General features: G+C 42.4%; 4 protein-coding genes across 4 annotated transcripts in view; 3 read left to right on the forward strand and 1 right to left on the reverse strand.

The window, feature by feature from the left end:
- The first annotated feature begins 35,716 nt into the window (after nucleotides 1-35,716).
- On the forward strand, nucleotides 35,717-41,224 carry C1GALT1C1 (C1GALT1 specific chaperone 1). Its single transcript, XM_070759893.1, has 2 exons — nucleotides 35,717-35,818; nucleotides 39,911-41,224. Exon 2 carries the CDS (start codon nucleotides 39,916-39,918, stop codon nucleotides 40,864-40,866), a length of 951 nt encoding a protein of 316 aa, XP_070615994.1. The 5' UTR covers nucleotides 35,717-35,818; nucleotides 39,911-39,915; the 3' UTR covers nucleotides 40,867-41,224.
- A 222-nt stretch (nucleotides 41,225-41,446) lies between these two features.
- On the reverse strand, nucleotides 41,447-53,986 carry MCTS1 (MCTS1 re-initiation and release factor). The gene is made up of 6 exons (XM_070759894.1): nucleotides 53,706-53,986; nucleotides 51,556-51,708; nucleotides 51,076-51,173; nucleotides 48,137-48,270; nucleotides 43,820-43,887; nucleotides 41,447-41,661 (listed from the first exon to the last, which is right to left on the reverse strand). Exons 1-6 carry the CDS (start codon nucleotides 53,714-53,716, stop codon nucleotides 41,580-41,582), a joined length of 546 nt encoding a protein of 181 aa, XP_070615995.1. The 5' UTR covers nucleotides 53,717-53,986; the 3' UTR covers nucleotides 41,447-41,579.
- Nucleotides 53,987-56,213: 2,227 nt separating this feature from the next.
- CUL4B (cullin 4B) lies at nucleotides 56,214-90,529 on the forward strand. Its single transcript, XM_070759895.1, has 21 exons — nucleotides 56,214-56,555; nucleotides 57,489-58,061; nucleotides 60,522-60,637; nucleotides 64,582-64,684; nucleotides 65,254-65,324; nucleotides 67,702-67,775; nucleotides 69,717-69,879; nucleotides 69,968-70,057; nucleotides 71,063-71,145; nucleotides 72,128-72,195; nucleotides 72,540-72,658; nucleotides 73,655-73,847; nucleotides 74,830-74,934; nucleotides 75,738-75,848; nucleotides 79,601-79,686; nucleotides 82,402-82,509; nucleotides 82,854-82,967; nucleotides 83,808-83,913; nucleotides 84,028-84,200; nucleotides 85,328-85,480; nucleotides 87,279-90,529. The coding sequence occupies exons 1-21, from the start codon at nucleotides 56,495-56,497 to the stop codon at nucleotides 87,372-87,374; spliced, it is 2,766 nt and encodes a 921-aa protein (XP_070615996.1). The 5' UTR covers nucleotides 56,214-56,494; the 3' UTR covers nucleotides 87,375-90,529.
- A 4,294-nt stretch (nucleotides 90,530-94,823) lies between these two features.
- LAMP2 (lysosomal associated membrane protein 2) overlaps nucleotides 94,824-105,865 on the forward strand; it is a 34,913-nt gene continuing 23,871 nt past the window's right edge. Inside the window, 4 exon segments of the mRNA XM_070759896.1 lie at nucleotides 94,824-94,877; nucleotides 94,879-95,017; nucleotides 101,250-101,365; nucleotides 103,660-103,870. Coding sequence (XP_070615997.1) covers nucleotides 94,839-94,877; nucleotides 94,879-95,017; nucleotides 101,250-101,365; nucleotides 103,660-103,870 — 505 coding nt within the window. The 5' untranslated portion in view covers nucleotides 94,824-94,838.

Here is a 105,865-nt window from a genome sequence, read left to right on the forward strand (position 1 = left end):
TATTGTTGCAGTTGAAGCTGACGTATTCATTGACAGATAGGACGTTGTAGTCAATGACTACTTCAGCTTCAACCGCAACAACACAAGAGCACGCAACAGATTCAAACTTAATACGAACCGCGCCAAACTTGACTGTAAAAAATATGATTTCAACAATCGAGTTATTGAAGCGTGGAACTCATTACAGGACTCAATTGTGTCAACCCCTAACCCCCAACATTTCTCCCTTAGACTCTCCACGATTGACCTCTCCAGGTTCCTAAGAGGCCAGTAAGGGGCGTACATAAGTGCACTAGTGTGCCTTTCGTCCCCTGTCCAATTGTCTTTCCTTTCTCTCACTTATCATATATATTTTCTTTCTTTCATATATCCTCTCCTCTAAGTTCACTTTACCCTTATATATATTACCACATGTCTATTTTTCTTCCTATGTATTTGTGTATTGGACAAATGAATAAATAAATAAATAAATTTTATGTACTACCTTTAGATCAAACCTAAACCTAAATCTAGACCTCAACACTCAGGGGAAACAGGGATGTGATTCTCCATGGTTTGCAGAAGTGTGAGTGATTTTTTTTTAAAATGAATGTTGGACCATTAAATCTATAGCTCTAAGAATCCATTGCTGGATTCCATCCAAGGAATCCATTACTGCTGCCTCTCACTATGGAAAAAAAAGATTACCACGTGAGTTTATGGCCTTAGAAAACAAAACGAATGTAAACAAGAAAGGGAAAAAATCAGAGCAGAAAATCTTCGTTGTCTGGCTACACCCCTCAACAGATGTTGCCTAAGAATTTTAATGCACAGGAGGGCCTTGTGACCTTATGGAAGTGTCTCACCCTTTAATTACAACTGCTGGCACGGCAATGTGTGATGTAAAAGATTTCGATGCCAGGTCTGATTTTCACACTAGAATTTGGAGTAACAGAGTTGGAAGGGACCTTGGAGATCTTCTAGTCCAACCCCCTGCTGAGGAAGGAAACCCTATACAACTTCAGGCAAACGGTTATCTAATCTCTTCATAAAAATTTCTAGGGTTGGAGCCTTCACAACTTCTGGACGCAAGTTGTTCCACTGATTAATCGTCCTCACTGTCGGGAAATTTCTCCTTAGTTCTAAGTTGCTTCTCTCCTTGTTTACCGTATTTTTCAAAGTATAAGACACACCTTAACTTTTGGGGAGGAAAATAGGGAAAAGAATCTATTTACCAGATATTAATCTGGCTAGCATCCTTAATCTGGTCAGTTACTTTTTTCTTTTTTATAAAATAATTTTTATTATTATACAAAGATTAAAAAAGAGCAGATACAGTGTTCCCTCAATTTTCGCGGGTTCGAACTTCGCGAATAGCCTATACCACGGGTTTTCAAAAAATATTAATTAAAAAATACTTCGTGTTTTTTTTCCTATACCTCGGTTTTTCCCACCCAATGACGTCATATGTCATCACCAAACTAATAATTTTTGCAAATAAATAACAAAAAAAATAATTATTGTTAATAAATAATTATGTTTATAAATATCAGGATCACTAAGTGTCTTATTCAATGGAGAGTACCAGTAATAATGGTGAGTAAATGGTTGTTAAAGGAATGGGAAATGGTAATTTAGGGGTTTAAAGTGTTAAGGGAAGGCTTGTGATACTGTTCATAGCCAAAAATGGTGTATTTACTTCCGCATCTCTACTTCGCAGAAATTCGACTTTTGTGGGCGGTTTCGGAACGCATCCCCCACGGAAATCGAGGGAACACTGTATATAGTATTTTACAATTAATCTAGAGTCAGATTGGATAGATCTTGATTTTGTATCTCGGAATGATTTTCAGAACATCTTATTTATTTACTACCATTATTGTTATTGTTTTGTTTCGGTTTTAGTTTTTTGTTTGTTTGTTTTTCCTTGTTTCTAACCAGTCATAAAATTTATTCCAGATTTCATAATATTTTGATTCTTCTTTATTTTTGAGTTTTTGGGTTAATTTGTCCATTTCTGCACAGTCATATATTTTTTTTATCATTTCTCTTTCTGATGGTGTCTCTTCTTTTTTCCAGTTTTGTGCTATTGTAATTCTTATTGCAGTAATCATATGCTGTATCAGATAATAATAGTCTTTTTTAAGTTTTTGATTTATTATGCCTAGAAGAAAGGTCTCTGGTTTTAATTTCAATGTGATTGTGGTAATATCGAAAATCCATCCTTGGAGTTTTTTCCATGTCTTTTTTATATGGGGACATGTCCACCATAAATGAAAAAAGGTCCCATTTTATTATTACACCTCCAACAATTTGGTTTTAAATTTGTATATATTTTGGCTAGTCTGGCTGGTGCTAAATGTCATCTGTAGAACATTTTCTGGATATTTTCTTTATTCAGCACATTATAGTGAGTGGTTAGGGCTTTAAAAAAAACTTATTTGGCGAGAGTAACATTGAAAGAGCTCGCAAGCCAGTAAGAGCTGGGAACATTGTTAGAACCTGGTTAGGGCTAGAAAGAAAAATTCCTGGAGTCCCTGTTTCAGGCGGCCAGGAAGGACATCTCAGTGACATCAAAGCTCCGCCCCTGGAATCTCCTCGTGGGATTCCCCACCTCCTTTTCCACCTCCCGACCAGCCAAGAGCTCCCCGGCTATTCTGGGAAGCGCTGTCCCCCAACTGTCATCTTCAGAAACAGCCGGGGCGCTTCTCGGCAGTCTCCTGAACGCTGAACCCAGAAGTTCGGCAAACATTTGGGTTCGGGAGAGCATCGGGAAGCGCCCCGACTGTTTTGGAAAGTGACAGCTGGGCGGTGGCACTTCCTGGCGCTCTCCCGAACCTGAACCCAAACTTTTGCTGAACTTTTGCAAAAATTCGGGTTCGGGTTCGGTATGCCGAACCACGCAAAGTTCAGTACGAACCCAAACTTTGCAGGTGCCAAAAAGTCAAGTGTTTCCATTTTTCGTCCACCCCCTGTATTTTTACATATTTAGAACAGATTTATTTGTTTCTTTGTTTGTTTGTTTATTCATTCATTCATTCATTCATTCATTCATTTATTAGATTTGTATGCCGCCCCTCTCCGTAGACTCAGGGCAGCTAACAACAATAATAAAACAGCATATGACAAATCTAATATTTAAAATAAATTTAAGGTGCGGGAGGTGGGGGAAAACTTAGCAGAAACAGGCTGGCATCTTTAAACACCAGGCTTTAATTCAACGTGGAATTGCGTTACAATGGGTTTTGATTAGATGAGATTTGCAAGTCGGCCCGTTAAGATGCCGCTGTCTGCCGCAGAGATCAGAACGAAAAGCCTTTAAACTCCCGATCTTGTCATGAAAACCCATTTGGGCTTCAAATGAATTCCTTTTAATATCGGCCACTTTCCGCCGAGGCAACAACGAAGGGTTACTTGTGAATATAGTCTTAATGGCTGGGAGGGGGGGGGTATTTATTTATTTATTGGATTTGTATGCCGCCCCTCTCCGGAGACTCGGAGTGGCTAACAGCAACAATAAGACAGTGTACAATAGTAATCTAATACTAAAAATGATTAAAAACCCATTAATATAAAAACCAACCATACATACATACATACCATGCATAGAATTGTAAAGGCCTAGGGGGAAAGAGGATCTCAATCCCCCCATGCCTGATAGCAGAGGTGGGTTTTAAGTAGCTTACGAAAGGCAAGGAGGGTGGGGGCAATTCTAATCTCTGGGGGGAATTGGTTCCAGAGGGCCGGGGCCGCCACAGAGAAGGCTCTTCCCCTGGGTCCCGCCAAGTGACATTGTTTAGTTGACCGGACCCAGAGAAGATCCACTCTGTGGGACCTAACCGGTTGCTGGGATTCGTGCAGCAGAAGGCGGTCCCTGAGATAATCTGGTCCGGTGCCATGAAGGGCTTTATAGGTCATAACCAACACTTTGAATTGTGACCGGAAACTGATCGGCAACCAATGCAGACTGCAGAGTGTTAGTGTAACATGGGCATATTTGGGAAAGCCCATGGTTGCTCTCGCAGCTGCATTCTGCACGATCTGAAGTTTCCGAACATTTTTCAAAGGTAGCCCCATGTAGAGAGCGTTACAGTAGTCGAGCCTCAAGGTGATGAGGGCATGAGTGACTGTGAGCAGTGACTCCCGGTCCAAATAGGGCCACAACTTGTGCACCAGGCGAACCTGGGCAAACGCCCCCCTCGCCACAACTGAAAGATATTTCTCTAATGTGAGCTGTGGATCGACGAGGATGCCCAAGTTTTGTTTTTGTAATGCTGAAATGGGCAGGCGTTTCTCCAGCAAACCAAAAATGGGTGTTTGTTCCTCCCAAAAACCTGAATTTTAGGTAAGAAAACAAGGCCAGGCACTTTAAAGACCCTGGTGGTTGTTGTTGTTTTTAATTTAAATGAGATGGAGTTAGGATTCAGTCAGGATTGGTGGTTTGGGAAATGTACACCCAGCCCACGTTCAGCAACGAAGGATTTTTAAAAAGCTGAGAATATTTGAAACCCACTGGTTCTATTTTAAGTTGGTGTCGGAAAAATATCAGATTTGAGAGTGGAGGTTGAAGGTTTGTTCATTTTATATAATGTAGCCATGGATATGAAATGATTAATGCATTCCCAGGAGAAAATAAACCCCAAAATAAAACTACAGTTTCTCTTTTCCATATTGCAGGGGATTTTTTCCATATATATTTAAAAGAAAGCAATAAGCATAGGACAGAATGCTAGCCTATCTTCAGGCCTAGGACAGAGCGCATTGTGGGAAATTAAAATTGAGAAGGACTTCCGCCAGAGCCTTACTTGTTGTGGCCCAACAGTGGGCAAAGATTCAGACAGTAAGGAAGTTGGGGAGGAACATAGGCCAGTCCTGGAGTCTGGGAAAGTCTTGGACGAGGGCTCTGCATTTATCTCCGTGACCGCCTTCTGCCGCACGAATCCCAGCGACCAGTTAGGTCCCACAGAGTTGGCCTTCTCCGGGTCCCATCAACTAAACAATGTCATTTGGCAGGACCCAGGGGAAGAGCCTTCTCTGTGGCGGCTCCGACTCTTTGGAACCAACTCCCCCCAGATATCAGCGTTTTCCCCACCCTCTTTGCCTTTCATAAGCTCCTTAAAACCCACCTCTGTCGTCAGGCATGGGGGAATTGAGACTTTCCCTCCCACTAGGCTTATAAAATTTATGCATGGTATGTTAGTATGTATGATTGGTTTTTAAATTGGGGTTTTAAATTAACTTAAACTTAAATATTAGATTTGTTTACATTGTATTATTATTGCTGTGAGCCGCCCCGAGTCTGCGGAGAGGGGTGGCATACAAATCTGATTAATAAAATAAATAAATAAATTTGAGGCAGAGAGGGGGCCAGGGCTGTCTGACAGTTATCAGCTGCCTTCGGAATCAGACAGCAGTGAGGCAGACAAACAGCTGGAGCCTGTTCCTGGTGCATGCTTGCGCAGAGTTCCCAGACGAAGGGAACAGCTTCATCAACAACAACCAGGGTTGACTTGGGAGGAAGGTGGACAGGTGGACGATGAATTGCCCCTCCTATGGGGAATAAAAGAGGAGCAAAAGGGGAGGTGAGTTTGCAGGAGATAATTAGTTCACTTAACTGTTTTGTGACTCTCAGATTCCTTGCCAAGTTTTGGCAAGGTGAGACCCCATTTGGAATACTGTGTTCAGTTCTGGAGACCTCACCTACAAAAAGATATTGATAAAATTAAACGGTTCCAAAGACGGGCTACAAAAATGGCGGAAGGTCTTAAGCATAAAACCTATCAGGAAAGACTTCATGAACTCCACCTGTCTAGTATGGAGGGCAGAAGAGAAAGGGGGGACATGATCGAAACATTTAAATATGTTAAAGGGTTAAATAAGGTCCAGGAGGGAAGTGTCTTTAATAGGAAAGTGAACACAAGAACAAGGGGGCACAATCTGAGGTCAGTTGGGGGAAAGATCAGAAGCAACGTGAGAAAATATTATTTTACTGAAAGAGTAGTAGATGCTTGGAACAAACTTCCAGCAGACCTGGTTGGTAAATCCACAGTAACTGAATTGAAACATGCCTGGGATAAACATAGATCCGTTGTAAGATAAAATACAGGAAATAGTATAAGGGCAGACTAGATGGACCATGAGGTCTTTTTCTGCCGTCAGTCTTCTATGTTTCTACGTTTCTATAAATGTACACACACACTTGCAGAGCTCTTCTAAAATTATACACATTCAACCTCATTTATTGCAATAGGAAAAACATACTCAAAGCCCAGAAAGGGAAAAAAAACCCACAAAATTTTCTACCGGTTCTGCGTGCCTGACCATACCCATAGGAACCCATCACTGATGCATCTTCTCAGGGGCTGCGTAGGAAAATTTGTGTGGACAGTACTACAAGCCAGGCTATTGATGTTAAGGTAGTATATTTTTTTCCCCTTTCTTTTATTTGGATGCTGTCCAAAGGGAGCTTTGAGATACATAAATCATGTCATGCTTTGCCACCTGTGATCTTGTTGGAAAGTTAGGGAACTGTCAGAGATGGACAACAGAGACCAGATAGGATCAGCAAGAGGAACAGCAGAAAATGTCATCCTATCTCTCACATCCAGGATGGGCGGTGAGCATTTTTAACGGTCTTTTTTTTTAAAAAAAATAAAATTAAACTGCTATCGGACCTGGAGATGCCAGGGAAGTGTAGAAACCCATTAAACAGCTGCATTGCGTTGTAAATTCAGAATGTACAATCTCGTGGGGTTTTTTTTAATTATGATTAACTGTATACAGTGGTACCTCTACTTACGAACTTAATTCGTTCCATGACCAGGTTCTAGATTAGATTAGATTAGATTAGATTAGATTAGATTAGATTAGATTAGATTAGATTAGATTAGATTAGATTAGATTAGATTTATTGGATTTATATGCCGCCCCTCTCCGCAGACTCGGAGCGGCTCACAACAATGGCAAAACAGCACATAGTGAACAAATCCAATACCCACCAATCCAATTACAATTTTAGGCTAAAAAAATTCATAAAAACAACCCCAATATATATAAAAAACAGGCACACAATCAATCAAACACCAGAACAACATGGGGCAAGGGGGAGATGTTTCAGTTCCCCCATGCCTGACGGCAGAGGTGGGTTTTAAGGAGTTTACGAAAGGCAAGGAGGGTGGGGGCAATCCTAATCTCAGGGGGGAGCTGGTTCCAGAGGGTTGGAGTCACCACAGAGAAGGCTCTTCCCCTGGGTCCTGCCAGACAACATTGTTTAGTCGACGCGACCCGAAGAAGGCCAACTCTGTGGGACCTAACCGGTCGCTGGGATTCGTGCGGCAGAAGGCGGTCCCGAAGGTATTCTGGTCCGGTGCCATGAAGGGCTTTATAGGTCATAACCAAGTAGAAAAGTTTGTAAGAGAAAGGATTTCTTCCCATAGGAATCAATGTGAAAGCAAATAATGCGTGCGATTGGGGAAACCACAGGGAGGGTGGAGGCCCTGTTTCCTCCCAGGAGAAACCCACCCCTGGTCCAAACCTATACTTTGAGCATAGCCAAGGAATCTAATCCCATTTTACAAGCCAGGACTAAATTGAGCTGTTCCCAGCAGTATGTCAACTCCCAATCAATGTTTAATCTCACTGATACAGATCCTGATTCTTTCTCTTAATAAGTCAACTTTCAGCAAACTTGGTAGCAGGCCTATTATCAGATGGAGAGAACTGGGACACAGCCGATCAAAGATCAGCAGTATTTTTTTCTATCACCAAAGCGTGTCAGTTCGAATTATCTTTTGGGCGCTGTCCTGAGGAGAAGGAGGGGGGTGTTAGTGTGAAAAACAGACTTGTGGGCTGGGTTCAAGTCCCCCCACTCAAGAGATCAGATCAGTTCAGATTAGATTAGATTAGATTATAGCATTTAGACATATACCTCTTTATAGTGCTTCACAACCCTCTCTATGTGGGTTACAGAATCATCATATTGTCCCCAATAATCTGGGTCCTCATTTTACCCACCTCGGAAGGACGGAAGGCTGAGTCAACTGGAGGAAAGAAGGAAGGAAGGAAGGAAGGAAGGAGGGAGGGAGGGAAAGAAGGAAGGGAGGGAGGAAAGAAGGAAGGAAGGAAAGAAAGAAGGAGGGAGGGAGGGAAGGCAAGAAAGAAAGAAAAAAGGAAGGAGGGAGGGAGGGAGGGAGGGAAGGAAGGAAGGAAGGAAAGAAGAAAGGAAGGAGGGAGGGAGGGAAGGAAGGACAATAGCATTTAGACTTCTATACCACTTCACAGTGCTTTACAGTCCTCTGTAAGCGGTTTACAGAATCAGCCCCTTGCCCCCCAACAATTTGGGTCCTCATTTTACCCACCTCGGAAGGAAGGAATTCTGAGTCAACCTTGAGCCAGTGGTGAGATTTGAACTGCTGAACTATAGCTAGCAGTTAGCTGAAGTAGCCTACAGTGCTGCACTCTAACCACTGCACCATAAGAATCAGTGTAGCCTTACACACACTGTGAATTTTTCTAGCTCAGGAAATACAGAAGCCAAAGGGGAAATCTGAAAATATTTACTTACACTCTATCCCCAACTTATGACACACATTATGATGGTTCGCCCCTATGCTTTGTCGGAGAAGAAAAATTCCCCAAATTCCAACCAGTTTCGTTGGGAAGAACAATCAACACTCGAGCTCCATCATGTGTGGTCTCCCAGCTTATAAAAACGTCCCCAGAAACTTTGGATATGACGTTTATCATTTAATTCTTGCTCTTTAATTAAGGGTCTTGGGACTCCTCAAAGGGGAATGCATTATTTTATTCTAGCGTGAGCTTTTGTGAATTCTGTTGATTTCATCAGATGGACGGGGCGAAGTCCTGCGAAAGGATAATTAAAATGTCGAATGGGTTGAGGGAGAAAATTATGAAGTGCACAAGAAATAATCCAATTAACTATATACATGTTATTGGCTACGACTCCCATTTCAGCAAAATTAAACTCGGTTTTAGGTTTTTGCTGAGATCTGGTCTTTTTCTTGGAGTCCGATCCCCAGTTTTCCATTCCAACATTATCCAGTTCTGGGCAGTGAAATTCACTAGACTAAGACAATAATACTTGGCTGAAAATAGCAAGATTCTGCCTATGAAAATTCTCAATCATCCAGGTCACAGTTGTCCCCCCAAAAGTGTTTTTCCAAAAGGCAACTGCACTTTCTTGGTCGTGTCCTCGAACATTGAACAGAGGAAGCTTGTTGGGTGAGAAGCGAAATATTTTCAAGGGGAAAAAAACCCAAGAAAGTTCAGTTGACTTTTGAAAACGCATCTTTGGGATAGCAAAAAACGCAACGTCATTCAAAGGCGTCCTGGGCATTTGCATAGCAGTTGTTTTGCCATGGTAGAAGTTGCCATTTACCAAATTCCAGATGTGCTAACTCCTCCAAAAAGTGGTGGAATCTATTTTCTACGCATTATGATTATTAAACCCCATCCATCCACAATCTCAGTTTATCAAAGAATATGAGCTAGCTAGATAACACAAAGCCACAACTTTCAGATTCTTCCTCTGGGAAAGGGAAGGAAAGGAGGGAGGGAAAGATGAAGATGAAAATGAAGGAGGAGGAGGAGGAGGAGGAGGAGGAAGAAGAAGAAGAAGAAGAAGAAGAAGAAGAAGAAGAAGAAGAAGAAGAAGAAGAAGAGAATATAAAAAGAGAGCAAGGAAGGAAAAATAAGGAAAATGGGGAAGAAGAGAATGAAGAGGGAAGGAAAAAGAAGAAAAGGGGAATGGAAGAAGGAAGAAGGAAGGAAGCAAGCAAGGAAGGGAAGAAAAATATGGAAGTAGAGGAAAAAGAAAAGAGAATGAAGAGGGAAGGAAAAAGAAGAAAAAGGGAGGGGAGGGGAAGGGGAAAGGAAAGGAAAGGAAAAGAAAGAAAAGGAAAAGAAAGAAAAGGAAAGAGGAGAGGAAAGGAATGGAAAGAACAAAGGAAAGAAAAGAGGAAAGGAAAAAGGGAAAGGGAAAAAGGAAAGGAAGGAAATGAAAGGAAAGAAAGGGAAGGGAAGAGAAGAGAAGGGAAGGGAAGGCCCTCTAAAGAGTTAAAGGTAAACTAAATCATGTTCAAGTCTCCCATCTTTTAAATGACATCTGAATTTTGAAAATCAGAAGTTCAAGTTGAAATGTCTGCCTGGGTTAGTCATGAAATAGCTACCCGTTTCCAGAAATCTGATTCTTATCACCATGGAGACCCAGCGAAAGTTTAATAATTCCCACATTCTGGCCAAGAATTCAAGATGCAAAAGGATAAAAATGTTGATAAGTAGCAAAAGGCCCAGAAAAGAGATGGCCCAGAAAAGTTATGTGTTTGTAGAGATGCGACACATATTGACGATGCTTGTACTGGAATTCAACAAGAGGAGGACGTAACAGCATAGTTGTTGTGGTTGTGTCTGACTCTTGGCAACTAGACAAGCTATTGCCAGGCCGAAACCATCATTTTGAGCTAGAGACCGTTGTGGTTAGCTCTGGCCCAGCTCCTGCCCCAAGGAATGTGGAGGTGGATGTGGGGGAGACATCCACATGCCGCAGGCCTGTTTTGCTCCCAGTAGAATCTGTCTCCTCTGACCAAGGAAGCGTGAGAGACAGGGAAGAGGGGGAGTTTGGCAGACAACCCAGGAGGAGATCAATCATCTGTAACATCCCTGGATTCTGAACAAGAATTTATGACACATCCACGCATGCGTAGAGTGATGCATAGGAGACAACAACTGAAGGATTATTACAAGAGAAAATGAGGCCACCTGTGGTTGGGTGGGGCTGCTGTAATTAGTGCTACGGATAAAAATGCAGCCTGGTGTTTTAGCCTCATGGCAGTTTATCTGATTCATTGTTTCGTCAAGATCGTGGTTTTTGTGTTGTTCAGGATTGTGTGTGTGGACTCTCTGGACTTTAGAATTGGACTCAATTTCCCAGTTATTGGGTGAGCAATTGGATTGCATTTAACCTGGGCCTTGTGTGTACCAGAAAAATCCATTTGACATTTTAAAAGGGAGCTGTTTCTGTTTTTCTGTTTATAAGAACTTTTGGGTTTTCCTTTTATCGTGTGGTGTGTGTCTTCCTGGACTAATTACCCCGTAATTACAGGCGCTTGAGACACGCCGGCAGAACAGGATTGTTAGTCCTACTGAGGTCAAGAGGAAAATCTGAAAATTTTTACTTACGCTCCATCCCCAAGCGATAGCCATTGTATTTCCCCATGCGTTTTAGCATTAGCAGTGATTCAATGTCGAAATGTTCTCCTAGACGTCTGTGGATCACCCACCTTAGCTGATCATTTATTCCTGCAGGGCTGCAACTCTCTCGGCTTTCAGCAGCCAGAAATGAAAATAAAGGAGAGTTCAGGAGAGGGTAAATTGTAGATTTACGCATGTGACATCTACGTGAGGGGTTGTTTTTTTTAAGAATAAAAAAAAGCCTTGGCCTCACCGTTTGCTGTGGCTTTTATAATTTATCAACCGCGGGGCATTTTCCATTCGGCAAATAGCATTCATCACTTGGATATGGACTCTGCGCTCCGTAATTGTTGCATGGCTGGAGTTTAAAAGGGAATAATAATAATGGCTCTTTGAAGGGGAACAATTAGTTTCAGCCAACAAGAACCAGCAAGAGTGGAGCAAAAGGTTGAAGCTTCTGGATATATGTTTTCTCGTGAAGTCACAAAGTGCTGTTTCCTTTGATAACAGCCTAGGAGAGTGATGGCCTAGGAGAGTGATGGCGAACCTTTAATAATAATAATAATAATAATAATAATAATAATAATAATAATAATAACAACAACAACAACAATAATAATAAACACAACATGTACAATCCAATAATAAAAAACAACTAAAAACCCCTATTATAAAACCAGACATACACACAAACATACCATGCATAACTTGTAATGGCCTAGGGGGAAGAGCTATCTCAACTCTGCCATGCCTGGCGGTATAAATGAGTCTTGAGTAGTTTACAAAAGACAGGGAGGATGGGGCAGTTCTAATCTCCAGGGGGAGTTGATTCCAGAGGGCCGGGGCTGCCACAGAGAAGGCTCTTCCCACCAGTAGCCCACCGCTGTCTAAGGGTAAATTTTTGGGGGTTAGGTGATGATACTACAGAGTCTGGTAGTGAGTTCCATGCATCAACTACTCGGTTACTAAAGTTGTATTTCTTGCAGTAGAGTTTGGAGCGGTTTACTTTAAGTGTGTATCTGTTGTGAGCTCGTGTGTTGTTGTGGTTGAAGCTGAAGTAGTTGTTGACAGGAAGGACATTGCACCAGTTGATTTTATGGGCTGTGCTTAGGTCATGTTTAAGGCGACGTAGTTCTAGCCTTTCTAAACCTAGGGTTGTAAGTGTACTTATGTAGGGCAGTGTTTCCCAACCTTGGCAACTTATTTATTTATTTTATTTATTTATTGGATTTGTATGCCACCTCTCTCCGTGGACTCAGGACGGCTAACAACAGTGACAAAAAACAGAATGTAAAAATCTAATACTAAAACAGCTAAAAACCCTTGTTATAAAACCAATCATACATACAAACATACTATGCATAAATTGTAGAAGCCTAGGGGGAAAGAATATCTCAGTTCCCCCATGCCTGACAGCAGAGGTGGCTTTTAAGAAGTTTACGAAAGGCAAGGAGGGTGGGGGCTATTCCAATCTCTGGGGGGAGTTGGTTCCAGAGGGCCAGGGCCGCCACAGAGAAGGCTCTTCCCCTGGGCCCCGCCAACTGACATTGTTTAGTTGACGGGACCCGGAGAAGGCCCACTCTGTGGGACCTAACTGGTCGCTGGGATTCGTGCGGCAGAAGGCAGTCCCTGAGATAATCTGGCCCGGTGCCATGAAGGGCTTTATAGGTCATAACCAACACTTTGAATTGTGACCAGAAACTGATCGGCAACCAATGCCGACTGGGGAGTGTTGGTGTGACCTGGGCATATTTAGGGATGGCCATGATTGCTCTCGCAGCTGCATTCTGCACGATCTGAAGTTTCCGAACACTTTTCAGAGGTAGCCCCATGTAGAGAGCGTTACAGTAGTCGAGCCTCGAGGTGATGAGGGCATGAGTGACTGTGAGCAATGACTCCCGGTCCAAATAGGGCCGCAGCTGGTGCACCAGGCGAACCTGGGCAAACGCCCCCCTCGCCACAGCCGAAAGATGTTTCTCTAATGTGAGCGAATGCTGGCTGGGGAATTCTGGGAGTTGAAGTCCAAATATCTTCAAGTTGCCAAGGTTGGGAAACACTGACGTAGGGTATTCTGTTGAATTCTGTTCATGAGGCATTTAAGTCTCGCTAGGCTATCATTAGGCCCCCATTCTCCTCACTAGCGAAATGCGCTTTGGTTTTATTTAAAATCTTGTGGCTTCTACATGTCTTCCCCTTACAAGTTAACCTACGGCAATCAACATCTTCATTTACAGTCTTGCGGCGAATAAACAAGGCCTGCAAGACACCGAGGAAACATCTTTACGGCGAGAAATCTTTTTTGTGATCGATCAGGTATTTGCCACCAAATGTCTTGAGCTTCCTGATCCCGTCTGTCAACCACAGACAGTCTTCGAATGGTGTGTGAACGAAAGACACCAAATTTCATCTCAGGCTGCCAAGACAGCAAATTGTATCTCAGGGAATATTTAGAAAACAAAAGAGATAGGAGACCAGGATGTTGGCAAGTTCTTCACAGATGTCAATCAGCGGTGCTGCCTTTTATAACTTCCAGTGCGTGATTTGGGTTGATGATGAGCTATCTTCAAAGAAGCTTTGACCCAAACCAATCCAATATTCACCTCTCAAGCTTTGACAGCTTAAAACGTAAACCTACATCGTCCCTGGATCAAAGCCCAACATTGTTAAGCTATGCATATACGAGAAGGATTCCTAGAGGTGCTGAGCCCCAAATATGAATAAAATAGAATAGAATCCATTATCTGTCTGTCATCTACACCTCTATAACTGTCTGGTTTGGTGCTGCAACCCAACAGGACCAACACAGGCTTCAGAGGAGAATCAGAACTGCAGAAAAAACAATTGCTGCCAACCTGCCTTCCATTGAGGACCTGTATGCTGCACGAGTCAAATAGAGGGCGGGGAAAATATTTACTGACCCCTCACATCCTGGACACAAATTGTTTCAACTCCTACCCTCAAAACGTCGCTACAGAGCACTGCACACCAAGACAACTAGACACAAGAACAGTTTTTTTCCAAACGCCATCACTCTACTAAACAAATAATTCCCTCAACACTGTCAGACTTTCTACTAAATCTGCACTTCTATTTTACTAGTTTTTCTCATCATTCCTTTCACCCATTTCCTCCCATGTTGACTGTATGACTGTAACTTGTTGCTTATATCCTAAGATTTTTATTAATATTGCTTCTTCATTGCTTATTTGACCCCTATGACAATCATTAAGTGTTGTACCACATGATTCTTGACAAATGTATATTTTATTTTATGTATGATGAGAGCATATGCACTAAGACAAATTCCTTGTGTGTCCAATCACACTTGGCCAATAAAAATTATATTCTATTCTATTCTATTATTGGCCAAGTGTGATTGGACACTCAAGGAATTTGTCTTTGGTGTAGATGCTCTCAGTGTACATAAAAAGACAAGATACATTTGTCAAGAATCATAAAGTACAATAGTTAATGATAATCATAGGATACAAGTAAGCAATCAAATCATACTAAGAAACAATCAATATAAATTGTTAACGATACAAGCAACAAAGTTGCTTGACAGTCATGCAGTCAGAATAGAATAGAATAGAATAGAATTCTTTATTGGCCAAGTATGATTGGACACACAAGGAATTTGTCTTGGTGCAGATGCTCTCAACGTACCTAAAAGAAAAAGATACATTTGTCAAGAATCATGTGGTACAACACTTAATGATTGTCATAGACGTCAAATAAGCAATGAAGAAATAATCAATATAAGTGGGAGGAGATGGGTTATAGGAATGATAAGTTTAATAGTAATAGTAGTGCAGGCTTAGTGAATAGTTTGACAGTGGTGAGGAAATTATTTGTTTAGCAGAGTGATGGCGTTTGGGGAAAAAATTGTTCTAGTGTCTAGTTCTTCAGATGTGTAGTAGTTTATAGCCTCCGAGTTGAGGGGTTGAGGAGTCTGTAAATATTTTCACCGCCCTCTTTTTGACTCGTGCAGTATACAGGTCCTCAATGGAAGGCAGGTTGGCAGCAATAGTTTTTTCTGCAGATCTGATTCTCCTTTGAAGACTGTGTCACTGCCTTTTAACCCCTGAGCCACCCCACTGTTTAGCCCTCTCCTAAGAGCGTCAACTAAACCCACCCTGCAAAACTTTGAAACTGCACCCCAAGATTCAGCTCACATCCTTCGGCACGCGAATTTCCATCTTTAAAGAAAGGAAAACCTTTTCACATGTAGCAGAACTGCAGGCTAGCATTTTATTTTATTTATTTAGTGGAGACAGTCTGTTGCCAAGATCTTCAGCTGAGCTGAAGTATCAAGGAGGGGGAAATACAGTGGTACTTCTACTTACAAACTTAATTCGTTCCGTGACCAGGTTCTTTTTTAAGTAGAAAAGGGAATCAATGTAAAATCAAATAATGCATGCAATTGGGGAAACCACAGGGAGGGTGGAAGCCCTGTTTCCTTCCAGGAAATTCCTAGAGAGGCCCCACAGAGGCTTCTCGCTGCCTCTTCCGGCCCTGTTTCCTCCCAGGAGATTCCTAGAGAGGCTTCACAGAGGCTCCTCCCCAACTTTTCTGGCCCTGTTTCCTCCAATGAGATTCCTAGAGAGGCCCCACGGAGGCTTCACCCTGCCTCTTCCAGCCCTGTTTCCTCCTAGGAGATTCCTAGAGAGGCCCCACAGAGGCTTCTTCTCCGCCTCTTCCAGCCCTGTTTCCTCCCAGGAGATTCCTAGAGAGGCCCCACGGAGGCTTCTTCCCCGCCTCTTCTGGCCCTGTTTCGTCCCAGGAGATTCCTAGAGAGGCACCACGGAGGCTTCTTCCCCGCCTCTTCCGGCTCTGTTTCCTCTCAGGAGATTCCTAGAGAGGCCCCACGGAGGCTTCTTCCCCAGCTTTCCTGGCCCTGTTTCCTCCCAGGAGATTCCTAGAGAGGCCCCCGGAGGCTTCTTCCCCACCTTTTCCAATTACAGTTTCGGAGGCTCGGGTTTGTAAATGGAAAACAGTTCTTGAGAAGAGGCAAAAAACCTTGAACACCCAGTTCTTATCTAGAAAACTTCATAAGTAGAGGTATTTCTGGGTAGAGGTACCACTGTAAGAGATCAGGAAAGCCATGAAAAGCTTTGGAAGGACCACTGAGCAGTGGGGGGAGAGCCAGGGGTCTGCTGCTGCTTTCTTGCAGGTCGGTGCCCCTGTCAGTCAGCTGTGGAATTCCATTGTTTTTATTTTTAAGAAAGCGTTTGTCGCTGGTGCAGGAAAGAAAGCGAGCAAGGAAGAAATTAGGAGGAAAAGAACAACGAAGCCATGGCTGTAACGTTCTGCTGGCTAAACAGTGACATCTACAGCTGCGTTGCAAGGAAGAGATTTTTCTGCAGTGCAGATGCTCCGAAAGGAAGAAAACAGTGCATCTCACACGTAATCCCATCACTTCTCTGTGGAAGGCGCATGAAATCTCGTCTCACATCTACTTAGGATCTATGGCAGGAGTCAAGTTCTCTTGGAGTCAGGGCTGTCGGAAGCTCCATATGCACCCGCTTCTATTTCCAATGCTTTGCCTGCATTATCCACACGAAGAGGACAGACAAAATAGCCAAACTCTCCAAAGGAAAATATTTTTAAAGGCAAAACCGGGGTTATAATTAGCAGAAGGTCTCTGGAGCTGCTGCAGTGGACTGTGGCTTTTGTGCATGAGGGTGTGATCGGAATATTTTATATTTTTTCCATTTAGTTTTGTTTTTATTTTATTTTATTTCATTATATTTTCATTATGACATATAATATCACCAACATGATATGGTGTTGTTAATAATAATAATAATAATAACAACAACAACAACAACAGAGTTGGAAGGGACCTTGAAGGTCTTCTAGTCCAACCCCCTGCTTAGGCAGGAAACCCTACACTACTTCAGACAAGTAGTTATCCGACATCTTAAAAACGTCCAGTGTTGGAGCATTCACAACTTCTGGAGGCAAGCTGTTCCACTGATTAATTTATTTATTTTTATTTTTATTTATTTATTTTGTCCAATACACAATACATATTGAAGAGGATTGACATGAAGTATTATATATAAAGAAAAGATATAAAAGTAGAGGAGAAGATATATGAAAGGAAGAAAAGATATATGAGATATGAGATAAGGAGAGACAGGCTAGTGCACTGATGTACGCCCCTTACTGACCTCTTAGGAACCTGGAGAGGTCAATCGTGGATAGTCTACGGGAGAAATGTTGGGGGTTAGGCATTGACACTACTGAGTCTGGTAATGAGCTCCACGCTTTGACAACTCGATTGCTAAAGTCATATTTTTTACAGTCAAGCTTGGAGCGATTAATATTAAGTTTGAATTTGTTGCGTGCTCTTGTGTTGTTGTGGTTGAAGCTGAAGTAGTCATTGATAGGCAGGACGTTGCAGCATAAATTGTTCTAACTAAGGAAATTTCTCCTTAGTTCTAAAGTTACTTCTCTCCTTGTTTAGTTTCCACCCACTGCTTCTTGTTCTACTCTCAGGTGCTTCGGGGAACAGCATGACTCCTACTTCTTTGTGGCAACCCAGGAGATACTGGAACACTGCTATCATGTCTCCCCTGGTCTTTCTATTCATTAAACTAGCCATGCCCAGTTCCTGCAACCGTTCTTCATATGTTTTAGCCTCCAGTCCCTAATTATCTTTGTTGCTCTTCTCTGCACTCTTTCTAGAGTCTCAACATCCTTTTTGCATCGTAGATGCAGTATTCCAAGTGTGACCTTACCAAAGCATTATTAAAGTGGTATTAAAACTCAATATCTTGGTGGTGACCAAAACTGAATGCAGTATTCCAAGTGTGGCCTTATAAAGTGGCATTAACCCTTCACGCATATTCCTCCTCGCCACCTCAGAGTCCCTCTTTTTTTTTCAGCATTAAAGTTTTGGATTTTTAAAATTCCCCTCCCCTTCTTCCTTCATCAGCAACTGTCCTCCTCCTCCTCTTCTTCTTCCTCCTCCTCCTCCTCCCACCCAAATTCCAAACTTTTATTTCTTTCCTCATGGGTTTGCATGCATTATTTGCTTTTATATTGATTCCTACGGGAAAAATTGCTTCTTCTTACAAACTTTTCTACTTAAGAACCTGGTCACGGAATGAATTAAGTTCTTAAGTAGAGGGACCACTGTATATTGTAATATATATATATATAACACTAAAATTAAGCTTTTTATAACATTTTACTCCAGACCTCAATGTTTCTACCTTTCATAATTGCTACTCATCCTTTTGCCTGCCATTCTTCAAATGCCAAATTGATCCTCCCCTTCAACGATCTGCATCCCGGTTCTTCTGTGGAGCTAATTAAAAGTTTAAAAAGGGAAAGGAAACGCGAGAGAGAAAGTCCTCACTAATTATTCCAATTCCAGCAGAGGCTGGAACTTTTTCATCATATTGTTAATTAGGCCAATAATTGCGTTTAGGGAGGAAAAGTTTAAACTTAATAACTCAGAAGGCAAGGAAGCCTACGCTGCCTATAAGGCACGAGGGCCTATTCTGAATGCGGAATGCCCCATGTGGGACTCACAAATGTGGGGAGGTTGGTGAGGGCATGGGGACAGGAATCCAACATGAACAATGATCAGTGAAGTTGGTTTGAAATTTTTATTCATCTCTGCCAAGGAGGGAGGGAAGGGGGGAGGGAAGAAAGGGGGAAAGGGAGGGAGGGTAGGAGGGAGGGAGGAAGGAAGGAAGGAGAAAGGAGGGAGGGAAGGGAGGGAGGGAAGGAAGGAAGGGGGAAAGGGGAATTAAGGAAGGAAGGAAGGAAGGAGGGAGGGAGGGAAGGAAGGTGGAGAAGGAAGGGAGGGAAGGAAGGAAGGAAGGAAGGAAGGAAGGAAGGAAGGAAGGAAGGAAGGAAGGAAGGAAAAAGTGGCCTCAGACTAGCAATCTCTTAGACCTTGGCATGCTGAAGATGGATAGATTTCAACTCTGGGAGCAATTCTGCAAGCTGTCTGATTACCGATCCAGAAAGAGATTTGCTGATCCAGACAGAACAAGCGGCCATTCTGGTGGTTTTTAAGCCATTGGCAACCTCTGGATCATCATTACTCTAAAAGTGTATCGTTCGAAGATAAATACATTAACAGCAGTGATGGGTCACTGCCAGTTCAGACTGATTCGTCCAAACCTGTGGCAGAAATTTGCCCCTGCTCGCCGAACTGGTAGCAATGGCTGGCTGGACACGCCCCTGAATTGGTCCTCGGGTGACCCTGCCTTGAAAGCAGCTGGCAAAGGCTTCTGTGCATGCACAGAGAGTCAATTCCATGATGTTGTGTAATGCAAAATGTGCACTTCTGACCCTATGCAAACCACTAGGGAAGAAAGGTGGAACCCAGTCTGATTTTATAGGGTTATCATCAGTGATGGGCTGCCAAAACTTTTACTGCCACCCTGTGGACTTGGCTTATTTTGTGGGTATGGCTTGATGGTCATGTGACTGGGTAGGAGTGGCTTGACAATCATGTGACTGGGGTAGCTTAAAAGTCATGTGACTGGGTGGGAGTGGCTTACCAACCAAGATAAGTTTCCAAATAGGTGCTTGGACTCTTTTTCAGTCATTTAAATCACATTATTTGAATAGCCACGAAAAGGACAAATGGTACACAGCATGATGTGTTGAGGAGCACAGTAACATTTTAAGCTTTTGTAGTGAATCCACAAGGTTCAGTATGATAACGGATTAGGCAAGTAGCTCAATTTTCTTTAATTGCAATAAAAGTTCAGCTCTGGATAATGATTGAAATTATTAAAGCGTTTATGGGTAAAAACATAATATTTAATTATTTCCTGTTTAAAACTCATTAAGGATCATGCTAAGGTACTAGACAAGCAAGGACAATAAAGAAACTATTAAGTGTTCTGTCGGGCTCTCTGGTAGACTCCTCCCAAAAATTCACAGGTACAAATTTCAGACACACACACGTTTGAAAATTCAAAACAATGTTCTTTATTCACTTAAACTAAGCCCTCTTTTGGTATAGCCAAGAGCATTGGTCTCCAAACAAACTGGTAATTTGTACAAATCCCTTATCAGTTCTGGGATACTTAGCTTGCAGCTGTGAGGCAATTCACAGTCCTTCTTCTTCCACAAAGTGAAACACACTTTGCTCTGGCTTAGTTTCAAAGCGGGAAAAAATCAGCACACAAAAGGTCAAAGTCAGTAAAGCAGTCACGAAATGCAACGATCAGATAATCCTCCACAATGACCAAACCCACAGGCTGCTATTTATAGCAGCCTCACTAATTACCACAGCCCCACCCAACCACAGGTGGCCTCATTTTCTTTGATAATAATCTCTCAGTTGTTGTTGCCTATGCATCGCTCTCCGCATGCGTGGCTGTATCATTAACTCTTGTGCTGAATCCAAGGAGGAGCTAGATAATTGATCTCCTTCTGAGCTGTCTGCCACACTCTCCTCCTCCCTGTCACTCATGTTTTCTTGGTCAGAGGAGCCTTCATCAGCAGATTCCACCGGGGGGGGGGCAAAACAGGCCTGCAGCATGTGGATGTCTCCCCCACATCCACAGTCCTTGGGGCAGGAGCTGGGCCAGAGCTAACCACAACATTAAGTATTCAATAAATAGTGCATAAACTTACTACCCCCTATTACTGGTTATCATCCAGGGTTTTCCATCAAAAACCTAGTGACTCTTCCTTCAAATTTTCCCCCCTTTCGATCCTTTCTTTTCCATTTGCAAAATTGCCGTCTCATTCTTCCTTCTTCGGGATCCCACAAGGACCTTTTTCTGAATGCCCTGCAGAAGATTAACCTTTAAACAAGCCATTCAATTATTTTATAAGGAAGCTTTGAAGGAAATGCCTTCTCATCTCTGCCCGACATTCCACTTTCATTCTCATTTCTCAACGTTTTCATTGTGCACTTGCAATATACGTTCTGCCAGCTAAAAAGTCCGGTTCCCCACAACAATCCCAGGATTATGTTAATTTTAACAATGCAATCCTCTCTCTACACACTTAGAGGTAGCTGGACTGTGTTCAGAATAAAATTAACGTGGCTTCCGTTTGGATTGTTCTTTAAGACTTTACTCAATCTGCATAAATGCTTTTCTACCCACATCGCTGTGACATTCAAAGGTTTCACTTCGTCAATGGTATTTTTGATATCATCGTTATGAAAACCTTTATGTCTTTGCCTGGATAATTTTCAAAAAGTCTAATTGTTTTTTAACAGTTACCGCCGGCAAAACCTAACAGTGTGTAAAACCGCTATTCTAATTTGCGGGGTGGGGGGATGGATAATACATTTATTATAATGTGACAGTTCTGTCAATCTCCCACTGTTATTTTAATTGTATTTATTAATGATGGGACTTGCTAATGGGAATAGAAAATCAAATTTGGCAGGTGCCTTTTTAAGCAGCTTAGAAAAGGTAGGGAGCTGGGTTTTATATATATAAAACATTTTTATATATAAAACATTCGACATATATATATATGGGTATGGCTAGCTGATGAGGCCAAAATAAAGCCGAAATAGTGGTAGTTAAAAAAAAAATTGGATTTTACCACTGGGCCAGAACATTTTATGTCACACTCTCATTCTTTCACAGCTCTCCTTGAATATTTCTCAACCTTGACAGCTTCAGGTGTGTGAATGTCAACTCCCAGAATGCCACATCCAGCCATTTCTCCAGCTTGAGTAGGGGGGTGGACTAGAAGACCTCCAAGGTACCTTTACAGCTCCTCTCTATTCTGTTCTGTTCTATTCTATTCTATTCTATTCTATTCTACTCTACTCTATTCTACTCTATTCTATTCTACTCGATTCCTATTCTATTCTACTCTAATCTTTCTTCATTTCACTATTCTATTCTATTCTATTCTATTCTTTCTTCATTCCATTATTCTATTCTACTCTATTCTACTCTACTCGATTCCTATTCTATTCTACTCTAATCTTTCTTCATTTCACTATTCTATTCTATTCTATTTTTCCTTCATTCCATTATTCTATTCTATTCTACTCTACTCTATTCTACTCTATTCTATTCTACTCGATTCCTATTCTATTCTATTCTACTCTAATCTTTCTTCATTTCACTATTCTATTCTATTCTATTCTTTCTTCATTCCATTATTCTATTCTATTCTATTCTACTCTACTCAATTCTACTCTACTCGATTCCTATTCTATTCTACTCTAATCTTTCTTCATTTCACTATTCTATTCTATTCTTTCTTCATTCCATTATTCTATTCTATTCTACTCTACTCTATTCTACTGTAAACTACTCTACTCTACTTCATTCTTTCTTAATTCCTCTGTTCTGTTCTGTTCTATTCTGTTCTCTTTTCTATTCTTTCTTCATTCCATTATTCTACTCTACTCTATTCTATTCTATTCTATTCTATGCTATCTGGTTGTTAAGCAACTCACCTGAAGTTGACTTGCTTTGTCAGGAGATCGCAAAAGGGACGACGTGACTCTGGAAGTCTGCGACCATCAAAAATGTGAGCCCGTTGGCAAGCACCTGGAGATCAGAACTGCCCCTACTCTTCCTGCCTTCCGTAAACTCCTCAAAACCCACCTTTGCCATCAGGCATGGGGGAACTAAACATCTCCCCCTGGGCACATTTAATTTATACATGGTATGCCTGTGTGTGTGTGTGTCTGTTAGTATATGGGGTTTTTTAAATCTTTAAATATTTTAATTAATTGAATTATTTATGATTTGTTTTACACTTGTTGTGAGCCGCCCCGAGTCTTCGGAGAGGGGCGGCATACAAATCCAAATAAATAAATAAATAAATAAATAAATAAATAAATAAATAAATAAATAAATAAATAAATAAATAAATAAATAAATAAATAAATAAATAAATAAATAAATAAATAAATAAATAAATAAATAAATAAATAAATAGATAGATAGATAGATAGATAGATAAATAGATAAATAAATAAATAAATAAATAAACAAACAAACAAACAAACAAACAAACAAATAAACAAACAAACAAATAAACAAACAAACAAACAAATAAATAAATTTTGATCACGTGACCATGGGGGGATGCTGAGACGGTCGTCACTGTGAAAAATAGTCCTAAATCCGAATGGTCATTTAACAAACCGTTATATGTCGAGGATTACCTGTACAAACCTGCCCAGGTTTGCTGGTTGAATGTAAAAAAAAAAAAGGTAACTGTGTTTTGGTAGATTTTTTTTCCTGAATTGGACGGGAGATTAAAAGCATATTCGGAGATGGATGGGTTCATTTTCAATCTTTTTTTCTCTTCTTTCCCCCCCCCCCTCCCCCCCCACTATGCCACTTTTGACAGTGATGAATGAATGCCCGGGACGCCCGTGTGGCTGGCAAGGGTGGGTTTTGAATTCTTTTTTCAAATGTTGATAATCCCCTCCGAGCAAGACGCAATAGCTGCAGCTTCATTTAACCCAGAAAGTGATGGACAAGATGAATAAATCTTTTTTCACTGATTTTTTTTTTCCGGCGGGAGGGTGGGGAGGATAAGAGAGCAAGGAAGTGAAACCAAGAATCAAACAGGGAAAAGAGGAGCTAAAAGGGTTTTATTTATTTCTTGAATTGATTTTCTACCAAACTGGACTTTGTTTTGTTTTTTTGAAGATATTTTGCTTGTAATGTGTTCTGTCGGGCTCTCTGGCAGACTCCTCCCGAAAATTCACAGGTACAAATTTCAGACACACACACGTTTGAAAATTCAAAACAATGTTCTTTATAATGAAAATTCACTTAACCTAAGCCCTCTTTTGGTATAGCAAAGAGCACTGGTCTCCAAACAAACTGGTAATTTGTACAAGTCCCTTATCAGTTCTGAGATACTTAGCTTGCAGCTGTGAGGCAATTCACAGTCCTTCTTCTTTCACAAAGTGAAACACACTTTGCTCTGGTTTAGTTTCAAAGCAGGGGAAAATCAGCACACAAAAGGTCAAAGTCAGTAAAGCAGTCACGAAACACAACTATCAGATAATCCTCCACAATGGCCAAACCCACAGGCTGCTCTTTATAGCAGCCTCACTAATGACCACAGCCCCACCCAACCACAGGTGGCCTCATTTTCTTTGATAATAATCTCTCAGTTGTTGCTGCCTATGAATCGCTCTCCGCATGCGTGGCTGTATCATTAACTCTTGTTCTGAATCCAAGGAGGAGCTAGATAATTGATCTCCTTCTGAGCTGTCTGCCACACTCTCCTCCTCCCTGTCACTCATGTCCTCTTGGTCAGAGGAGCCTTCATCAGCAGATTCCACCGGGGGCAAAACAGGCCTTTAGCATGTGGATGTCTCCCCCACATCCATAATCCTTGGGGCAGGAGCTGGGCCAGAGCTAACCACAGCATAATGCAAGCTTTTTCTTCTGCTCTTTGGTTTCACATTGCATATCATCAGTAATGGGCTGCTGCCCCCAATGGGGGAGGACACAGTGGGGGTAGTAACTTTATGCACTATTTATTGAATACTTAATAGTTCTTTTTATTGTCCTTCCTTCTCTAGTATAGTATGATCCTTAATTACTTTTAAAATAAGAAGTAATTAAATAGTATGTTTTTACCCATAAACGCTTTAATCATGTTAATCATTATCTAGAACTGAACTTTTATAGCAAATAAAGAAAATTGAACTACTTGCCTAATCTGTTATCGTACTGAACCTTGTCACTGCAGTACCAAACCTAAAAATGTGACCATGCTCCTCAACAAATAATGTTGTCTGTCATTTGTCCTTTTTGTGGCTATTCAAATAATGGGACTTAACTGAAAAAGAGTCCAAGCACCTATTTGGAAACTTATCTTGGTCGGTAAGCCACTTCCATCCAGTCACATGACTTTTAAGCCGCGTCCCCGTCACATGATTGTCAAGCCACTCCCACCTGGTCACACGGCCGGCAAGCCATTCCTACCTGGTCACATGATCATCAAGCCAGACCCACAAAACAAGCCACGCCTGTAATGTGGCAGTAAAAATTTTGGCAGCCATCACTGCATATCACCTAGATCAGCGTTTCTTAGCCTTGACTACTTAAGCCTCCCAGAATTCCCCATCCAACATAGGAAACCAGGAGTACTTAAATAAAAATTCTCATCTCCATAAAAAGTCAAACTTTTCCAAAGCGTTCAAATTAATCAACCCTGATAAGACAGAGTGGCTGTGGGTTTTGCCTCCCAAGGACAATTCCATCTGTCCGTCCATTACCCTGGGGAGGGAATTATTAACCCCCTCAGACAGGGTCCGCAACTTGGGCGTCCTCCTCGATCCACACCTCACATTAGAGAAACACCTTTCAGCTGTGGCGAGGGGGGCGTTGCCCGGGTTCGCCTGGTGCAGCAGTTGCGGCCCTATCTGGACCGGGAGTCACTGCTCACAGTCACTCATGCCCTCATCACCTCGAGGCTCGACTACTGTAACGCTCTCTACATGGGGCTACCTTTGAAAAATGTTCGGAAACTTCAGATCGTGCAGAATGCAGCTGCGAGAGCAATCATGGGCTTCCCAAGGTATGCCCATGTTACACCAACACTCCGCAGTCTGCATTGGTTGCCGATCAGTTTCCGGTCACAATTCAAAGTGTTGGTTATGACCTATAAAGTCCTTCATGGCACCGGACCAGATTATCTCAGGGACCGCCTTCTGCTGCACGAATCCCAGCGACCAGTTAGGTCCCACAGAGTGGGCCTTCTCCGGGTCCCGTCAACTAAACAATGTCGTTTGGCGGGACCCAGGGGAAGAGCCTTCTCTGTGGCGGCCCCGACCCTCTGGAACCAACTCCCCCCAGAGATTAGAATAGCCCCCACCCTTCTTGCCTTTCGTAAGCTCCTTAAAACCCACCTCTGTCGTCAGGCATGGGGGAACTGAGATATTCTTTCCCCCTAGGCTTCTACAATTCATGTATGGTATGTTTGTATGTATGATTGGTTTTTAAAATAAGGGGTTTTAGCTGTTTTAGTATTGGATTGTCGCATGTTGTTTTTACCACTGTTGTTAGCCGCCCTGAGTCTACGGAGAGGGGCGGCATACAAATCCAATAAATAAATAAATACATAAAAATAAAATAATGCATGCATTTTTTTATTATTTTATTTTAATGAGTATGTATCTTCTAGTTATTTTCATTTGACCGTTGCGGCTAACTAGGCACAAGCTGGTGTTGAAATTGTGGTTTTGTGGCTTCTCCAAGGGTGACTTTAACAATGATGTGCTCCGGTTTTAAATCAACGATGATGGATTAATCAAGGCTGGTGCTAACAAACTACAGGTTGCCAAAGTCTTTAGCTCTGATCTTCACGCTGCAACGGTTCTCCGTTTTAAACCAATTCTCTCAAGGATGAAGCTCAAAAAAAAAAAAATACAACCCCAGCAATTCTTTGCCCCCATACAGTTTGCGCAAACCCTCGGAAGACTTTATTTATTTATTTTTATTGATTTTTTTAAAAAACGTAAAGCATAAAAAAACACATACAAAAAGCAGACACATCATAGAATACATAAAAGCAATTTACAGAAACGTGTGCATTTTGAAATAAAGTTGTTTTTTACATTGTCCCTCGGAAGATCTTTGAGCAGTAACAACAAAGGAAGTTGGGTGGTGAGAAAACACAGGCCTTCGTGTTCTTTCAAGCACCCAGAAGGATTGTAGGCACAGCAACCCATGTGTATTAATTAACGGATAGATTAAAAAATTAGCCGGCAATGTAGGCGTTGCTTCCTTTCTATATAATGGAAAGTTTGAACAACAATAACAGGGATTAAGGCAAACTAATGAAAAGGAAGAAAGAGAGGGAGGGAGGGAGGGAGTGAGGAAGGAAGGAAGGAAGGAAGGAAGGAAGGAAGGAAGGAAGGAAGGAAGGAAGGAAGGAAGGAAGGAAGAATTTGAACCGAAAGAGAAAGACTTGACCAATACTATTATGGAATAATGACTATATGTTGTTTACAATTTGTCCTTTTTGTGGCTATTCAAATAATGGGACTTAACTGAAAAAGAGTCCATACAGTTTGCGCAAACCCTCGGAGGACTTTATTTATTTATTTTTATTGATTTTTTTAAAAACGTAAAGCATAAAAAAACACATACAAAAAGCAGACACATCATAGAATACATACAAGCAATTTACGGAAACGTGTGCATTTTGAAATAAAGTTGTTTTTACATTGCCTTTTCTACATTCTTCCTTCCTTCCTTCCTTCCTTCCTTCCTTCCTTCCTTCCTTCCTGAAAAATAAGTGGTAAGGCTGAATCTGGAAGGAGGGAAAGAGGGAAGTGGAGAGAGAGAGGGAGAGAAGGAGGAAGGAAGTAGAGGGGGAGGAAAAGAGGGAGGGTGGAGGAAGGAAGGAGGAAGGAGGGAAGGAAGGAAGGAAGGAAGGAAGGAGAGGTAGCCCCAAGTAGAGAGCATTGCAGTAGTCAAACCCCAAGGTGATAAGGGCATGAGTGACTGTGAGTAGAGACTCCCTTTAACAACTTAAAGGTCATAAAATGGGGCAAAATTCACTCGAGAAATGTCTCACTTAATAACAGAAACATTGGGCTCAGTTGTGGTCGTAACTCAAGGACCCTTATTTCCCCGTCTGGTCTATCAGCGCCACATCTTTCTTGTCAATCAAAACTGCACTCCATAATCAAATCATCCTACATAGGTGACGGAACAATATTTCACTCTCGGTTCAGGGGACTCCCTGTCTTAAATTCATCTTGCTCAACCCCGGTTGCATTATTTTTCCATTCGCTGAACCATAATTTTTTTCCAGTCCAACTCCGAGAGGGAGGGTGCCTGCCGTCCATTCAAAATGCTCTTTGTCAGCGGCTTCCTTTGTTTTCTTTTGTTTGATCTGCTAAAGCCATTGACAACCACGAGAAGCGAGCCGGGAAAATCCGAAGGGTGAAGTCATTCGTACAATTATTTGAACTCATTTGTTTTTTTGGCCCCGACTGGAAATATTGATCTACTCATTCATCTCAAACGCTGGCCGTGTTTGGAATAGCAACTCATTGGATGTAGCCCGGAGGAGAAGGAAGAGGAAGAGGAGGAAGAGAGGGAGGAGGAGGAGGAGAGGAGGAAGAAGAGGAAGAGGAGAGGAAGGAGGAGGGAGAGAAGGAGAGGAGGAGGAGGAGGAGGAAGAAGAAGAGATGGAGAGGAGGCAGAGAAGGAAAGAAGGAGGAGGAAGAGGAAGAGGAGAGGAAGGAGGAGGGAGAGGAGGAGGAAGAGAAGGAGAGGAGGCAGAGAAGGAAAGGAGGAGGAGGAGGAGAGTGAGGAAGAGGAGGGGAAGAAGAGGAGGAAAGAGTAGGAGGGAAGGAGGAGAGGAAGAGGAGAGGAAGGAGAGAAGGAGAGGAGGAGGAAGAGAAGGAGAGGAAGAGGAGAGGAAGGAGGAGGGAAAGGAGAGGAGGAGGAAGAGAAGGAGAGGAGGCAGAGAAGGAAAGAAGGAGGAGGAAGAGGAGGAGAGGAGGAAGAGAAGGAGAGGAGGCAGAGAAGGAAAGGAGGAGGAAGAGAAGGAGAGGAGGGAGAGAAGGAGAGGAGGAGGAGGAAGAGGAGGAGGAGGAGGAAGAGATGGAGAGGAGGCAGAGAAGGAAAGGAGTAGGAGGAGGAGGAGAGGGAGGAAGACGAGGGGAAGAAGAGGAGGAAGAGAGGAGGAGGAGGAAAGGAGGAGAGGAAGAGGAGAGGAAGGAGAGGAGAGGAGGAAGAGGAGAGGAGGAGGAGAGGAAGAGGAGAGGAAGGAGGAGGGAAAGAAGGAGAGGAGGAGGAAGAGAAGGAGAGGAGGCAGAGAAGGAAGAGGAGGGGAAGGAGGGGTAGGAGAGGAGGAAGAGAGTGACACCACCAGTAGTGCCGAAGATGCAGACCTTTGCTGATATACACATACACATATCTACCATGTTCCCTGAAAATAAAACCCTGTCTTATATTTGTTTGAACCCTGAAATGAGCACTTGGCCTTATTGACATGCACTCAAAATCTCTATTGGGTTTATTATCAGGGGATGTTTTGTTTTGGGAAAAATAAAAGTACATATATACATAAATGTGTGTGAGAATACGTATGTATGTATGTATTTGTTTTCATAAATTTTGTATGTGTGTGTATATATATATATATGACGGTCTTGGTATATTTGGGTTTCTTCCCGTGTAGGATTTAGAAATTTCTGGCGACGTTTCAACGAGGTCCCACTCGTCATCTTCAGGCTGGTGTTTCTGTCCTTGTTCTAGGGTGAACACAGCGAGACCTGAGCTGCCTTCCTTCTATAAATACTGGTGGCTGGGTGTGGTTTGATGACTCAGCAATTGCCTGCTGTGTAGAAACTTCCTGGTGAGTCAGTGGGGTAACACCTTGGCGTCCTTTGCAACTTGCCGGTGATGTCAAGGCTCCGCCCCTGGAATCTCTTCATGGGAGGGATTCCCAAGCTCCTTCAAACGGAGGTCCTTTCACGTAAAAATAAACATGTTTATTTTGATCACCTTGGCGTCCTTAGCAACCTGCCAGTGACGTCAAAGCTCCGAATACCGAACGCGACCCCAAACTTTGCCCGAAGTTTCAAAAAATTTCGCGTTCGGCATACCGAACACCGCAAAATTCGGTACAGACCCGAATTGTGCGGGTTCGGTTCGCCCATCACTACTTACGAACCTCGTCACGGGTCGAATTAAGTTTGTAAGACGAGATACCACTGTATGTGTATATACAGTGAAACCATGTCTTACAAACTTAATTGGTTCCAGGACAAGGTTCTTAAGGTGAAAAGTTTGTAAGACGAAACAATGTTTCACATAGGAATCAATGGAAAAGCGATTAATGCGTGCAAGCCCAAAATTCACCCCTTTTGCCAGCCGAAGCGCCTGTTTTTGCACTGCTGTGATTTCCCTGAGGCTCCCCTCCATGGGAAATCCCACCTCAGGACTTCTGTGTTTTTGCGATGCTGCGATTTCACTGAGGCTCTCCCCACTGGAAAACCCCATCTCTGGACTTCCGTTGCCAGCGAAGTGTCCATTTTTGCGCTGCTGGGATTCCCCTGCCGCATCACAAAAACACAGAAGTCCGGAGGTGGGGTTTCCCATGGAGGGGAGCCTCGGTGGAATCCCAGCAGCGCAAAAACGGGTGCTTCGGTGGCAACGGAAGTCCGGAGGCGGGGCATCCCAGCGGTGGTGGTGGGTTTGTAAGGTGAAAATAGTTTGTAAGAAGATGCAAAAAAATCTTAAACCCCAGGTTTGTATCTCGAAAAGTTTGTATGACGAGGGCTTTGTAAGATGAGGTATCACTGTATTGTGTCTGTATGTGTATACACACACACATAGTATTTAAACTTATGTTTGGAAGAAAATAAAAACAGGTTAAACAACAGAGTCAGTTCTGAGTCAGCCAGGGTTTGGATTTGCAAAAATTCCTCCATGATCTTTGCTTTTTTTTTCCCCCACCCCAATCGAGAGAGGAGGGGTGGGGGGGGAGAGAAAATGTATTGGACTGACACCGACAATCTATTGCTGAATTTATCATTCTGTCAAGGGCGCGGAGGCTGCTTTGAGCACCGGGCAGGAAAAACAATTTTGCTGAAGCAGTAAGTTGCAATTCATCGGGAGCCCATTCCCAGCATCCTGTTCCCACACTCAACAGCTGCTGGAGTGGAACTTGAAATATGGGACGTGGTGAGGCAGAGCGGGGCAAATGGATAACGCACAGCCTTTCGGAGCTGACCCTGGTGCCAGCGGGATCGGATCACCGCCTGGTATTGGCCGCGCTTGGCAGCCATTGGTGGAATTTCGTGGGGAAATGGTGTGCAACTGGACGGGCCACCCGCTGCTTGAGTGCAAAACAGCCAGCAGTCCCTTCGCCTGCAAAGAAGCAGGAGCGTGAAAACAAGTGTGCACGGGAGTGTTGTTTCTCTTCTTTACAGCTGAGGAGGGAACCCGAGCAAAAAGCCTGAAGCAGGAATGAATTCAGACACCGAACATCCACGGTTCCTAAAGCTCTTTTTTGCAGAGGGGGGAAAAAATCCTGCAGGGCCTTTTCTTTTATTTTGTTTTATTTATTTGTTTTGTCAAGTATGTATTGATGGTATGCAAAGGTATAATAATAATAATAATAATAATAATAATAATAATAGTAATAATAATAATAATAATAATAACAACAACAACAACAACAACAATGTCATATGGACAGTTGGTGGAACAAAGCATTGCATGGACATTTTTTGGAGAAGATTGAAGGCAAAGTGGATAAAGAAAAGACCTGGTCATGGCTTACAAATGGAACACTCAAAAAGGAGACAGAAGGACTAATACTGGCGGCACAAGAACAGGCCATTAGAACAAATGCTATCAAAGCCAGAATTGAAAAATCAACAGATGATCCAAAGTGCAGACTCTGTAAAGAAACAGATGAAACAATCGATCACATACTCAGCTGCTCCAAAAAGATCGCACAGACTGACTACAAGCATAGATGCTGTGGCACAGATGATCCACTGGAACTTGTGCCGGAACTACCATTTATCAGTGGCAAATAATAATTTATTAGATTTGTATGCCGCCCCTCACCGAGGATTCGCAGCAGCACACAATAGCAACAGAATACAATAAGATACAAATCCAATATTAAGACTAATTAAAAAACCCATTATTACTAAAAAAAAAAAACCACATTCAATTCTACACAATCACACCATTCTCAAATGCTAGAGTCAGAAAGATGGGGGGAGGATTAGTACAAGTGCACTAGAGTGCCTTCCGTCCCCTGTCCTATTGCTCTCTTATATCTCCTATTCCTTTCTTCTATTCCTATATCTCTTCTTCTATTCTTTCATTGATATGTCCTATTAATATATCTTCTTTTCTATTCTTTCTTAGATATATTTCACTATGAGTATCTCCTCTATAACCTTCATCATGTATTTTACTATGTGTGTGTGTATATATATATATATATATATATATATATATATATATATATATATATCCTAGTCTCCCTTAATTTTCAAATTCAGCTTAAACATGTGACACATACAGATAGAATTGTCGGCTATCAATAAAATTAACTGCCTTGGAAATGGCCCTGGGTTGGGCCGAGAGGCAAAAAAGGAGCTGTGATGTTCCTTCAATATACCAGGGTGATTCGACACAAAATGTAACCCTTCCCTGGTACAGAGCTGAAGGGATTGGATACTGTAGCCTAGAGGATAATTCTCTGCCTTACAAGGCAAAGGTTGCAGGTTCAAGTCCCAGTGGGTATGGCTAGCTGATGAGGCCAAAATAAGGCCGAAATAGATCTATCCTAGTCTCCCTTAATTTTCAAATTCAGCTTAAACATGTGACATATATATATATATATATATGTAGATTGTTCTGAGTTCGGGTTTTGCCCTGTGTAATGTTTTGCATGTCTATGCGACGTTTCGGTGAAATCACATTCACCATCATCAGGCTGGAGTTCCAATCTTTGTGTTTTTGCAAATGAATATTAGCAACTGACATTTCTTCTTAGCATGTAGTGTGGGGGTGGAGATTTGCTTTGAATGTAGCAAATAGATTGGGTGACTATGCTTCCGTGATCTGATTGGTTGGTGTAATCATGGTTATAGAAGGAATGGCATTCCTTCTATAACCATGATTACACCAACCAATCAGATCACGGAAGCATAGTCACCCAATCTATTTGCTACATTCAAAGCAAATCTCCACCCCCACACTACATGCTAAGAAGAAATGTCAGTTGCTAATATTCATTTGCAAAAACACAAAGATTGGAACTCCAGCCTGATGATGGTGAATGTGATTTCACCGAAACGTCGCATAGACATGCAAAACATTACACAGGGCAAAACCCGAACTCAGAACAATCTACATACATATACCCGTGAAAATTTACGAAAACAAATATATATATATATATATATATATATATATATATATATATATATATATACCCACTAAAACCCTAATTGTGTATTGGACAAAATAAATAAATAAATAAAAATAAATAAATAAGAACAACAACAACAACAACCAGTCTTTGCAAAAACAGATTGGACACCCCAAAAAATAAATACATAAGCAAGCAGTAATCTTCCATTTTTTTCTTTCCGCCCACAAGATGGCACCCTATCATTTCTTCTTTCATCTATTCTTTTTCTCTTCTGTTACAACCTTCTCCAAATATCTCCAGATGTATCAGACTACAACTCCCATCATCCCCACACAGCCACACACAAAAATTGCCACCTGCAGATGTCCACCGAAGATTAGAAGATACCAAACTAGGCAAGGTTTTTCTTGGAAACTTTGGAAAGAAAGTGCTTTTACAACCATCCTGACTTTATTATGACCGCAAGGAGCAGGCTCCATTACACTCACATGATACATAAAACCTATTCTGGCCAAGATGTGTGTACAATGTTGTTTGGCTGGACCCAGGGGAAGAGCCTTCTCTGTGGCGGCCCCGACCCTTTGGAACCAACTCCCCCCAGATATCAGAGTTGCCCCCACCCTCCTTGCCTTTCGTAAGCTCCTTAAAACCCACCTCTGTCGTCAGGCATGGGGGAATTGAGACTTTCCCTCCCCCTAGGCTTATAAAATTTATGCATGGTATGTTAGTATGTATGATTGGTTTCTAAATTGGGGTTTTTTAATTTACTTAAATATTAGATTTGTTTACATTGTATTATTATTGCTGTGAGCCGCCCCGAGTCTGCGGAGAGGGGCGGCATACAAATCTGATTAATAAAATAAATAAATAAAATATTTTTCAATTGGCCAGCTGGGAAGGAAGGTGCGACAGAAAAGTCATGCTCTGAGCAATTGAAAAGTGTGATGGTGGGATTGAGAAAAAACTGGAATTTCAATTGCACCATCGCTTCTGCCATCCTCCTGCTTGGTGAGAACTTTAGACGTGCTCAGAGATGCCCAACCTCAGGCAAATTTAAATTTGGTTGAAAAGATTTCTGCAGAGGCTCAGAGATCACTAGAAAGAGGTTAAAGTTCTACTTAGGCAAAGGTTATTCCCATCCTATGTGAATGATTTGTTTAAAAAAAATGCCTTAATGAAGTTTTTTAAAGAATAGAATAGATTAGAATATAGAATATAGAATAGAATAAAGGGGCGAGTGCACTAGGGTGCCTTCTGTCCCCTGTCCTATTGCTCTCCTATATCTCCTATACCTTTCTTCTATTCCTATATCTCTTCTTCTGTTCTTTCATTGACATGTTCTATTACTATATCTTCTTTTCTATTATTTCTTAGATATATTTTACTATGAGTATCTCCTCTATAACCTTCATCATGTATTTTACTATGTGTATATAGATATATACCCACTAACACCCTCATTGTGTACTGGACAAAATAGATAGATAGATAGATAGATAGATAGATAGATAGATAGATAGATAGATAGATAGATAGATAGATAGATAGATAGATAGATAGATAGATAGATAGATAAAAATAGAATATATTGGAATGAAGAATGGAATGGAGTGACGTGGAATAATAGAATGGAATGGAATAAGGAATAGAATAGAATGGAATGGAATATAATATATTGAAATGAAAAATAGAATGGAATGGAATAGAAATAGAATAGAATATATTAGAATGAGAATAGAATGGAGTGGAATGGAATAAGGAATAAAATAGAATATACAGTATTGGAATGAAGAATAGAATAGAATAAAATAGAATGGAATGGAATAGAATATATTGGAATAAAAATAGAATAGAATGGAATAGAAATAGAAATGGACTGGAATAGAATAGGATAGGATGGGATAGGATAGATAGAATAGAATAGAACATATTGGAATGGGAATGAAATTGAATGGTATAATTATATTGTCACTTTGAATGTACACTGATTGGCATACATTAAAGTGAAATCTCGTTGGAGGGAGAAGGGAGAGAGATGGGTGGTATTATTCCTAAAGGGAAACACATTTAAATAATCGCGTATATACTTCCGATGATCAATGGACTGTCACCGATGCAAGTGGAGGGGAAATGTCCCCCCTTCTCAACGTTGCGTTTAAGGGATATCTGGATCGACAAAGGGCGAAGGCCCCGAATTCAAATCCCCGCTGGCCTGCCAAGTCGCCTGGGCCAGTATTCCAACCGTAAGCCACCTCATAGAACCTCTTGAGAGAGGGTGGGTATTGCTGCGGTCGAATGAGTGCCGGAAGTATTAGCTGTCACTCCCTTTGATTTTTCTCTTTGATTCCCTCCCTACCCCGCCCTCAGGGAGGAGGAGGAAGCGTGGCCAGAGGAGACGCGGCGTTTCTACCGCTTCTGCCCCGCCCACAAGCAGAAGGCGTGGCCAGCGTGATGCTTACACTTCTACGTATCTCTCCCGTGCCCCGCCCGCGAGGAAGAGGCGTGGCCAGAGTGACGCTCACGTTTCTGTCTCTCTCTCCTACCCCTCCCGCGAGCAGGAGGCGCGGCCAGAGAGAGTGACGCTTACGCTTCTGTCTTTCCCCTTGCCCCGCCCGCAAGCAGGAGGCGTGGCCACAGAGAGTGACGCTTACGCTTCTTTTCCCTGCCCCGCCTTTCGGGAGGAGGCGTTTCCAGAGGAGAGGGAGGTTCCGCCATAGAGAGCAAAGAGAGAGAGCGGAAGTAGATCCGGATTTCTCTTGCTGGCAGGGAGGTGAGTTGGTGGCATTGGGGTCCGACTCCGGATTTGGGGAGCGGGGCGGGAGGCGGGGGCTGCTGCATCTCTTTGCCTCGACCCTTCCCCAGCCCGGCTGGTCTGTGCAGCCCCGTCTCCCCTGAGCTTCCCCTCTTCTCCCACTTCTGGGGTTCAGATAGACTGCCCTGGCAGCTGGAGGCTCTACTTCGACCCACTCCCCCAATCTACAGAGTCAAAAGCTTTTAGAGACCTTATGGATTCCCTTCTGGGGTTCTCCATTAACCAGGAGGAAAAGCTAGGGGTGGATACCCTAAACCAGGCATACACAAAGTGGACTCTTCTGACTTGCGGACTTCAACTCCCAGAATTCCTGAGCCAATCATGCTAGCTGAGGAATTCTGGGAATTGAAGTCCACATGTCATAGAAGAGCCAACTTTGCCTAACCCTGCCCTAAACCAGTGGTTCTCAACCTGGGGGTCAGGACCCCTTTGGGTGGTCAAACGACCATTTCACAGGGGTCGCCTAAGAAGACCACAGGAAAAGACAAATTTCCCATGGTGTTAGGAACTAAAGCTTCTATTCTGGCGCCTTGGGACATATTTTTACAATCTGACCAATCAGGCATTTATAGTGGGTGTGTCTCTTTAATCTTCCTGCCAATCAGCTCAAAGCTCCTTTGGGAGAATTGGCGCTAGGCTTATGGTTGGGCGTCACCACAACATCAGGAACAGTATTAAGAGGTTGCGGCATTATAATATCCTGGGCTCAGCCTCCTGTTCTGTATCATCTTTTTTTGCAACTTGGGAAGTAATTTGTTTAATTGGGTCCCTTAAATAAATAACCAATAATTTGGTTGGAAAACTGTGATAGGTATTCCTCAACTTAACAACTGTTCCACTTAACGGACGTTCAAAATGACAGCTGGGAGCAAAAAGGTGATTTATGACTGTTTTTCCAGACTTACGACCATGATAGCGTCCCCATGCGATCAATGTTCAGACGCTGGGCAACTGGTTCATAGTTGTAATGGTCCCTGTGTCCCAGGGGATCACGGGATCCCCTTTTGTGACTTTTTGACCAGCAGAGTCCACGGGGAAGTCAAATTCACTTAACAACCGAGTTACTAACTGAACAACTGCAGGTCATAAAATGGGGCAAAGCTCATTTAAAATGTCTTTACTTAACATAAATTTGAGACTCGGTTGTCACAAGCCTAGGATTACCTGTATTCCTAAATTTAGGGAGATAATGGAAAATAATATATTCCAAAAGAAATTTCAAAATTTCCCAGTTTTTAAAATTTCCCCAGGCCTTTAAATCAGAAATTGTTTTTATATGGAGAAGGTCTTCTGGCCTCTTTTCCTGCTGTGAATGCAAAACAGGAACACAAAAGTTTTTAACAACTTTGAAGAGGTGTCAACTTCAATTCCCAAAATTCTCCATCCAGCATTGCCGGCTAGGGAATTTTGGGAATTAAAGATCACACTTCTTAAACTTGTCTACATTGACAAATAGTGGTCTTTTAGTTGACAGCACTTGAAAGTCCCTTCTGGCTGATCGGTGGCAGGTGTATTTTCTGAAACAAACCTAGTTTTCAGTACTTTGATCAAATAAACCACACTAAAACCATGATTTTTTAAATTTATTTTTGCAAAGGGGCTGCTTATTTAAAACTTACAGTAACTAACCACCATTTTCTCTTTTTAGGCTACATAAACAAACTTTGGCTTACTGGAAATAGAAATGATTTCATATTTCTTGTAGGTTTATTAGCGATAGGGCTGTGATGAAACCCAAATATTTTAACTACCGGTTCTGTGAGCGTGGCATGGTGGGCATGGTGTGGCTTGGTAGGTGTGGCAGGGGAAGGATACTGCAAAATCTCCATTCCCTCTCCACTCTGGGGCCAGCCAGAGGTAGCATTTGCCAGTTCTCTAAACCAGCGTTTCCCAACCTTGGCCACTTGAATATGTTTGGACTTCAACTCCCAGAATTCCCCAGCCAGCATTCACTGGCTGGGGAATTCTGGGAGTTGAAGTCCAAATATATTCAAGTGGCCAAGGTTGGGAAACACTGCTGTAAACTACTCAAAATTTCTGCTACCAATTCTCCAAAGTATTCAAAATTTCTGCTACAGGTTTTCTGAATTACTCAAAATTTCCACTACCAGTTCTCCAAACCTGCTGGATTTCACCGATATAAGGGATAAAAAAGCATATTCAAAGAGTTATAGTCTCCTAAGCTCCTTTTAAAATCATTTTTCTCCACCAGACTTCGACATATTTTCCCCCCCTGGACCTATACTCTATAGTTGTCTGGTTCACATAATGTGTTACAATTCATGTTTGCTTTGGGCCGAGATCATTCTGTAAATACAATCAATGTGTGTTTCCCACACCCAATGCATTTTTCAGTTTGATCAAGGAAATATTTACCTTCTCCAGTTTTGCCTCGGAGTAGTGCAAATCCTCCCCTTCTTCTCTCTGCCATAATACTGCAATCCATAGCTAATAAATCCACGGCGGCTGTTATTGGCAGAGTCCGCTTACCCATGTGGTTGGCTGAGCAATGATTTATTACATTAATTCAAAATTTTTAGGGTTGGGGTTTATAAAATTGTAGCTTTAGGGCACTGTGTGAACCCAGACCACTGCTTGTGGCGTCCAGAAATTAAGCAGGTAGTCCTTGTTTGTTTTAGTGACCGTTTGAAGAGGACATTGAAAAAGGTGTCTCATGATTACTCTTCAGTTACAACTGCAGCAGCATCTTCCATCCAAATTCAGACAGCAGAAAAAGACCTCATGGTCCATCTAGACTGCCCTTATACTATTTTCTGTATTTTATCTTAGGATGGATATATGTTTATCCCAGGCATGTTTAAATTCAGTTACTGTGGATTTATCTACCACGTCTGCTGGAAGTTTGTTCCAAGGATCTACTACTCTTTCAGTAAAATAATATTTTCTCATGTTGCTTTTGATCTTTCCTCCAACTAACTTCAGATTGTGTCCCCTTGTTCTTGTGTTCACTTTCCTATTAAAAACACTTCCCTCCTGGACCTTATTTAACCCTTTAATATATTTAAATGTTTCGATCATGTCCCCCCTTTTCCTTCTGTCCTCCAGACTATACAGATTGAGTTCATGAAGTCTTTCCTGATACGTTTTATGCTTAAGACCTTCCACCATTCTTGTAGCCCGTCTTTGGACCCGTTCAATTTTGTCAATATCTTTTTGTAGGTGAGGTCTCCAGAACTGAACACAGTATTCCAAATGTGGTCTCACCAGCATTCTATATAGCGGGATCATAATCTCCCTCTTCCTGCTTGTTATACCTCTAGCTATGCAGCCAAGCATTCTGCTCGCTTTCCCTTCCTGACCGCACTGTTCACCCATTTTGAGACTGTCAGAAATCACGACCCCTAAATCCTTCTCTTCTGAAGTTTTTGCTAACATAGAACTGCCAATACAATACTCATATTGAGGATTCCTTTTCCCCAAGTGCACTTGGAAACATTAAACTGCAGTTTCCATTGCTTTGACCACTTATATAGTATAGCTAAATCATTTGCCATATTACAGAGTACCTCCGGAACCGCCTGCTACCGCACGAATCCCAGCGGCCGATAAGGTCCCACAGAGTTGGCCTTCTCCAGGTCCCGTCGACTAAACAATGTCATCTGGCGGGCCCCAGGGGAAGAGCCTTCTCTGTGGTGGCCCCGGCCCTCTGGAATCAACTCCCCCCCGGTGATTAGAACTGCTCCCACCCTCGTCTTCCGTAAACTACTTAAGACCCACCTATACTGCCAGGCCTGGGGGATTTGAGACACCTTTCCCCCAGGCTTATTATAATTTATGTTTGGTATGTATGTGCTGTTTGGTTTTTAATTATGATAGGTTTTTTAGTTTTTTTTAATATCAGATTTGCCAGCATAATATTGTTTTTTATCGTTGTTGTGAGCCGCCCCGAGTCTTCGGAGAGGGGCGGCATACAAATCTAATAAATTATTATTATTATTAATTATTATTATTATTACAGATGTCTCCAGGAATATCAACCCTATGGCACAATTAACCCTGTATTTTTTTCCCCCCGTTCCATATATCTAGAAATCATGTTTCCCGAAAGCGGTTCCTTCTTAAAGGGCATGCTGCTTGGAGGGATCTGCTGTGTCTTGGTGACCTTTCTTGGACACATTAAAACGGGCCACACTACGAAATCTCACGAGCACAGACACCTCCAAGCGCCCAGGAAAGAGGACATTCTCAACCTCTCCGAAGAGAAGCGCCTGGAGCTGTCCCAAAGCCTCCGCGTCTACTGCATCATCCTGGTGAAACCGAAAGACCTGGGACACTGGGCGGCGGTGAGGGAAACCTGGAGCAAGCACTGCGACAAAGCCGAATTCTACAGCTCCGAGAACGTCAAGGTCTTCGACTCGATCGTGCTGAACACGGACGACATGTGGACGATGATGCGCCAGGCCTACAAACACGCCTACGAGAACTACCGGGACAGTTACAACTGGTACTTCCTCGCCTACCCCACCACCTTCGCCATCGTGGAGAACCTCAAGTACTTCTTGTTGAAGCAGGACCCCGCCCAGCCGTTCTACACGGGCCAGACCGAATCCTCGGGGGATCTACAGTACGTGAACGGCGCGGGCGGGATCGTCTTGAGCGTGGAATCTTTACGACGGCTCTACCGGATTCTCCAAGACCCGGAGAAGTGCCCTGAGCACGGAGGCGTGATTTGGAAACTTTCGGAAGACAAACAGTTGGCCCTGTGCTTGAAGTACGGCGGGGTGCACGCCGAAAACGCCGAAGACTTGGAGAAAAAGGACATTTTCAACACCAAGTCGGTCGGCGCCCTCATTAAGGAGGCCATGGCTAATCGCCCGCAGGAGGTGGTGGAAGGCTGCTGCTCGGATATGGCTATCACCTTCAGTGGCCTGTCGCCGAATCACATGCACGTTATGATGTACGGGGTCTATAGGCTCCGGGCATACGGCCACACTTTTAACGATGCCTTAACTTTCCTCCCTCCACCGGACTCCGACAATGATTGAAAAGCCAACCCGCCACATCATCTTGAAGGTGTAGCCACCCTCGGCAAGAAGCATGTATTGAGGGTGTCTTCAAATATGAATTTTATTAGCATTGGTGTTAGCACTCTCTCTCTCTCTCTCTCTTTCTCTCTCTTTTTGCACAATCTGGTTTTGTAATCTTTGCAAAAGGGGAGGGAGGAGGTCCCCGTTTTTTAAACCGGCAAACCCCTTTTTTTATACACCTGTGAATGTCACCTGGAGAGAGGGAGAGGGGGGAGGGAAACCCTTCCGAAGATTTCTTTGGTTGACAATTCCGTAGCGGGTATGTAAATATTTAAAATCGAGATGAATCTACTGTAAATTAAATCTATTTTTGCAATTGGGGGTCGCGCATCGTCTTTAGCACAACATTACCGCCACGAGTCTACGGAGAGGGACGGCATACAAATCCAATAAATTATTATTATTATTATTATTGCACACCGATGGCCATCGCACCAGAGAAGAGACATTTGAATCATAAATCTCAGGCTTCGCTAAAGCCACCTTTCGTGCTCTTAAAACCAGCCGACGTGTTTACTATTTACAAAGCTAACGGGACTTTACAGCATTCACTTGATTTATTTAAGCATTAGCCACAGAACAAAATAAATTTGTACATTCAGGTGCACACTTAAAAACAGAATTTCAGAGTAGTCCACGTTGGCAAGCAAGCCGCACACTTCCCGCTGGTTTCACTTGTATGTCTTCATATGCCAAAGGCCGTCATTTAAATAGTGAATATTTTCAATGCCGATCCCTTTGTTGACTTTCTCTCTGCAGAAGGGAGAGATGGAAAAGGAAAGGTAAGTGCTTCCCACTCCGGATAAAATGTAAATGGGCTACTCGCTACCATAGTTCCCTCTAAGCTGAGCAGTGAGCAATCGCTCACTTAAAAATCATCATCAACTCAGAGTTTTCCAAACCTGCCCAGAAGCCGAGAGGGAAAGAGTGAGAGGGAAGGAGAGAGAGAAGAAGAGAGGAAGAGAGAGAAACAGATAGAAAAAAGAGAGGAAGGAAGAGAGAAAGAAAAAGAATGGGAGTAAGGAAGAGAGAAAGAAAATCAAAATCAAGTTTGAAACTAGCTCAACTATTTAAGTGGCATTTTGATATTGATAGAGTTGCCCTATTATGAGCTCACTGTTATAGACACACAGTACAGTATTTTATTTTGAAATTCTCTGAGGCAAAACAGGGTGGGTTTTTTATTTATCTGTTTGTTTGTTTGTTTGTTTGTTATTTCTGTGCCACCCAGTCCCGAAGGGACTGCCGCTCAGACACTATACTTTTCCGCCCACCCCCCCAAAAAATTAGAGGGAACACTGCTTGCTACTCCCTAATTGGACAGGGTAGGGGTAGGCAAAGTTGGCTCTTCTATGGCTTGCAGACTTAAGAACGTAAGAACATGACCTATAAAGCCCTACATGGCATTGGACCAGAGTACCTCCGGAACCGCCTGCTACCGCACGAATCCCAGCAGCCGATAAGGTCCCACAGAGTTGGCCTTCTCCGGGTCCCGTCAACTAAACAATGTCGTTTGGCGGGCCCCAAGGGAAGAGCCTTCTCTGTGGCGGCCCCAGCCCTCTGGAATCAACTTCTCCCGGAGATTAGAACTGCCCTCACCCTTCCTGTCTTTTGTAAATTACTTAAGACTCACTTATACCGCCAGGCATGGGGGAGTTGAGGGACCTTTCCCCCAGGCTTCCTTATATTTTGTTTCATGTTTGGTATGAATGTGCTGTTTGGTTTTTAAATATATGATAGGGTTTTATATGCTTCTTTTAATATTAGATTTGTTTTGCTATAATATTGTTTTTATTGTTGTGAGCCGCCCCGAGTCTTTGGAGAGGGGCAGCATACAAATCTAATAAATAATAATAAGAAGAGCCATGCTGAATCAGGCCAAAGCCCATCAAGTCCAGCATTCTGTGTCACACAGTGGCCCACCAATTGTCCATGGGGATCTTGAGCAGAAAGAGAAGGCAAGACCCCCCCTTTCCCTTGACCCCCACAAGTGGTACTCAAGGGAATCCTGCCTGCCTCAACTAACATAGAGGCAGCACTTGGACATCCATTTCAATAACCACCTATATATGTTTGGCATCCATGAATCTCTAATCCTGCCTTGAAGCTATCCAGGCTGACAGCTGTCACGACCTCTTCTGGAAGTGAATTCCATAAACCAATGACCCTCTGGGTGAAGAAATATTTCCCTTGATTTGTCCTCACTTTCTTACCTATGAGCTTTAGGGAGTGACCCCTCGTCCTAGTATTGTGTGATAGAGAAAAGAATTTTTCTCTATCCACCTCTTCTATCCCATGCAATCATGCTAACTCAGGAATTCTGGGAGTTGAAGTCCACTTTCCATAGAAGAGCCGAGTTTGCCTACCCCTGGGACAGGGAGTCTCTACTCACAGGCACTCATGCTCTTATCCCACCACAGAGAAGGCTCTGCCCCGCGGATCCGCCAGCCGGCAATGTTTAGCTGACGGGACCCGAAGAAAACCAACCCTGTGGGGTCTAATTGGTTGCTGGGAGGTATATGGTAGAAGGTGAAGATATAAAATAGATTCTGTACAGCCATTTTTTACAGCAGTGTTTTCCAACCTTGGCAACTTGAAGATATTTGGACTTCAACTCCCAGAATCCCCCAGCCAGCATTCGCTGGCTGGGGAATTCTGGGAGTTGAAGTCCAAATATCTTCAAGTTGCCAAGGTTGGGAAACACTGCTTTACAGCAATAGGTATTTTTTTTTTGACTGCAGGCAAACCTTGACGGACAGACCGGATTACTTGTTACCTATTCGAAGTTTGGAAAACAGGCAGTCTGCAAAAAGGGGCAGGCTTGGTTTAAAAGTCTTGCAGCGCCAACTGCCAATTGGGTTTAGGAGAACCAAGTTCAAAGGAGGATACGATTTAAACAGTTAAGACTCACATATCATCTGCTGCCATCTTCATGACCCCAACGCACAGTGCATGTTGCTTTCCTTCCGCCATGATTGCCTGTTAAAAAGTCTGCTAAGGAAAATACCTTCTTTGTAGTCGTTTAAAATCATTGTGACATCGGTAAAACAAAACAGTCTTAAAAATTAAATTGCTAGCAGGCTAAGCAAACCACACTTGTATTGTATAAGACAGTGTTTCCCAACCTTGGCAACTTGAAGATGTTTGGACTTCAACTCCCAGAATTCCCTAGCCAGCGAACAATGCCTGGGGAATTCTGGGAGTTGAAGTCCAGATATCTTCAGGTTGCCAAGGTTGGGAAACACTGGTATAAGAGCCGTGGTGGAGCAGTGGCTAGAATATGTAGAGAATGAAGACTAACTCACACTGCCAACAGTTCCATTCCTTGGATCCTATTTTAAAAATAATTTTATCACAAACTTTACATCCATACATATACCATCAAAACATTACATGCTTCTACATTTGTTCAAAATGCCACCAACAAATATCCTAAATTTCCACCTGTTATACAGTGATCCCTCGATTAGCACGGTCTCGATTAGTGCGAAACGCTGCAACGCGGTTTTTCAAAAAATATTAATTAAAAAATACTCCACGGTTTTTTTGCTATACCACGGTTTTTCCCACCAGATGACGTCATACGTCATCACCAAGAGTCACTTCTCTGTCTCTTTCTCTTTCTTTCCTGTCACTATGCTTCAATCATTTTCTCATTTCTCTTTTTTCTCCCCTTTTTTCTATCATTTCTCTCTCTCTTTCTTCCTCTCTCACACTCTCTTCCTCCCTTCTCTCTCCCCCCCTCCACTTGCCCACGAGAAGAAAAAAAGCAACCTCTGCCGGGCAGCTCCCCTTGTGCCCCCGCTTTGTGCCTGCCTCTTTTGGGGATTTCTTTTTCTTTTCTTTTTTGCGCTGGCGGCGGGAGCTGTTGGGGAGGGCTCTGCCGGGAAGGCCTCTCAGCTGCAGAGCCGAATGGGGGCGGAGGCAACAGCGGAGCCCGGCGCTGGGGCCATGCGAGGCTGTTCATCCAGGGGGGCGTGGACTGGCAAGTCGCCCTCCTTTCTCTCTCTCAAGATCGCTTGCCGCTTGCCGCTTGCCTATTGCAGCGAAGGAGGCGAAGCAAGGCTCCAAGCTGCAAAGCGGCAAGCGGCAAGCGATCTTGGAGTTTCCCCTTTGCCTGGGCGGCAGGAAGACCAAGGGAAGTTTCCTTCAGCCGCCCAACACCTGATCCGCTCCGCAGCGCGGCAGCAGCGAGGAGCCGAAGAGGGGGTTTCCCCTTTGCCTTTACCCCATCTTCGGCTCCTCGCTGCTTCCGCGCTGCGGAGCAGATCAGCTGTTGGGCGGCTGAAGGAAACTTCCCTTGGTCTTCCCCGCCGCCCACACGCAAACTCCACCATCTGCGCATGTGCGGCCATGAAAAAAATGGCGCACATGCGCAGATGGTGGTTTTTACTTCCGCATCCGGTATAACGCGGAAATCGGTTAGCGCGGGAGGTCTTGGAACGTAACCCCCGCGCTAACCGAGGGATCACTGTACAGTCATACCTCGTCTTACGAACCTAATTGGTTCCAGGGGGGGGTTCGTAAGACGAAAGGTTCGTAAGACAAAACATTGTTTCCCATAGGAAACAATGTAAAGTCAATTAATCCGTGCAACAACAAAAAAACCCCCGCAAAAAAACGCTGCCGCCCAGCTGTCACCTTTTAAAACAGCCTGGGGGCTTCTCAGCGGCCTCCCGAACGCCAAACCCGAACTTCTGGGTTCGGCGTTCGGGAGGCCGCCGAGAAGCCCCCAGGCTGTTTTAAAAGGTGACAGCCGGGTGGCGGGGCTTCTCGGCGGCCTCCCAACGCCGAACACGGAAGTTCGGGTTTGGCATTCGGGTTCAGGAGGCTGCTGGGAAGCCCCCCCCCCCCCCCCCCGGCTGTTTTAAAAGGTGACAGCCAAGCTGCGGGGCTTCCCAACAGCCTCCCGAACCCTGAACTTTTGCCGAACTTCGGGGTTCGGGAGGCTGCTGGGAAGCCCCACCGCCCGACTGTCACCTTTTAAAACAGCCGGGGGGCTTCCCAGCAGCCTCCCGAACGCCGAACCCAGAAGTTCGGGTTTGGCGTTCGTAAGACGAAAAAAGTTCGTAAGAAGAGGCAAAAATTTTCTGAACCCCGGGTTCGTATCTCAGGTTGTTGGTAAGACGAAGGGTTCGTATCTTGAGGTACCACTGTACTTCATATCCCGTCTATTTTTCTTCTATATTTCATATTACTCCCTCCATCCCCCTCTCTTCCCTCTACCTTCTTTCTCCTTCTCCCTCTCCCTACTTCCCTCCTACCTCTTCACCCCTTCCTTTCTACTTCCTCTTCCTCCCTCCTCTCCTTCCCTGTGTACTTTTCATCCTAATCCATTTTGTGGTTAGCGGACAAGCAACCCCCAAACCTTGACTTCATTCCAACATCGGGGCTGTTCTTAAACTTACAGCTTCCCGTCATCCAGTTTTAAATACACTGCTCAAAAAATTAAAGGGAACATTCAAATAACACATCCTAGATCTGAATGAATGAAATAATCTCATTGAATACTTTGTTCTGTACAAAGTTGAATGTGCACAACTGCAGGTGAAATTGATGGTCAATCAGTGTTGCTTCTTAAGTGGACAGTTTGATTTCATAGAAGTTTGATTTACTTGGGAGTTATATTCTGTTGTTTAAGTGTCCCCTTTATTTTTTTTGAGCAGTGTACTATCCATTCCTTGGATCCTGACCAGCTCAATGTTAATGAGCCTTCCATCCTTCTGAGGTCATTAATGGAAGACCCAGATTGTTGGCAACAACAGGCTGACTGTAAACCCGCTTAGAGCAGGGGTGTCAAACTCAAGGCCCACAAGCCAGATCTGGCCCAGGATGTAACACAGTGTTTCCCAACCTTGGCAACTTGAAGATATCTGGACTTCAACTCCTAGAATTCCCCAGCCAGCATTTGCTGGCTGAGAAATTCTGGGAGTTGGAGTCCAAATACCATGGTTGGGAAACACTGATGTAACAGATAACAGATTAACAAGAGTTGAAATGGACCTTGAAGGTCATCTAGTCCTGCCCCCAAGCAGGAGACCGTTACATCTGCCTCTACCTAGGATCAAACTCACAACCTCCTGATTGTAAGGCAAAAGCTCCATATCTAGGCCACAGCAGCCTGGGGGTTCGTCCTGGCCTACCCAGTGCGAAGAGGAAAGATCAGGCCAACATAGCTTCGTTTCCGGTGTATCCCATGTGAACAGGAACCATGCCAGAGGTTTTCAGAGTGGCTTCAAGCCAACCTCTGGAACCAACTCCCCCCAGAGATTAGAATTGCTCCCACCCTCCTTGCCTTTCGTAAGCTTCTTAAAAGCCACCTCTGCCGCCAGGCATGGGGGAACTGAGATACTCTTTCCCCCTAGGCCTTTACAATTTTATGCATGGTATGTCTGTACGTATGTTGGTTTTACAATAGGGGTTTGTAACTGTTTATATTGGATTATCATATGCTGTATACTACTGTTGTTAGCCGCCCCGAGTCTACGGAGAGGGGCGGCATACAAATCCAATCCAATCCAATCAAATCAGGGACCGCCTTCTGCCACACGAATCCCAGTGGCCAGTTAGGTCCCACAGAGTGGGTCTTCTCCGGGTCCCGTCAACTAAACAATGCCACTTGGCGGGACCCAGGGGAAGCGCCTTCTCTGTGGCGGCCCCGACCCTCTGGAACCAACTCCCCCCAGATATCAGAGTTGCCCCCACCCTCCTTGCCTTTCGTAAACTACTTAAAACCCACCTCTGCCGCCAGGCATGGGGAAATTAAGACTTTCTCCCCCTAGGCCGTTACAACTGTATACTATATGGTATGCTTGTATGTATGTTTGGTTTTTATATACTAAGGGGTTTTAATTTGCTTTTAGTATTGGATTTTATTGTACATTGTTTATGATTGTTGTTAGCCGCCCCGAGTTTTCGGACAGGGGCGGCATATAAATCCAATAAAACTTGAAACTTGAAATCAAATCAACCACGCCCACCCTGGCCCGCCGAGGTCAATCACAGCTCTGATGTGGCCCTCAAGTGAAACTGAGTTTGACACCCCTGGCTTAGAGAGAGTCAGCAGAACCACGGTGCCACCATGGGGCTGAGTGTTAAATCTTGGTGGTCTGTGGTCATTCGTCCGTGGCCCCAAAAGGGGCGTCCGTGGTGAAGGTTGGGAACCATTGTTCTGTCACATGCTGAGAAAGCAGTCGCGACCCGCACACAGCGCCTACTCAAAGGATACCACAATCGTATCGGCAGCAGCAGGATAAAGTTTGGCTCCTGGGGATGTCAGGCCAGGACACATGATATTTGCTCCACTAAGTACAAATTTAATGGCTCCTTTGTCGACTTGCTGATGTGGTAGAATGAAGGGATCTATGGAGTGGGAAAAGGTTAGCAGGGGAGATAAAAACAGCCACTGGGTTTATCAAGACATCTAAAACGCTCTTCGCTTAGCTGAGACCAGAAGGCAAAGCCTTTCCAGAGATAGGAGTTAGGAAAGAACAATTATATCCCCCCACATACTTTTCTCTCCAATTTTTCTCACAGGCCTTCAAAGCATAAACTTACAAAACGTCCTTGTGAATGGTGCTCTGGTTAGGGCTGGCTGGCTGGCTGGATGGATTGGTATATACTACAAAGATGGATGGATAGAGATGCAAAGATAGAACAATGATAGAGAGATGGATGCATGGATGGATAGATCGCTATACCAAGATGATGGTATTGATGACAGACAGACAGAGATGGTAAGTAGATAGGTAGATGGATGATTGATAGATAGACAGACAGACAGACAGACATGATAGATAATAGATGGATGGTGTTGTGGTTGGCTCTGGCCCAGCTCCTGCCCCAGGGAATGGGGAGGTGGATGCAGGGGAAACTTCAACATGTCATAGGCCTGTGTTATTGCCAACAGAATCAGTTCAGAGTGTAGTTTCCTCGGACGAAGAAGAAGGTGGGAGTGACCCGGCAGAGGAGGGCATGGCACACAGCCAAGGCAGTCAATCTCCCTTATCTTCCGTTGATTCAGATGATGACGTTTTGGACGCACGCAAGCGCAGGATTATGCGTAGAAGAGACCAAGTAAGAACATATTACAGGAAATAAGGGAGGCCACCTGTGTTTGGGTGGGGCTCCAGTAATTAGGGCTGCTGCTATAAATAGCAGCATGTGGGTTTGGCCATTGTGGAAGAATATCTGTTGCAGTTTCGTCAGGAATCTTGTGTGCTGGACTTTGTTGCTTTGTCACGCCTTTGAAACCAAAGCAGAGCAACGTGTGTGTGTGTGTGTGTGTGTGTGTGCCTCACTTCATTGGAAGAAGAAGGGGTGTGAAGTTTCTCCACAGCTGCTAGCTAAGTACTTAATGACTGCTTAAGGGACATTGTACAGACTACCCGGTTGTTTTGGGAAGAGTGCTCTTTGCAATACAAAAAGAGTGCTTAGTTTATTTTGACTTTTGTGATAAAGAACATTGTTTTGAATTTTCAAATGTGTGCGTGTGTCTGAAATTTGTATCCTTGAATTTTCGGGAGGCTCCTATCAGAGAGCCCGGCAGAACAGAACATACAAATCTAATAAATAAATAAATAAACAGACAGACAGACAGACAGACAGGGAGGCAGACAGACAGATAGATAGAAAGACAGACAGATGGTAGATAAATAGCTAAATAAATACCTAGTTAGCTACATGATGATAGATGCAAATAGATAGACAGACAGGAGAGCGAGAGAGAGAGACTGTATTTGCCAAATGAAAGGAATTACTAGCTACTTGCGACAGAATCAAACAGCCCCCAAAAAAGCAAGCAAGAAGAATAAACCAGCAACACCCAAAGAATCTCTGGGTGAATTCTCTTCTAAATCAAATGCATTTGAGAGGGAAAACCCTGGGAAAAGGTTAACAAAATACAGAGGGGAAAAAAGCATGCCAATTCAGAATGGAATGAACAAAAAAAAAACAGAGAAAAGGTCATAAGGAAATCAGGCAATTCGGGTTGAAATATGAGAAATGTCAGGTTGCACAATGGAAAAAGAGGAAAACGGCAGAGAGAACACACACACAAAAAATACACAAGTAGTCCTTTACTTGTAGCAGTTTGCTTAGAGACCATCCAAAGTTAAAAACGGCACTGAAATGTGACTCATGCCCATTTTTCATACTTCTGACCACTGCAGCATCCTTCACGGTCACATCATTCACATATTTAGATGCTGGACAACCAACTCACATTTATGATGGTTAGGAAGAAGTGTTCCCCGCAGGGTGTGTGTGTGACACACAATCTCCTTTTGCCACTTTCTGACCAGCCAAGTCGAGGGGGAAAGCCAGATTCACTTAACAACCAATTTAATAAATCTGGCAAGAAAATGCCGTAAAACCAGGCAAAGCTCACTTCACAAATTTCCCACTTAGCCACCCTAAATTTTGGTCGTAAATTGAGGCCTGCACCGCAGAGAATGTTGGTTATGACCTATAAAGCCCTTCATGGAACCGGACCAGATTATCTCAGGGACCGCCTTCTGCTGCACGAATCCCAGCGACCAGTTAGGTCCCACAGAGTTGGCCTTCTCCAGGTCCCGTCAACTAAACAATGCCGTTTGGCGGGACCTAGGGGAAGAGCCTTCGATGTGGCGGCCCCGGCCCTCTGGAACCAACTCCCCCCAGAGATTAGAATTGCCGCCACCCTCCTTGCCTTTCGTAAGCTACTTAAAACCCACCTCTGCCGCCAGGCATGGGGGAATTGAGATGCTCTTTCCCCCTAGGTCTTTACAATTTTATGCATGGTATGTCTGTATGTATGATTGGGTTTTTTATATTAATGGGTTTTTAATCATTTTTAGTATTGGATTATTACTGTACTGTATTATTGCTGTTAGCCGCCCCAAGTCTCTGGAGAGGGGCGGCATTCAAATCAAATAAATAATAATAATAATAATAATAATAATAATAATAATAACAACAACAACAACAACAACAATAATAATAATAATGTGCAAACATATTATTGCACATTTTTTACTACACAGGCTATTCAGTTCTGTTTTCCTGTTTTCAACAGCTGTGAATTTCTCTTCATTATATCAATTTAAAAACAAGTATGCTAAGTCTGAAAAGTTGCTGCTCCTTGGATTTCTCCCCAATCCATAACTCTTTTTCCTCCAAAATACTTACATTTATGTAGTAACCTCAGTGTGGGATAAAAGGGCCCTTCCCTTTGTCTGAAGAACAGCAGTTCACCATTTACCGTGAGAATTTCTATATGTTCGTGACTGAAACGTACAAAATTAACACATGTGATTTTTTTTAAAGAAAGTATTTAAAGTATTTCTAATAATTTAGAAATAATCACGAAAGAGAAAACTTTACATTTTCCAAATAGGGCACTGGGTAAATCTGCAAGCAACTCAGGGTCACCTTATAGGGGAAATGAGCATGATAAAAATATAATAAACAAAATAACTCTCCAAGATTAACATTTCCATTAAACACGAATATCCCGATAGCCTCCAATTCAGAAACTATTTGTGTAAATATTCCAGCATTTGTTTTCATTTTGACCAGTACAATTTCAATCTTAACAACCTATTTTTCACATCTAAAAATTAACAATAAATAGCAACTTGTAGAAGCAAAAAGGAAGAATGAACTTACCATCGTACTATCTTAACGGGGTCTTTCTTTGGCATAATTTGGTTTAGCCATGGTTCAATACCGGGGAATTGATCTATCAGTTGGTTCTTAATGCCTTTAATCACTGATGTTTTCAACTGGATGCAGTTTGATACATTCTCCTTTTCATCAAATCTGACCAACGAATAAAATGATGTTAGAAACCACCTTTGGTCCTTACTTCTTCATCCACTGACAATGTGGTTATGCCTATATTCTTTGCCAACAAAACTATAGCAGCGCAAACGTTTCCTACAATAGCTATGGGCTTTGTAAGCTTACTTTCCAGACAACCCTCCTATATTGAAGAGCTGTCACAGCCCCTTATTGTTCTCCAAAGCACCTGCAAGTAGAACAAGAAGCAAGGGGTGCAATTTTGTCGAAGGTATGACCAAAGTGGAATTAAGGATTGTTTTCCCAACAGCAAGAACAATTAAATCAGTGGAACAGCTTGTCTCCTGAAGTTGTGGAGCCTCTGACACTGGAGGTTTTTAAGAAGAGATCGGACAACCATCTGTCTACAATGGCATAAGGATTCTCGCCTTATAATTCCCTCAACACTGTCAAACTATTTACTAAGTCTGCACTACTATTACTACTAGTTTTTTCTCATCATTCATATCTCCTCCCACTTATGAGTGTATGATTGTAACTTGTTGCTTGTATAATTAAGATTTTTATTAATATTGTTTCCTGATTGTTTATTTGACCCCTATGACCATCATTAAGTGTTGTACCTCGTGATTCTTGACAAGTGTCTCTTTTCTTTTATGTACACTGAGAGCATCTGCACCAAAGACAAATTCCTTGCGTGTCCAATCACACTTGGCCTATAAAGGATTCTGTTCTGTTCTGTTCTAAACCGGCAGGATCTCATCACTGGTCCCGTCATCCAAACTCAAGACGTTCGGGAGATAATTAGGAAGATACCCATTGTGCAGAAACGGACAGGCTTACATTGAAGATTAAATAGAAAGAAGCTACAGAATATTATCAAACATGGAACTTATTCTATCGGTGGGTTGGAAAAAAAGGGGTGGAGAATAAGAGCATAACCCATAGATTGCTAAAGCTGATAAAATAAAGGATTCTATTCTATTCTTTGGGCAAGGGGGTTGGACTAGACTAGAAGACCTCCAAGGTCCCTCCCAGCCTTGTGATCCTACTTCTCTTCTGATTGCTTATTGATATTGAATCTCAGTATGGATCTGAGATTTGGGATGACATAATACATAATAGATAATAAATAATAATAAAATAATTAATAAAAAATAATCATGCATAAGTGCACCAGCGTGCCTTCCGTCCCCTGTCCTAATGCTTCTCTCTTATTAGTATCATGTATATAAACATTGTGATATATTTGTAATACGACCAATACGTACTTGACAAAATAAAATAATAAATAATAAAATAATAATAGATGAAAAATAATCGTGCGTAGGTGCAGCAGCGTGCCTTCCGTCCCCTGCCCTAATGTTTCTCTTACTAGTATCATGTATATAAACATTGTGATATCTTTGTAATACGACCAATATGTGCTTGACAAAATAAAATAAATAATAAAATAATAATAGATGAAAAATAATCGTGCATAGGTGCAGCAAGCGTGCCTTCCGTCCCCTGCCCTAATGTTTCTCTTACTAGTATCATGTATATAAACATTGTGATATCTTTGTAATACGACCAATATGTGCTTGACAAAATAAAATAAATAATAAAATAATAATAGATGAAAAATAATCATGCATAAGTGTACCAGCGTGCCTTCCGCCCTGTCCTAATGTTTCTCTCTTACTAGTACGTATCATGTACATAGACATTGCTATATTTTTACAATACTACCAATACGTACTTAACAAAATCAATAGTAATAAATAATTAATAATAACCAAGCAGAGAGTTTCGGCTGGATTTGACATTTCTGACCCCACCCAACCCCCCACCCATCCCCGAAGAGACCTTTATGAGCAACAGGCATCTCCGCCTTTCACGAAGCCACTAAGGCCCATCACTCTCCTCCCAGCCAGGCGGGCCTGGATGATGGGAGTTGTAGTCCCCCCCCTTTCCCACCCGGGGGGGCTCCTTGTCGGCCCTCTCCCTCTCCTCCCTCCCCCCCCCCCCGCACTCACTTCTTGAACATCCTGGGGCGACGGGGCGCCGCTCCTCGCGAGGCCGGGCGGAGCGAGGGCTGGGGCGGGTGGGGGGAGAGGCAGGACTGGTGACCACCCCCGCGACGTCCCTCCTCGCACGCTCCCGCAAGGCCTCTCCGGCCCTTCCTTCTCGTCTGCCCTCCTGCTCCTCCTGGCCGGAAAGGGAATCAGAGGACGCGCTTTACGGCCGCTGCCGTCGCAAAAAAACCGCGGGCGTCGAGCGAAGGAAAGGCAGCGCCCCAAAGCCTCCCGAAAGACGCGAGATCCCGCGGGTAGGAGGGGAGCTCGGAACTACCGTTCCCGGCAGGCCGCGCGCGCTCTGCGGACGGGGACCGAGCAGGCGCCCTGAGCCAGAGCGGCCGTTGCTATGGAGACGCATCGGAGTCGGGCCTAGGCTGCCTTGGCTCTGGTTATTAAAGGGGCCGCTAGGGGAGGAAATTATATATACAGTACACAGACGGAATATTGTTTTATATGTACAGTATATCTCTCTATATATAATATACAGTATAATATATATAATATATACAATATATATACAGTGATACCTTGTCTTACAAACTTAATTGGTTCCGGGACGAGGTTCTTAAGGTGAAAAGTTTGTAAGACGAAACAATGTTTCTCATAGGAATCAATGGAAAAGTGATTAATGCGTGCAAGCCCAAAATTCACTCCTTTTGCCATCCGAAGTGCCCATTTTTGTGCTGCTGGGATTTCCCTGAGGCTCCCCTCCATGGGAAACCCCACCTTCTGGACTTCCGTTGCCAGCGAAGCGCCCATTTTTGCACTGCTGGGATCTCCCTGCTGGGATTCCCCCGCAGCATCACAAAAACACTGAAGTCCGGGTGCTTCGTTGGCAACGGAAGTCTGGAGGTGGGGTTTCCCATGGAGGGGAGCCTCAGGGGAATCCCAGCAGCGCAAAAACGGGTGCTTCGTTGGCAACGGAAGTCTGGAGGCGGGGCATCCCAGTGGCAGCGGTGGGTTTGTAAGGTGAAAATAGTTTGTAAGAAGAGGCAAAAAAATCTTAAACCCCGGGTTTGTATCTCAAAGTTTGTATGATGAGGCGTTTGTAAGATGAGGTATCACTGTATATTACATATACAGTAAAACAATATTCCTTCTGTGTCCAATCACACCTAGCCAAAAAAGAATTCAATTCTTTTCTATTGTTAGATTTATAATAATTATGATTATAATATAAATTGAATTTAATTCAATTCTTTATTAGTCAACTATGATTGGACACATAAGGAATTTGTGTGTGTGTGTAATGTATTTTTACTTATAATGAAAAGGAAGACTTCATCAAAATTGTTACACATATATACACTGCTCAAAAAAATAAAGGGAACACTCAAAGAACACATCCTAGATCTGAATGATCTGTGAATGTTTTGTACAAAGTTGAATGTGCACAACAGCATGTGAAATTGTCAATCAGTGTTGCTTCCTAAGTGGACAGTTTGATTTCACAGAAGTTTGATTTACTTGGAGTTATATTCTGTTGTTTAAGTGTTCTCTTTATTTTTTTTGAGCAGTTATAGTTTGTCAGCCATAAAAATTTAACTGCCTTAGATATGGCCCCTGAAGGGGCCAAGAGGCAAAAAGGAAGTATGCTCCCTCTCATATTTGGGTATACAAGGCTGATTCAACAGAAAAAATATATTATTTATATAGATATAGATGGGGCTTTAAATATCCCCAGCATATTTCATGATCTATGGACCCAAATACTGTCCTTTGACTGGGTCCTATTGTTCCTTTTAACAGGGGCGTCTGATGTAAAAATACATCCAATGGAATCTAAGCCCAATTGCAGGTTTTTAAACTGTGAAAATGTGGAAAGTGGTAAGAAAAATCTAGCCTGAAGTTAAGATTATCACTGTTGCAGGAGATCCTTGTTTTTATATCCCTCTTAAGAAAAAGGTATTGACAATGATGGGTGAGTCAATATTTATGAATAAAAAATACTCAAAGTTGAATCTGCAGTTTTTTATTTTTAAAGTAATGCTTTGGGTATACAGTATGGGTCTCAGAAACGTCAAAACCAACAGATAAAAATATACTAGCTACCAATATTATATTTAAGAAAATAAAAGGAGAAAGAAATAAGGAAAACTGAAATCAAAATATTTAATCTTTTAATATATAAAGAATGTCAAATACACTGACAAATTCATTCCAAGCTTTTGAACGAATAGTAGACATGACAGGCTCGAAAGACAAAATGTAGTTTTGATAGGGGAGGGGAGGGAGGGAGGGAGGAGAAGAAAGAAAAAAAGAAAGAAAGAGGGAGGAAGGGAGGAGAAAAGCGCAACCCAACGGGCCAAACCCACGAGGAGCGGAGACCAAAGCCTTCCCCCTCGCCGTTTCTTCTGTCCCTTCCCAACTGGGGAAGAAAAGGGCGGCGAACCCGCCTCTCTCTCCATCCTCAAAGGGAGGAAGGGGCAAGCCGCTCTCCCACTCCGCTTCCGCTCCTCGTCACGTGGGAGGCCCGCAGCTACGGAAGCCGACGACGCTCAACCCCGAAGGGCTTAGATTTCGCCCCCTCCCTCCTTCCCTCCCTCCCGGCATCTGGATTACGCCGACGAGAAAAGGAAGGCGAGGAAGCGCAGCTACGGGTGCCGGCGAGACCCTCGGGGGTCTCTCTGTTTTTCTTTACTCTCTCGTTCTCTTCCCCCTCCCCTTCTCGCCGAACGAGAACGCGCTGTCCCCCCGCCGTCCAAAGAGGCAACCCAGTCGTCCCCGCGAGCGCGGCTCGGCGCGCCATGGCCGGCCGCTCGAGGGACCCGCCGCTTCAGCAGCCGCCCGGCGACACAATCACTTCCGGTAGGGCAGAGGGCAGAGGGGAAGTGGGTGCCAGGGAGCGGGGTGAGGCGCGGGGGGGGGAGGGAAACCCCGGGCGGGACGGAGGGGTGGGAGGGTCGGGAAAAAAGGGGGAAGCCGCGGCAAACCGGGTCTCCCCGTCGGCTTCTCTCCCCTCTTCTACCCCCCTCCCGATTGCGTCGTGAGCGTTGGCGGTGGCAGCAGCTATTCGCCGCTTGGCGGCGGTGGCGTTTCCGGAAGGGCCGCCTCCCGGCATGCCGTGCGGCCGGAAGTGCCGCCATCTTTAGGCCCCTTGCTTTTTTTTTACCCTTTTTTTTCTTCCCCCCTTCCTTCCTTTCCCCTTCTCCCACAGTATTGACAATAACAAGCCGAGCTCTTCGCCCGGCGGCCCTCCTTCCCCCTCTGCGGGCCGCGAAGGAGGCGGGGAAGGGGGAAGCGGAGCTCCGGCCTCCCTGCTGTCCGACGCCGGGCGTGATAGAGATAAGAGAGAGACAGACAGGCAGAAGGGGGGCGGCCCCCGGGCGGGAGAGACCGAGAGGACCCTCTCCCCCCCTCATCCCCCTCTGCCCGTTTTAGGAAAAGGGCGCAGTTAGCGGACCGCCAGGTCCATCCACACAAGCTAGCTCCAAAGGGGAGATTGCCCCCCCCCCGTTCCCCGAAAGCGAAGGGGAAAGAGAGTGAGAGAGAGACGTTGCGGGGTCTTCCATCCCAGAAGAGAGGAGCAAAAAAAGGAGGGGCGAGGAAGAGGACGATAAGGCCTCGCCGGTCGTCGTCGTCCCCTTGGGCCTCATCCCCCCCCTCCCCCTCTACTCCAGCCAGCGGCGACTTTCCGTGACACCAAGCTCTGCTCCCGCCCCCTCTCTGCGTGCCTGTCACACCAGGAGGATTTGATGCCCTTCAGTCTGCTCACCTCTGTGGTGTTCATGTTTCCCACAGGTTTCTCTTCCCCCAACCCCCCAGCAGCGGCGGCAGCTCAGGAGGTCAAACCTGCCACGGATGGTAGCAGCAGCAGCAGCGGCGGCTCTTCCTCCTCCTCCTCCTCCACCAGCACCAAGAAGAGAAAGCTGAACAGCAACAGCGGCGAGAGAGAAGACGTGGACTCCCTCTCCTCCTGTGCGTCCCTCCTGTCTTGCAACAGCGGCTCCTCCTTGCCCGCTCTCATTATCACCGCTTCCACGGCGTCCTGTTCTTCCTCCTCCACCTCCTCTTCCTCAGGGCTTGCTTCTTCCAATCACCACCTGCAGAAGAAGCTGCGTTTCGAGGACTCCTTGGATTTTATCGGACTGGATGTGAAGATGGCCGAGGAGTCGTCCTCTTCGTCGGCGTCCTCATCGCCGGCTGCGTCTTCGCAGCAGCACCAGCAGCTCAAAAACAAAAGCCTCTTAATCTCCTCAGTAGCAGTGGGACACCACGCCAACGGCCTGACCAAAGCTGCCTCCTCCACTGTCTCCAGTTTTGCAAACAGTAAACCTGGGTCAGCCAAGAAGTTAGTGATCAAGAACTTTAAAGGTAACCAGCTGCTGTCGTACATAATCTCTTTAACATCTAATATCTGAAGGGGAAACTGCAGCATAAGGCACATTTTTCATCGTAGCCCCTGCCACAGGATTAATTCCTCTACTACGGCTTTATTATTCCCAAGGGTAGCTGGTTTTCTGCCTACAGGTAAAACCCAACTAGCTTTCTTATAAGAAAGGAAGACATATTCAGAGATTATACTTAATCATTGTTTGAGGAAAGGTGTTCTCTTATCTGTATTGTAGCTCTTTCGTTGAAGCCCCATGACTTTGGTTGATTCCATGCAAACCATTGAGGAAGGAACTAGTTTCCACTTGTACACTCTTGGATAGGAATTCTATCTTTTTTCCCACCTGCAGTTGGAAAGTATGGCAAAATATTGAGTTTTTTTAAGGGGATAAATGGATATATGTATTTTAAATATAAGATATTAATGGCAACTTGAAAAAAGTGCTTACTTTAGGTGAACTCTCCCCAAATGTTTCCATAGGCAAAAAATGGAAATTGTTCTGCATGTTTTGTCAAATTCAGATATATGAATCTGTGCAATAGAATTTTACTTTAATTAGAGCAGAATAATACAAAATGAGATGCTACTTAACTGTGTTTTCCCTTTCTACAATCTGTGTTTTCCCATGGGTCTGTTATAGTAGTTATAGTTTTATTACTGTGATTCGTCACAAAGTTAGGCAGATGTTCAGACTGGATTTGACCTTTTTATCTATCTGGAATAAGTAGATGTGGTTTAAAAATACTAAATATTGTGCTGAATAAAGCTGCCTTTTGCTATTGATTGGTGGTGATTTTGTCAACACCCAATGTTCAAGTGGAGCTCCAGTTGTTTTGGGATTACATCCAAGGTATCATTACTTTTGATACTACCTTTTTTCCCTTTTGTCAGTCTTCTGCTTCCATTTGCAGCTCTTTGTGTTTGTTGTCTTCTGTATTATGTGCTTTTGAGACACATTGTGATTCTTTGGTAACTGTCTGGACCAGTTTCACTTTCATCATTTTTCTTGGTAAGGTTTTTCAGAATTGATTTGCCATTGCTTCCTTCCTAGGGCTGAGAAGAGAGTGACTGGCCCAGGGTCATCCAGCTGGCTTTGTGCCTAAGGAGTCATCGAAACCAGTGTGGGAGGAAAGCAGGGGGTTGTTTAAATGGCCTTCTGCAACAACTTGGCCCAACTGATCTGAAAAATCTTCTAGAATTGAATGGGAGTGGAAAGGGTTTGATATTAATTTTTAAGTCAAGTTGAAACTAGATTATCCTGGCATAATTTTGAAATAATGGATAAAATAACACATGGATATTCTGGTCCTCTAAGGTTGAGACAATCAAACATCTTTAGATTCTTTAGTAATTACCTGTGGCTATGAAGTTGAAGAGAACAGAGTTTGGATACCTAACACTATACATAATCTAAGAGAAAATTATACATTTGTAAGAGATTTAAACATGTTTTTTAAAATCCAAAATACTACATTGTACATTATGTGTAGTAAACGGATATTTTTGAATGTGTCTTATACGTTGTATTACTCCTGCTTAAATAGTTTTTGGTTCTAAGTAAAATTAAAGTTGTATTTGTTTAGTAATTCTTTTTCAGGCAATAAATGCATCATATATCGTACTGGCTGTCTCTTGTTAAATAGCTTTTGTATATTAACGAATTACTCAGACAAGCCTTAGTTTTGAAATTTTAGCCAAAGAAATACAATTATTATTTTTTATCTGAAAAGTTCAACATTAAGCTATAGAGATGAATTTCTGCCTTTGTAGACAATTTATTCATTTCCTTGCTTTCACTTCATAAGGATAATTTTAGCATATAATTCATTTCATATAATACATCAATGTTATGTTGACTGCTTGTTTCTTTTTTGACTTATGTAATCTAAATTAAAATTATATGTCATGTACCGTCTGTCATTGAAATCCAAGGTAAACAGCTGTCCCTAGTTGATTTTCTCTATTTTAAGCTGGTACAAAATAACAGTCAAGAAAAACTTATGATTTTAAAGCTGAACAGATTATGGATCTGAGAGATTGTTACAGGACATAAGGAAGAAATACCCAAATAGATAGCATGCCTCTTCAGTTTCCATCAAAAAACCTTTGAATCGAAACCATTATTCTGTACTAATATATCGATGCATCCTAAGACCTTAGTGATTTGTTCATTAGTTTGAAACATTTGAGCTTTTACCCAGGGCCAAATCATCAAAATTATCACTCCTGTTTACAGAACAAAAATTGATATTCTTTTTTTTTTTCTTGTCTCTAGGTATAAAAATTCTTTCTTTCTGGTTTACGAGGTAGTTGTCCTCCCTCCAAAAAATAAAAAAAGTTTGAAGTTACTGTTGGGAAGCACAAGCACTATACCAAATCATTTTTTTCTGTGATTTTAAATGACAACAACATTTGCTGTAAAGACCTCTGTCTTCTTCCAGATAAACCTAAACTGCCTGAAAATTATACAGATGAAACCTGGCAAAAACTGAAAGAAGCTGTAGAAGCGATTCAGAACAGTACTTCAATTAAGTACAACTTAGAAGAGCTTTACCAGGTAAGTCCACAGAGAGGGGCGGCATACAAATCCAATTAATAAATAATAAATAAATAAACGTTTGTCAATCCACAAATAGACTTTGCAATAATTCCAAAGATTTTCTCCACTTCGTAGGCCAATGTTGGTGAACCTTTTTTTTCCTCGGGTGTTGAAAGAGAGGATGCGCTATCGTGCATGCATGAGTGCCCATACCCATAATTCAGTGCCTGTAGAGGGCAAAAACAGCTTTCCCTCCCCCCTGGAGGCCCTCTGGAGGCTGGAAGTGGCCTGTTTCCCAACTTCTGGTGGGCCCAATAGGCTCGTGTTTCGCCCTCCCCAGGCTTCAAAAGTTTCCCTGGAGCCAGGGGAGGGTAAAAACGCCCTCCCCCACCCCTCTGGAGGCTCTCTGGAAGCCCAAAATTGCCCTCCCAGAGCCTCTGTGCGAGCCAAAAATCAGCTGGCCAGCACACAGCTAGGGCGACTGCTCACACGCCAGCAAATAAGGCCCCACGAGCCACTTGTGTCACCCTATAGATTCACCATCACTTTTCTAGGGGGTGGTTGAGATCCCATTGTCACATTCTAGATCTGATGCCATTTCAGTTAGACAGATGAGAAAACTAACCAGAACATCTTCATGCTTTCCCACTGTAGAAATTGTACAATATCAATTTGTTTTTGGGGAAGAGTCCCCCTTGATTTTCTGCATGCCAGCCACATTTTGGGGATGGAGTCCTGGCCTTGAGCCACAATTGCCTTGATAGATACAGAACAGAATTCCCTATTTAAGGATGATTAAATAATTCTGGGTAATGCCAGTTTGCTTTAGTTATTTTCCAGTTTGCATTATTATTTTTTTGTTTTTACCATGATATTCTTTCGTTCTGTGAATTTTTATCTGTGAAGCACCCAGAATTGGGCGGTGTGAAATTTCAATAAATAAAATCCGCCAGTAAAAGTTCCATTATCAACTAGTTCCAACCAAATCAGATCCCTGCATTCCTTCATTGAAAAGGGCAAAGAAAGTGCACTACAGATTCTCCAAAGGGAAATTTTCCTGGAAAATTAAGCCTTTTTGACTACCTATTTTAAAAATCAGAGAACAACATTACAATAGTTCAAGCTCTGCCTTTAGTACACATCTGGTACTCTTATTAGTACAAGAATCAAAACAAATCCATTTAATTATAAAAGGTGCTGGTTTATTAAATTATATACAGTAAATATTTTAAATACAGTTGAAATATGAAGACATTGACATGTAGCTTTCTATCATAACATTTAAGTTTATGGTAATAAATATTTAACTGCATGAAAAATTATGGCAATCCTCTATTTTAAAAACTTAAATTGCTTAAGTATTAATTTTTATATATAAATATATATTTCATGGATATTTAATAGGTTCATTCTCCCTTCTTAATGGTTTAAGTATAAGTTTTCCATGAGTTGATTTTACTGATTGTTATTGGTTTAAAGTTCTCTACTAATATTATTGGGAGGGGGATGTAGATACCTTTAGTTTAGATCTACAAGTTACAGTGCAAATTAAATACACCATTTAACTGAAGACTTGGTTAATCAGTGGGACTTAGTAGGTGTATGGCAAGCCTTATTGGTATATCCCGAAGAATCTCCTTGCAGTCGGTTTAACATACTTTAGAAACCCACTAAGTCTTTGCTTAAGTCTTCATAATATGATTATGCATGCTTCTATAAATTGCCCTCAATCTTGTTCTGTTTATATCTTCCCTTTTGGTTTTATCTTCCAAGGGTATCAGGTGCAGGTTTTTGGTGTTAAAATGTTTATTTGACAGGATGTTAACAGTGCGTTCCCAACCCACCAGGATCATTGTGTAACACTGTGAGATTTTAGACCTTGAAAACTGCTGTTTACTTCAAATAGGTGCATTGTTTTCTTAGGCCAAAACACTCACTCTCTCTCTCTCTCTCTCTCTCTCTCTCTCTCTCTCTCTCTCTCTCTCTCTCTCTCCCTCCCTCCCTCCCTCCCTCTCTCTCTCTCTCTCTCTCTTTTTCTCTCTCTCTCTCACACACACTCTCTCACACTCTCTCTCTCTCTCTCTCTCTCTCTCTGTATTTATATATTATATATATATTCTCTGTGTGTGCGCGTATAAATGAAGCATGACTACTTTAAAAAAAGGATTGCATTGGAAGATTTTTTTAAGTTGAAAATGTTAGAATTTTTAAAAAGGTGATTGAAATAATTTAACATCAAATGGCATGAAACCTGTTGTGTGATCTAAACACCAGAAAGTATAACTTGTTAATATCCATCTTGTGAACCTCACAGCAATCCCCAGAGCGTGTTGAACAAAAAATTGGACTAGGTTGGGGGTTACGAATTAAAATATGGACTTTGTAGATAGGGGAGGCATCTTTTTCGTACTTTAGATTATTTAGAGAAATTTACAGTTTTTGAAAGTGCAGCTTTGACAAGCCATAGGAGCTGCTAGTCCTATTAAGAGAGACATTCAGTTTAATCTGGAAAAGCATCTCAAACTCTTAAAACAATCTTTCAGCATTTTCGCTAACTAACCTAATAAGTTTGAAGGAAGTATGGTAAATTATATTTGCCCTATCTCTGTTTTGTTCAGGTTTTCTCTCCCCCCCCCTCTCTCTCTGAGAGAGTGAGAGAGAGAACACCATTGCACACATACATACACACACACATACACAACCGTGTGTGTCTGTGTCTGTGTGTGTGTGTGTGTGTGTGTGTGTGTGTGTGAAATTATGTCAAGGCCTTAGCAGACCCCTCTGTTTTAGTATGTAGTCAGAGCTATATTTTGAAAGGCAAAGCAGCTGCATTTTCTGTCGAGATGATTTGTCTGGGTCTATTTTTAGTGCCTTGAGTTAAAAATAGTCATATGGTTGCTGGTAACTAACAACTAAAATAAAATCATTCACCCTAAGACTAGCAGAAATGGTAAATGGACCTATCTCTAGCTATGCTTTTTTTCAATACCATTATCTAAATCATGGCAAGGTTTAGGTCTCCCCTCCCTCTCTCTTAAAGACACACCTCTTGTGAGAACTCAATATATTTCTTGACACATTCCTTCCTCTGCTGGCAAAATAAATAAATAAATGTAAAATTAAGGTCTTTGCGGCCAATTCCACTATGGAGATTATCCATAAAGTGGTAGAACTTTGGTCTGAAATAGTACTGTTCTAAGTCTAGTGTGGTAATCCTTCTTGCCTTTCCATTTCTTTGTTCTTGAAGTTAGTGCTGTGTGTCTTAAGACAGCAGAGCAATCATTTCATGGACTGACTCTCCTAAATCTTGATATTTGAATTTAAAGCTTTTGTTTATTTATTCAGCATCTATAGCCGCCCATCTACGTCAATGACTCTGGGCAGCTTTCAATTTAAAAAACAAAAAAATACAACTATTATTACAAACTTGCTGATTCCATCAAACAGTTTGCAAGTGATTGGAGCAAACCCAATCCTTCCTCCCTCCCTTCCTGTTAGAATGCAGTATTGGAGGCTAATCCTGCTGATTGCCAGCAGTTCGATCCTGACCAGCTCAAAGTTGACTCAGCCTTCCATCCGCCTGAGGTTGATAAAATGAGGACTCAGATTGCTAGGGGTAATAGGTTGACTCTAAACTGTGAGAGGGCTGTAAAGCACTGTGAAGCGGTATATAAGTCTAAGTGCTATTGCTATGATAACAATAGAATATATTGGAAAATGCATTGGAGGCTCATTTCTCTTGATGTGTCTGTTGACCAATAATGCAGACTCCTTTGTAACATGCTGGGTTTTTTTAGGAAGCCTGCACTTGTTAGATATGTGTTTATTTTGGCTTTTATACCACTTTGTATTGATGTCATAGCAAACAGAATTTGCATTCTCCTTTGCTAATGTGTCAAGTAATTATGGAGGAGAGTGACACATGCAATTCTTTTATTTTCTTTCTTCTTTGCTTTTTTTAGGCTGTTGAAAATCTTTGCTCCTACAAAATTTCTGCAAATTTGTACAAGCAATTAAGGCAGATTTGTGAAGATCATATCAAAGCACAGATTCATCAGTTCAGAGAATATCCTTTATAATAAATATTTCATATAAATGGGAAAGCATGTCGGGGCCTTGTTAACCGTTTTAGCCGTTCTTATGGATTAAGAAATGCGGCCCTTGCAGATTGTTTTGGCAGCTACAAAATACCTTAAAAATATTTCAGCAGGAGAGAAATGTATGTTACCTGCCAATCAATCAGTTTAATCATTAAACTAATACAAGCACATTCTTCCTGGAACTTGCCATGTGTACATGGGTACTTGCATTTAAACATTTGGGAGCTGAATGTTTCACTACTAAGTAAACTTCCACTAAAGCGGCATTGATATGGAATGATACATGAAGACCAGAATGGATTCTTACCAGGTAGACAAATTAAAAATAACTTGAGGCAATTATAAATACCCTAGAATATTATGAACAATATCCCGGTAAACAAATGGCACTGATGCAAAAAAGGCATTTGATAACGTAGATTGGACTTTTATGAAAATACAATTAAATAAGATGAATGTAGGAACTAAATTTTTTTATATTATTGATGCAATTTATTCCAACTCTTTAAAGAAATATCCTTAACTGCTTCCTCAAGGATTCGTTGGACAGTGTTCTTTTTCTTAAGAAAATAGACAAATGTTGGCAAGACCACTGCAGGCAGATGGTAAGTCTCCTTTGTTTTCTACATGTTTCTAAAAGCCTGGAAGTAAAGATGGTTACCTTCTGTGCCAGGGATGGTGAACCTTTTAGTGCCCATACAGGAACATGTGTACATACGCCAAGGCACTGGAAACCTGAACACCAGCAGGCCGGTGTGCATGCATGCTTTGGCCAGCAGGTCTTTGGGGTTTTGGCACATGCACTTATGCATGCTGGGTTCACATTGGCCAGCAGGTCTTGGGGTTTCCGGTACTCCGGCGCATGCGAGCATGATCAGCATTCATGCTTGCATGTGCTGGAGCACCAGAAACCTGAAGACCAGCTGGACGGCATGCGTATGCCTGTTTTGGGGGGCATTTTTCAGTGTTTTGGGACCATTTTCAGGCTGTTTTCAAGCCCAGAAAATGGCCTGGTTTTTGGGTAATTTTCAGACTGTGTTTTTGGTGCCCTGGTGCCCGCGAAGACCAGCTGGTCTGGCATATGTGGGCCAGAAACAAAGAGAGAGGATGACAATGGCATGCGTATCCACAGAGGGTGCTCTGCATACTACCTCTGGCATGTGTGTGATAGGTTTGCCACCATGGCTATTCCATTCAAAAACTTTTTCCCTGGAGAAACTGAGTCTGTGTCAGACTGCACTGACGGAGTAGATCAGGTTGTCCAACCTTGTCAACATTTAAGAGTTGTGGAATGACTCGACTAGGGAATTCTGGGAATTGAAGTCCACAATACATAAAAGTTGCTAAGGTTGGATTCCCCTGGATTAGATGGTTTCTCAGGAGAAGAGAACTGGACATTCATGGACAGTTTAATGCTTTTGTATTCGGCCATTCTGTGTCAAGTGGACCAGGTGAAATTGAAGCCTTATTTGAAAAGAAACCATCACAAAAACAACATATATGATAGGAAAAAGTGCTCTTTCTAATGAAATAAAAACGAAGCTGATTGAAGGCAAGAAAACAGATAGGAGTGATAGGAAAAAACCTTGCTCTTTCTAATGATGATTAAAGGTGATGAAACAGCTCTATGTTTTCTCACCTTCAATCAGCTTCGTTTTTATTTCAGTGGAAAGAGCACGGTTTTTTCTATCATATATGTTGTTTTTGTGATGGTTTCTTTTCAAATTAAGGCTGCAAAAATCAGTCAAGTGGACTTTGTCAAGTTGATAAAGAATGTCCTTATTGTTAACTGTCAAAAAAGGATTCCAGTAGTTTGTATTTAGGAACAATTTAGTAGAGGTTATATTGAGGGGGATTTAAGAATTGGATGAAAGTTAGCTAATAACAGGAAGCTTTTAGAATTTATTTTTTTCTGGGGACAGGAAATGGGAGAATACCTTTTACTCCTGAAATAGTTATCTTGGGGGCATTTAAAAAAAATTGTGCCACTGACCATAAAGAATTACAGTGATACCTTGTCTTACAAACTTAATTGGTTCCGGGACGAGGTTCTTAAGGTGAAAAGTTTGTAAGACGAAACAATGTTTCCCATAGGAATCAATGGAAAGGTGATTAATACGTGCAAGCCCAAAATTCACCCCTTTTGCCAGCCGAAGCGCCCGTTTTTGCACTGCTGGGATTCCCCTGAGGCTCCCCTCCATGGGAAACCCCACCTCTGGACTTCTGTGTTTTTGCGATGCTGCAGGGGAATCCCAGCATCGCAAAAACGAGCGCTTTGCTGGCAACAGAAGTCCGGAGGTGGGGTTTCCCAGCGAAGGGAGCATCAGTGAAATCGCAGCATCGCAAAAACACCAAAGTCCTTGAAACCCCACCTCCGGACCTCTGTGTTTTTGCAATGCGGCGATTTCACTGAGGCTCCCCTCGCTGGGAAACCCCACCTCCGGACTTCCATTGCCACCGAAACGCCCGTTTTTGCGCTGCTGGGATTCCTCTGCAGCATCACAAAAACACGGAAGTCCGGAGGTGGGGTTTCCCATGGAGGGGAGCCTCAGGGGAATTCCAGCAACGCAAAAACGGGTGCTTCGCTGACAACGGAAGTCCGGAGGCAGGGCATCCCACTGGCGGTGGTGGGTTTGTAAGGTGAAAATAGTTTGTAAAAAGAGGCAAAAAAATCTTAAACCCCGGGTTTGTATCTCGAAAAGTTTGTATTACAAGGCGTTTGTAAGACAAGGTATCACTGTATAAGAAATGAGAGCAGTCTCTAAATCCTTTGTGAAGTGTTTGACTTTTCACAGCAGCAGTCAATAAGCACGGATATCTGGAAGTAAATTCCCTTAAATTAAGTGGCTGTCCCTTCCAAATCAATGTATCTAGATGAAGAGAGTTGAATGATACTATGTTCTATTCATCCAGTAAATATAGTCCTTAAAATCGGTCAACATGTGACACTGATTTTCTTCTTTCTCTCCTTCTTTGTTGCAGATAATGATTAGAAGTATCTTTTTGTTCCTGGATCGAACTTACGTTCTCCAAAATTCAATGCTGCCATCAATTTGGTGAGGGCGGAAAAATAGGGGTATTGATTTCCTGCTTCCGAACAATTGTCGAGCTATTGAGTCATCCTTTTTCTCCCCCTTCTCTCCTGATGGCCCATCCATCAAGACAGAAGGGCAAAACCAAGAAAATGTGTTCTTTTCCCCTCGTATATATTCCCCCTACCCAGATCTTTACGAAAATGTACCGGGTTAGAGTTGTATTCAAAAGCCAGTTCAAATAAATAGCAACTCTTCGAAAATATGTCGTAGTGAATGTGAGAGTGACAAAGAATGTTACTTGGATCTTAACCTGTAACGTCTGAATTGGCTAAGTTACAAACCTTTGCGGTTATAAGCTACAGTTTTATAAATCAGAACTTTCTGTCAACCCAGCTAATTCTTCATTCTTCACAATTAAGCCAAAAAAAGTGTTGCTAAGCAAAATGTTTGCTAAGTGAGTTTTGGCCCATTTTATGACCTTCCTTGCCGTAAGTGTTTATATATATATATATTTATTTATTTTATTGATTAGATTTGTATGCCGCCCTTCTCCGAGGACTCGTGGCGGCTCACAACATATAATATAACAATACAGTACAACGGCAAGTCTAATTAAATTTAAAATTACAATCTAAAAATCCAATATTTAAAAACAATGATACCAGTTCAATCATACAACATATATCTCACGAATCCCAGCAGCCGATAAGGTCCCACAGAGTTGGCCTTTTCCGGGTCCCTTCGACCAAACAATGTCGTTTGGTGGGCCCCAGGGGAAGAGCCTTCTCTGTGGCGGCCCTGGCCCTCTGGAATCAACTCCCCCCAGAGATTAGAACGGCCCCCACCCTCCTTGTCTTTCGCAAAGACCCACCTTTGTCGCCAGGCATGGGGGAGTTAGGATATTCCTTCCCCTAGGCCATTACAAGTTATGTATGGTATGTTTGTGTGTATGTTTGGTTTTTATAATAAGGGTTTGTAGTTGTTTTATTAAATTGGATTGTTACATGTTGTTTTTTATCGTTGTTAGCCGCCCCAAGTCTGCGGAGAGGGGCGGCATACAAATCCAATAAATAAATAAATCTCATTTCGTTGGCCAGAGGGCTGAGACCTAATTGCCCCAAGCCTGGCGACACAGGTGAGTCTTAAGTCTCTTGTGGAAGGCAAGGAGGGTTGGGGCAGTGCGAATCTCCAGGGGGAACTGATTCCAGAGGGCCGGGGCCTCCACAGAGAAGGCTCTTCCCCTAGGTCCCGCCAAGCGACATTTTCTGGTTGACGGGACCTGGAGAAGGCTGATTCTGTGGGACCTAATCGGTCGCTGAGACTCATACGGCAGAAAGCGGTCTCACAAGTAATCTGGCCCGAAGCCATGTAGGGCTTTATAGGTCATTTCCAACACTCTGAATTGTGTTTAAGTGAATCACTGCCGCTGTTAAGTTAGGATGGTGCTTGATAAGTGAACATGGCTTCCCCATTGATTTTGCTTGCCAGAAGGTTGCAAAAGGGGGGTCGTATGACCCCAGGACTCTAACCATCATAAATACAAATCTAAGTTGCCTGTTTCAGGGCCGTCGTAACTTCAAACCGTCACTAAACGAAAGGTTGCAATTTGAGGACTACCTGTAATTGATTGTCGAATTTCTCCGTCATCCGGGTCATTGGGTGTCTCAAAGGAGCTTTATTTTTTTCCGAGAGGCAACTGGACTTTCTGGTTTTCTCTTTGAAGAGGTTTCGCTTCTCATCCAAGAAGCTTCTGAAGAAGCTTTGAAGAACATTCTTGGGTGAGAAGCGAAACCTCTTCAACGAAAAACCAGAAAGCCCAGCTGCCTGTTGTAGGGGGGGGGTGGGGGGTGGAAGCACTTTTGGGATTAAGTCACGATTTAACGAAACCAGCAAATGCAACAGCCGACTCTTAACGTCCCTTCTGTTCATTTATTTATTTTTACTCTTCTTCCACCCTTTCAGGGATATGGGGCTCGAGTTGTTTAGGACTCACATAATTAGCGATCAGAAAGTCCAGAACAAAACCATTGATGGCATTCTTCTCCTGATCGAGAGGGAAAGAAACGGAGAGGCTATTGACAGGAGTCTGCTCCGTAGCCTTCTCAGCATGCTTTCAGATTTGCAAGTAAGAACCGTCCACTGGGGTAAAACTGCCTAAAAATGGAGCTGCTGGAATATTCAGAACGTAACGGATCTATTTCTCTTCCCATCAGATTTATCAAGATTCTTTCGAGCACAGATTCTTGGAAGAAACAAACCGCCTCTACGCCGCGGAAGGACAGCGGCTTATGCAAGAAAGAGAGGTATTTTCTTGATAACTCTAAAGCAACCATTCTCCAATTCCTTCTTTTTGTGAGCCGATAGATGTCCTTCCCTGTTAACCCACCCTTTCCAAAGAAACGTTATGTCAGCCATCCCAAACGTGGCAACTTTAAAGACTTGTGGACTTCAACTCCCAGAATTTCTCAGCCAGCCATGAATGAAAGAGTTGGAAGAGGCCAGAAAGGTCATCTATTATTTATTTATTATTTATTTATTATTTAGATTTGTATGCCGCCCCTCTCCGCAGACTCGGGGCAGCTCACAACAAAGTGAAACAATTTACAACAAATCTAAATTACAGTTTAAAAATATTTTAAAAACCCCATTTTCTAAACAAACATACAGACAGACATACCATTCATAAATTGTATATGCCCGGGGGAGATGACTCAGTTACCCCATGCCTGACGACAAAGGTGGGTCTTAAGGAGTTTACGAAAGGCAAGGAGCGTAGGGGCAGTTCTAATCTCTGGGGGGAGTTGGTTCCAGAGGGTCGGGGCCGCCACAGAGAAGGCTCTTCCCCTGGGGCCCGCCAACCGACATTGTTTAGTTGACGGGACCCGGAGAAGACCCACTCTGTGGGACCTAATCGGTCGCTGGGATTTGTGCGGCAGGAGGCAGTCTCGGAGATATTCTGGTCCAGTGCCATGAAGGGCTTTAAAGGTCATAACCAACACTTTGAATTGTGACCGGAAATTGATCGGCAACCAATTATTATTATTATTATTATTATTATTATTATTATTATTATTATTATTATTTATTGGATTTATATGCCCCCCTCTCCGAAAACTCGGGGCGGCTAACAGCAATCATAAACAGTATACAATAATAATCTAAATCAGGGGTCAGCTACACTGGCTGGAGAATTCTAGGAGTTGAAGTCCAGAAGTCTTTAAAAGTTGCCAAGTTGAAAGACCTTCCAAGTTGGAAGACCTTTAAAAGTTGCCAAGTTGATTTTCTCCGTAACTTAACCGATCTTACAGGTCCCGGAATATCTTCACCATGTCAATAAACGCTTGGAAGAAGAGGCAGACAGAATTATAACCTACCTGGATCAAAGCACTCAGTAAGTGTTCGGTCTCTCTTGACCTGCTGTCTAAAAACCTGGCAATTTTGAGTCATTGGGGGGGGGGTGTTTTGCTAGCGTGAAATCATTAGCTATTCCTTTTCTTGTTTTTCCTGCACTTAATTTCCAGCACGCAAAACTCTTATTTATTTTGGCTTTTCTTCCCAAACCCAATAGCACCCTGTATAGATAGTCCTCAAGAGTTTCATTTAATGACTATTCAAAGTTATAGCGACCCTGAGGAAAAGTTACTTATAACATAGAAGACTGACGGCAGAAAAAGACCCCATGGTCCATCTAGTCTGCCCTTATACTATTTCCTGTATTTTATCTTACAATGGATATCTGTTTATCCCAGGCATGTTTAAATTCAGTTACTGTGGATTTACCAACCACGTCTGCTGGAAGTTTGTTCCAAGGATCTACTACTCTTTCAGTGAAATAATATTTTCTCACGTTGCTTTTGATCTTTCCCCCAACTAACTTCAGATTGTGTCCCCTTGATCTTGTGTTCACTTTCCTATTATATATATAAGTTATAACTTAACTTAACAAAGTTAAGTTATAAGTAACAAAAGTTACTTATAACTTAACAACCGTTGCAGAGTCCTCCCCTGTGGTCACATGATCAAAATTCAGGCACTTGGCAACTTGTCTCGTACTTAACGACGATTGCAATGCACCAGGGTCACATGATCATGTTTTGTGACATTTGTTTGTTTGTTTGTTTGTTTGGCGGTGGTGCCGTGGATATTGCTTATCTGGACTTCTGTAATATTGTTGATTTTGATGCCTAAATTGTGATAATTCTTGATGGTCTGCTTAGATCAGAGGTCTTCAAACTTGGAAACTAAGACTTGTGGACTTCAATTGCCACAAGTCCTAAAGTAGCCAAGTTTGGGGAACCCTGGCTTAGATGAATAATTTGAGCAGTTAAAGAGTGAACAAAAAGGATTGTAATTCTAAACACTTTCTCCTCTAGGAAACCACTAATCGCTACTGTAGAAAAACAGTTGCTAGGTGAACATTTAACATCCATCCTACAGAAAGGTAAGCAAACTGCCTTTATATAATTTTTTTTGTTTACTGCTTCTTCGGGGCTTCACTTTGTCCAACAAAGTGCAAGAAGCATAGTTATTTCCCTCTCAGGGTATTATTTTCTCCATTCTATTCTATTTTATTAGAATTGCAATCACCTTTTTTTGAAAAAAAAAAACCATGTCTTGGGGGGGTTTAATGCAAAATTCAGTGTTTTAGTTGACAAATGCTTTGATTCAAAAATGTCTTTTGGGGGAAAAAATGTTTTTTGTTCTTACGTTTCAAACATAAGTTTGAAATATTTTGATTCAGCCAGTCTGCATTTAACTTAGAATTGTGGTGCCTTCATTTTGCAGGTTTAAATCATCTCCTGGATGAAAATCGAATTCAAGATTTGTCACTACTCTACCAGTTGTTTAGTCGGGTCAAAAATGGAGTGCAGGCTCTTTTGCAACAGTGGATTGAATACATAAAGGTAATTGTGCCTGGCTAATTTTCTTAAATTAAGTTGCAGGAATAAATTTTAAAATCTATTACAGCCAAGGAAAATACTTGCACGGTAATAAATGTAGAGGTTAAAGAAAATTGCTTGTATATTTTTTAGAAAAATCTTGTTGCATTTGGGAAGCATAGAAACATAGAAGACTGACGGCAGAAAAAGACCTCATGGTCCATCTAGTCTGCCCTTATACTATTTCCTGCATTTTATCTTACAATGGATATACTGTATGTTTATCCCAGGCATGTTTAAATTTAGTTACTGTGGATTTACCAACCACGTCTGCTGGAAGTTTGTTCCAAGGATCTACTACTCTTTCAGTAAAATAATATTTTCTCCCGTTGCTTTTGATCTTTCCCCCAACTAACTTCAGATTGTGTCCCCTTGTTCTTGTGTTCACTTTCCTATTAAAAACACTTCCCTCCTGAACCTTATTTAACCCTTTAACATATTTAAATGTTTAGATCATGTCCCCCTTTTCCTTCTGTCCTCCAGACTATACAGATTGAGTTCATGAAGTCTTTCCTGATACGTTTTATGCTTAAGACCTTCCACCATTCTTGTAGCCCGTCTTTGGACCCGTTCAATTTTGTCAATATCTTTTTGTAGGTGAGGTCTCCAGAACTGAACACAGTACTCCAAATGTGGTCTCACCAGCGCTCTATATAAGGGGATCACAATCTCCCTCTTCCTGCTTGTTATACCTCTAGCTATGCAGCCAAGCATCCTACTTGCTTTTCCTACTGCCCGACCACACTGCTCACCCATTTTGAGACTGTCAGAAATCACTACCCCTAAATCCTTCTCTTCTGAAGTACTTCTATCCAAGCACAAAAGGGGTTCTCTAAATAGCACGTGGATGCTAGCATATAAACAGGCGTTGTTACCGAATTGTCTAATTTTCTTTGTTGGGTTTTTATTAACTGGCCATCGATTATATCAGGAGCCAAATGTTTTTCGTGCTTCTTTTAGGCATTTGGTAGCACCATTGTCATCAACCCAGAAAAGGACAAAACCATGGTCCAGGAGCTGCTAGATTTCAAGGATAAAGTGGATCACATCATCGACATCTGTTTCTTGAAAAATGAGAAGTTCGTCAACGCCATGAAAGAAGCTTTTGAAACGTTTATCAACAAAAGACCCAACAAACCGGCTGAACTCATAGGTACAGCAGCATTCCTTCAAGCAGCTGCCAAACAGCGGCCTTGAACTGCGTCTATAACTCAAAAGTAGGGAGAATGGTTGGTATGCAGTGGCTCAGGGGCTAAGACACTGAACTTGTTGATCAGAAAAGACGGCAGTTCATCAGTTTGAATCCTTAGCACCACATAACGGAGTGTGCTCCCATTATAGTGTTCCCTCGATTTTCGCGGGTTCAAACTTCGCGAAAAGTCTATAGCATGGTTTTTAAAATATATTAATTAAAAAATACTTCGTGGTTTTCCCCCCTATATCACGATTTTTCCCGCCCGATGACGTCATATGTCATTGCCAAACGTTCGTCTGCCTTTAATAAATATTTTTTTAATAAACTTTAATAAATAAACATGATAAGTAATAATCTAAATGGTTGCTAAGGGAATGGGAAATTGTAATTTAGAGGTTTAAAGCGTTAAGGGAAGGCTTGTGATACTGTTCATAGCCAAAAATAGTGTATTTACTTCCGCATCTCTACTTCGCGGAAATTCGACTTTCGCGGGCAGTCTCAGAACGCATCCCCCGCGAAAATCGAGAGAGCACTGTACTTATCCCAGCTTCTACCAACCTAGTAGTTCGAAAGCATGTAAAAAAAATGCAAGTAGAAAAATAGGGACCTCCTTTGGTGGGGATGTAACAGCGCTCCATGCGCCTTCGGTGTTGAGCCATGCCAGCCACATAACCACGGAGATCCGTGGCCAGACAGACAGCACTGGCTCTTCGGCTTTGAAACGGAGATGAGCACTGCCCCCTAGAGCTGGAAACGACTAGCATGTGCGGGGGAACCTTTATTATCTGTCAGATGGACAGGAGACTGGGTAAATGATTGTCTGTTAGATGGACAGGAGACTGTTCCTTGGCCAAGGTTAGTTACCTACCTCTGACCTTGCATAAATATTTGGATCCATTATTCAATTCGGTGCTTGGTTTTCCCCCTTCTTCCTCCTCAGCTAAATATGTGGATTCAAAACTTCGTGCGGGCAATAAAGAAGCGACCGATGAAGAGCTTGAAAAAATGCTGGATAAAATAATGATCATATTTAGATTCATCTATGGTAAGAACTGGGCTTTGTTTTTTACATTAGCCAGCCATTGCTTGTGGCCAGATTTGATTTGATTTAATTTAATTACATTTTAAGCCCCCCAATTTCGTGTACAATAATAAAAATGAGTATAATTAACATTAGAAATATAAAACAGTTAAAACCCCAGAAGTCGTTCACCAGATTGTAGATATTGCATACAAAATTATGCACACTAGTGTCATACCTGTAAATGGGTGTTTTTTTTTGTTTTAATTGTACCGTAATGCCTGCGAACCACTGCTTTAATCTTAATGTAAACCACTTTCTACTTGATTTTAAAATTTTGATTTTTGTAAGACCGTTGTCACAGTCTGGAATTACTTAATTCAGTTGTCTCACCTACTAATTTGCACTATTTTATTTCCAACTTAACGTCATCCCATATTAAAGATTCTCCTAAGGGAACGTGCGTAAGTGCACTAATATGACTATTGTTCCTGGCACATTTTGATTTTTCTCATTTCATTCAAATTTGTAGTTCTCATTGGACAAATTTTAAAAATTGAAAAAAAATTAACTGTTGTGCCTACCCTTCCCCATTTATCAAAGCAAATTGGGTTGGCTTTCTATGGTGATGTCCAGGGGGGGAAATCCAAAACCAACAAGTTGTTGATTCCTAGAGGTCTATGAGATGATTGCTGTCCAGCATTGATGAGTTTTAAGATCTGTGGACTTCAATTCCCAGAGAATTCTGGGAGTTGAAGTCCAGAAAGATTTAGCCAAGATTGGACATCTCCGCTTTATGTGTCAAAACCAACTTTCCGTTTCTACAGGAAAAGATGTTTTTGAGGCCTTTTACAAAAAAGATCTCGCCAAGCGACTCTTGGTAGGCAAAAGTGCATCTGTAGATGCTGAAAAATCCATGCTGTCAAAACTCAAACATGGTAAGGAACTATTTTCTTTTATGTACCTTCCACAAATGTTGCTCTTATAACCTGACAATTTACCTGTTTTGATATGGAGTCTTTTCCAATATAAATTTAAACTTGTGCGGGGGGAAAACAACTGAGCAAATATTTCTGCTTGCAAAAATGGGTGCAGATATTCATGACTTTTGTTCCTTTTCTGAGGGATTCATGTCTAATCCCAGTCAAGGGATTGCTAGTTATGTTACAGTCTGCATCCTCAATATAAGATTGAATCTTCTGAAGCCTTTTTTATAGCCTTCCATCAGATTCTTATGCAATTAATATGCCTAACTTGTAAACCAAAGTACGGAATGAATGAAATGCTTACAAATATATTGTGTTTTGTTTATAAAACCACCATATTTTTTGAAGTACAAGATGCACCAGAATATAAAATGCACTTTATTTTGGGGGAGGAAAATAGGGGGGGAAATCTACCTACCAGGTATTGATCTGAGTCAGCTTCAGCACATTAATTTATCCCTTTGTTAGGGCTGAAAAAACATATTTGGACTGAATAGCAATGAAAACAAGCCTGCAAATACTTAGGGCTGGGGGGAAACTTCGTTAGGGCTAAAAAAAAAACCTAATGAAAAAATCCTGCAAGCAGGGTTCCCAGCCTCGTTAAGGCTGGGGAAAAAGCTCCAATAAGCAGCATACAAATTTAATAAATTATTATTATTATTATTATTATTATTATTATTATTATTATTATTATTACCAGGTATTGATCTGAGTGAGCTTCAGCACATTAATTTATCCCTTTGTTAGGGCTGAAAAAAAATATTTAGACGGAATAGCAATGAAAACAAGCCTGCAAATACTTAGGGCTGGGGGGAAAACCTCTTCAGAGGGAGTAGTAACATCTCGTTAGGGCTAAAAAAACCCTCTTTTTTAGAGGGAGTAGCAATGAAAAAATCCTGCAAGCAGGGTTTCCAGCCTCGTTAAGGCTGGGAAAAAAGCTTCGATAAGCAGCACACAAATTTAATTAATAATTATTATTATTATTATTATTATTATTATTATTATTATTATTATTATTATTACATTTGGAGTATAAGACACACTCCTTTTGCCCACAGTACCGCATAACACAATAAACATGTCAGTCTGTCTTGTAAAACAAGGATAGGAATTTGTTTCCCACTGGGGAGCTTGGGAGAATTGTTTATCATGGCAACCGAGCGGTTTACACAACAGGTTTTTATAAAGCTTTCTGCCTAGAATAGAGGAAATTTTGCCATGAATTTGCAACCATAATGTCAAAGGGTGCCCAGCCCATTTGACGCCACAGGTGGACAGGTTTCCGCCGAATCTTGTTTTAGGATGCTTACAAGATGCTATCCTTTACTTCTGCAGTTTGTTCTACTATATGTTATTATTCTGTACAAACAGTTGGGTTGTCAATATATACTGCTCAAAAAAATAAAGGGAACCCTCAAATAGCACATCCTAGATCTGAATGAATGAAATATTCTCATTGAATACCTTGTTCTGTACAAAGTTGAATGTGCACAAGAGCAGCTGAAATTGATTTTCCATCAGTGTTGCTTCCTAAGTGGACAGTTTGATTTCACAGAAGTTTGATTTACTTGGCGTTATATTGTGTTGTTTAAGTGTTCCCTTTACTTTTTTGAACAGTGTATAAACAAGCTACCAATGAATATTTGTATTGAAGTACTATAGCTTTAAGAGGTAGTGTTGCAAATTGCCATAAGGGGGAGCCAGAAAGCATGATTTTCTCTCTCTGTTCTTTCTGCTGATTCACTGTGACTGATGTAGTAAGCTCTGTGTTAGTTTGGTGTATTTTTAAGCTGTAATGTACGTCTGATATGAAAGACAAAGATAGGCTTGTAATTTTTATTATTGCATTGAGAGATATTGACTGATTTGAATATGTATGACCGGACTGTTTAACTTAACTGTGCTATTTCTAAAGCAAACACTATTTTATACACTTTAATGTATCTGTTTTACATGACCAAATAATTACTGATGTCTCCAGGATATCTGCTGGAATCCCACCTTTTCCTCTGTGCAAACTCAAGTGTTCTGCACACTCCTTGACACTATCGCTAGTCCTCGATGTTCAACCACAGTTGAGATCAAAATGCTTGCGGCTAAATGAGAAATCTGTTCAGGGAGTTTTGCTCTGTTTTACGACTTCTCTTGTCCCGTTTGCTAACTGAACCACTGCAATTGTTAATATGTTAGTCAGACGGATGTTAAATGAATATGGCTTCCTCATTGACTTGTCAGAAGGTCACGAAAGGGGATCACATGACCCCATCATAAACATGAACCGGTTGCCAAGCGTCCAAATGCAAATCATACAAGCACGGGAATGCAGGTACAGTCCTGAGTGTGTAAAAGAGCCAAAGGGCACTTCCCCCCCACCAATGCCATCATGATTTTGTATGGTCTTTAAACAAACTGTTACAAGTCGAGGACTACCTATATAAATTAGTGAAGATTGGACTTAATCCCTGGATAGTTCAATGGATTTGCAGCTGGCTGAAGCGTAGACATCAGAGAGTTATTGTTAATGGCGAGTATTCTGAGCAGAGACAGATTACAAGCGGTGTGCCACAAGGGTCTGTTCTGGGTCCTATTCTTTTTAATATGTTTGTGAGGGACATAGGGGAAGGTTTGGTAGGGAAGGTTTGCCTATTTGCCGATGACTCTAAAGTGTGCAATAGGGTTGATATTCCTGGAGGCGTCTGTAATATGGTAAATGATTTAGCTTTACTAGATAAATGGTCAAAGCAATGGAAACTGCAGTTTAATGTTTCCATATGTAAAATAATGCACTTGGGGAAAAGGAATCCTCAATCTGAGTATTGCATTGGCAGTTCTGTGTTAGCAAAAACTTCAGAAGAAAAGGATTTAAGGGTAGTGATTTCTGACAGTCTCAAAATGGGTGAACAGTGTAGTCAGGCGGTAGGGAAAGCAAGTAGGATGCTTGGCTGCATAGCTAGAGGTATAACAAGCAGGAAGAGGGAGATTATGATCCCGCAATATAGAGCGCTGGTGAGGCCACATTTGGAATACTGTGTTCAGTTCTGGAGACCTCACCTACAAAAAGATATTGACAAAATTGAACGGGTCCAAAGACGGGCTACAAGAATGGTGGAAGGTCTTAAGCATAAAACATATCAGGAAAGACTTAATGAACTCAATCTGTATAGTCCTGGAGGACAGAAGGAAAACATGATCGAAACATTTAAATATATTAAAGGGTTAAATAAGGTCCAGGAGGGAAGTGTTTTTAATAGGAAAGTGAACTCAAGAACAAGGGGACACAATCTGAGGATAGTTGGGGGAAAGATCAAAAGCAACATGAGAAAATATTATTTGACTAAAGAGTAGTAGATGCTTGGAACAAACTTCCAGCAGACGTGGTAGATAAATCCACAGTAACTGAATTTATACATGCCTGGGATAAACATATATCCATCCTAAGATAAAATACAGAAAATAGTATAAGGGCAGACTAGATGGACCACGAGGTCTTTTTCTGCCGTTCAGACATCTATGTTTCTATATAAATGCAACTTCCATCAGAACGACGCTAACAATGCTGCCATAATCTTTCACATTTCCAAAGCAGAATGCTTCTGAAAAATATCAGTTTGACGGAGGGTTTTTAAAACATGACATTTAAGCAGGTGACCAATGATGAAATGCTTTTTTTTAATAGTGATTTTAATCTAACTGCTCTCTTTCAGAATGTGGTGCTGCTTTCACCAGCAAACTTGAAGGAATGTTTAAAGACATGGAGCTCTCAAAAGACATTATGATACAGTTTAAGCAAGTAAGGAAGCAAAGTCTGCCCGTCGTAGTTACTTTCCCTTTGGCAAGCCTCTCCTCTCTAGACCTCTTCTTTCTATTCTCCTACCTTCATTTATTTTTATTTTAACTTTCTATTTTACTATGGAGTCACTCTGGGGAAGTCGTGCCTAAAAGAACTGGGTCAATTATCCATTACATAACACTCTGGTCCCCTCCACCTTAAATGCACCCTTAAAAGTGTTATGGGAATAAAATGGGAAAAACCTGGAAGAATTCCTTTCTAAGCCATCATCATCCTCTTTTAATGACCCCATAATCCAGGGGCGAAATCCAGCAGGTTCTGGAGAACTGGTATTTTATTTATTTATTTATTCGTAAAATTTATACGCCACCCAACTCTACATTGGACTCTGGGCGGCTAACAATAGAAACAGCAATTAAAATATTATCTCCGAGACCGCCTTCTGCCGCACGAATCCCAGCGACCGATTAGGTCCCACAGAGTGGGCCTCCTCCAGGTCCCGTCAACTAAACAATGTCGGTTGGCGGGCCCCAGGGGGAGAGCCTTCTCTGTGGCGGCACCGACTCTCTGGAACCAACTCCCCCCGGAGATCAGAACTGCCCCTACTCTTCCTGCCTTCCGCAAACTCCTCAAAACCCACCTTTGCCGTCAGGCATGGGGGAACTAAACATCTCCCCCTGGGCACATTTAATTTATACATGGTATGCCTGTGTGTGTGTCTGTTAGTATATGGGGTTTTTTAAATCTTTAAATATTTTAATTAATTGAATTATTTATGATTTGTTTTACACTTGTTGTGAGCCGCCCCGAGTCTTCGGAGAGGGGCGGCATACAAATCCAAATAATAAATAATAATAAATAAATAAAAACAATTTAAAAGTACATTAATAACCCTTAATAAGCCATACATATCTCTCAATCATTCATGGCTGAATTAAGATGATAACATAACACAGGGTGTCCAGCAAACCTGGAAATCAGGGAAATCGGTGGTTCAGGAAATATCAGGGAATTATTAGGGAATATGTGGAAAAAAAACCAGAATAAATCAGGGGGGGAAACAAACTATTAAAATGTTTAAAAGTCAGGGAAAAATCATGTTTTAAAAAACCGATCACGCTGCCTGGCAGAGTCAAGCAAAAATGAGCATAACTGTGGCAACAATTTGCTTCCTCAGTTACCAATTTTTCTCCACGGCTTAGCCATTTGGTGTGACGTCATCTACGACTATTGATTTATTGATTGGATTTGTATGCCGCCCCTCTCCGGAGACTCGGGGCGGCTAACAGCAATAATAAGACAGCATATAATAATAATCCAATACTAAAAACAATTAAAAACCCATTATAATAAAAACCAAACAGACATACAGACATACCATACCTAGGGGGAAAGGGTATCTCAATTCCCCCATGCCTGGCGGCAGAGGTGGGTTTTAAGTAGCTTACGAAAGGCATGGAAGGTGGGGGCAATTCTAATCTCTGGGGGGAGTTGGTTCCAGAGGGCCAGGCCGCCACAGAGAAGGCTCTTCCACTGGGTCCCACCAAGCGGCATTGTTTAGTTGACGGGACCCGGAGAAGACCCACTCTGTTGGACCTAACTGGTCGCTGGGATTCATGCAGCGGAAGGCGGTCCTGGAGATAATCTGGTCCGGTGCCATGAAGGGCTTTATAGATAATAACCAACACTTTGAATTGTGACCGGAAACTGATCGGCAACCAATGCAGACTGCAGAGTGTTAGTGTGACATGGGCATATTTGGGAAAGCCCATGATTGCTCTCGCAGCTGCATTCTGCACGATCTGAAGTTTCCGAACACTTTTCAAAGGTAGCCCCATGTAGAGAGCATTACAGTATTGAGCCTCGAGGTGATGAGGGCATGAGTGACTGTGAGCAGTGACTCCCGGTCCAAATAGGGCCACAACTGGTGCACAAGGCGAACCTGGGCAAACGCCCCTTTCGCCACAGCTGAAAGATGTTTCTCTAATGTCAGCTGTGGATCGAGGAGGACGCCCAAGTTGCGGACCCTCTCTGAGGGGGTCAGTGATTCTCCCCCTATGCCTTAACTATATCGTAAGTTACAAGAAAATGTCAGGGAAATAATATCCGGGAATTTCAAAATGCTTTCCCCCTGGACAGCCTGATAACAGCCCAGGACTGCTGGAAAAGCCAGGTCTTAACGGCTTTCCAGAAGGACAGTAAGGTGGGGGTAGTGCGGATCTCCGGAGGCAGTTGGTTTCACAGCATTGGAACCACCACAAAGAAGACCCTTTCCTGTGGCCCTACCAACCGACATTGTTTGGTAAACGGGACTTGGAGAAGGCCAACTCTGTAGGCCCTTATTGGACGCTGGGAGGTGTGTGGTAGAAGGCGGTCCCTTAGGTGGTCCCAGTAGTGGAACTTTTGAGTAGTTCGGAGGCCCCAAGATGCTTCTCCCCTCCTTTTCCGGCCCTGTTTCCTCCCAGGAGATTCCTACAGAGGCCCCGTGGAGGCTTCTCCCTGCCTTTTCCGGTTACAGTTTCAGAGGCTTGGGTTTGTAAGTGAGAAATGGTTCTTGAGAAGAGGCAAAAATATCTTGAACACCCGGTTCTTATCTAGAAAAGTTCATAAGGAGAGGCATTCTTAGGTAGAGGCACCACTGTAGTTTGGAGAAAATTTTGCAAATGTGCTTGTAGTTCTGAACGGTTATCCTTTGTGTCTTTGATTCTGTCATAGTATATGCAAAATCAGAATGTACCTGGTAACATTGAGCTCACCGTGAATATCTTGACCATGGGCTACTGGCCTACATATGTGCCTATGGAGGTCCATCTACCACCAGAGGTAAGAAAATTGTACAGTAGCTTTGAAACGGAAGAACTCTGTGGCTGCCCTTCAAGGATCAGATAAGGAGAGTAATGCCATAGTTAATAATTAAAATATATAAGTAAGGTTATAATTTTCGCTTTTCCATTCAGGTGAAACTAACAATCCCAAACTGAAGGTGACCACGTAAATTTCACCCGTTTTGTTATCATATAAAATGCCAACATGAAAGTCATTTTTTAGCTAAGTCGGCACTCGGATTTAAAAAGTACAATTATAGGTTCAACTTGAGTCAGGCAAAAATGAAAGGGGGAAAAATAGGTTTGTTTTATTTTTAAAATCTCTGTTTCCATTCTGTTCAGATGGTGAAGCTGCAAGAAATATTTAAGACTTTTTATCTGGGAAAACACAGCGGCAGGAAACTTCAGTGGCAATCAACATTGGGACACTGTGTATTGAAAGCTGAATTTAAAGAGGTATGGTTTGCTTTGGGGTATTTTTATTTTATTTTTTAACCATAGTTGGAAAGCATTTTGCAGATTTGAAAGACAAAAAAACCCTTTGAAACGACTCTCGTATCCCTAAACTGTGTTCAGCTGTCTTGAGCTTCAAATTATTTATACGTAGTCTTCCAATTATGACTATAATTGGGATTAGAATTTCGGTTGGTTAGCAAAACAGCTGCAAAAGTCGTAAGTGCGAGAAATGGACGTAAGTCACTTTTTCAGCCCCAATATAACCATCATGGCCAGCCGAGGAATTCTGGGAGTTGGAGTCCACACATCTTCAAGCTACCAAACTCCGACATAGATCATAAGAACTTTAGTACCGTAATAACAGTGATAATTACAGGTGGTTATTTCTGCAAGTGCTCTGAGACTGATAAGCATTTCATAGAAACATAGAAGACTGACGGCAGAAAAAGACCTCATGGTCCATCTAGTCTGCCCTTATACTATTTCCTGTATTTTATTTTACAATGGATATATGTTTATCCCAGGCATGTTTAAATTCAGTTACTGTGGATTTACCAACCACGTCTGCTGGAAGTTTGTTCCAAGGATCTACTATTTTTTCAGTGAAATAATATTTTCTCACATTGCTTTTGATCTTTCCCCCAACTAACTTCAGATTGTGTCCCCTTGTTCTTGTGTTCCCTTTCCTATTAAAAACACTTCCCTCCTGAACCTTATTTAACCCTTTAACATATTTAAATGTTTCAATCATGTCCCCACTTTTCCTTCTGTCCTCCAGACTATACAGATGAAGTTTTCACCTACTTGGGTTTGTTCAGTTCGTTTTTTTCTTTCTGGCAGGGCAAGAAAGAGCTCCAGGTGTCTTTGTTCCAGACTTTAGTGCTACTTATGTTTAATGAAGGTGAAGAATTCAGTTTAGAAGAAATAAAACAAGCGACCGGAATAGGTCAGTATTTGAGGGCTGCTTTTCATTTCTGAGCGTGCCCAGTTCGGATGCTGAAGTATGCATCTCTCTTTCTCTCTCTCTCTCTCCCTGTGTCTCTTTCTCTCTCCACTACAGAGGACGGAGAGCTAAGGAGAACTCTCCAGTCATTAGCCTGCGGCAAGGCCCGAGTGTTGGCCAAAAGTCCGAAAGGCAAAGACGTAGAAGATGGAGACAAATTCACTTGCAATGACGACTTCAGGCATAAACTCTTCCGGATAAAAATCAACCAGATCCAGATGAAAGAAACGGTAATTTGTTTTCCTTTCAGACTTTCTTCAGAAATGCCCTGGGCACCAGGGGTCCACATAAACTACTACTATTATTATTATTATTATTATTATTATTATTATTATTATTATTATTATTATTATTTGGATTTGTATGCCGCCTCTCTCCGCAGACTCGGGGCGGCTAACAACAGTGGTAAAACAACATGAACAATCCAATTAATAAAAACAACTAAAAACCCCTTATAAAAAACCAAACATACACACAAACATACCATGCATAACTTGTAGTAGCCTAGGGGGAAAGGATAACTTAACTCCCCCATGCCTGGCGACAAAGGTGGGTCTTAAGTAATTTGCGAAAGACAAGGAGGGTGGGGGCCGTTCTAATCTCTGGGGGGAGTTGGTTCCAGAGGGCCGGGGCTGCCACAGAGAAGGCTCTTCCCCTGGGGCCCGCCAAACGACATTGTTTGGTCGACGGGACCCAGAGAAGGCCAACTCTGTGGGACCTTATTGGCTGCTGGGATTCGTGCGGTAGAAGGCGGTTCCGGATGTATTCTGGCCCAATGCCATGTAGGGCTTTAAAGGTCATTACCAACACTTTAAATTGTGACCGGAAACCGATCGGCAGCCAGTGCAGGCCGCGGAGTGTTGCAGAAACGTGGGTGAATCTAGGAAGCCCCACGATGGCTCTCGCGGCCGCATTCTGCACGATCTGAAGTTTCCAAACACTTTTCAAAGGTAGCCCCATGTAGAGAGCGTTGCAGTAATCGAACCTCGAGGTGATGAGGACATGAGTGAGCAGTGACTCCCTGTCCAAATAGGGCCGCAACTGGTGCACCAGGCGAACCTGGGCAAACGCCCTCCTCGCCACAGCCGAAAGATGTTTCTCTAATGTCAGCTGTGGATCGAGGAGGACGCCCAAGTTGCGGACCCTCTCTGAGGGGGTCAATAGTTCCCCCCCTAGGGTAATGGACGGACAGATGGAGGGGGTCAATAGTTCCCCCCCCCCAGGGTAATGGATGGACTATGTTATATATATGTACATTACAAATACATACTTGACATAAATAAATAAAATAAAACCCGAGTTAATCTCCTGTTTGCCTTTCAGAGGACAAAACTTTTTGTTTGTTTCACTTCCACAGGTAGAAGAACAAGCGAGCACTACAGAGAGAGTCTTTCAGGATCGTCAGTACCAAATTGACGCAGCCATTGTGAGAATCATGAAAATGCGCAAGACACTTACCCACAATCTGCTTGTCTCCGAAGTATACAACCAGCTGAAATTCCCAGTAAAGGTATGTCCGGGCTTACTTCTGAAGTAGAGTTGTATGGTTAAGACAGGACTCTTCATAATTTTGGCTCACCTGCAAATAAATGTCGTCATGTCACATTTTGTTCCCCATTGTTTGTCTTTTAAACCGCCTTCATTGTTTTTATAAATAGCTCGAGGTGGTGAGGATACTAATATTTTTTCCTCTTTCTACTTTATCCACAACAATTCTGTGACTTTGAGGTGGTACTGGCACAAGGTCAAAGGTGTTGGTTATCACCTATAAAGCCCTACATGGCATAAAGCAGTGATGCACACACACTATCGCACCTGTGTGAGTGCGCACACCCATAATTCAATGACTGCGGAGGGCAAAAATTGCCTCCCCTGCTTCCCACACCCCGGAAGCCCTCTGGAGGCCACAATTTACTTTCCATTTACTTTAATACCCAGCCTAGCTAAATAATTTGTTTCATTTAAAGTGGCAGAGGCTTTTTCTTAGGAAAATATCTTTTTTTTAAATTCCAAATGAAATCAAAAGTAGTGTTTTTACCTAGGTAGACACAAATATTTGTCCACCTTTTGTAGACCTCAAAAGTACGAACACGTTTCTTTTTAAAAAAAATTAAAATATACATTTTTTTTCCTTTGATGTACATAAGTGCTTAGTCAACAGTGTATTGTCTGAGTCCAAATACAAAATCATAATGATGATGATGATAGTCAGTTATAATAATAGTGATAACGGCAATGTTTGCTTATATGTAATAATATTTCATCATTTATTTTTGCATAATAGTAATTTATCTTCTAACTTTTACCTCTTTTATCAAACCACTGATAAAATAAGTCCCGTGTTATAAAATATTCTGCTTCTTCCTTCTATTCTTAATGTCAATCTATCCATCGTAAATTTTTTCTATTTTATCTTTTTATCTGTAGGAGTATCTTCACTTTTCCAATATTGTGCAAATACAATTCTCACTGCTGTAGCATTAGAGTACAAGCACATTTCTGTTTGTAAATCGAGGCATACCAAAAGAATGAGATAAAGCCGGGCATACTGATGTGAAATGTGTCTTTTTTAATGTACAGTAATACCTCGTCTTACGAACGTAATTGGTTCCGGAAGTAGGTTCGTAAGGCAAAAAGTTCATAAGACGAAACATTGTTTCCCATAGGAAACAATGTAAAAGCGATTAATGCGTGCAAAGGGGGGGGGAATCGCAAAATGGTGCTCCGCTGGTTTCGGGTTCAGAAGGCCGCTGAGAAGCACCACCGCCCAGCTGTCACCTTCTGAAACAACCAGGGGGCTTCTCGGCGTTCTCCCGAACGCCGAACCCGGAAGTTCGGGTTCTGGAGGCCGCCAAGAAGCGCCCGGCTGTTTCAGAAGGTTACAGCCGGGCGGCAGCGCCCAGCAGAGCGCCGTTTTTGCGATCAGCGGCGGTGTTTTCGGCCGATCTGGAGGCCGAAAAGAAGGTGGGGAATCCCAATAGGGAATTCCATGGGCGGAGCTTTGATGTCATGAAGACGTCCTTCCTGGAGGCCACGTTCGGGTTCGGGAGAACACCAAGAAGCCCCTGGCTGTTTTAAAAGGTGACAGCCGGGCAGCGGCACCCAGCAGAGTGCCATTTTGCGATCTGCGGTGGGTTTTTAAGCCGAAAAAAGAGGCAAAAAATTTCCGAACCCCGGGTTCGTATCACAAGGGGTTCGTATCACGAGGTACCACTGTATTTCATTGGTTCTTTTAAATCTGGTTTTGTTTTTTGCTTTTTGCTTTTCTTATGCAAAGATTGTTTCTGACTTCTCGCATTGCTTTTCAGCCTGCAGACCTTAAGAAGAGAATAGAATCGTTAATTGACAGAGACTACATGGAAAGAGACAAGGAGAATCCCAATCAGTACAACTACATTGCATAAACACACAATGAGCCTTTTTTTTTTCCTTTTCTGCACACTGATGTTCTTGGTTACTGATGGATGAACAAGCCTGTTGATCCCATTAAATTAACCTTTTTTCTACTACCAATGACTGAATGAAAGCAACCTCTAATGGGATTTTGGGCAGGTGGGGAAGAAATATAGTCGAGTGGTCTTTTTTTCAGTGGCTTTACATGCCCGTTTAAAAGAGTAGTATTTACATTTTTACGAAGAATGCTGTTGAACTCTTTGCATGATATTTGGTAATGAGCTGCAGAAGATTGCAAAGGAAGTCTCCGGTCTCTGTAATTCCATCCCTTCCTTCCGGTCTAAAGGGACAAGCCTCTCTTTAGCACATCGTTTTCATCCCATTTTGGGAGAAAGAAAGAAAAAAACCTAAAACGTGTGGCGTTTTTATTAAGAAAACAAAAAACCCCAAGTTACAACCTTTTTTTATATATAAAAAAAGACGCTTAAGCTGCATGCAAATTTCTAACTACGAAATTATTGAGTTTGTTTATTGGGCAAACGAATCCGGTGTGGATTAGCAGCCTTCAGAATGAAAAAAAACAACTCTCGTGTTCCTAAACATAACAAAATTGTCCTGTAGGTGTTAGAAAGAAAAGCACGCCACTGGATTTTTTCCCAAGGTTGAGATAAAGGACCTGCCTAAACTCCTTGGATTTGTGGTGCAAATATTACTGTGAAAAGCTTAAGGGAATTAGACTGCTGCTCACTTCCTTCATCCTCAAGTGTAAGTACTTTTAAAAAGGAAAATTCATGAGATTATCAGAGTTAATTGTGATGGGGGGGGGGGCATTTTTAGAGACTCATTATCTCAGAAACTTAAAGTCAGGGTATATGATAGCAGGATGTTTATTCCTCCCCCTCCCTCCCCATGCAAAATTAAGAGGTTTTATACTTCTGCTAAATTGCACGTTTTATTATTAGACCAAGAATTGAACAGGTATTTATAAGACGGCACCATCTAGCCACAGCCAGGGACGAAAGTTGTAGCCTTAAACCAGTGTTTTTCAAACTTGGCAGTTTTTAAGATGTGTAGACTTTGATGGCAGGGGAATTCTGAAAGTTGAAGTCCGCACGTCTTTAAAAAGTTGCCAAAAAACCACTGGTTTTTTTTTTAAAGAATGGCCCTCCTCTCTCTTTAATGAGTCATGTTGAATTTTTTGGTGGGGGGGGGGCGATCATTTCTGGACAGGCTGGATGATGGTTCCCATCATAATGGTAGCCTTTCCCCACCTGGTTCTGTTAGCATGGGATTATAAATCCCAAACTGTCCCAGCAAACTAGCAGGGAAAGTCTAAGAGCTGCTTATTAACTCTTTCAGTGTCTGGTGATTTTTAGGTATGTACAATTCTTAAGAGAGCATCAGGGTGGTGTTAAAGGACCACCCGAACGCTGCTTTTGAATCGTGGTGGCTTTTCAGTAACCTACCTTCATCACTCTTAATTTAGGCTTGGTTTTTCCATCCGAAGGTCCTGCACTCTTACTCCAGAGTGTATGGATCCCATCCGAAATCCTGTTTTTAAACAGAGGCTTTAAAACCAGAATCCCTGTTCAGCGTTCATCTCCTCCCTGAACAGCTGGATCCAGCGCTAATCATAACTGTGACCCTTCGGTGCTGAACTGACAGGGTTTTCCCGTAACTTGTCCAACCCCAGAAAAATCTCTGGTTTGAAAATTGATTCAGACGTTAAAGCCACCTTCTTACTTGCTGGCACAGACCTCCAGTGGAAATGTTTAGCTATCCACGGCTTCCCTAACCTTGCCATCAGGAAAATGAATATTTCCTGCATAAGAGCGAGATGTAGTCTAGTTTTTGCAAGCCATCTTGCTGGTACATCTGTGTCTAGGAACTCAGGGAGGCTAGCATTCTTCACAGAAATTGGTTTTTTTAAAACCTTTTCTCCAATTCTGATGCTGGGGGTTTCCTACGTTAAAGAGGGGGGGAAAGGAGAAAATGTCCATAATACACCGAATCATTTTCCCTAAGTGACGCTGAATAATAGCTATCTTTCAGCCATATCGGCCAGCAACGTTCCTTTCTACTGGCATCATGTGCCTGCTTTATGGAGCCATAAAAATATTTATAATAGATATGTATATAAAAATTACTTTGACTTTTTTTTTCCCCCACCAGGGGCTAAAGCAGAGACCCACAGCTTGTTTGGACATAATTTTTTAAAATCTTTTCCCCCCCCTGTTGCATGCAGTTTATAGCAGCCTCCTTTGTATGAAATCGGAATTTTTTGATTTTGGTTTGAAGATTTTTTAAACCCCCAAAACTTTATAGCCAACAAAATGATTATTATTATTTTTTGCTGATTTACATTTAAGCGACAAGATGGTTTCGAAATTAATGGCAAAGGTGTTGTACAAAATTATTTGTTCTATAGTATACACAAAGGTGCCAAAGTACACAATAGTTAATTTAAAAGAAAATAGACAATTGTTAATGTTATTTTAGCTGTGGTTTTATTTACCTTTAATCATTCAGATGCTCATTTTATCTGTCTTACGCGTGCCCCATTCCTGTGTGTTTTAACGTGTGCTCCTGTCTCGGTTTCTCCAAAACGCAAAACATTTCGTCTTTCTAATTTTCTTCCAAGATGATTTTGTTTTGTTTTGTGCATTGGAAAAATACCACTTTTACTTTTAGTGACTATATTAACCATCTCCTCCACTGCCCTAAATGTCTGAAACTCTAAAGAGTCCAGCAGCATTCAAAAATGTAATATACTTTTTTGTATAAACACATTCTTTGGAAAGAATATCTTTGCAACGGGTGGCGGGAGGGAACAGACGGCAGCGGGAGGGGCAAAGAAAGTGATCCTGTTTCTTTTAAGAAGCCACTTCAGTAGGCTATTTAAGATTGTGCTTGTTTATTGCATAGAAGTGTTCTATTCACACAGGTCTACAAAGAGGACATGTCCCGCATTAATTCCTTCAATGCAAATAAAATACCAAACCCAAAACCGATTTTCAAACGCTTCATAAGTAAAAGTGGATGGGGTACAGAGAGTCTCTTTGGTAAATAATGTAAATACATGTCCTTTAAAAAAAAAAAAGAGTGAGTCTGTTATCTAGGTATTTTGTGTCATTTAATAAATAATAAACAGTTTTGTGTTGCTAAAGTCTTCCTCGGTCGGTCGTGTGTGGGATGGAATGAGTTAATGGCGATGCATCTCAGGCCTGTCGCTTCTCGGGTTGAAATTGTTGGGGGAGAGTTTTGCGCCTGCAGAGGGTATCCCACTAACTAGCCACAGTTCACAACTACAGTGGTACCTCTACTCACGAACTTAATTCGTTCCGTGACCAGGTTCTTAAGTAGAAAAGTTTGTAAGAAGAAGCAATTTTTCCCATAGGAATCAGTGTAAAAGCAAATGATGTGTGCGATTGGGGGAACCACAGGGAGGGTGGAGGCCCTGTTTCCTCCCAGGAGATTCCAAGAGAGGCCCCATGGAGGCTTCTCCCCACATTTCTGGCCCTGTTTCCTCCCAGGAGATTCCTAGAGAGGCCCCACGGAGGCTTCTCCCCACCTTTTCTGGCCCTGATTCCTCCCAGGAGATTCTTAGAGAGGCCCCACGGAAGCTTCTCCCTGCCTTTTCTGGTTACAATTTCAGAGACTCGGGTTTATAAGAGGAAAATGGTTCTTGAGAAGAGGCAAAAAAAAATTGAACACCCGGTTCTTATCTAGAAAACTTCGTACGTAGAGGTGTTTATAGGTAGAGGTACCACTGTATACCTAATTGAAGTCTTCAATGAAAAACACTGCAGCAGTCTTTCTTGTAAAAATATATTTTGCTTTTCTTCTCAGCAAAATGCTTCTCTAAATAAACTATCACAATATTATCATACACTACTATAACATCCACCACTGCAACCACCCACAAACCACTTAGCACTAAACCCACCAACTCACAAAACCACTATAACAAACCACCCAGCACCCATGCAAGGGTGCTACTCCTTATATATAAGTTACAGCCAATCAGGTTGCAGCACGATTAGCAAACCCATGATTACATACTGATTATGGCTTACATCAGCCTTTGCTATGGTTACAAACCATTTCTTGCATTGTAATATGACCTCAAGAAATAAATGTATTTCTGACAAATTGCGCTACTTCCTCCCCTTAAAAAAAACAACCTCACGATCACAATTGAGCTCAAAACGTAAGTTGGGGAGTGAGCCCTTTAAGTGAGTTTTGTCCCATTTTACGACTTTTGCCACCATTGAATCATTGCCCTTCTTATGTCAGTGACCCCTTTGTTAAGCGAATCGGGCTTCCCCAAACGATTTCACCTGTCGGAAGGTCAGAATTGAATTGTTAGAATCTAACCGAGTTGAAGGGAACCATGGAGGTCTTCTACTCCAGTGGTTCTCAACCTTTCTGATGCCACCACCCCTTAATATAGTTCCTCGTGTTGTGGTGACCCTCAACCATAAGCCTAGCTCCAATTCTCCCAATAGAGCTTTAAGCTGATTGGCCAGAAGATCAGAGGGACGCCCCCACTGTAAACGCCTGATTGGTCGGATTGTAAACATGTTCCAAGGGGCCAAAATAGAAGCCTTAGTTCGTAATACGATGAATACGAGACTGGGAGTTCTAGTCCCACTTTAGCCATGAAAGCCACCTGGGTGACTTCAAGATGATCACCAGGAGACTGGGAATTCTAGTCGTGCCCCTCCCCTTTAGATATGAAAGCAGGCTGGATTTTTTTTTTTTCAAATATTTTTTATTAATTTTTTTAAAATATGAGACAAAACAAGACAAACAAAATTTAACATGCAGAGGAGCTACCATTGCTCCGCTAAGCGTAGACGTCTTCCTAATACAAAAAAGAATAACTACGGTAATTATAATTAAATCAATACAGAAAAGTAAAAATTGTTAGTAACATATCTCTTAATATACTACTATGATGTAAAATCTATGCATTTCAGCATTTTCGTTGTACTGTATTGTAATTAAAATAATCAAAATCAGTTAATAAAACTAAAACTTATCCATTAAATATCGGTATACAATATATTCAACCTGGTAAATTTAACTTTTCTATAGTTTATTTTTGTATCATTAATAATCTTTTTTAACATTCCACCAGTTATATACTTTCTCCCAAGTTTTATAAAACTCTCTTTCCATTTGATTATTTAACCTTCTCGTCACTATATCTAATTCTGCACATTCCATAATTTTCTTAAAGACGTCTTCGTGTTTTGGAATTTCCTTTTCTTTCCATTTTTGCGCAAATGCAATTCTTGCCGCTACTAATACATGAATTATCAAATAGTATATATTTTTTTTGTATTTAGTATCAGTAATACCTAATAAGAAAAATTCCGGGGTCTTCTTAATTTCCTTATTTGTAATTTCCTTTAACCATTTTTCTACCTTATTCCAATAGATCTTAGATTTTGGGCAAGTCCACCATGCGTGAAAATATATATTAATTTCTTTTTTACATTTATTTATTTATTTATTGGATTTGTATGCCACCACTCTCCGAAGACTTGGGGCGGCTAACAGCAATAACAAGACAGCATACAATAATAATCCAATACTAAGAACAATTAAAAACCCATTATTATAAAAACCAAACATACGTACAGACATGCCATGCATAAAATTGTAAGGGCCTAGGGGGAAAGAGTATCTCAGTTCCCCCATGCCTGGCGGCAGAGGTGGGTTTTAAGTAGCTTACGAAAGGCAAGGAGGGTGGGGGCAATTCTAATCTCTGGGGGGAGTTGGTTCCAGAGGGCCGGGGCCGCCACAGAGAAGGCTCTTCCCCTGGGTCCCGCCAAGCGGCATTGTTTGGTTGACGGGATCCGGAGAAGACCCACTCTGTGGGACCTAACTGGTCGCTGGGATTCGTGCAGCAGAAGGCGGTCCCTGAGATAATTTACAGCAAACAGGGGAAGCATTTGGGAACATCTTTGAAATCCTATATGGTGGAAAGTGCCATCTATAAAACATCTTCATTTGGTTTTCTTTGACGATCACCAAGAGACTGGGAGTTCTAGTTCTGCTAAGCCTGAAAGCAGGCTGGGTGACTTTTCAAAAGTCACTGTGCAGGTGTGTTTACACCACGAAAAAGGCCTTGGTGTCCGTCATCTCAAGGCAACGCCTCCTACGCCTTTATTTGCAATGATTACAAGGTTTCACGTGGCTCTTCAGCCAAGCCTGAAGCTCAGCACTTTCCCCGAGCACTTAATTGTTTGGTGCTTCTCCGCCGGCCGCCCCCTCCTTCCAGAAACCACCGTCACCACTTTCCACCGGAGGCGTCGCCAGTTCCAAGGACAAGAACCATCTCTAAGTCATTCATGGCTTGCTTGGCCTGAGCTCCACAGCCAAACTATGGATTTAAAGGATTTCCAATGATGAGGGATCTTTGGTCCTGGTTTTCTTGCAGACATTTCATTACACAAAGTAAGTAACATCATCAGGGCTTCTCAACTGATGGTGTTACCTAGTCTGGTTATGAAACGTCTTGCAAGAAAACTAGCAAGCTCAGACAGCACCAAGGAACCCGCAGTTGTCCTTGTCTTCCTCCTCTTTGCAAACCTCACTCTTCTCATTATCTACTTGGGTCATGAAATGTCTGCAACAAAACTATCCAGCTCAGAGAAAGACCACCGCGGGACACCCCTTCGTGTCCACCCCAAGCCACAAATATTCTCCTTTTTATTGATACTTAAAATCCTGGCAGATTGGGAGTGTGTGAATATTTCAAATTTGCAACTGGGGTGGGGCAATTTAGGAGAAGATAGATTCGATAAATAAAGATGGAAGGGGGGAGGGAGGGAAGGAAAGAAGGAAGGAAAGAAGGAAAAGAAAGGAGGAAGGAAAGAAGGAAAAGAAAGGGGGAAGGAAAAGGAAGGAAGGAAAGAAGGAAAAGAAAGGAGGGAGGAAGGGAGAGAAGGAAAAGAAAGAGAAGGAAGGAAGGGAGAGAGAAGGAAGGAAAGTAGGAAAAGAAAGGGGGAAGGAAAGAAGGAAAAGAAAGGAAGGAAGGAAAAGAAAGGAGGAAGGAAGGGAGAGAGAAGGAAAAGAAAGAGAAGGAAGGGAGAGAGAAAGAAGGAAGGAAAGAAGGAAAAGAAAGAGGAAGGAAGGAAGGGAGAAGGAAAAGAAAGAGGAAGGAAGGAAGGAAGGAAGGAAGGAAGGAAGGAAGGAAGGAAGGAAGGAAGGAAGGAAGGAAGGAAAGTTATTTAGCTAGTAAGCCAGTTAGTTAGGTAGCTAGCTACTTAGTCAGACAGTCAGTTGACCGCCCACACCCTTCTTTGTGATGAAAAAAACCTAACCCGCCCGCCTCTATTACGGCAGAAAGCCCGGCGGTGAACCGCAAGGTCTGCTCAAGGCCGAGGCCGCGCCGTGATTGGTCGGCGCCTCCCGGAGGCTCCTCCTTTATCCGCCGGGGCCACGCCCCCCGGCTTTGCCATATGACCGGCTCTGGTGGCGGGGCGAGTTTTGCTGCTCGTCTTCGACTGCCTGGCTCCGTCCGTGGCTTCGGCTTTGGCTGCTGCTGGTTCCCGCTTCGGCATGGACCCGCCTCGGCTTCGCTTCCGACCGCCCTTCTGCGGCTGCCTGCTCCTCCTGCCCCTGCTGCTCGACGGTCTGGGTGAGAGCCAGGGGGGCCACCCCCAAAAAGGTGGAGGGAGCATTCGGGGAAGGGGTCTCCAATGGGGGGGGCAAGAGTCACTTGGAAGCAGTTTTGGGGAGGGGGCTGCCCTGGGGATGCGATAAGGGGATGAACCCCCTCAAAAAAAGGTGGGAAGAGGAAGGAGTATTCTGGCAGGTGGGTCTCCAGTGGGGAGGGAGTGGGAGGGGTTTCCAGGGGGGGCTGAGCTGCCCTGGGAATGCGATAAAGGGGTGACACCCCCCAAAAAAGGAGTCTCCAATGGAGAGAGGGGCCCGAGGGTCACTTGGAAGCAGTTTTGGGGGAGGGGGCTGCCCTGGGAATGAGATAAGGGGGTGAACCCCCCCCCAAAAAAGGTGGAAGGAGTATTCTGGGAGGGGGTCTCCAGTGGGGGGGGTGAAGGTCTCTTGGAATGCGATACCCACCCACCCCAAAGGTGGAAGGTGTATTCTGACAGGTGGGTCTTCAGTGGGGAGGGGGCTCGAGGGTCACTTGGAAGCAGTTTGGGGGAGGAGGCTGGGGCTGTCCTGGGAATGCGGTAAGGGGGTGACACCCCCTAAAAGGTGGAAGGAGTATTCTGGGGGGGTCTCCAGCGAGGAGAGGGGGAGAGGGTCTCTTGGAATGCGATAAGGGGGTAACAGCCCCCCAAAAGGTGGAGGGAGCATTCGGGGAGGGGGGTCTCCAATGTGGGGGGCACGGTCACTTGGAAGCAGGGCTGCCCTGAGAATAATAAGGGAGTGACACCCCCCTCCCCTCCCCAAAAGGTGAAGGGAGCATTCGGGGATGGGATGTTCAATGGGGGAGGGCGAGGGTCTCTTGGAAGTAGTTTTTTGGGGCTGAGCTGCCCTGGGAATGAGATAAAGGGGTGACTCCCCCCCAAAGAAAAGATGGAAGGAGTATTCTGGGAGGAAGTCTCCAGTGGGGGAGGATCTTTTGGAATGCGATAAGGGGGTAACAGCCCCCCTCCCCAAAAAAGGAGCATTCGAGGAGGGGGTCTTCAGTGGGGAGGGAGTGGTGGGTGAAGATTTGGAAGCAGTTTTTTGGGGGGGGCTGAGCTGCCCTTGGAATGCGATACAGGTCTGAAACACCCCCCCCCCCATAAAAGGTGGAGGGAACATTTAAGGAGTGGAGATAGAAGCAGCCGCGGGTCTCTTAGGAGCAGTTTGGGGGGGGGCTGTCCTGCCCTGGGAATGCGCTAAGGGGGTGAATCCCCCCCAAATATGGAACAAGTATTAAGGGAGGGGGTTCTCCCATGGGGAGGGAGTGGTGGAAGCGAGAGCGGGTTTCTTAAAAGCAGTTTGGGGAGGCTGAGCAGCCCTGTGAATTCGGGCATTGCCCCCCCAAAACAAAATTTTGAGGGTGGAAGCAAGGGAGGAGGGGGTCCCTTAAAAGTGGGGGAGCCGAAGTTGCAAACAAGAGTAGGCACGCCTTAAGAATGCAGGGGAGGTGTTGGAAGGCAGCCCCCAATTTGGGGGGTCGGTGCGCGAAGTAGGCGGAGACAGAGGATTTCAAACGCCCCCTCAAATTTGGGAAGGGCAGAAAAAGGGGATGGAGGAAGGGCTGTCCTGAAAGCGGGATTGACACTTGACAAAATTTGGGGGGTGCTAAGGAGCCCCCTGAAATGTAGTGGGTGGATGCCTGGAATAGGTCTGTAGAGGATTCTGGGTGAGGGGCTCTTCCCCGGAATTTGGGGTGGAAAAGATAGAGGGCAATAGCTGGGAGGAAGATCTTGCAAAATGCCACTTAGACAGACACCCCCAAAAAATTGAGGGTGCTTGGACCTGCATCTTCCAAATGAGAGGATGGTTGGGAGTGAAGAGGATGGAGGCTGCTGGAGAGAAGAGGGGAGATCTCATGAAAAGCAAGGAAGCTTCTAAGATGCCTTCAAAAGCTTTCAAAAAAAGATTGGATGAAGTTGCATCCAAAGCATGACGCAAGCAATTTGCCTTGACCCCACTCACAATGGAGGAACGAACAACGGACGTTGGAGTTAGAAACCTCTCCAAAAAGTTTGGAAGAAGATTAAGAAGAACAGGAACTCCAAAACATTCTTGGCCACAACTATAATTTCCTTCCAATGGTGGTTGGTTCTGCTTCCAAGCTACATTGAAGCCCTGGAATTACTTGTCGCCTTTCTAAATGCCAAACTTGGTCCAACCTTGGGTAGTTTTTCTGGGGATTAGCCAAGAGAACTCGGGTGCTCTTACTCATCTGAATTATTACAAGCTCAGGGAAATTATACATACTAAGGCTCCCTTGCTCAATCTCACATCCTCCACCTAGGCTGAAAAGCAAGTTTATAGCTGTCAGCGAATGAAGAAGGTGAAGTTAGATTCCTGCTGAATTGCTCTTATCATCTAGCTGATAGAAACATAGAAACATAGAAGACTGACAGCAGAAAAAGACCTCATGGTCCATCTAGTCTGCCCTTATACTATTTTCTGTATTTTATCTTAGGATGGATATATGTTTATCCCAGGCATGTTTAAATTCAGTTACTGTGGATTTATCTACCACGTCTGCTGGAAGTTTGTTCCAAGGATCTACTACTCTTTCAGTGAAATATTTTCTCATGTTGCCTTTGATCTTTCCCCCAACTAACTTCAGATTGTGTCCCCTTGTTCTTGTGTTCACTTTCCTATTAAAAACACTTCCCTCCTGGACCTTATTTAACCCTTTAATATATTTAAATGTTTCGATCATGTCCCCCCTTTCCCTTCTGCCCTCCATACTATACAGATTGAGTTCATGAAGTCTTTCCTGATACGTTTTATGCTTAAGACCTTCCACCGTTCTTGTAGCCCGTCTTTGGACCCGTTCAATTTTGTCAATATCTTTTTGTAGGTGAGGTCTCCAGAACTGGACACAGTATTCCAAGTGTGGTCTCACCAGCGCTCTATACAGCGGGATCACAATCTCCCTCTTCCTGCTTGTTATACCTCTAGCTATGCAGCCAAGCATCCTACTTGCTTTCCCTACCGCCTGACTGCACTGCTCACCCATTTTGAGACTGTCAGAAATCACTACCCCTAAATCCTTTTCTTCTGAAATATTTGCTAACACAAATACTTCAGAAGAAAAATATTTCATCTCCCTGGACAAGCTGAGACTTTTGGGGTTGCCTTCCCAGATCCAAATGTTGACCTGGTTGACTTTGCCAAGAGCAAAGAGGGGCTGCCCTGTAAGTTGAGTGTGTCAAACTTTGATGGTCTTCAAAAAAACAAGTAGGGAAGAAGGCTGAGTAAACCTTAGGAAAAAGAGTTACAAGGGGTGGACAAAAAAATGGAAATACCTTGCAGCTCTTCCATGGAATCCAGATTTGTGAAGCTCCCTTCCAACAGTTTTTGTGGAAACTGGGTTCTGTACGTGTCTATTGAGCTCTGCAGTGATTTTAGGAAAGTTTGAGAGGTCTGCCATTTCTAGAAGGTTATAACCATTTTTTTTAAATTTCTGTAAAAAAAAAAAGGTAGTTTAAAAAAACATAACAAAAAACAGTATTAAAAAAAAACCCCAAACATTAAAATATGTCAAGTTTTGATTTAAACATGTTCAAACATGATGCCAAAAAGTCAAGTGTTTCCATTTTTCTGTCCACTGCCTGTATTTCTACATTGCAAGGTTAGAAACATAGAAACATAGAAGACTGACGGCAGAAAAAGACCCCATGGTCCATCTAGTCTGCCCTTTTACTATTTCCTGTATTTTATCTTACAATGGATATATGTTTATCCCAGGCATGTTTAAATTCGGTTACTGTGGATTTACCAACCACGCCTGCTGGAAGTTTGTTCCAAGGTTAGAGAAAGAAAAAGGCCAAAACCTTTGGATGTGAATAAAAAGGCTTTTTTCTGTAGCCAGCAGCCACCAACTTTTGTGACTTGACTTGTTGGGTAAACAGGGCTGTTGTTTGTGATTAGTTGTGACCTCATCAACAACTAAAATCCCTCAGTACCTTACAATCTCTCCAGGTTGTATATATAGAGGTCTTCAAACTGGATCACTTTAAGATTTGTGGACTTCAAATCCCAGAATTACTCATCCGCCAAAGCTGGCTGGAGAATTCTGGGAGTTGAAGTCCAAATATCTTCAAGTTGCCAAAATTGGGAAACACTGGTCTGAAGGATAGAAGGGAAAGGGGGGACATGATCAAAATATTTAAATATGTAAAAGGGTTAAATAAGGTTCAGGAGGGAAGTGTTTTTAATAGGAAAGTGAACACAAGGACAAGGGGGCACAATCTGAGCTTATTTGGGGGAAAGATCAGAAGCAACGTGAGAAAATATTATTTGACTGAAAGAGTAGTAGATCCTTGGAACAAACTTCCAGCAGACGTGGTTGGTAAATCCACAGGAACCGAATTTAAACATGCCTGGGATAAACATAGATCCATCCTAAGATAAAATACAGAAATAGTATTAAGGGCAGACGAGACGGACCATGAAGTCTCCAAAAACTACGGTAGAGTTTCCAATTCAAACTCTGGCATCTTTAACAGTTTCTTGCAATTTCAAAGCTTCTAGTCCTCAGCAGAGACAGCTCTGTCATTTCTGTCTCAACTAAGCATTTTTTTTTTAAAAAATGCTCTTGTATTTTTGTGTCAGGTGGGGAAGTGTAAACTGGCAAGCCTCACATCACGTTGTCCAATTTGAAAGGGGGGCAGGGGAAACACATCATTAAAAGATGAACCTGAGTAGGAGGGAAGGACATTTCGTTTGCAGAGGTTTAACTGCTGTTAAACCAGCATTTAAACCTGTTTGTTAAGCGTCGCGTCAGGAGTTTTCTCTGGGAAAGACAGGCGGGGACATGCCTTGCGTGTTGCAATTACATCCAAAATTTACTACCATACTGGAGTGACATCCAGTTGAGTGGCAGAAATAAAACGGGCTTGGGAGACTAAAGTATTCACCTGCCCTTGAATTTTCAACCCACCCTCCAAGTAATGTGAGAATGCAAATATTTGTTTCTATAACAGCATCTTCATCATCAGTGGGGGGGGGGGGTTCCCCATAGTTAATGGAGCATGGGTGTTTTATTCATCAGTCTAGATAGAAATCAGTTTTAAACCAGAATGACTGAAAAATAATTATGGATGTGAAATTATCTTCCTGGAGTTGTTGTTGTTTTTCATTAACAAGCGAGCCACTTTCTCTCCTACGTTCAAACATAATTATAATCTGAAGACTAAGAGAATTGAATGTAGGGAGAAAGATGATCATGTGTAAAAACTCAGCTTTTATTCTTTCTTGCAATTCAAACATAATCACATAACACAAATGTAAACTAAAACAAATTCAGGTTGTTGAGTTTTTTTCCCCACCAAAGACTGACTCAGATGTCAGATTTAAATTGTCTGAGGAATAGACTGGGTCAATTTTATAAATATGCTTTCTGCACAATTCATCTCCGAGAAGCAGAAAAGCCCATAATTTGTTTTCCTCTATAAATTTCAAATTGTTGAATGTGAGCGTTCTATGGGAATAAATAAAAATGGAATAATTTATAAATGCACTGCTCAAAAAATATTTTTATAAAATTTGGGATAGGGTCTATACCTGGTTGAACAAAAGAATTTCTCAATGAATTTAAAAATATTTAAACTTACCATTTTGAAATGTATATAAATAGAGATCTGTAATATAAGTTTTTATTTCTCTGAATTGATCTAATCAACAAAAGTTTTTCCTTATTGTATTATGGAGACTTCTATTTTGAGCGGAGCGATTGTAGCTCCTCTTTGTGTTATGTGTTTTGTCTGATTTCTTTATGTTTGTATGTGATGTGTTGTTATTTTTTAAAATAATTAAAAAATTACAAAAAAAATAAAGGGAACTCTTAAACAACAGAATATAACTCCAAGCAAATCAAACTTCTGTGAAAGCAAATTGTCCACTTAGGAAGCAACACTGATTGACAATTTCATTTTGTTGTCAACTTTGCACAAAATGAAATATTCAATGAGAATATTTCATTCATTCAGAGGTAGGATGTGTTCTTTGAGTGTTCCCTTTATTTTTTTGAGCAGTATATGAAAATGATCTGAATGAACAGCAGAACAACAGAGAAACATTCTCTTAAAAGTCTCCAGTGAGGGAGCAGCCACAATTTCTAAAGGCAAACAAGTCTGTTTAATTTTTCTCAATTAAATCGCAGGGTGGGTGGGACGTTTTTTGACACGAATTGTATCACTTGACTTACTGGGCAAACAATATTCCAGTTGTTTTCCAGACCTACGCAGTAGATTTGGAGGTGAAAGATGAATTTAACGTGTCTTGTCTGTTTGCGAAATGGATGGTGAAATTCTTGATTACCTACGAAGGAACCAATGAACCTGTAAGCATGCCTGATTTTTATTCTATATTTTATTTTTGTTTGCCAGTATTTAAGCTAGCGGTGGGCAACATGGAGTAAACCTCTACATCCTGAAAATAGAAGTACAGTGATACCTCGTCTTACAAACGCCTCGTCATACAAACTTTTCAAGATACAAACCCGGGGTTTAAGATTTTTTTGCCTCTTACAAACTATTTTCACCTTACAAACCTACCACCGCCCCTGGGATGCCCCACTCCGGACTTCCGTTGCCAGTGAAGCACCGGTTTTTGTGCTGCTGAGATTCCCCTGAGGCTCCCCTCTATGGGAAACCCCACCTCTGGACTTCTATGTTTTTGTGATGCTGCAGGAGAATCCCAGCAAGGGAATCCCAGCAGTGCAAAAACGGGCACTTCGCTGGCAACGGAAGTCCGGAGGTGGGGTTTCCCAGCAAGGGGAGCCTCAGTGAAATTGCAGCATCGCAAAAACACAGAGGTCCGGAGGTGGGGTTTCAAGGACTTCGGTGTTTTTGCGATGCTGTGATTTCACTGATGCTCCCTTTGCTGGGAAACCCCACCTCCGGACTTCCGTTGCCAGCGAAGCGCTTGTTTTTGCGATGCTGGGATTCTCCTGCTGGGATTTCCCTGCAGCATCACAAAAACACAGAAGTCCGGAGGTGGGGTTTCCCATGGAGGGAAGCCTCAGGGAAATCCCAGCAGCACAAAAACGGGCGCTTCGGTTGGCAAAAGGGGTGAATTTTGGGCTTGCACGCATTAATCGCTTTTCCATTGATTCCTATGGGAAACATTGTTTCGTCTTACAAACTTTTCACCTTAAGAACCTTGTCCCGGAACCAATTAAGTTTGTAAGATGAGGTATCACTGTATCTCAACAGTCCTGTTTGAAATGTGTTTAAACAACTGAGAAGGCTGAGAAAAGTCCTTTGGATTTAATTCCAAAAAGGCCCCTGGGGGAAGAGAGCAGGTGTGCTACATCACCTGCTGGGCCAGTAGTTCTTTAAAATAGACGTGTCTTCTTTTGGATCTGCACACTTAAAAAGTACCAGGTCCTTTTAAGAAGTGCTCTCTGCATATTTGCCAAACATCTTTCCCACCCATCCTTTAAAAACTCCACGGACTAAGGAAAGGTTTAAAATTCATGCTCTATTTTTTTGTCATGTTAACAAAATGAGAGAATTGGAAAGGACCTTGTTGGCCTTCCATCCTTCTGAGGTGGGTAAAATGTGGTGCATTGCTCAACAGTAGTAACTGTGAGAGGGATCTTGGAGTCCTAGTGGACAACCATTTAAATAGGAGCCAGCCGTGTGCAGCAGCTGCCAAAAAAGCCAACACAGTTCTAGGCTGCATTAACAAAGGGATAGAATCAAGATCACGTGAAGTGTTAATATCACTTTATAAGGCCTTGGTAAGGCCACACCTGGAATACAGCATTCAGTTTTGGTCGCCACGATGCAAAAAGGATGTTGAGACTCTAGAAAAAGTGCAGAGAAGAGCAACAAAAATTATTAGGGGACTGGAGGCTAAAACATATATGAAGAACAGTTGCAAGAACTGGGCATGGCTAGTTTAATGAAAAGAAGGACCAGGGGAGACATGATAGCAGTGTTCCAATATCTCAATGCCACAAAGAAGCTATTTTCCAAAGCACCAGAATGCAGGATAAGAAGCAATGGGTGGAAACTAAACAAGGAGAGAAGCAACTTAGAACTAAGGAGAAATTTCCTGACAGTTAGAACAATTAATCAGTGGAACAGCTTGCCTCCAGAAGTTGTCCAACACTGGAAGTTTTTTAAAAGATGTTGGATAACCATCTGACTGAAGCAGTGTAGGGTTTCCTGCCTAAGCAGGGGGTTGGACTAGAAGACCTCCATGGTCCCTTCCAACTCTGTTGTTGTTATTATTATTGTTATTAAAATGAAGTCCCAGATTGTTGGGGGCAATAGGCTGATTCTGTAAACCGCTTAGAGAGGGCTGCAAAGTATTGTGAAGCGGTGTATAAATCTAAGCGCTATTGCTATTGCCATTCTGGTGGCAAGCTGTTCCACTGGTTCATTGTTCCAACTGTTAAGAAATTTCTCCTAAGTTATAGGTCGCTTCTCTCCTTGGTTACTTTCCACCCGTTGCTTCTTGTCTTGGTGCCTTGGAGACCAGCAAGCCCTCAAATATTCAGAGATTGCTATCATGTCACCACCCAACTCAATGTTGGATCATGGATGGTTTCCAGTGAGAATTCATTGGTGGTCTGGTGCACGTACAGCTTAAACAGCTCCTACTTTGGTTTGAAATCTTTTCCAGAAAACATCTACTTTTATGCTCCCGGAAGACGTGAGCTACATTGGAACCTCTTGTGGGAATAACACCATTGGCCCGGTCCTTTCTATTGAGTTTGGGGACGGGAATTCTTGGACCATCCTTTTTGCAAAGACCAAAGACACTTACCAAGGAGTCATCAACTTTGTCTATAACACCGGAGACTCAACGTTCTTTCCGGATGCCAAAAGGAAAGGTAGGTGGGGGCACTTCAGGTTGGTTGTTTGTTTGTTTATTTGTTTGATTTGATTTGATTTGATTTGATTTGATTTGATTTGTATGCTGCTTCTCTCCGAGGACTCGGAGCAGCTCACAACAAAAGCAATACAAATCCAATACTAAAACAATTAAAAACCCTTAATATAAAAAACAATCATACATCTCGTACAGACCATGAGTAAAGCGGAAGCAGCCCAGGGGAATCATTTATTTATTTATTTATTTTATTTTATTTTATTTTATTTTATTTTATTTATTTTATTTATTTTATTTATTTTATTTTATTTATTTTATTTATTTTATTTATTTTATTTATTTTATTTATTTTATTTATTTTATTTATTTTATTTATTTTATTTATTTTATTTATTTTATTTATTTTATTTATTTTATTTATTTTATTTATTTTATTTATTTTATTTATTTTATTTATTTTATTTATTTTATTTATTTTATTTATTTTATTTATTTTATTTATTTTATTTATTTTATTTATTTTATTTATTTTATTTATTTTATTTATTTTATTTATTTTATTTTATTTATTTATTTATTTTTTTTATTTTTTTTTATTTTTTTTATTTGATTTGATTTGATTTGATTTGATTTGATTTGATTTGATTTGATTTGATTTGATTTGATTTGATTTGATTTGAATGCCGCTCCTCTCCGGAGACTCAGGGCGGCTAACAGCAATAATAAGACAGCGTATAACAATAATCCAATACTAAAAACAATTTAAACCCATTATAATAAAAAAACCAACATACGTACAGACATACCATGCATAAAATTGTGAAGGCCTAGGGGGAAAGAGCATCTCAATTCCCCCATGCCTGGCAGCAGAGGTGGGTCTTAAGCAGCTTACGAAAGGCAAGGAGGGTGGGGGCAATTCTAATCTCTGGGGGGAGTTGGTTCCAGAGGGCCGGGGCTGCCACAGAGAAGGCTCTTCCCCTGGGTCCCGCCAAGCGGCATTGTTTGGCTGACGGGACCCGGAGAAGACCCACTCTGTGGGACCTAACTGGTCGCTGGGATTCGTACCTGACGACAAAGATGAGTTTTGAGGAGTTTGCCGAAAGGCAAGGAGGGTGGGGGCAGTCCTAATCTCCGGGGGGTGTTGATTCCAAAGGGTCGGGGCCGCCACAGAGAAGGCTCTTCCCTTGGATCCCACCAGACAACATTGTTTCGTCGAAGGGACCCGGAGAAGGCCACTCTGTGGGACCTAACCGGTCGCTGGGATTTGTGCGGCAGAAGGCGGTCCCAGAGATATTCTGGTCCGCTTTCTGCCATCCCGGAGATATTCTGGCTTCGCTTTCTGCCGTTTCTAACGTAGTACGAAGTGCTCAGTTTATGTGGGGGGGGGGGGTGACTTGATTGACTTTAAGGGATGACTTGATCGAAGTGTATAAAATCATGCATGGGATAGAAAATTATTTATTTATCACACAATACTAGGACGAGAGGGCACTCCCTAAAGCTCATAGGTAAGAAAGTGAGGATAAATCAAGGGAAATATTTCTTCACCCAGAGGGTCCTTGGTTTATGGAATTCCCTTCCAGAAGAGGCCATGACAGCTGTCAGCCTGGAGAGCTTCAAGACAGGATTAGACAGATTCATGGATGCCAAGTGTATCAGTGGTTATTGAAACGGATGTCCATGTGCCGCCTCTATGTTGGTTGAGGCAGGCAGGGTTCCCCTTGAGTCCCATTTGCTGGGGGTCAAGGGAAAGGGAAGGTCTTGCCTTCTCTTTCTGCTCAAGATCCCCATGGACAATTGGTGGGCCACTGTGTAGAAACATAGAAACATAGAAGACTGACGGCAGAAAAAGACCTGTATTTTATCTTACAATTGATATATGTTTATCCCAGGCATGTTTAAATTCAGTACTGTGGATTTACCAACCACGTCTGCTGGAAGTTTGTTCCAAGGATCTACTACTCTTTCAGTGAAATAATATTTTCTCATGTTGCTT

Source organism: Erythrolamprus reginae, chromosome 8, assembly GCF_031021105.1.
Source record: "Erythrolamprus reginae isolate rEryReg1 chromosome 8, rEryReg1.hap1, whole genome shotgun sequence".
Lineage (NCBI taxonomy): Eukaryota > Metazoa > Chordata > Lepidosauria > Squamata > Dipsadidae > Erythrolamprus > Erythrolamprus reginae.

Bases quoted from the DNA above. Each gene is read 5' to 3' on its own strand.
- C1GALT1C1 (XM_070759893.1), top strand. From the start codon at position 39,916: ATGTTTCCCGAAAGCGGTTCCTTCTTAAAGGGCATGCTGCTTGGAGGG.
- CUL4B (XM_070759895.1), top strand. From the start codon at position 56,495: ATGGCCGGCCGCTCGAGGGACCCGCCGCTTCAGCAGCCGCCCGGCGAC. The intron at 60,638-64,581 runs GTAAGTCCACAG...TGCTTTTTTTAG, and splicing joins ACTTAGAAGAGCTTTACCAG to GCTGTTGAAAATCTTTGCTC. The intron at 82,968-83,807 runs GTATGGTTTGCT...TCTTTCTGGCAG, and splicing joins TGAAAGCTGAATTTAAAGAG to GGCAAGAAAGAGCTCCAGGT.
- MCTS1 (XM_070759894.1), bottom strand. The intron at 43,888-48,136 runs GTATCCTTTGAG...ACTTTTTAACAG, and splicing joins CTGCTGCCGATACGATTGTG to GCAATCATGGCGGAAGGAAA. The intron at 41,662-43,819 runs GTGAGTCTTAAC...TCCCTTCTGCAG, and splicing joins AAGATGGCAGCAGATGATAT to AGAGAAAGTCAACAAAGGGA.